General features: G+C 39.2%; 5 protein-coding genes and 1 long non-coding RNA gene across 7 annotated transcripts; 4 read left to right on the forward strand and 2 right to left on the reverse strand.

Moving 5' to 3' along the window:
• Positions 1 to 1,403: 1,403 nt before the first annotated feature.
• On the reverse strand, positions 1,404 to 1,784 carry LOC311079348. Its single transcript, XR_014605389.1, has 2 exons — positions 1,738 to 1,784; positions 1,404 to 1,557 (listed from the first exon to the last, which is right to left on the reverse strand). It is a non-coding gene; the product is annotated as an uncharacterized lncRNA (long non-coding RNA).
• A 21,557-nt stretch (positions 1,785 to 23,341) lies between these two features.
• LOC311095031 (GTPase IMAP family member 8-like) lies at positions 23,342 to 63,201 on the forward strand. Its single transcript, XM_084133319.1, has 4 exons — positions 23,342 to 23,396; positions 23,539 to 23,611; positions 35,077 to 35,709; positions 58,086 to 63,201. The coding sequence occupies exons 2-4, from the start codon at positions 23,584 to 23,586 to the stop codon at positions 59,054 to 59,056; spliced, it is 1,632 nt and encodes a 543-aa protein (XP_083989445.1). The 5' UTR covers positions 23,342 to 23,396; positions 23,539 to 23,583; the 3' UTR covers positions 59,057 to 63,201.
• A 3,541-nt stretch (positions 63,202 to 66,742) lies between these two features.
• On the reverse strand, positions 66,743 to 96,127 carry LOC311095175 (uncharacterized protein). Its single transcript, XM_084133579.1, has 9 exons — positions 95,684 to 96,127; positions 90,109 to 90,235; positions 87,608 to 87,739; positions 87,488 to 87,518; positions 69,842 to 69,874; positions 69,675 to 69,710; positions 69,504 to 69,588; positions 69,195 to 69,242; positions 66,743 to 69,067 (listed from the first exon to the last, which is right to left on the reverse strand). Exons 2-9 carry the CDS (start codon positions 90,220 to 90,222, stop codon positions 68,986 to 68,988), a joined length of 561 nt encoding a protein of 186 aa, XP_083989705.1. The 5' UTR covers positions 90,223 to 90,235; positions 95,684 to 96,127; the 3' UTR covers positions 66,743 to 68,985.
• On the forward strand, positions 74,614 to 87,497 carry LOC311095020 (uncharacterized protein). Its single transcript, XM_084133310.1, has 2 exons — positions 74,614 to 83,761; positions 84,030 to 87,497. The coding sequence occupies exon 1, from the start codon at positions 79,878 to 79,880 to the stop codon at positions 81,534 to 81,536; it is 1,659 nt and encodes a 552-aa protein (XP_083989436.1). The 5' UTR covers positions 74,614 to 79,877; the 3' UTR covers positions 81,537 to 83,761; positions 84,030 to 87,497.
• A 10,898-nt stretch (positions 96,128 to 107,025) lies between the features above and the next one.
• On the forward strand, positions 107,026 to 111,683 carry LOC311095116 (uncharacterized protein). 2 transcript variants are annotated; one of them, XM_084133467.1, is made up of 7 exons: positions 107,026 to 107,754; positions 108,137 to 108,454; positions 108,552 to 108,893; positions 109,002 to 109,043; positions 109,486 to 109,545; positions 111,041 to 111,121; positions 111,233 to 111,683. In XM_084133467.1, exons 1-7 carry the CDS (start codon positions 107,694 to 107,696, stop codon positions 111,286 to 111,288), a joined length of 960 nt encoding a protein of 319 aa, XP_083989593.1. In that variant the 5' UTR covers positions 107,026 to 107,693; the 3' UTR covers positions 111,289 to 111,683. The 2 variants fall into 2 exon arrangements, with proteins under 2 accessions (XP_083989593.1, XP_083989594.1); XM_084133468.1 differs by lacking the exon at positions 109,002 to 109,043 and having other exon boundaries at positions 107,028 to 107,754.
• Positions 111,684 to 125,422: 13,739 nt separating this feature from the next.
• Positions 125,423 to 136,996, forward strand: LOC311095062 (uncharacterized protein). The gene is made up of 11 exons (XM_084133386.1): positions 125,423 to 125,800; positions 126,129 to 126,434; positions 126,532 to 126,921; positions 127,384 to 127,503; positions 127,586 to 127,627; positions 127,869 to 127,922; positions 128,001 to 128,075; positions 135,745 to 135,773; positions 135,865 to 135,939; positions 136,081 to 136,152; positions 136,260 to 136,996. Exons 1-11 carry the CDS (start codon positions 125,740 to 125,742, stop codon positions 136,371 to 136,373), a joined length of 1,338 nt encoding a protein of 445 aa, XP_083989512.1. The 5' UTR covers positions 125,423 to 125,739; the 3' UTR covers positions 136,374 to 136,996.
• Positions 136,997 to 144,179: the final 7,183 nt, after the last annotated feature.

The raw sequence follows: 144,179 nt of genomic DNA on the forward strand, positions 1-144,179 counted from the left end.
CCCAAACAAGCAAAAATCGTTTCCGCTGATCAAAAAGGAGACCACGGTGGACACAGTAGCCTAGTATCGACATAATATCTCGTTATTTCGACATAATAAGGGGACATTCTAATCTGCATTAAGCCACATTAAGCGTTCTTATAATGGGTTTCTATGGGAGGAAAATGCTTAACGTGTAATTGCGTTCATATTCTGGGCTCATTTGATTTGTTTTTCTGATTTGGGCTTTTCTGATTTTTGTACATAGCATAGCCTATTTGTTAGGATTTTAGTATCATAATGATTAATAAATGCACGCACAATTATCCGTGAACTTGATTTGAACAAATGCCTTTCAACTTGTGTGTGCAAAATTCAGAATTAAATTAATGTGCAGAAATTTGTACAAATAGAAAGTATGTAGGCCTACTATACTGTTTTAGCCATTAAAAAAGCGCATTTAGTTTCATATTTGTTAAAATATTATAATGTTATTTTATTTTTCCATTTATGTTGATTTATGAAAAGTGAACAGATGCGCAATATGAGACATGGAGCGGGTCAGACATGATTTTGACCGCTGAAGTTGAAGTTGTTTTGTAGAAAGCCTTTCTTTAAAGTGAATTTCGTTTTGTATAAATTGTATCTTAATTTTAATCAATTTTTCATCAACCAATTGCCTGTATAGGCCTACGAAACAAATATAACGGAGGCGCCCGCGTGCTCACTTCCATTGCACGTGAACTAGAGCACACCCTAACTTAACGAAACTCAGTGTATGCCTCACACAGACATGACAAATACATCAAATACACAAAGCTTGAAATGTCTTTAAACGAAATAATTCAAAACGAAAAAAGAAAAAGGCTACTCTCTGATTATGTAATCCATTAGTCTTATTTATGTGCATTTCTCTCTATAAGCGCGTTCACACGGAGATGGCGATCGTCAACTTCATCTTTGCAGCCGAGTCGACACTTTTAGAGAAAACACTTGTTTATTAATAAAAATCAATACACGCATCACCGGATTTACAGATGCACGCACACATATTATTTCGAAATAACGAGATATTGTGTTGAAATAATATTATTATTAATAATAGCCTACATCTTTTAGAATAGGCCTATTTGATTGAATGCTGAAAGTTGCCCTTGTTCAATTTAATAAAATTAAAACTTTAATTGTGATCATTAACATAACTGAATATTAAATATTTAGTGGCCAAGTTTTGCGCGGCTCTCCGTCAAATCTAGCACCCACTCAGCACATGCGTTAAAAATTCTCTGGCGCTGTCCCTGCAGAGAAGCTACGTAGGCAGTGTAATTTTTTTTTTTTTTTTTTTTTTTTTGTTTGTTTGTTTTGTTCCGTTACCTCCAACCCCCGTTTTGAGTCGCCGGATCTGCGCTCCGGGACCTCCCACTTTACAAATTAAGCACTGTACATGTGTATATAGCCTGTTATAAGAGGATGCAAACTGAATGCAGTCTGTAAAAGTTCTTTGACAGTTTAATAAAAAATTTCTAAGAGCCATCGTAGAGAGCAATCCACTTTTCCACGTTACCGGAGACAAAAAACCTGCATGAGTACAAACGGGATGAGATGCCACAGCATGACACAGCACTGACATCACAGCCAACGTATAAATGCATCATTGACTCTAAAGTTTTACGCTTGCCTATGTACATGCCAACGTAAAATTATGATCTCATTCACGAACAAATGTTACGTGTGACGTTTGCATAGGTATTTGCTTACCTAACAGCACATCATCCCTCACGGAAAGAAATGTCGTCTGATGTTTATATGTGTATACAGCAATGTGCCATCGCATCACAAATGCAAATGAAATCCTAAATAGAGCAACGCTATTGGCTGCTGTGCGGTCTGACGCGACACCCGAACATATACTTCGTATTTACGCGTACAAACTGTGCGTGTTAATGCGTCCAAATTTCACGCGTTGCATATAATAGGTATTGTCCCCAACGGCGTTCCATAGTGTGTGTGCGTGCGAGTGAATGTGTGCGTGTGACGGCACGCGATGACCGGCCGGAAAGCAACGTGTAGTCTGACGTTTCTTGTCCATGACACGAGTCAAGAGTCAAAATCGTGTAATCGGACACCGTGACTATCTAACAGACACAAAAATCTTGTAATCTGAACCGGGCATTATTTATCGTGTCAGGCTGTCTGTTGCAATGTGTTCATTGCGCGAGTTCATATCGCAATGACGATGAAAATTTGATGTATCGTTCAGCCCTAATCTATAGTACAATTAATGGCAAATGTTCTTTAATGTTTTAATTATTTTAAACCAATAATGCTAGGTCTTGGCCACGTCGGTTTAAAATAGCTTAAAATTATTTCGGTTACTCCAAAGAACTTTACATTCTACATGGGGTAGACTCCCTCCCCTGAAAAAAAGAAAAGTCATTGGCCAAACCCCATCCCCATAAGAAAAAAACAAACAAAAAAAAACAAATATGACACTAATAATGTGACAAATTATTTTACTGAAAAACTTTTAGCTTTGCAGTCCAAAAAAGTGCAATGTGTTGATAAAATATTTTAAAACACAAAAATAGACTTTTCTTGGTCTGGACTATATATTGTTTAAGCATCAATACTATGATATGTGTATCTGTGATAGCCAGTAGAAAAAAATCCTTAGCATTGAGCCCTGACTTTATTGTATTACAACAAACATGATATTTACATACCTCACAAATTTTGATGAACTTGGAGGGTTCCTCTTTAAGGAAGTAAGGAAACCCAAAAAGGACAAGTGCTCTTCTAGATTGGTTTAAGCTCTGCAATGAAAAACATTGTTTTAAATAAAAACTAGTAGTCATAAGCCACTTTTCCACTGTCATGCCAGTGCAAGCCAGGGCAAACAGCGTGCCGGGAGAGGGCCAATAGCCTCGGACCTTGAGCACTGAGGCCAAAATCAAGTTGCGTTTCCACTTTCAGGCCAGTAGCTCTGCAGTGATTCCCTCAAACACCCCCCCCCCCCCCCCCCCCCTTAACATGGCTCCATAGAACAACATCAACCCCACCACTACTTAAAGACTTGAGATTCTAGTATCAATATTTGACCAATGTTTTACAATAAAAATGTTACAGTGACATTAACTTATTACTTTGTGTCAGGAGTGCTTATCAATCATTCTGAATCAAACTGGTATTTATCATTTCATATAAAAGAGCATCAACAAATGGGAAAAAAAGGGAAAGGGAAAAAAGAGACATAAAACATGTGTATTTATTATCGCTATGGTTAGCATAAGTAGCCTTTAGCATCACATATAAATATATATCTGCTTCACAGTGATCAGAATCTCCATCGAATCGCAACACTCGCTGGTGTCTTAAAGGGATAGTTCACCCAAAAATGTAAATTCTGTCAGTAATTACTCACCCTCATGTTGTTTCAACCGCGTAAGACCTTCGTTCATCTTCGGAACACAAATTAAGATATTTTTGATGAAATCTGAGCCTTGTCTCACTCCTCCATAGGCTTCTAGGTGGCCCAAACTTGCTGGCCAACAAAAGTTATTAAAGAGATCGTTAATATAGTCCAAGTGACTCCAGTGGCTCAATCTTAAAGGGATAGTTCACTTTGAAATTAAATTTTGGTATGTTTTAGCTTACGCACGCGGGCGGATATAGATATAGAAACACTAGATGTCGCCTTCGCTATTGCAGTTCATTAGCCAAGGCGACATCAGTGTATATATCTATATCCGCCCGCGCCGTCAGATCAGTTGGACGCGGCTTTGTTCAAGAGGCAAAAACGATATAAATACGGTTCGTTTTCTCACACAAACCGCTCGTTTCGTGTCTTAGGCCATCAAAGTGTACTTACGATGGGGAATTGTTTAATTTGGATGGTGGGGAATTGTTTTAATTTGGACTTGTGCATGCTGTTTTGAGACAGTGACCGCAGACCTGCATTATATGACTGACAGACAAGAACGGTTTGACCTAAAAATATCAAAATTGAAACTACTGAGGAAAAAAAGACACCTACATCTTGGATGCCCTTCAGGTAAGCTAAAACATACCAAAATTTAATTTTAAAGTGAACTATCCCTTTAAGTATATCAAGCGACGAGAATACTTTTTGTGCGCAAAAACAAACAAAAATAACGACTTTATTCCACTATTCATTCATTTCCTTCTCTCTGGGCCTCTAGTTGGTTCGCGTAGTGTTTTTGCGCAGCGCGTCTGTGTTACACGTCATCACGTAGGCTCACTATTGGCCGACGCTGGTCATGTGTGTGATGCGTGATGACGTGTAACACAGACGCGAAGCGCAAAAACACTACGAGGCACAGAGAGAAGGAAATGAATAATGGAATAAAGTCGTTATTTTTGTTTGTTTTTGCGCACAAAAAGTATTCTCGTCGCTTGATATACTTAAGATTGAGCCACTGGAGTCACTTGGACTATATTAACGATCTCTTTAATAACTTTTCTGGGCCAGCAAGTTTGGGCCACCTAGCAGCCTATGGAGGAGTGAGACAAGGCTCAGATTTCATCAAAAATATCTTAAGTAATGAGTTTGAATGGGCTCTTCTCCAGACTATCCTGAAGAGAGAATTACAATTCGCCGGAAGTAGTCTGGGTTTTCCCAGGCTAATCCAAGAGTGCTTGAGTGAGAAGTAGAGTTTTGAGAACAAATAAATCAGCGATAGAAATAAAGTCGGATTTGTTTGTACTTTAGTTTCCATCCAGAAATCAATTGAGTGAAGGAAAATTTAATGAGACAGAGGTAGCCATCTCAGTAATACGGTGAGCACGAAAATTAGAGAGTGATAGAAATACAGTGTAAATATATACAGTGTAAAAACGAAGAAATAGAAGGTATTTTGTCAAAAATACCAAAGGTAGGAACAATAACAATATATTATACTAAATTAGATAAAATACTAGGAAAACAGACAGAAGAGGAAAGAAAAAACAGGAAATAATAGATTAAATATTGGAAAAAGTAGAATTATATATGTTATGGTCTAAAGTAGAGGCTATACAGGGAATGATTTTCTTAAACAAACAAATGATAACTGAAGGGACTGCAGTGTAGTTTTAATCTGTTAGGAGTGCAGATGTTAAAAGAGATAGACAATGAAAAAGGGAGAGTAAAAGTGATATCCCTGGGGTCAGTCATAATAGTTGTTGTGCACCCCACTGGAATTGTGTAAAAGCTGTGATTAATAACAAGAATAATAGAGAATTCAAAAGAGGATTTTGAACTCATAGAGAGGAGTTTAAGCAAGCATATAATAAAATAAGAGTAACAACAATGACTGCCGTAACAGCAGTCTCTAAGTTATAGAGAGATAGACAGAGGTCTAGGGACTTTGAAAACGGCTCAGACGGGGAGCAGAAAGATGATGAGTTATATTCATCAATAGTTAATACAGAAAGTGAAAATAGTGAAACAAAGTTAGGGATATGAAAAAGACTATGAAAAATAAATGAATAGATAAATTGCAGTTGAAAAGAAGAACTAAAGAATTCAAAACTAGGAGTTAAAGGAAATACATAGGAATTCTAGCAATGAAAAGAGCGCTGATAAGGAACTGGGAAAAGGAGATAGTTCCTGACATAGACTTGACTTATGGGCAAGTGGAAACAGATGATCGCCTCTGGCTTAAAAAATAGCTAAAGAAAAGAGGGATGTTTAAAGTCAGGAAAACAGAATAAAATGAAACAATCATATTTAAAGTAAGTTATGAATTTAAGAGTAGAATAATGAGAGAAATATAAAAAAATATAAAACCATTAAACAAGAAATAAAGAGACTAAAAAGAATGCTGGAAACAAGAAAAAAGTCAGCGAGCAATAAAGCTCTTAAACTCAGAGATATCTGAGAACTAGGAGAGTGTAGAAGCAAAGCAGAGAAAGATGATAGAAGGGGACCTATGACTTCTGATAGGAGAGGAATCCAGTCAGGCAACTGGAATTTAAACCCAAAGAAAAGTTAAGAGAAGACAACAGCGCTTATAGAGATTGTATAATTAAAACAGCTAAACATGTGAATTTGAGTTGAGAAGCTATAACATTGATTAATTTGGCATAACTATAACAAAAAGCTATGGACAATGTGAGAACAGGGACAAAGGAGAAATATTGGCAATGAAAGGAGATGTTAGTTAATGCATCTGAAGACCAAATTCCACTATTAAGTAAATGGTTATCAATGCAGGATGAAATACCAATAACAGATAGAGTAAGGTTACTAAGAGAAGTAGGTCGGAAGATAATAAGGTTGTTCATTTTGTAATGATCCTAAATACTGTAATTAAAAAACAAATAGAGGAAAAATATAGCTGAGAATGACTTGAGGTCTCAGCATTTGAGAATAGTGATAAAAACAGAATAAATTAATATAGAAACAAAAATTGATCCTTTGATAATACAAAGTGTTAAGATGAATAAAAAATAGTATACAATAGACAAGTTATATCTAATGATAAATGGAAAGAGATAACCCTAAAACAAAGAAGACAGGTAATGAGTAAAATAGAAAACTCAAAAATAAAAAGGTGTAAGCAAAATAAAAAAATAAAGCTTGATGAATAAAAACAGCTATGGATAAAAAGAAGGTTAGGATACATTGAAAAAACATTAGGTTGTTAAAGAGAAACCGGGGTGACTAAAGAGAATAATAAAAATAAAAACTAGTTTGTCAATTAAATAGGTTAAATAAATTGAATTTATATTAGACAAAGCTGCTCAGGTGTATTCAACAACAGAGCCAATGCAATTTACAGAGAATATTTTTATTAAGAAAAAAAAGAAAAAGAAATGAATGAGTAGGAGAGAAGAATTCGGCGTTAAAATGATGGAGAGTGCAGACAATTTGCATGAAGGAAGAGAATTAAAGAAAGTCTTGAGATTAAAAGTAAATATTGAACAAGAATATAAATGAAAATGGAATGAATTGATAATATTAAGAATTGAAAGAGAAAATTACTATGGGCTTTACTAGAAATACCCTATTTAAGGAGATATAAAAGCGATTGTGGAATAAAATCTATTAGTAATTAGTGAAGCATATACTCATAAAAAACTGAGTAAGATACATAAATTAAAAAGATAATATCCGATTAATATGATGGATAAAAGAAAAATTAAAATAAGGCAATACAAGAGCTATTAGAGCAAGGAGTTAAGGCAATTACGTATGCAATAACAAAAAGTACTGTACAATAAACACCAAAATTAGATGAGACTTTAACAAATTATAAAGCACTAATTAGAGTAATAAAGTAAAGTAGGCATTATGGTTTTAATGCTAGTAATACGAGTGAACAATCGAGGAATGGTAAATTTCTTTTAAAATTGGATTTGGATAATGATTTTTAATCAATTCTATTAACAGAGATGAGAAAAGAAATACTTAATTTACTAAAATAGCCAACATTAAGTATATCAGAGATTACCAATAAATAGGGATAGATAAATTCCTCAGCAGCATTTCCATTAAAGAATTACCTGTGGAAGTTTATATTAATTAAATATTAGTTATAAAGAAGGAAAAAGAGCATATTGAAATGAATAAGCAGCTGGGGAAAAAACAGAAAAACAATTTCTTTTTATAGAGAAGAAACTAGCATATATGAGTAAAAGATATGCAGAACTACCAGGTTTTGGAAGAAAATAAAATAAAATAAATATAAATTAGTAGCAGTAGATAGTGGTTGAGCAAGCACCGTAAAAGACACTATATTAAATATTTTTGTAAAAGCAATAGAGGAGTTACTGACAGTCTAAACCCGAGAACATCAGGGTTGATAGAATAATATACTTTAACAGAGGAAAGGTAGAGGTTATCTGGAAAACAAACTGTTTTACACAAAGCTTTGCGGTATACACCAGAAAGTAATGTAATTAAAAACAATGTGCAGAGGGAACTTTAAAAAGTCTCTTTAGAGCAAGATATAAAGACATAAGATGGGATGAAAAATTGAGGAGTCATTAAATTGTAATAACTTACCTAAAGTAATTCGAAGATGAAGAGAAAAAATAAACACCATGAAAATCATCAGTTACTATTATTGTAAAGAGTCCTTGAGCGTGTAAAAGGCATAATATGGATTAAACATATTATTATCAACTAAACCTATGAAGGATTTAATTACCAAGAAAGATAAAATTGTAAGAATAGTGGATAAACATACAGTTGAGCTTTAAGAAAATGGGCTATTTGAGGAATTTGATTTTAGTCTAATAATGATTAAGAACCAGGAAATTCCTCGAGGAGGAAGATGAGATAGAAGACCTTGTAGCTGCAGTATACTGTGACACATCGTAAATTTTGATAGTGAGGTAGGCAAATAAATTATACCTAATGAGGTGAGTGGAAAAGGAAACTTATTCCTTTAGTCGAAACTGAGGTTTATGACTTTCTGGATGGAACTAAAGTTTGTTACGATCGGAGCTGAAAAAGGATTTTGTGTGCATATCAGAAGCATCAGTGTTACAGGACAAACAATAATACAGAAATAAGACTGAAATGGCAGAGCGAGTAAATGAGGCTGTAAGCAAATAATGTACATTTGTTGGCAATGGCTTGGATATCTGACACCGTAAGTATACAGATTAAGAAAACCCTTAACAGAAGGGGAATATGTGTTGGTGGATTTTTAGAAGGGGAATAAGGCCCAATTTAAAGAGAAAAATCCTCTAACACATAAAACAAGAACTTGGAATCTTAAGAACTTGGAATCTTAAGAACTTGGAATCTTAAGAACTTGGAACTTTAGAAGTGAATACTGAAGAGTGACTAAGAAGGAGCCGAATGATTAATGACTGGGAGATGTCTTACAGAGAGCTCAACTTTATGTTCTATCTTTCAGGAAAGGGAGAATCGAGATGTAGGACTAACAGAGATGTTCCAGAATAACACAGTGATAAGAGAAAGGCTTGTTTAAATCAAATGTTATGGTAACATTGATAAACATAGCAGTAGTTGCGTTAATATTCTGGGTTATTATAGTAACATTTAATAAGATAAATTAGGACTAATAAAAAAAAAAAAAAAAAAAGTGAGATATACCATAATATATAGATCCTGATTACAAAAAATGTGAATACATTTTAGTAACAATGGAGAGGAGTAGTATACAACAGTATACAATAGTAGTATGCAGAGATTAAGAAATCTAATTGAGAAATCTAATTTATAATTTAAAATGGTATAGTGAAACCGATAAAAGCTGAAGTTGTAACGATAACCAGCTGGAGTGCCCTTGAGAGCCACCAGAGGGCACTCCACACCTGACTCTCATGTTCACTCACAGACTACATCTCCCATCATTCTCTGCCTGGACTCATCAGCACTCATTATCACATTCACCTGTATCTCATCTTCTTGTTTAGTTCACCCCATATAAGCCTGGTTCACCCCATCACTCACTGCGAAGTTTTGTATGTTGTTGCACTGCACTTCTGAGCGTTTTTCCCTGGTTTTGTGTCTCTTGGTTTTTGGATATCTTGCCCTGTTCCCTGGATTACTCTCTTGCCTCTGGTCCCTGGATTACTCTCTTGCCTCTGGTCCCTGCCTGTTTTGTTTGTTTGTTTGGACTGCCTTCCAGTGTATGACCTATTGCTTGTTCTTTGGATTACCCCTAAATAAAGCTGCGTTTGGATCTTTACCTTCGAGTCTCGGAGCAGTTCGTAACAGAAAACTTCGCCATACCTAGATCCAGCAGCGATGCCATCAGATACAGCAGTACAAATCCTGCGTCTCCGTCAGGGGAATCGGCCGATTGAGAGGTATGTCGAGGAGTTTATTGAACTGGCAAATCTCACCTCAGTGAACACAGAATGCCTTAAGATCTTTTTTCGGGGAGGGCTATCTGAACCGCTCAGTTCATTCATGCCCTTGCATGATCCTCACGAGACTTTGGAGCACTATATTGATCTGGCCCTTTTGTTAAGCGGATCATCGTTTACTGTGGGCGGGGTAGAGGAGGAGCTCCGTGAGCCTGCAGTATCCCCTCAGCCTGATCTTCTCCTCGTCAGCCCTGCCGAGCCTGCACTTCACGCCAGTCCAGCCGAGCCTGCACTTCACGCCAGTCCAGCCGAGCCCGCACTTCACGTCAGATCTGCCGAAGCCAAGGCAGTATGCGTCATGCCCGCCGCCCCTGAGACTGAGAGCATCATGCCCACCGCGCCTGAGACAGCAAGCGACATGCCCGCCAAGCTAGAGTCTTCACCGCTGGTCCCGTCCAGCACAGAGCCCTCTTCACCGCTGGTCCCGTCCAGCACAGAGCCTTCTTCACCGCTGGTCCCGTCCAGCACAGAGCCCTCTTCATCGCTGGTTCCGTCCAGCACAGAGCCCTCTTCGCCGCTGGTCCTGCCCAGCACAGAGCCCTCTTCGCCGCTGGTCCTGCCCAGCACAGAGCCCTCTTCATCGCTGGTTCCGTCCAGCTCAGAGCCCTCTTCGCCGCTGGTCCTGCCCAGCTCAGAGCCCTCTTCGCCGCTGGTCCTGCCCAGCTCAGAGCCCTCTTCGCCGCTGGTTCCGTCCAGTTCAGAGCCCTCTTCATCGCTGGTCCTTTCCAGCTCAAAGCCCTCTTCATCGCTGGTCCTAACCAGCTCAGAGTCCTCTTCGCCGCTGGTCCTACCCAGCTCAAAGCCCTCGCCGCTGGTCCCGTCAAGCTCAGAGCGCGCTGATCCTGAGCCAGAGACTGTTCACGTCACTTCTGCCGATCCAGAGACTGTTCACGTCACTTCTGCCGATCCAGAGACTGAGCTTCACGACACTTCTGCCGATCCAGAGACTGAGCTTCACGTCACTTCTGCCGATCCAGAGACTGAGCTTCACGTCACTTCTGCCGATCCAGAGACTGAGCTTCACGTCACGTCAGCCGATCCAGAGACTGAGCTTCACGTCACGTCCGCCCGTCAAGAGTCTCGTCCCGCCGAGACTGAATCTGTTCCTGAGCCTGAATCTGATCCTGATACTGAGCCTGAATCTGTTCCTCTTCCTCTTTCTGCGCCTGTGTCTTCGGACAAGATGGCCGACTCCACGCCTGTGTCTTCGGACAAGATGGCCGACTCCACGCCTGGGTCTTCGGACAAGATGGCCGACTCCACGCCTGTGTCTTCGGACAAGATGGCCGACTCCACGCCTGTGTCTTCGGACAAGATGGCTGAAACCACGCCTGTGTCTTCGGACAAGATGGCCACCGCCGAGCCAGTGTCTCAGGACAAGATGGTTTCCGCCGAGCCAGTGTCTTCGGAAAAGATGGCTTCCGCCGAGCCAGTGTCTTCGGAAAAGATGGCCGCCGCTGAGCCGGTGTCTGTTCCTGAGCCGGTGTCTGTTCCTGAGCCGGTGTCTGTTCCTGAGCCGGTGTCTGTTCCTGAGCCGGTGTCTGTTCCTGAGCCGGTGTCTGTTCCTGAGCCGGTGTCTGTTCCTGAGCCGGTGTCTGTTCCTGTTCCTGAGCCGGTGTCTATTCCTGTTCCTGTCCCTGAGCCGGTGTCTGTTCCTGAGCCGGTGTCTGTTCCTGTGCCATGGTCGCCTCCCTGGCCGCCTGAAGGGTCGTCTCCTCCCTGGTCGCCTGCACAGCCTGCTCCGCCCTGGTCGCCTGCACAGCCTGCTCCGCCCTGGTCGCCTGCACAGCCTGCTCCGCCCTGGCCGCCTGCACAGCCTGCTCCGCCCTGGCCGCCTGCTCCGCCCTGGTCGCCTGCACTGCCTGCTCCGTCCTGGCCTCCCGTATTACCGCAGTCTCAAGGTCCTCTTCCGCTCCACGGACCTGGCCCTCCATCCCGCCCCCGGATCCGCCTCCGGGCCACCTCCCACCTGGACAGTTTTGGAGCGTCTGGAAGCCGCTCTTTGGGGAGGGGCTATGTAACGATAACCAGCTGGAGTGCCCTTGAGAGCCACCAGAGGGCACTCCACACCTGACTCTCATGTTCACTCACAGACTACATCTCCCATCATTCTCTGCCTGGACTCATCAGCACTCATTATCACATTCACCTGTATCTCATCTTCTTGTTTAGTTCACCCCATATAAGCCTGGTTCACCCCATCACTCACTGCGAAGTTTTGTATGTTGTTGCACTGCACTTCTGAGCGTTTTTCCCTGGTTTTGTGTCTCTTGGTTTTTGGATATCTTGCCCTGTTCCCTGGATTACTCTCTTGCCTCTGGTCCCTGGATTACTCTCTTGCCTCTGGTCCCTGCCTGTTTTGTTTGTTTGTTTTGTTTGTTTGTTTGGACTGCCTTCCAGTGTATGACCTATTGCTTGTTCTTTGGATTACCCCTAAATAAAGCTGCGTTTGGATCTTTACCTTCGAGTCTCGGAGCAGTTCGTAACAGAAGTAACCTTAAGAGGTGAAAAGTATTCAGTAAAGAAAAAGTTTCATTAAGTTAGTATTAAAACAGATACATTTTGAGGAAAATGTCTAAATTACAATTGTAATGAATGTGATAAAACGAAACACAATGGTAAATTACATATAATGTGTAGTATTAAGTTATTAAAAGAGTTAAGGTATCAAGTTTGAAATCAAACTTGAAAAGCTAGAGAGATGAATTGGATAGGCTATATATGTGTGTGTGAAATTGGAAATGTGAAAATAACTATAATGCAAAAGCAAGTACAAAGATGAGTGTTTAAGGATAACATTTCCAGATGGAAATAAAATTAAGACTCAAAGATATAGAGAAACAACAGAGAATAATACAGTAACTAGTCAGATGATAATATAGTTTAGACAGTGTGATGTGCTGGAAGATGTAGCAATGCACAAGTATGGGGAAATAATTCCAATCAAAATCAAGGGTCTGGTAAAAGGCTCATAATTAGGGCATTAAACAGTAAGAGTACAGTAAATAATACAGAATGGGTAAAATATTATCATATCCCTTTAGTCTTGATAAGATGATGGTAAGAAACGATGAAGTAATAATTACATGGGAAATTTCTAAAGAAATTCCAGAGTATTGTATAAGACAAAAGATCTGCCATAACAAGCATACAAAATAACATAGGATTTTATTGATAATTTGGCAGTGGAAAAGGGATTGTTTAATTTAATTCTGGACTGGAAAGTATTTTGGAGGAATGAGTCCAAGCATATATGCAGGACGGGCAAAGTTGAATCAGACATGGGACAGTAATATTAGAAGGAATAATATAAACCAAGGGATAAGCAGATTATTGTCTGACCCTATTGTGACTGTATGCCACCATTTCCATTCTTAGAAAACATCAAAAATGAATGGAAAGAATGGAAAATGGTGAGCCAGAGAAAATTAAGAGTACTGTATAAAGCAATGTGTATCTAATAACATAAACGCAGAGAACTAGAGACTTGAGATACCAGCACATCTCAACATGAAATACAGCAGACTGACCCTTACACGACCTTTCAGAGGCCCGGAGGAACATGGCAAATACAACATACTGGTAGATATACATTTATTATTTCTAAGAACAAATATAACTTTATTCATTGATAACCATTGAACATTGTAATTAATGAGAGTGTATAAAGTTAAAATGGAAAACAGAAAACTGTTGTTAAGACATCAGAAGTGCTGGATTGCAAGTAGAGATGATGAATGCATGAGTTGCCTTTAATATGTTATTTGTACAGAAAGCTGATTTTGAGATGGGAGACCTATGTAAAGAATGGTTTTGATAAAAAATATATGTGATACAATAACAATGATGGATTGATGGAATATTGTGTGAAAGCATTTGAGTTGATAATGTATTCTAGCACAGATGTGTTTGAGAGGTATAGAAACGTTGAAAATGCTCCACCCAGAGGTCAAAGAATTTTACAATGATTTAGTTGCACATTTAGACTGGATTAAAAAAGACCAGCTGTTTATACATGAAGATGCATGGTAGATTTACCCTGGATGTTATAACAGTGATAAAATGTGATAAAGTATTTTATTTTATAGGCAGAAACATTGATGGGGTTCTGCAAGAGACAGGATCAGCCACTTCAGACACAATTGTCTCGTCAGAGCATCGAGATGAAGCAAGCGGCCCAAGAGAAGGTAGTAATACCACAGTCCTTCATTCCAAAGATCAGTTAGTCTGATTAATGGAAGGTGGCCGTACGTTTCTGTGTAAAGACTCGAAGAGATAATTAATTGGAGAATGTTATCATGAAATGAATGATGGAAAACTGAAGCAAGTAAATTTGGACGTTATCTGAATTAAGAAAAAAAAAAAATTCAAAAACTTGGCCTTCTGGAGATTTGGTAAACAGGAGATCCTGGGTGGATGAACATTTTCAAATGAATGTTGTTACGGAGACAGGGGGAGTGTATTCTAAATGGTCAAAATATGACAAGAAGAAAAAATGCTATGTGCAGTATTTGACTTTGGAAATAGAAGAATAAATTTGCATAAGGGGCGTGTTAAGTGAACATGCAATTTATTCTTTTATTATGCCTCATATACATGGGCTGATATGATATTAATCACCAATGTAGTTTTAGGGATGAAATATGAATGCAATTTATTCTGTATTAATCTGTGATTCTCATATATAAAGTATGTATGTTACTAACTAACTATATAACCTATTAGAATAGAGTGTTGTATAAGAAAAGACTCTGTAACTTGTTTTGTAAGAGGTTTTTATTGGAATCTGTTTCATTAGGAAGAGACAATACAAATGGTTTATTAAGAATGAGACAATGCAACTTGTTTTTGTAAAAGTCCTTTTATTGGAAACTGGTTTATTAAGAACAAGACAGTACAACTTGTTTGGTAAGAGCCTTTATTGTGAAATTGTTTTATTAAGAAAGACAATGGAGACGATTTTGTAAAGGTCTTTATTATTGAACTGTTGTATTCAGAAAAACTTTGCATCTTGTTTTGTAATAATCTTTTATTGTAATAATGCATGCAAGAAACGACAATAATGTACTCATGTTTAAGCATTTAATCAATAGATAGAAGTAACATCAAGTAGTGAAAAGCATGTAACTTAGCAAAGTAGAGATGGCAAGCATTACCTGTTTGATGAGGAGCATGAGACGCAGGAGAAAGGCAGAGGGTCCAGAGCAGCAAACAAAGGAGAACAAAGGAAAGAGCTTTATATATGGAGTTTAGAAGGGGGTTTCCAGAACGGAGGACAGTTCAAGACTTCGGATTGGACAGATTGTCTGTAAAGGACTGAACCTGTGCGGAGGGCGTGTGGACTATAAAAAGTATTGTAAAGAATGTCAAAGTTAGACGCTGTTTCACCAAGGACGGCCTCTCCGGTGTTAGATGCCTTGCCATTGCACCTCATGAAGATGAAAGCTTGTAAATTATTTGGTTTGGAATTACTTTTATTTTTATTTTATATTTTAGTACCTTTTATGTAAACTAGTTAACCTGTATTTAATAAAAATTACATATAATTGAAATTAAGAAGCTCACCTGCCTTTAGTCTCTGTTTTACCAAATATTGAGCTGAACTAAACCACGGAGCAGTCTTTCGACTGAATTGTAAGTATGGAAATTTATATACTGTACTTATTGTTTAGAACGAATTCGACTGACTTTACCTAACCTGAGAATAAACAAAATAAGGTAGAAGGTGTTTGGGGATACACACCATAAAACAATCCGTAGGAGCCCATCTCACGCACCCATATTGATCCACTGGGCCTCCTGCCATTATCCCTGCTCCACTGCAGGCCCTCCTCTCCCTCCGTCGTCCTGCAAGAGTGTTATTTCTATTTTACTCAACCCTTGTTTTAATTTGTTGAAGGAGGGACTGGCAGCCATCTCCAATAATATCTCCTGTTAGGAAACTCTCTAATGATGCCCCGAACTATAGTGTGGCATGTTGCTCTACTAGGATTAGGATCTTGTTCTAAGATCTGATCTCCCACTGCCTGTACTATGTTTTTTCTGTCTACTGGGAGCGGTCTTGCTTGATTTACCAAACATTTTTGAAGAGATGAAGGCATCCGTTCCCAATTCACTCTGAAATCAACATGCCATGGCCTTCCAAGATGTGGTGCAAAGCTCTCAGTGCATGAGGAGTGTGAGGATGGACTGCATGTGCTTCCCAAAGGGCTCTGAGATGAAGAGGGAGAAGGGACAGCCTCTAAATTTAACTGAATTACATCTTTCATAAAGTTTCATCATAGTTTAAATTCTGAAGTAATAATTAAACTTAGTTTTTAAACCCTCAGTCTTGTCTGCTTGTTTGTCAGTTGTGATCATGTCCATAGCACCCTGCAGTGTAGATTTACCTTCATTTTTAAAAGCAGCCAACAATTTTCTGCTGTCTTTTTCTTCGACCAACATAAGGTCTTCCTTGTTTTCGACTCCCAGCTCCACAAATGTGCCAGTGTTTCATCTGAGAGGCTTGGTAAAATTGAGATCACCAAATCCTTAATGCCTTGATTCATTTTCTGAAAGTGTCACATTTATAATGAAAGGATCCAAAAGCAGGAGTTGACAGGATTTAACAGTCTTTAATGAAACATATAAACAAGGCAGTCTGTCGTTGTGGAACACAGAACTGGAGAAAACAAAACAGTCAAAACACTCCTGTCTTGATGAAGAATTAGATCTGCTCACCCGTAGAGATGAAGACAGTGCTTAGTTGGTATCTCAGCCAGGATAAGAGGACCGCAGTGTGTACCGGACTGTACTGTGTGTGTGTGTGTGTATATGTGTGTGTAAAAGGATAGTGAGAAAGAGAGAAGATAAACTGACTCATGACAGAAAGAGAAAAGGTGCAATTTTCTTTTTAGTTCAAATGAATCTGTAACACATTGCTCAATAAACCTCTGGAAAAGCATGATGAAGAGCAATTAGTAGCAAGTCAAACTAGGGATCGACCGATATGGATTTTTTAGTGCCGATGCCGATACCGATTTTTTTTCATCAGCCTTAGCCGATGACCGATACGGGTTGCCGATTTTCTTGGGCCGATATTTGGAGCCGATACTGCTTTTGCTCACTCAGTTTACATCATAAAAATGACATGTATATAATATATAATGATAACAACTGTTACAAGTCTCAATTAAGAAAGGAACATTTATTGAACTTAAAAAAAACAACAATATTTGACAAATATTAAAAACATGTGAGGTAGAACAGAAAAAAAGTTCAGTGCTGAAAATACTGAAAATAAATATTTAAGCATAATTCAAATTCTGAAAATAAATTCTGAATATAAATATTTAAGCATAATAAAATAATTTGACTGGAACATGTTATTCTGTGTAGTTGTCTGATCTATGTAATCGTGATCTCAATTTTAAACGAAACAAAAACGATTTTAAACCAAATAGATTCTAAGTTTATTATGAATTAGGGATCGCGTCTAAAACGTGTGGAAAGCACGGCCGCGCCGCTTCTACAAGCGCTTGCGTCTGTTGTTGCTATGCAAACATGAAGTGCTCTCTCCATGATGACGAGGAAGTAAGGATTAATTTATTTCCTGCCCTTTACGACTACATATATTTATGGAGATGAGAAATAAAAACCCGCCCTGTCCAGCTATGATCCGCTGTTCGGCCGAGCTTTCGATGTTGTCATGGAAAGGTCAGTTGTTTTTTGTCACATGACCTGCGTGCGCTTGCGGCATTCTAAGAAAGTTTAGATGTTTTCATCTCACCACGGCATAGGAGCGCCTGGACAAACCGTTTATACTGTCTATGGGACAAACCGTTTATATACTGTCTATGGAACAAACGAGCGCGCTGCATCGCGTGCGTGTCATAACCGCGTCACTTCTTTTATGAGCACGCGTCCAAACGTCAGCCAGGTAGTCGCTGAATAAAACTCCCACAAATATCACGGAATCACCGAACAACGTCGGCATTATTTAATCCTATGACCAGTGTTTGTAACAGCTGCCTTATGCATATGGATAGCCTCAAACTTAGCTATTTGCAGCTCCCTAAATACAATGACAAGCAGTTTTATAGATGAGGCATTCGCGTTTTCCATTTGGACCCACAAACTTGCTTAGCTATAGTTGCACGCACATATAGAGCAACGTGTTTCCACTTTCAAAGTGTATTTCAGCTAAGTCAAACAGTTAAAAAGATGCTTTGAATTTTGAATTTTAAAACTAACCGTTGTCTTGAAGAGGCTTCCAGCACTCTGCTAGTGTGGGAGGGGCAGTGCATGGGCTGCACGTGAACTGCAGCGTCTCCAGCAACACAGAGCTGCCTGCGGACGCCTGTCTGTAATTAATGCCGGGAAAAAAACTATCGGCGAACGCAGCAGCCGTGTATCGGCCGATGCCGATACACGTCAAACCCGCAAATATCGGCCCGATTTATCGGCCGACCGATATATCGGTCGATCACTAAGTCAAACACCTCATAAGTTGGAAGAGGATTGTAGTCAAGCAAATGTTCTTGGTTAACACAAAGATGATCATCTTGAGCTACTCCTAATTCACAATACACACCAATGTCTCTCAACTTAGCAAAGGTACTCATGTACGACAACCACAAATATTTTTAAAACTGTGCAGTTTTCTGGCACACTTCTTAAAATAGCTGTGCTTGCTTTCGAATCTCAAAGTCCAGAGGTGAATTAGTGGACCAAAGTGGTGTATAAGGTCAGGGTAATGACACATGTAATGATGCTTAGGTCGTAAGGGATTATCAGGGAAGAGCTTTTGCCTGGTGCAAATGTATTCTCCGATTAAAACTTTGAGATATGCAACCTCCACTATCTCTCTCAGCTGCAATATCAGTTGCCATACCTCATTTCTACATGGATCTTTAATCCTGTCACCAATCAAGAGAGGCATTATCCTGAGAAAACACCAATTGTCCACTTAACCGCTCACTTCCGGGGGAGAGTTCGCCTGGTTTGTCATTTGCATCATTTCCTTTGTATTTGAACTGATTTTTGCATCGATTCAATTGCAAGTATGTAAAATGCTTCTCCTCAACTAAACGACCAACAAACAAAGCAAGGTCATAAGAAACAACACCCTCAAATAGATCGTGCCCTAGACATGGTGGGAGCCCAGGCTGACAAACATGGACATGTGCAAGCTTGTTAAAAGGAGAGTCCCCCTTGACACCAAACACAGAGCCAGCAACGGCAGAGTCTAACTCTTGGACACGGCTTTTATATAAGACTGCACAGTTCTTGCAGTACCACACAGGTTTGGCTCATTCACAAATGTGGTTTTATTTATCTCACAATATCAGCAGAAATAATCTACATGACTGAAGCTTTCCAAAGGGATCCCAAATTATCTCCTGAAATGGCAACAAGAGCTAACCTAACTCTTTCATGATTTTACCACTGGGCATTGAAATACCAGTTTCCTCTAAACCGCTAAAACCTTATGTTCTTTCTTCCCTGAACCAAGAGGGTTTACAACCTCAAAGGCATCCTGATATAAAATGAGGCCAAGAGAATCAGAAGCTGTCTCCATTAAAATATTACTCTTAAATCCCTCGCCATCCTTAACATCACGTAAAACGTCTCCAGGAGTGGGTGGTTGAGAATGTGTGTAAGTGTGTGCTGATCTCGCACAGATCTGGTTTTGAACAGTGCAGCCAATGTTCCCTTTATAGGTTTATATACTGGGCAAAACGCTCTTTGCCATTTTCATCATTACCTAAAAACAATGGCACAGGTTCAACATAGTCAAAATGACTTTTAAAAACAGACTTTCTTAAACCTCAGAAGATCATCTCTACGCATTTCCTCAATGATGTTGCCAGGTTCAACATAGTCAAAATGACTTTTAAAAACAGACTTTCTTAAACCTCAGAAGATCATCTCTACGCATTTCCTCAATGAATAGCCTCTGATATTTCAGGAGCCTTCAGTTTCTCACTCAGGATCTGAAGTGCATGTGACAGACCAATTTCATGTGCATTCTGAAAGTCCTCATCCATGATGCACCATTTGAGGAGCACTCATCCTGCCATTAGGGTGCATTCGGATGGTAGCGTTCCCCCTGTACCTCGGCCTGCGACTGACACTGCTGGGCCATCTAAGCAAGGTATGCATTGTTTGAAATATAATTATTTGTATGTCCTTGCTAAAAAATATCTTGGCATGCCAGCAACAAGTGTCCCTTGTGAGAGGATTTTTTCAAAGGCTGGAGAAATTATCTGTAAAGAAAGAAGTAGGCTAAGTCCTTCCACAGCAGAGAAATTAATATTTTTGATTAAAAATCTATAAAAAAAAGTGAGACATTGTGGGTTGATTTCTTTTATTAATATTCAGTTTTCATGACCAAAATAACATTATGCACAGTGAGGAGCCTACAGGTTACAAGCTTCACATATTAGAAAAATACAATAATAAAAAACAAAACAAATTTTTTAATGGCTCGTTTGTCACCTGCGTGAAGTTGGCCCCCCACCCAAACGCAAAAGGTCGTCAAACTATGCTCAATCGTTTGTGCTCCGTTTGTGCTGGTTTGTGCTGTAAAAATTTTCGTTTGTACTGCTTCGGTTTTTTAGATATTAAAACAATATTATTAGGTCATTCTGAGGTCACTCAGCCCCCCACATGCTCCAAATTCACCCAAAATGGTCTTGTTCGTTTGTGCCGGTAAAATTTTCGTTTGTGCAGCGTTGGGTTTTAAAATATTAGACATTAAATTATTGTTGAGACATCACCAGCCCCCCCACATGCTTCAAATTCACCCAAACTATGCTCAATCGTTTGTGCTCAGTTTGTGCTGGTTTGTGCTGTAAAAAGTTTTGTTTGTGCTGCTTCGGTTTTTTAGATATTAAAATAATATAATGCGGTCATTCTGAGGTCACTCAGCCCCCCCACATGCTCCAAATTCACCCAAAATAGTCTCATTCGTTTGTGCTGGTTTGTGCCGGTAAAATTTTCGTTTGTGCTGCGGTGGGTTTTAAAATATCAGAAATTGAATTATAGACGATGACGTCACCAGCCCCCCCACATGCTCCAAATTCACCCAAAATAGTCTCGTTCGTTTGTGCTTCGTTTGTGCTGGTTTGTGCCGGTACAATTTTCGTTTGTGCTGCATCAGCCTTTAAAATATTAGACACTGAATGAACATGAGTCTGGCAAATAAACTGAATTGAATTGTTGCCAAGTCCGAGGTTTTTCCGCGGTCTTCGGCTACTTTTAAGTTGTTGCCACGGGTAAAAAGTTTGCGTAAGTACGTAAGATTCCCACCCCCGTAAGTACCAACGCTCCAACACCCCTAAACATCCCTCAGACTCACACACCCAGTGGAGAACTCGGCCCGATGGAGAAGAGCCGATGGACTTTTTGGGCTACCACCTGTCCTTCTCTCCCCGTCCGCGAAGGACAGAGCGAGGAACAGCAGCAGCCGAGAGAAACGAGACGGAGAGGAGGAGCTGATGGAGATGTTCAGGGAGGAGGATGTGAAGTTTCAGAGAGACAGAGGAGAGGAGATCACAGGAGAGCAGGGGGAGAATGGACAGATAGTTTTCTCTTCTCGGTAGAGAAATAAACTTTTGTTTGTGTAAATTAAAATTTGTAAATGAAACAATCGTATACATTATTTTTATGTTATAATTTGTAAATGAAACAAAAATAATTTATGTGCATTGTTTATTTTTTTGTATTGCAAGGTATAGGCTAACTTGTAAATGTAATAGGCCTATACATTTTTAAATGTACAAGTTTAAATGTACAAAAATGTATAGGCCTAGAACAATTTATTTTGTAGTAAATGTACAAATTAATTGACATGACTAAAGTAAATATACAGAATAATTTCTTTATTACATTTACAAGTTTTTACTTGTACAATGTACAAATGTACAAACTTTTTACAACTATTTACAAGATAAGTTTAGAAAATAACAGGACAGATGTTGCCCATCTCTGATCTAGAAGACATATTTCTAGTGTTTCTATTATACTGTTCATATTTTTTTTATTTAACAATATCTAATATCAAAATCTAATACCGGTAAACAAAATCAGATTGATAACATGCAATCAATCAATACATAAATAAATTAATGAAGAAGTGTCTCACGGTTAGAATGGGGAAATGGTTGTTTTTTTTGTTTTGTTTTTTACATAAATATAAATAATATTAGACTTATTTTTACAGATATGTATCCTTTATACTATAGTTTAAATTTAGTGTGTTTTCTGGCTCATAAGAAAGAAAAGGATGTTGAATAAATGACAGTTTCATTATAGTTCTTTCAAAATTATTTTGTTACCTTGAAAAATGTTGATGCCTTTATTGAGAAGTTGCAGACTCATAATCTTATGACAATGGAAATGTTATATCATTTGATAGTACTGAATATAAACATCAGCAGCTTGATAACATACCAAAACAATTAATACACCTGTCAGAAAATGGGGTTAAAAATGGGAAAATTTAGATTTTTTTTTTATTATTTATTTAAAATAGTATTTTATTTTCATATACTAATAAAATATTACTTTTTATATTAAGAGTTTATACTAAAATGTATGTTCTATGTTGTTTTCCGTCCAATAATCAGTCTATGTTTAGTTATTTTAAGTAACAATTGCTAATGAACTTTAACGGTTATATATTTAACGGTTTTAACAAACTTTATCGGTCATTATACACATAAACAAATGTTCCCTGAATCTTTGTGTAAAATAGTGGTTATTTTATTCTGTAATTTTTCATAATGATGAACTCATGTTAACAGAATGAGACACATATAGTTATCAGGGACACATAAACAAACTTCAGCTGTTTAGAAGTAAACAAACACAAGTTAGTGACACACAGAAACAGGTTTGTCGCACACACTGAGATGTACACACCTGGAAAAGCGTTTCCAGACATGATGTAATCATCAGATTCACACTGAGAGTGTGTTTGTCGACGGACTCGCGCTGATTCTAGAGGGTTTGTTGTTCTTTAGTTCAGATCTGTGTGTCCAGCCTGTGGATCAGCCTCGCGCTGCGCAGAAGCGGAAGATCAAACGTCATCAGTGAGAGGTTGAGTGGAGATTTGGCGCCTCCTGCCGGACACTCAGAGAAACACTCACACAGGTTCATAAAGTGTCAGAAACAGATAATAAAGGGACCTAAAACAATAGCATTCTGCATTCTTGTATGTTTTTGTTTCATTTTCATCTGCATTTAATGTAATTACGTTCAATCCACTGTATTGAATAAAATCTGAATCATGTCCTCGCCCTCATGCCGTTCTGTGAGTTTCTTCTGTTGCACACAACATTGAACTTTCCCTGTGTGGACACAAATCACTGAGACATTCCTCAGAATATCGTTTGTGTGATTTAAGAGTAATAGGCTACTACACGCACTTGAAGTCCCAGCATTATTAATCTATCAGCACGCGGCAGGGGCGTTGCTAGACCCCTTTTACTGAGCACGCCCATAACTCGAGCTGGGGAGGATGACGCGCAAACGAAAGTGAAAGAAAGTCTAAATAAACTTGGACAACAGCTCGACTCCTGGTGGTGAGTTTACATGTCCTGCAACGAGTGTTATACAGACGTGTTGATTCATTGATAAGTCATTAAACATTAGCCTATATTGAGATTATAAACAAACATATATCGAGGTTGTTTTATGTTTTGAATGTATTTGTTGTTGTTTTAGGAAGTATTTTCCTGCGCTGTGATCTTTCTGCGGTCTGATACAGTAATGGCGACGGGCTCTGAAACTCCTCCTGGTAAGAGAGTCAATCCAGGATTTATCAACGCAAATTAATCGAGCTCCTAATGTAATATTTCCAACTGATTTCTCAAAATCATCCACTTTTTCCGGGCAAGAGCAATCCAAAATGCGCCAGAAAATGTTTATATAGCCTATATATAAAGGTTTGATCAGTATGACAAGTGTGAAAGGGGAACAAGGCAACTCTGCAGCTGTAGGCCGTATATTTCACAACACTGTAGTAAAAAAAATCTCACTTGCGGCCCCTCCTGCCCCTTTCTACCGCTGCTCATGTGCATTTGTTATTATGGGAGCCGGCCAACTTTATCATGTGGAGCTATGTTTACCGAGGTGGGTAATCATACACAGTATCATATGGCTTGTGTGTTTATGTTGAATTGCCATAAAGCAGTTCGTGTTTCTCGCTCGTTCTTGCTTCTCACGAGACTTCCTATTTCCATTTAAAAAAAATAAAATTTGATATCAAGTTCTTGACACATTTCTTTTACACATTTTCACATTTGGTAAGTATAACTTGAAACAACAATAATTTGAAAAAAAAAGACAAAAAAAGAAAAGAAAAAAGATAAAGGGCATCACAAACATATATTAAATTCATTTAGCAGAGATACAGATCTTCGGGCTTTTTGATTTTTTAAAAACTTTACAGACTCAAAATACATTTTAAAGGCTGCTTTAAAATGAGCAAAGTTGGGTTTTGAGTTACTCCATTTAGTTTGATGAATATGAAATTTTCCTAATAATAGAAACAAATCGTTAACATACATTTTTCTTTTAGAAAAGTCAAATTCATTTGTATGAAGTAAGACAGATGACAAATTTAAGACTAGGGTGCAGTTCATTTTTAACACCTAGAAATTGAGACATCTCATACCAAAAGATTGAAGAACAGGGACAAAACAAGTGCACAATAGACTCTCTTTCACAATTACAAAAACAGCAATTATAATCAATATCTAGATGAAAACGCTCTAATGTGTCTTTCACAGGATATATTCTGTGAGCAATTTTAAAAGACACTTCTTTGGTTTTATTTGATACACAAAACCGACTAAGAACTCCACAAACATTTTCCCACTCAAATGAGGGAAACATATTAACCCAAACAGATTTAGATGGAGGAGAAGAGATACTGACAAAAAGAGATCTAATCAATTGGTTACTGCATTTATCATTAATTAAATCAAGTTTATCTAAAAACAAATGTTTGGAGACTTTACTTGCAGTGTTACCCCTAGAGCCCTGATTTCTGAATAGAGATAACATTTTGGCAGAAATAGAATTCATGACAATACAATATTCTTTAACAGAAATATGACACTTAAATTTCAGACATAGTTCAGTAATACTCAAAAACTGACCATCAGAATTCAATAACTGACTAATAGTATATCAGACTCAAACCAATGTCTTAAAAATAATGTTTTTCTTTGGTGTGTAATATACTTATTATTCCAAATAAAAAAGGAGTGAGGAGAGAAGTTATGTTTAAAAGCCAAACACCACGTCAAAAAGACTTGCTTGTGAAAATTAGATAAATTAAGAGGTATTTTGTTGATATCAAAACTGCATCTAAGGAAAAAATTTATACCACCAAGTTGATTAATTATATGGTTAGGGAAAATATTCCACATAGAGCAATTATTTTTAATAAAACATTTTAGCCATTTAAACAACATTCAAACCCTGATCATATGGATTGCATAAAATATTTTTCTTTAAATAATGAGGTTTTTTTTTCCCAAACAAAATCAAATAACAACTTGTCAAACTCTTTGTTAAATGTCTTGGGTACAAATAGAGCTTGGGAGATATACGCAGATCTTGACAAACCTTCAGATTTAGACAATAAGACACGACCATAAACGGATAAATCTCTGCAACTGAGAGTCAAACTTTCTTTTTGTACTGTTGATAATTGGATTAAAGTTAAGAGAAGCACGATATGATTCATCTTTGCAAAGTTTTACACCAAGATATGTGACGACCACCTTGACAGGGATTTCATCAATTTCTTCGAGGTTAACACTCCTAAGTGGAAAAATCTCACATGTGCTTATATTAAGGTTGAGACTTTAGAGAAATTATTTATGGTACGAATTGCTTTTCTAACCTCTGCAGCATTTTTTAAAAATAGTGTTGTCATCAGCTAGCTGAGATATTTTTAATTCATTCCCAAAAACGTTAATACCTTGAAAGAAATTCATATTTACATAGCAAGAAAGAACCTGTGTGACGAGCAAAGAAACGGTGAGATTGGGCAGCCTTGTCTGATGCCCCTGGAAAGAAAAAATCTACCAGAAGTCCCATTAACCATTTTAACAGAGCTGTGACATTCGGTGTACAGGGTTGTAATTGACCTATCGCCGGCCCCTCCCCCAAAACGGCCATTGTCCAATCACACATCATAGCAACCGTTACTATGTGAGCAGGTCCGACAAACTTTGACTCCAAGCAAGATGGTGAAGCGGTGCGCCCACGGCGTTTGTAAATCGGACACTAGATACCCCGAGAGATTGTCTGGAGGAGTTGTGTTCTTTCCATTCCCAAAGCCGAAAACACAACGTGAGCGGTGCCTACAATAACAGTGTGTCGAAAGCATAAATACGTCTGCTGGCTGTGGTATCGATGGCTACTTAAAGATTTTTTTGTTTGTTTTTCTGATCTGAAAAACTATCCTATCTGTAACTCAAAAAACATAATATTGTCTGAACCGCGAGTTTTATGATCCGTTGCCCCACTAATAAATATTATGGTAAGTGCATTATGAAAGACAATCAAGGAAAGTTATTTAGATGCAAATTAAGGCTATGTCTGGTTAAACAGTTATTGTGTGATTTCGTTTATTGTGCTTTGTCAACTTGAAGCATGAATTTGAGAAAGAAAATCATTTTTGGAAGAAAATGCACCACATAGGCTACTTTTGTCAATGATATAACGTTATAACGTTAGCTAAAATATTGTAAAAGCTTTCAGTTCACCCTGCCTAATTGTAGTTGAAAAGTCAAATTAAGCTTGATTAATGATATACTGTGACTGATAAAATAAACTACAGCATCTAGAATATAACGTTAACTCCCATGTGTTTTGAAATTTTAGTCATAGTGTTATGCGAAAAAACACACATAAGAAATTATTGCTGACAGCACTTTTTTTTTCAGAGACAGTTTTTTCTTTCACACAAAAACACAACAGTGAGTGTCTTTCAATGCTTTTAAACACTTGTTTCCTTGTTCTTTGTCATATCACAATGATGTGTATGAACACCGGTAAGCATATGCCTCGATAGAGACGTAGATAGTAGTCGTGTCTCCTTCATTGCGTATTTTTATATTTTGAATATATCCCTCCACTGCATACTGTAACCCCTTTTGCCTCGATCTGGAGGATATCGCGGAGGTACTGCTCCAAAAAAGGTCACTGACACGCACGGATATACCTCTTCCCGTCATGGCAATCTGTAGCGCTGGTCGTGTTTGACCATTTGTTTGTCGGACGTAGCAACAGTAACTAAGGGGGGCGGGGCTCGGCGAAAGGCTAATTGCCTTTCTAAAGAAATTCCCAAATTTAAAGTATTCTAATGTTGCAAACATGAATTTGTGTTCTACTGTATTGAACGCTTTATTAAAATCAACAAATAGTATTAGATTGTCATCATTGAGAAGGTGACTATAATCAATAAAATCAAGAATAAGATGGATATTATTACAGATATGCCTCCCTTCCATGAAGTCAGACTGAGATTGATCAATTAAGGAGTCCAATCCTAATTTCAGCCTGCTAGCAAAAATAAGAGAAAACAGTTTGGCATCAGTGTTCAATAAATTTATGGGTCTCCACCCATCTAGAGATAAGGTATCCTTAATTTATTTGCCTTTGGTATTAAGGTAACTACCCCCTGTCTGAGAGATGGAGGTAAAATCCCATTATTTATAGATTCATTAAACATAGCTAAAATAAACGGGGAAAGAGCATCTCTGAAAGTTTTGAAAAAAAAAATCGTAAGCCCATCATTTCCAGGAGATTTGTTGTCCTTGAGTTTCTTAATATTGTCGATAATTTCTGTAATACTAAGCTCTTTCTTACAAATGCTGCCAAATTCATCATTAACAAAAGTACTAGTATTATCCAATTTTTCTAAAAAGGACTCCATTAAGGAGTACTGTATTTCAGAGCTAGAATACAAAGTTTTATAATATTCTGCTATATGTTTTGAAATTGTAGATAAATAATCTGTGACAGAATTATTTGTTATATGTTAATTTAAATTCTCTTGTAATTTTATGAGATTTTGAGCTTGTTCCTCTGTTAAATCTGTTTTATCACACAGGGCACCAAACTCTTGGATGATGGCTTGCATTTTGGCCCGTTTATTTTTGGCAATTGTTTTACTCATTTTAATGGCTAAACTCCTCACTTTATATTTCATAAAATCCCACAGCAACCCATATTGGTTAGTAATTACACCCTGTTTATAGTATTTATCAATTATTTTTAAGACTTCACATTTAAATTCATCATTTAATAATAAATAATTGTTTAATATCCAGTATCCACTTCTGCTCAGGTTCTTTATATTGTCATTAGTGATGATAAAAATGTGAATAGATTTATGGTCAGTAAAAGCTGCAGGATAAATTGTAACGTTGTCTATCAATGATGTCAACTCCTCTGATATTAACCATAAATCTATTCGAGACTGCAAAGACAAATCATTATTTTGCCATGTATGCATGAGTTTTCGGGGTTTCATTTTCCGCCAGATATCAACAAGACCTAAATTATTGCCTAACCCAGAGATAATCTTGCTGCTATCATCTTTTACACCTTTGGGAGGCCATCTATCTATGTTACTCTCTGGGACTACATTAAAATCACCCCCAAGAATACATTTTGCATTCATGTATTTAGTTGATAGTTCTATAATTCGGTTTTCTAATTCATGGAGTAAAATCAAATTTGTAGATTTGCAATTAGTACTATAAATATTAGCAATTATATATTGCTTATGAGAGTCCTCTAAAATGATTATTAGCCACCTTCCATTATTATTACTCTCATTATGAAGAATTTTGCCCTTGAAATTCCCTCTGAGAATGTTTTCACTCCTTTCTCTCTTCTGCTGCTTGTTTTGGGTCTCTAAAAGAATAAATTCATCAGATCTCCATTTTTCCATCTTTTGGTCGAATCTGGATCCCATCCACATACGCCTTCGCTCCCACAAAGTAGGCCGACTTTCCAGCTTTCCTGGCGCTCCACCTCTGGCCACAGCTGCTGTCTCGCTGCTCGATCAGCGGGCGTCAAATCTTCCTTGAATTGCAACTTGTTAGTCTTCAAGCACTCGCTGGTTTTAGCTGCCCTCCAGAGAATATCTTTCTCAGATCGTGAAATGAATCGAATGATCACAGGCCTGGCTCGCTGGTTCTCACTGTTGATCTTGCCCAGTCGATGAGCCACATCAACTGTGCTCGTGTTGAATTCTGGAACGACCGCACGACACACCTCCTTGACTCCTTCCATAACGCTCCGCATCGGACAACCTCTCTTCTAACATCGCATTTTTCTGTTCATAAGCTTAATATTTCTGCTTGAGAACGTCCATTTCGATGCCAAAGCCGCCCACTTCGTTGTATATGCAGTCTACTTTCTCCCGCAGATCTTCGACGAGCACAGCATTTTCAGACACCTTTGATTCAATTCTGTCCGATCTCTCGTTTATTAAATTATATAAATCAATCAAGGAAAACTCTTTTTTTTTCTTACTCTTGTGGCTACTCATGTCAGGTTTAGAGATGAGTCAGACAGGTGAGTAAAATAAACAGTAGTTTTATTTTGAACAGAAGCACGGAACCATCAGATGTTGTAATGAGTTGATAAATGAACTTAGCTGGAGAAATAACAGAATGCCTTTTTCAGATGGAAGGTAGACCAGGCTGGTGAACGGAGGATGAAGGAGATCAGCGGTGATGGCAGATGGTAAACAGGAACACAGACTGAAGATGAGTATCGCAGGCAAGTAGAACAGGTAAGTCTTGGGAGTGAGTCTGCAAGTCTTGGTATAGACGAGACCAGACAGTGAACTGAAGGTGAAGTGGTGTTATATAGGATACTGATGATGATGAGATGCAGGTGAGGTGAATCAGTAATCAGGGGAGAGTGAACGACTGGGCGGAGTGTGCAGATCTGGTGAAACCCTGACAGTACCCCCCCTCCATGGGCGGCTCCTGACGACTGGGTGGATCTGGATGATCGGTGTGAAACTGGGTGAGGAGTCCTGGACCTAAGATGGATCACGTGGAACCCATGAACGTTCCTCAGGACCATAGTCCTCCCAGTCGATGAGGTATTCAATCCGGGGACCTCGTCACCATGAGTCCAGGATGGTGTGAACTCGGTAGATGGACTCTTCTTCGACTAGGTTGGGAGGAGGAGGTACGTCGGCAACACCAGGATCTGTGGGAGGAGAGGTGACAGGATCAGTATGAGGTTTTAAGAGTGACACATGGAAGGAAGGTGAAATTCTGTATTGAGGTGGTAAATTGAGTCTGTAGGTGACCTCGTTGAGCTGCCTCTGCACGGTGAAAGGGCCAATATCGAGGACTCAGCTTACGGCAAGGCAGGCAGAGGCGGATGTACCGGGTTGAGAGTCAAACCTTGTGTCCAGGTTGGTACTGCGGGGTCGAAGTACGGCGATGGTCGGCTTGAATCTTGTGCCTCCGCACTGCCTGCTGGAGGTGCACATGAGCCGAGTCCCATACCCGCTCGCTCTGCTCGAACCAATAGGCCAGCAGCCATGTCACCCTGTAGCCCAAGACTGGTTGCCCACTGAAGCTAAGCAGGGCTGAGCCTGGTTAGTACCTGGATGGGAAACCTCCTGAGAAAACCAGGTTGCTGCTGTAAGAGGTGTGAGTGAGGCCAGCAGGGGGTGCTCACCCTGTGGTCTGTGTGGTTCCTAACACCCCAGTATAGTGACGGGGACACAATACTGTCAAATGAGTACCGTCCTTCGGATGAGACGTTAAATCGAAAGAGTAGGGGTGTAACCCCGGCATCCTGGCCAAATTTGCCCATCATGCCCTCTGTCCATCATGGCCTCCTATTCATCCCCATATACTGATTGGCTTCATCACTGTCTCCTCTCCACCAGTAAGCTGGTGTGTGGTGGGCGTTCTGGCGCAATATGGCTGCCGTCGCATTATCCAGGTGGATGCTGCACATTGGTGGTGGTTGAGGAGATCTGCCATTCTATGTAAAGTGCTTTGAGTGTCGAGAAAAGCGCTATATAAATATAATGAATTATTATTATTATTATTATTATTAATGGTTGACAGCTGGAACCTCAGAGGGCTCACCTGACCAGGGAAACAGCGGCGGTTGATATCCCAAGATGCACTGGAAGGGGGTGAGCCCTGTGGTGGATTGACGGAGTGAATTCTGTGCGTATTCGGCCCAGGGGAGGAATTGGCTCCAGCTTTCTTGGTTCTGGTGGCAATATGATCTCAGGTATCTCCCGAACTCCTGGATCTTGCGCTCAGTCTGGCCATTAGTTTGAGGGTGGTAACCTGAGGATAGGCTTATGGTGACTCCCAGGAGTCTAAAAAAGGCTTGCCACACTCTGGATATAAACTGGGGACCACGATCAGACACTATGTCTTCAGGAATACCGAAGTTTCGGAACACATTCTGGAATAAAGCCTCTGCGGCTTCGAAGGCAGTGGGCAGTCTGGGTAGTGGAATCAACTTGCAGGCTTTTGAGAAATGGTCAACAATGACGAAGATGCAGGTGTGATTTCTTGACTTGGGAAGGTCGGTCATGAAATCAATCCCAGTGTGTGACCATGGTCGATGTGGAATAGGGAGTGGAACCAGTTTGCCTTCTGGGAGCTTGCTCGGGGTATTGGTAACGGCGCAGACTGAGCAACCCTTAACGTACCGGGAGATATCCTGAGGCATGGAGGGCCACCAGTATTGTTGACGTAGGAGCGAGAGGGTACACCTGCTACCTGGGTGTCCAGAGCCCGGAGAGGTGTGAGCAGAGTCCAAGAGGTGGTACGTAGAGGAGCCCTTCTGGACCTTCCGGCGGAGCAGGTTTGGTAAGATTTTCTTGTGAGATTTGCTCGTCGATCTTCCAAGTAATGGGACTGACTATCATGGCTGGAGGGAGAATGGGTTCCGGATGGGTTTCTTCAGGAGAAGGATGATGAAGACGAGAAAGTGCATCAGCTTTAGCGTTCTTGATGCCTGGGCAATATGTGATGGTGAAATTGAAGCGGGTGAAGAACAACGGCCAACGAGCCTGGCGTGGATTCAGTCTTTTAGCCTCTCTGAGATATTCTAAGTTGCGGTGGTCGTGATAACTTCAAACTTATGGTTTGCTCCCTCCAGCCAATGTCTCCATTCTTCTAAGGCAAGCTTAATGGCGAGCAGTTCTCTATTACCAATGTCGTAGTTCTGCTCCGCCAAGGATAGCTTCTTAGAATAGAAGGCACATGGATTGAGTTTAGGAGGATCACACAGCCACTGGGATAGGACCGCTCCGACCCCAGTAGAGCCCCAGTAGATTCAGATGAGCCAGGATCGGAGCGGCCTGAAAAGCTTCTTTTAGCTGCTGAAAGGATTTGGAGGCTTCTGGGGTGAAGGACAGAGACTTGGGCCGGCCTTTGAGGGTGGAAGTCAGAGGTGAGCTGATGAGGCTGTAATTATTGATGAATCTTCTGTAGAAGTTGGTGAATCATAGGAAACGTTGAAGTTCTTTGACTGAAGAAGGTTGAAGCCATTTCCGGATGGTGTCTACCTTCCTCTGGTCCATCTGGATACCATGTTGGTCGATGATGTGGTGTGGAACTCACACTTCTCCAGTTTGAGGTAAAGTTGGTGAGCTCGAAGTTCCTCAAGGACCTGCGTGATGTGGTGTCGATGTTCAGAGAGGTCTCGGGAGTAAATGAGGATGTCATCGATGTATACCACCACAAATCGATTGAGGAATTCTCGAAATACCTCAGCCCTGGAATACTGCTGGAGCGTTGGACAGGCCAAAGGGCATAACCCGGTATTCGTAGTGCCCAGAGGGTTTGATGAAGGCCGTCTTCCATTCATCACCTCGACGGATGCAGATCAGATTGTAGGCACTACGCAGGTCCAACTTGGGGAAGATACGAGCTCCTCTGAGTTGTTCAACAGCAGCCAGGACCAGAGGAAGGGGATAACTGAACTTAACTGTCTGTGAATTGAGATGACGGTAGTCGATGCACGGCCTCAAGCTTCTTCTTGGCAACAAAAAAGAAGCTTGAAGCGGCAGGGGAAGAAGATGGATGGATGAACTGTTGTTGCAGGGCTTCCTCAATATACTCCTCTATGACCACTCTCAATGGTGGTGGAGTTGATCGCAATAGTTTTTCAATAAGAGTTTCTTCTGTTGATGCATTGTTTGACGAACAATTTCTGGAAAGGCTTTAAGCCATTCTCAAAACAGTAATCACTCCACTGATGAATTTTAGCACTAGCTCAAGGAAGATGAAGTTGTCAATAAGGGCTTTCGCTGAAACAGAATGGTGGGGAGCCATTACTATGGCATCAGTTATTGTTAAGGGGGTAATAGAAGGAGGCAGCTGTGGACATGGTGGTCGAACTAGACACACTGGTAAGAGATGCCCTTCTGCCCTAAGGATCCTTCGTTGATACTCTGCATTCGACAGGTGGAAGGTATCGATTTGCATGGTTTTAGGTGCTGGAGGGGCAACAGATGGTGAGGGAAACGGAGGATGCAGAGCGGGCTGATCGAGCGTTCAGGCAGTGAGTCACTTGGAGATCCCGATAGAACGTTGAATGAAACTCTCAAGTCCTATGACATCTTCATAGATAGCGATCTGTTGACGGTTGTTGGAATTAAGACCTTGACAGTAGGCTGTGATCAAAGCGCTTTTGTTCCAACGGCTGACGTCAGCTAGTGTAACAAATTGGAGTTCATAGTCGGGATCCACCAACAATGCATTGTGGAATGGACTCAACCGATGTCAGTAATCCAACGCTAGATCCATCTGCAAGTTCACTCTCTGTGCATGATCAACTCTACCGTTTACGTCGAGTGGATCTCCCTTGACGTAAACGGTAGAGTTGATTATGCACAGAGCGTGAACTTGCAGTTTGACCAAAGTGGGTGGTGAAAGCAGTCAGCTATTCGCGTCCCAGATTGATTTTGCCCACTGTAAAGCCTGTCCTGTCTGCAGGGAAATGATATATGCAATTTTCACTCGTTCATTGTGGAAGAGTTGGGGCTGCATCTCGAAGAATAGCGTGCATTGCAACAGAAACCTCCTCCTCCTCGCCTGAGTAAGTCGCCAGTTGTGCCATGGGACTGGCAGATGCAGAGGGTGAAAAAGTGGTGACGGGTGGTTGAAATGATTGATGGAGTGCTTGAACCAGTTCAGCAAATGGATACAGCGATGGATTATTGACATCGCTTGAATCCAAAAAGAAGAGTGCAACACAAAGGTAACTTCCACAAAGGTTGTTTATTCCAGATAAGAGCAGGAAACAAGTGATGTAAGCAGGTGAGTGACTGAGTTAAATGATATGTTTACATTTGTCTGCACCTACAAATATAAAAACTGTTGTTCACATGATCAGTGTTTGCTACTGGATGGCTGAAGATTAAAGATGGGATCGTGACAGGTAGGTAGTTGGATGAGTAGTTTGGGTAGGAACAACAAGACCAGACAAAGCTGAACTGAGAAGTGACTGTTTATATGGTGAGTCCTTGATGAGCTGGTGCTGGTGTTGCTGATCAGAATTCTGGTGATTGGAAACGAGTGGGTGTAGCGGAGATGTCTGGTGCTGAGGATGTGACTGACTCTGTGACACTTGTTACGGTCCCTAATATAAATGTCTAGGAGTCAAGGGACACATAACATAAGAGATGGACAACGACTAGCGTGTTCCAAATAAAGTATTTATTACAACACAAATGACTCACAAAAGTAGCCAGAAATGAGAGACGGGGAACTCAGCAACAGAGGAAAAAGAAAGACACCCCAAATAATAAAGTCAAGCTGGGACTCCCCGCTCCTAACTAAAGTTACAAACTAAGAATAAAAATGAAACATGATGAAATGGCGTTGAAAAAGCTGGCTGACAAGAGCCCGTCTCCTTCCGCTTTATAGCCTGACTTCCCCAGCTCTACCAATAGGAAACTAATGAAGACAGAAATTACAACATTACTACTAATAATCATTTGAGGACTCTGGGACGGGGCGTTTGCGAGACACGCGTAACACACAGTCATACTAATTACACAGGTAAATCATGATTATTGGTGGGTTTTCACTGCAAATCAACAACAAAACAACGTTTTTTGACAAAAGCCGCAGCAAATTCTGTCAGTTTGGGCCATAAAAATCATACATTGACAATACACTTGACATTATATTTATATTCATACTCTATATTATCTGTCTTTTTCAGAGATGTCCAGTGGTCCAGATGATCCAGTGATCCGGGTTCTTCTGATGGGCAGGAAGGGTTCTGGGAAAAGCTCATCTGGAAACACTATACTGGGAGAAAGAAAGTTTAAAGTTAAGCAGCAGCATGAAGCTAAAGTGTGTGATGAAGTAACTCAGATCGGAGAGAAGCAGGTGTGTGTGATTGATTGTCCAGATCTGCTGGATCCAGATCTGAATAAAGAGAAGCTGGAGAAGATGAAGGATCAGCTGGTCTCTCGATGTTCATCAGGACTCGGTGCAGTTCTGCTCACCGTTCCTCTAGAGAAACCTGTGGAAAACGAGGAGGAGATCCTGGATTTTATTAAGCGTTTATTAGGTCCTGCAGTTCAGAAGTACATCATGATTCTGTTCACATGTGGAGATGAACTGGAGGATCTGGATCAGACCATTGATGAATATCTATTAGATCATGAGGATCTCCAGCGACTGGTGACTGAATGTGGAGGAAACTTTCACTGTTTCAATAACAGGAGTAAATCAGGCGGTCAGAAACGAGAACTACTGCAGAAGATTGAAGGTGTGATGATGAAGAATGATGGGAAATATATCATGGAACAGATGAAGAGGAGCAACAGCAAGGACACTGAAATCAATTGTAAGTTGTTCTGTTGATGTGAATTATTTTAATAATACATTATAATTTTGGCCACACAGGGCTGTACATGATCTTTGTTTTTGCACATAGCACTGATGCTGCAGAGGTTGACAGTTTTGTAGCACTGGTCACAACAGTAATTTCTTAACTTCTGTCAGGAAATCTGGTGCATCCACTGCGAGAATAAAAAGTACCTTAAGAAATGTGGTTTTGTCTACAGGTTATAGCATCACAAAATCTGAGTCTGAGAATGTGAACAGCTCCAAGTAGAACCTCACGTGTTGTCATCTTATAATTACAGTAATAATTACAAGTATTGCATTCAGATCGGCACATTCTTAAAGGGACAATATGTATCTTTTTAAGTATTTTATTATCTAAAATCAATATTTTTATTCATAAATATGCCCTCAATGGTGTACAAATACCTATGCCAATGATCAGACTAATCCTCGTAAACGAAGAATTTATTATCTTTATATACATGGGACGGGTAGGTCAACGGAGGCTTCCATGTAGTTCCGCCATCTTGAAAAACTATAATAGCAGAGAGGGACAAAAAGTACTAAGCCAACGCGTTTCCACAACGCATTTCGTTCAGAGCCAGCGTCACGTGACTGAAGTCAGCAGAAGCGGAGAAGCGGAGCAGTGAGAGGCGCTTGTCACTGCACCGGCAAGTTTAAAAGGCTGCACTGCACGGTTATTTATACACCGTTCATTCATACATATGCTGAGTCACAGGATAAGGAGTCCTCGTCGTCGAAAAAGTCCAAAATAGACCGTAAAAGGAAACGTGACCGGAGATTACAAAAACAAGGGTTAATGTCGGGATAGCTAATGCAGGAGAAAGCTTTCAAAAGAGATGTTGAAGTTGCCTGCTTTCTTCTCGACAGGTAAGTCAATGTTACGGTCTTAATTACAAGCTTCTTTTTCATTGCTTGGTTGTGAACTTTATTATATAGACAGTAGAACATTTATAGTTATATCTATTTATCTATTCTATTCATAGTAAGTTAAACAGGCTCTTTGATGATTAGCAGCTAACGTTATTGAGTAAAGTAACGTTAGAGAAGGCACGGATGATGATGATATCTAACAATGCACGTAACGTTACTTCAAAAATATATAACAAATAAAGGCGGCATTACTACTAACTACCATAGTTAATGTTTTTCACAGTCAGTAATTTATACGATAACATTCTTTTTTTCGTTGATTCAAGTTTCAGTTTGTTTTAAATAACAAACCTGTTCACCCGAAGGAAAACTCGAAGTGCTATTATAAGACATCCTGTCATAGCTTTTTGGTACATAATGGCTACTGTAGATGCAACGCGCATTTGGAAAAGTGAGGCGCTGGAGAGCATTATTCATTTGAATGCAAAATACAATTTCACCACTAGATGGGAGAAATTCCTACTTACAGTCCCTTTAATAAAAACAATAATAGTTTGAATTTGCGGTATTTCTAAATATACTGAGTAACAAAATTGGTTTTAGATATTCAGTAACACTGATGTGGCCCAGACAGAAAATGAGTTTGACACCCCTGGGTTATGTCAACCTGTTTATTAAATTTAACAATATTTGTTGGGCTCTTGTTAGTTAAAGGGGTCATAAAATGGAGGATTAAAATGTTTTGGGAGGGTTTCACGTGTAATAATTATTTCATATGCAAAGCTGTTAGTGTAACGGATGTGGAAAGACACACTCACACGTGGGCTTCTTTGTGCTTGCCTTTATCTTTTTGAAAATAAAATGGCACTTTGGCTGAAGATAAATTACTGCAGACATTCAAGACCACAGCAGCGACACTCGAATCTGCTGCCATACAGCCAAACTCGTATGATTCATATTAAACATATAACAGTATACATGAAAACTGTAACAATATCTCTGTAATTAATAGTACAGTGTACTCATACAGGACAACAATTTGTCTTCGATAACAGGAAAACATCAATTGTTAAAATTTATAACTAAATAAACACAAAATCAACATACCTTTTTGAAAATAAAATGGCACAAATCACTTTGGCTGAAGATGAATTACTGCAGACATTCAAGACCACAGCAGCGACACTCGAATCTGCTGCCATACAGCCAAACTCATATGATTCATATTAAACATATAACAGTATATATGAAAACTGTAACAATATCCCTGTAATTAATAGTACAGTGTACTCATACAGGACAATAATTTGTCTACGATAACAGGAAAACATCAATTGTTAACATTTATAACTAAATAAACATGAAAGCAACATACCTTTTTGAAAATAAAATGGCACAAATCACTTTGGCTGAAGATAAATTACTGCAGACATTCAAGACTAGAAATATAGAAATTACACATTCACTCAACTCATAATACAAATAATTGTCAGAATGTTAAGACAGACAATAGCCGCTCGAAATGAACTCGTTCACACTCGTGTGACGCATGTGGAAATTCAGTATATTATATAACAACCTCAACAATCGTGTTAAAGCATTAAATGGATTAGGGCAATTCCGCGCAAAACTGTCACATCCATAACGCCAACTAAATACCATGGCATTGTGTTGGCGTTATGGATGTGACAGTTTTGCGTGGAATTGCCCATTAAATATACGTTCAAATACATGTATGAAAGAAATTGCATCGAAAATATACACTTTAAACATATTAGAGATGCACCGATTACAATTTTCTAGGCCGATTCCGATTTCCGATTTTTCATTAAGTTTGACCTGCCGATACCGATTTTGGCCGATTCCGATTGTTCCGACCAATAGCGTTTTAAGGGAAGACGTTTTAAACTGCTTTAATATTGCCAGTAGGCGTATTTTAAAAGCTATTTTAATTTATGAAAACCAGGCAGGGAGCATACTGTAGAGCACGAATGGCAACGTTGTGACTAGCTTCTGATTGATGGCATTTTCTATTTTTCCTCACCTCATAGTTACAACGCGGACTGTTGAGCAGACGTGTCTCAAGCCTAGTGATCCAACGCTGGATATTCTTATAGGTTACGTCCGTGGATCACGGCTGAACGCGTCTTCTCCGCACTCATTTATAAACAAACATTTTTTTTTTCGCCTATCGTGCGTCTACTCCACACCCGTACCACTAAAAAGACGGATTATATCCAAGACTTAAGCCATAAATTAGTATTAATATTGATAGCATCACTGGTAGCGTCGTTGCTAACTTAACTTACTGTCCATCTGTTAAAATGGCGAATATATCAGATGTAAGTAGTCTACCTTTTGGTGCAGGTGAAGATACATTTGAGCTACACACGTTGCAGTCTGAGCTGGAAGCTGTTGAGAAACAGATCCACGACCTTTTAGTGTGAAAAGCCGAGCTGATAGACCGGCGGTTAGCTCTTGAAACATCACGCGCCGATGAACACAAATCAGTGATCAACGTTACTAACCCGCTGACTCCGACCTCGTCTACTCCGTGCGTTACTCAGCATCGGTCACGAGCGTCGAGGCCGCGATCAGCTATGGTCTCGTTTACGCCGGCTCCAACATGCCACCACGAAGCCTGGATATTTCCGCAGCGGAAGACGCGAGTCAGGTCTAGACCAAGAAAACTCTCTCCGACCCTCCCGGTTTTCGAGATATCCACACAAAACCGCTTCTCCCCTCTTCGCGAAACAGAACGCGATGCTGTGATCATCGGTGATTCCATCGTTCGACACGTACAAGCTACGTTAAATAAAAGTAAGGTGCATAGTCACTGCTTTCCTGGTGCTCGTGTTTCTGAAATCGCTGCTCACGTTCCCGAGATTCTGAACGAGCGCGTCGGAACTGTGGTCCTGCACGCGGGAGGGGCCGACATCAGGCTGCGCCAGACAGAGGTTCTGAAGAAAGACTTCAGGAATCTGATCGATACGGTACGCAGCACATCGCCTGATATAACGATCATTGTGTCAGGACCAAGCGGCAACCTCCCCGTCTCTCTCTTGAAACCAACACGGAAGTGAGTTAAACTGCAATTCATTAACTGGCCGCTTGGCCTGGCTGCAGAAGTGAGTCAAATCTGTATCTCCCTCATGTTAAAATTACCAACTTTACAGCAGAAAAAAACATGTTTACAGCCTGGTTCTCTCTGTGGCTTTGGTCTATACAGCTAATTTTGCCCTTCATAACAACTGTGAGGGGGGTGAATTTTTTTATAACTCATCCGTTTAGTTGATTAATATTTAAATTTAAGGGTGTGGCCACTTGAGTGACAGGTGGGTTGCCGCTGATGTCAATGCTAGCCGTTTGTCTGCTGTTACTAGCCGTCACTTCACCTCAGCAAATGTTAGCTGCAGAACTTGCCTTCTCTGCAGTGTTTTGTGCTTTTTTTCGGGATTATTTCATACAATTTAATACTTGGGTACAAAGCCCACGTCTTTGGATTCAGTCGTTGTCGTCGAGTATCGTTTGAGAGAACAACCAGCGCTGTATTTCAGTTGTTTTCCTCTGTGAACATGCACAAATGGATGTCTGACAATTTCGTTGCTTTTTGGGGTTTTCAAATTTAAAACGTCAATAAAGGCTCGTTCGTTCTGCTCTCACGGAACAGATGGATTATAATATGCTTATGTACCGTCAGATGAAATCATGCAGGCGTCGGCGCTTTCTCCGTCCGTGCAATAAATGCACATCCATGAATGAGCGCGGATTTTCTAGCGCATTTACTTGCACTTCAAAGGCAATATATCTATGGTTTAACGGTTTAACCCATTTGAGAGGCGGCCAAAATCAGAATTTAAAATGGACTGAAGAAGCTCTCTACGAACTTGAGCGATGCCGCGCTGACGGACCATGAAAGAGTGACTGACATGTATGCACATAAATCACTGTCACACACAAACACTCTCGAAGTAATACACAGTCTCACTTGTAGCCATGTATTTTAACTATTATAATATTTCGAAGGGCAAAAACAGGAACTTTTAATTGGCTTTACATCATCAGCTAACTCGATCACGTCGAGCTAGGTGATTTCAGATAGCCAGGCTCATATCTATGGCCAGGCTCCTCAGCTCCACTCACGCCCCGCCTGTTTGCCTATTTTCTGTTATCCGGGAGTGACGTAAGGCCAAGATGGCGACGGACGGCTCCGCCCACTTTAGGCTTCAAAAATGCTCTTCAGAAACCTACGGGTGACGTCACGGACACTACGTCCATATTTTTTTACAGTCTATGGTCAGGACCGCTTCCCACGTACCGACTAGGTCATGAAAAGTTTAGTAGATTATTCGCGCTAAATGAATGGTTAATATCATGGTGCAATGAGCAGAAACTGCTCTTTGTAAATAATTGGAATCTGTTTTGGGAGCGTCCTAGGCTTTACCGTGCTGATGGCTTACACCCAAGCAGATTCGGATCGGATCTTCTGTCAGATAACATCTCCAAAATGTTAAATACCTTTTGACTAGTAACCAAAAGTTCAAATCATAGTCTCTGCTGCACAGTGTCTATTCAAATCATAGTGTCTATTCCTCGTTTAGTGAGATCAAATAATAAATCTACTGCAGGATCTAGAAAAAATCTAATTGTTATTAAACCAGAAAATGTTGCTATTAGTAACCAAAAACAATTTCTAAAGCTAGGTCTTCTAAACATTAGATCACTCACACCTAAGGCAGTTATTGTAAATGAAATAGTCACGGATAATAGCTTCGATGTACTTTGCCTTACTGAAACTTGGCTTAAACCTAATAATTATTTCGGTCTAAATGAGTCTACTCCAGCAGGATACTCCTATAAGCACGAGCCCCGTCTGATTGGTCGTGGCGGCGGTGTTGCAGCGGTCTATAGAGATATTCTCAATGTTACTCAGAAAACGGGTTATAAGTTTATTTCGTTTGAAATACTTGTACTAAATGTTACTCTCTTAGATGTTAGAAAAAAATCCATATTATCTCTAGCCTTGGCTACCGTATATAGACCGCCTGGGCCTTACGCTGATTTCCTAAAAGAGTTTGCAGATTTTCTCTCAGATCTATTGGTCAATGTAGATAAAGCATTAATTGTTGGAGATTTTAACATACACGTAGATAATCCAAATGATGCGTTAGGGGCTGCGTTTATAGATTTATTAAATTCCTTTGGGGTCAAACAAAACGTCACCGGACCAACTCATCGTCTTAATCATACACTCGATTTAATTATATCATATGGAACCGATCCAACCGATATAGATATCATTCCACAAAGTGATGATGTCACTGACCATTACTTGGTAACTTGCATATTACGTACTGCTGTAATATGTCATGCGGCGCCGCGTTTTCGACCAGGCAGAACAATCCTTCCATCCACCATAGATAATTTCTCGAGTTGCTTGTCTGATCTGTCTCAGCTGCTGCCTGAACCCAAACAAACAGATGAACTAGAAGAACTAACTAGCACTATGAGCACCATTCTCTCTAGAACATTGGATGTTGTTGCACCCGTTAGATTAAAAAAGGTTACAGAGAAAATTAAAGCACCATGGTACAACAATACTATGCATGTTCTAAAGAGAGAAACCCGTAATTTAGAGCGTAAATGGAAACAAACTAATTTAGAGGTCTTTAGAATCGCGTGGAAAGACAGTATGTCACGTTATAAAAAGGCCCTAAAAGCGGCCAGGGCTGAGCATCTCCGCAAACTAATAGAAAACAACCAAAACAATCCTAGGTTTTTATTTAACACCGTGGCTAGACTAACAAATAAACAGACGTCACCCGAACAAAATATCCCGTTACAGTTTAGTAGTAATGATTTCATTAACTTATTCACTGAGAAAATAGAAAACATCAGAACCACAATTGTAAACGTTCAATCCTCAATCGCGCCTTATAATTCAGCCTCAATTTTCCCCCCGCAAGAACAATTACAGTGCTTTACAACTATAGAACAAAAAGAGTTAAATAAACTTATCACTTCATCTAAAACAACAACATGTTTATTAGATCCTATACCAACTAAACTACTGAAGGAAGTGTTACCTGTAGTGGAAGAGCCTCTCCTCAATATTATTAACTCGTCTTTATCTTTAGGTCATGTTCCAAGAACATTTAAACTGGCAGTTATAAAACCTCTCATTAAGAAACCACAATTAGATCATAATAATCTAGCAAATTATAGACCCATTTCAAATCTACCTTTTATGTCTAAAATACTAGAAAAAGTTGTGTCCACTCAACTGGGCTCTTTCTTGCAAGAAAATGATATCTATGAAAAGTTTCAGTCTGGATTCAGGCCGCATCATAGCACTGAAACTGCGCTCGTTAAAATCACAAATGATTTACTCTTAGCTTCTGACCAAGGCTGTATCTCAATACTAGTTTTACTTGATCTAAGTGCTGCGTTCGATACTATAGATCATACAATACTCTTAGATCGACTACAAAATTATACTGGTGTTCAAGGACAAGCATTAAGCTGGTTTAGATCATACTTATCTGACCGCTACCATTTTGTCTATTTAAATGGAGAAAAATCGATCATAACTCCAGTAAACTATGGAGTGCCGCAGGGATCTGTGTTAGGCCCTCTGTTATTCTCAATATATATGATGCCACTTGGAAATATTATAAGGAAACATGGAATTAGTTTCCATTGTTATGCTGATGACACTCAAATATATATTTCATCACGGCCGGATGAAAACGCTAATTTATCCAAATTGACAGAGTGTGTTAAAGATATAAAAGATTGGATGACGCGTAATTTTCTTTTATTAAATCCAGACAAGACAGAGGTAATACTTATCGGTTCAAAAAACCGCCCACAGAACCTCTCACAATACAACTTTGACATCGTAGGATGTCCTGTTACTTTATCCTCTACAGTAAAAGACCTGGGTGTTATACTCGATTGTAACCTGTCTTTTGAAAATCATATTTCGTATGTACATTTACATTTACATTTATTCATTTAGCTGACGCTTTTATCCAAAGCGACTTACAATTGCTATACATGTCAGAGGTCGCACGCCTCTGGAGCAACTAGGGGTTAAGTGTCTTGCTCAGGGACACATTGGTGTCTCACAGTGGATTCGAACCCGGGTCTCTCACACCAAAGGCATGTGTCTTATCCACTGCGCCATCACCACCCCTAATGTATGTTTTGTATGTTACAAAAACTGCCTTTTTCCACCTTAGAAACATTGCTAAGCTACGTAATATGCTATCAGTTTCTGATGCAGAAAAGTTAGTTCATGCATTCATGACCTCGAGACTAGATTACTGTAATGCTTTATTAGCCGGTTGTCCTGCATCCTCAATAAACAAGCTACAGTTAATCCAAAATGCAGCCGCTAGAGTTCTTACTAGATCAAGAAAATATGATCATATAACACCGATTTTATCATCACTACATTGGCTACCTATAAAGTTCCGTATTAATTATAAGGTATTGCTACTGACTTATAAAGCCCTAAACGGCTTAGCTCCAGTCTATTTAACGGATCTTCTATCACCCTATAATCCATCGCGCTCTTTAAGATCAATAAATTCGAGGCTTTTGGTCATACCTAGGATATCCAGATCAACCAAAGGAGGGAGAGCATTTTCACATTTGGCTCCAAAACTCTGGAATAGCCTTCCTGATACTGTTCGTTACTCGGACTCACTCTCCCAGTTTTAAACTAGATTAAAGACGCATCTTTTCAGACAGGCATTCATATAATATTGTTAATCTCACAGTTTCAAACTACAATCCGGCCTCTAGTTCATAAATGCCAGAGGAGAACTGGCCCCCGACTGAGCCTGGGTTCTCCCAAGGTTTTTTTTTCTCCATTAGGTCACCTGATGGAGTTTTAGGACACCATTAGGTCACTTGATGGAGTTTTTCGGTTCCTTGCCACTGTTGCCTTTGGCTTGCTCAGTTGGGGATATTTTGGGGATATTTAATTTTATTCTATCAATCAATAAATTCCACTAGAAACAAACTTTGTTGTATTATTTTATTTTAATACTGTGAAGCTGCTTTGATACAATCTGTATTGTAAAAAGCGCTATACAAATATACTTGATTTGATTTGATTTGATATATACATACATACATATACACGTATATATAGGCAAATTATAACACGTTTACACAAAATTTGTTAACACACACAAGTACTTTTCCCCTTTACTTAACATAAATTGTAAGAATATGACTAATAGTAAAGAGACTAATAAATAAACATTAGGCCTATGCTAAAGCTATTAAATAGCAGTCCCAAACTAGTTTTTGTAAATACAAACCCGCTACAAGAACAGGATAACGGCTGACGGGACAATAAAGTCAGTTTTTTCTGAGGTGAAAAACTTTATTTCAGCATACACTTATGTCACTCCCTGGTAGTTCCTATTGTGCTGGGTTTTCTGAAGTAGTCATGATTCGCCTCACATAACATAACATGCTCTAAACACGCATGCAGAGTGGAAAAGGAGGGGCGGGGGCGCGGGGAGCAAGGATCACAGCGCAAATTTGAACTATATCAATATATGCGATATGGTCTAATTCCATATCGCATTTCAAAAATATATCGATATATTTTTTATATCGATATATCGCCCAGCCCTACCTGCATTATAAGTCTGTCAATGGTAACTGAAATATAGCTCTACCTCAGCGCTCAGCTGTAGCCTGACATGCACTTTCCGTGAGCGGTAATTGAAAACCCGGAGTGGACCATGAGCGAAGTGATTACAGAATGCTTAGAGTGGAGAGAGGAACGTGCTTTTGCTCCACTCCAGGCTTTGATCACATCCCCCTCAGCAGGGTGAATACACTTCGTCTTTCCTTAATTTAAGACCTATTCAAACTAAGATGAAGACATTTATTACACTATTTGAGAAATGAAAGCCTATTTACGGCCTTAAAATTATGAAAAGTGAATTTAAGACATTAAGGACAGACTGGAACCCTGCAATTGATGGAAATCCGTCATAGACTTGCTGCAATTAACGGAAATCCGTCGTAGCGACGGAGAACTTTAATCCCTGAGAGGGCTCCAACGCCCGTTATACAGAGATTGGTAGCTCCGACGGCACTTTTAAGATGACCCGATGTGCAGCATACAACTGTAAGACGACGTTCACAGAGCGTCCCCTCGTTTGAATAAATCGTGGACACGTTGAACTAATTCCCTCCCTCATTTTGATTTCAAACTGTTTTTCTTACCTGTGAAGATAGATTTTCAGTGAAGGCCGACTAGTGTTCTCGTACAGCTTTTTATTCCTTTTGCAAAGAAATTGCCGTTTTTTAATAAGCACTTTAAACAAATACCCATTTAAATGCTTAGGATTTTTGTGTTGTGAGAATGTACAGGGAGACTTTAGATTTAAAAACTGTGTCTCGTTAGGCAATGTTTTTTCAGTCAAATCATAAAATGTCCTATTGATTCAATAGTGAGCTCACTACCAATATGGCGGCGCGGTGGCTTCACTGTTCATGACGTCATGAGCTATCCAGTCATTCTATCCACAACTTTCCTGCGAGTCTTATTGGGCGTCGCCATGACACTCGATACTTCCTGTTGACGGTATCTCAGTTCTGGTTAAGTCTATAGCACACAAGGGATACTCGCATCGCAGTACAAACGGGTGAAACTGATTAACGTTACTGACAAGTAGTAATGCTGACAGATTAAGCAATGGCTACTTTTGGCTCAACATGTATACCGTTGTGGGGTGCACAAACACTGAAGGATTTTATGAATGGGAGCTGTTTAACTTCCCAACATAAACTGACCCTCTACCTATGCAGAAAGAGTGTTTCTTGTAACGTTACTTAGAAAAAACTGCAGTACAACTGTATATCTTTTTTTAAGTGGTATATTTATTGTTTTCAATCATTTAAAATTAATTCGAGAATTAACTTGAATGTGCAGCAATTTGTGCAAATATAGAGAGTATGTAGGCCTACTAGTTGTAGCCATTAAATAAGAACATTTTAGTTTCATATTTGTTCAAATATTATAATGTTATTTTTTCCATCTATGTTGATTATGAAAAGTGAACACCATGATAGGATGCATGCAAATGCAGACTTACAAATGCGCATCTTGCTACACGCACACTCGGCACAATTGTCGAAATAATGAGATACTGTGTTGAAATAACATTATTATTAATAATAAATCTTTAATAATATTTAATGCCGAATGTTGTGCTTGTTCAATTTAATAAAATTAATACTTTAATTGTGATCATTAAAGTAATTGAATATTAAATATTAAGTGGCCAATTTTTGCTCATTTATTAAAAGTATTTATATGTAATATATCTAGTAGTAGCCTACTCTCAGCACATGTTAAAAAATTATCTGGCGCCGCCCCTGGTTATAACGTCGGGCCCATAATTACAGTTAATGTGTCGGGCCAGGACGGGCTCGGACACAACGGGCTCAGGTAGGGTCGGGCTTGATTATTTGGGCCCGATCTAAGCTCTACCCTTCATTACCCAAGCAAATTGTTTGGGCTTGTTGAGGCTCTCTGATAGCAGTATCTTCAGGCTAACGTAAACCGGAAGTTCGTTACCGGCTTGTTCTACGTTGCCATAGCGATCACGGGAAAGGTCAGAGTTCGGGAAAGTTGTGAATATAGACAGAGACAATTTATATAAGAGACATGCCACTTCCTCAATCCTCAATACAACTATATAAGGAAAACCCGTAACGGTAAAGATGGCGGTTGTATGCATATGTCCCGCCCCTCCCGCTGGAAAGCCAATCATCTGCTTTTAACAGTCAGCAGCTAACCACTAAGGAGCGAATGTACAGTGACGTGACATAACTGCCATATTCAACCTGTGCTTTCGCGCTGTGGCTGGCGCTGAGCCAAAGACGGACGCGCTCAGCGCTTGTCATAGGCTATATCACAACTGTTCAGTGTTTTTAACCACATAATGTTTATTTTAGGTTTCAGACATTTAAATACATATAATTGTTTAAGTGCTTGGCACAACACCGGCATCTGGATAGAGACGTCAATGAAGTTGGTGTCGTGAGCGTGAACCCTTGCGCATGCGTAGTAAAAGTATAACCTGTGGGGGAAAAGGCGTTTTAAACCTTATTTTGGGGCAAAGTCATCAAACTTTTTCAGCGATTTTTATCATATTTTACTGCTGTTTCTATACATGCGGTTTTTATGTCCCAGTGACCAGTGAAAGTGCAGTTCTGACTCTCTGCCCATTCATTTAGATAGGAGCCTGGTCTTGTTAGTCCGAAATAGCTGCCCGAAGGCGTTGCCAAGATGGCGGCCGAGTGGCACGACTTGCCTAAAAGGACTTTGATATAGATCAGTGCTGACACCCCCACCCCCAGAGTGAGTTTTTTCTAGGCAAACATTCCCTTTAATGTTTCCATGGCGACGCGTCACGCGATACACGCAGCCACAATAATACTGACAGATGTGTCACTTTTATTTCGCTTTTCCTTTTTTATTCAAAATATTCACAAACTTGCTTACCATGTCATCAACTAGCCTATCTGATATTCCGATTCTCAAATACGTGTGAGTGAGTGTGTTTGGTCGTTTAAAAACCTTTATAAATGATCTTGATCTATAACATGAGATGGGCGCCGCAATGTTGTCCTGCCAGTCGGATTTACAGCACGTGAATTCATCAGTTTCTCCCAAAACATATGCAAGAAAGTGGCTGGTGAACTGAGAATAGAGTAAACTTTATAGTTAACGTTACTTCCACTATGTTTGTCTGATATGAATAACACATGTCGGCAAATTATATTTGAATAGATTGTTATTGCTGCTTCCACAGACATCAGTGTGTATTTTACAAACTCCAAATGTATTGTTTTACTCGTGCTTATGTGTATTTAAATATCTGAAACCTAAAATAAACATTATGAGGTTGAAAACACTGCTTAGTTGTGATATATGACAGCGCTGAACGCGTCCGACTCTGGCTCAGCGCCAGGCAACGCGCGAAAGCAGAGTAGGGGGAGGCTGCAGACCTGGAGCGTGTAGATATACGCCCCAGGCAGTTTTACGCCCCTGCTGTTCCTGATGCGTCCAGTAGGGGGAGACTGTACAGCGACACGAATTGAGGTATTAAATAATCCGCTAAAGTTATTGTTGTTTAGCAATGATGCAACATTTATTATTTATAAACGATTAGCTTGATAGAGCTAGGTAGATATCAATTCATTTCTATATATCAATGGATGGGTCTATAATTTATTTCGAGAGACAAAAAGTTCTGGAGGGTCAGGTTGATGTTCTGTCTGGCTTAAATTTATAAGTTATAGCTTACCACGTGTACATTTACATTTACATTTAGTCTTTTAGCAGACGCTTTTATCCAAAGCGACTTACAAAGTAGGACTAGATTAAGCGAGTCATCATGAAGAGGCAAAAAACAAAAGGCAGCGCAAGAAGTGCTCAAGATACAAAGTTCAGGTATTATTCAGAGTAGCATAAGTGTGGTTTAGAGGGAAAGGGGAGGGTTTTTTTTATTTTTTTATTTTTTTATGAGGTTAAGTGCTCACGAAAGAGATGGGTTTTCAGATGTTTTTTGAAGGTTGTCAGGGATTCTGTATTCCGGATGAGGGTGGGGAGAGTGTTCCACCAGCATGGAACTGAGAATGAGAATGTTCTGGAAAGTGATTTTGTGGCTTTCTGTGTTGGAACCACGAGACGTCGCTCGTTGGCCGATCGTAGGCATCGTAGACGTGTAAGTTTAGCTGCCCCTAGTCTTCTCTACTCACTTTCAAAATTAATTTTCTTTTGAATTTTCTTTTGTTGCCTGTCTTTACCTTGCCTCTTCTGGTAAGACTCCTTTACTCCTTTCTGGTTTGACTTGTTTCTTATAAAATGAGATGATCTAACTATCTAATTTATATCTAAATATACATTTTTCTTAAAATAGCTTACTGATCTGGATTAAAATGTAGGCTGTGTGCACTTAATGTGGGATTTATCATACTCAGTCTTTGCCAAGTAACTTGCATGATGCATCCCATAAAGGTGTGTGTTTGCCTTAGCTACTTAAGGAAATGAAAATCTCTCTCTCTCTCTCTCTCTCTCTCTCTCTCTCTCTCTCTCTCTCTCTCTCTCACGTGGTGCATGTTGGGAGTTTGTGGGTGAGAGTGGTGTTGGGTGAGACCTGAGCTGTGTTTTTTTTCCACATAGTCTTAATTACGGGGATTTTGTTTTCTCTTATTTTCTGCATGGTTTAAAATTAGTTTTTTGACTTAGTTTTTGCGGGTATTGCGCAGGGAGAGATGGCGTCTCATGAGGAGATGCCGTCTTTGTCCTTGCGCAATGGCTTTAGGTGTGTGCCCGAGGATGGCGTCACAGTGGAAGACGTGCTTATTTCGGCTGGAGGGGAAGTAGGACACGAGAATATAGTGTCCGCTTCTCGTATGAATAAAGCTGTAGTAGTGTTTTTGAAAGAACAAAACTTTGTTAATCGTTTAATCGAGAATGGTCTCGTTATAAATGAAAACTTTGTTCAGGTTACTCCGCTATACGCTCCGACAGTTAAAATTACGGTATCGAATGTTCCACCTTTCATTCCGGATGAAGCGTTGGAACGGGAATTAGTACGTTTTGGCAAATTTGCCAGTGGTTTTAAAACAATCACGTTAGGTTGTAAACACCCGTCTCTGAAACACGTCACATCTTTTAGAAGACAGGTGTTTATGTTTTTAGACTCCCCCGAAAACACGCTGGATGTTTCATTCCGAGTACGATATGAAGCCAAAACGTATATGGTGTACGCAAGCACTGGTAGCTTAAGGTGCTTTGATTGCGGCGATTTAGGGCATAAAAAGTTCGCATGCCCTCACAGAGAGCGCGCACCAGAGGATAGGCAAAGGCCCACTGTCTCAGGAGAGGGAGATGCGGTGGAGCAGGAGCGCGCTGCTCAAGAGGAACACGCAGGTCCAGCAGAGGTGAGCGTTTCTGGTGCGGCGCCGTCCGCTATTGAAGTACATGATAATGCTGTGGCTAATACTAATGTGTATGAACGTCAGCAAAATGAAAATACTGTTCAAAATATCAATGCTGATGAGCAGCAAGATGATGGTGTGGAAATTGCAGGGCCAAGCAGGTGTGAGTCTGTTGGGTCGGCTGTAAGAAAGAGAGAGTTGTGTTTGAGTAATGATGGTAGTGCAGTAGATGATGATGCATCTGACGAAAATGTTTCTCTTCTTGATTACGAATGTGACTCCCAAGGAGGGTCTGTATGTGGACTTGAGGGCGATTCTCAAGATATGTCCATTAAAGATCCCTCTTTGTATACATTAGATGAAATCAATGGGTTTCTTGATGAGACATTTGGAAAACAAGTCAACATTAAAGAATTTTTTCCTGATGTTGGAAAATTTGAGAGGTCAGTGGCAGTTCTTCAAAAGACTGTAAATCTTGATCAGCTGAGTGAAAAGAAACGTTTTCGGTTAAAAAAACATGTTACAGTTATTAGAAAATGTAGAATGGTGGATAAAAAGAAGAGGCTAAAGGCATTTTTATAAACGATGAGCCTTGCATCACGCGGTGTTCTTCTCTTTATTTCTTCTGGTTTCTTCTGCCGTTGTCTTTTTTCTCTCCTCCCTAAACTTATACATGGATCTTTTGAGGGTGGGTTCATTAAATATTAATGGAGGGAGGGATAGTCATAAACGAGGTTTGGTGTCTGAAATCATGAAAAATAAAAAGTTACATGTCATTTTACTGCAAGAAACACATAGCGATATGGATAACGAAATAGAGTGGGGAATGTGGTGGAAAGGTCAACATGTACTTAGCCATGGTACAAATCTGAGCGCTGGAGTTGCTCTTCTTTTTTCTCCTGATATAAAAGTTAGCATTGAAAAAACAGAGGAATTTGTAAAAGGTCGCTTGGTTCTTGTCAAAACTATTATTGAAGGGATGAAAATTTATTTTATAAATGTTTATGCACCAAATGTTGGAAATGAGCGATTACAGTTGTTTAGAATGCTAAGCAATGTCTTAAAACAGGATTTTAGTGATGGAGACATCATCATTGGTGGGGATTGGAATTGTACAGAATGTTTTAATGTTGACCGTAATAAGGAAGAACCTCATATGCTTTCATCCAACTATTTGTCAAGATTGGTGAAAGAGGCCGAACTTTTAGATATGTGGAGAATCAAGCATCCGGTAGATAAACAATATACATGGGTTAAAATTTCTGACAACAGAGTAAGTGCTGCTCGCTTAGACAGAATTTATGTTTCAAAAAATATAAATAACAGAATTATTGATTGTTTCATTACTCCGGTAGGTTTTTCTGATCACCATCTGGTATATATTTCAGTAAACATGGCACAATTTCCAAGAAAATCTTCTTATTGGCATTTTAATGCTAAACTGTTACAGGATGCTTTATTTTCTGAACATTTTGTGTTTTTTTGGAATCATTGGAAGGGGAAGAAAAATGATTTTGAAAATTTAAAACAATGGTGGGAGGTTGGAAAAACTCAAATAAAACTATCCTGTCAACAGTACACTGCATATTGTACGACTACTCAACGAGAAACAGTTCAAGCTCTGGAAAGAGATATAGAGTCTATAGAGACAGAAATGATAAGAAGACATGACCCAGCTTTTATTAACAACTTACAACAGAAAAAGGAAAAGCTAAGTTTTTATTTGAATGAGAGGGTGAAAGCAGCTTTGGTGAGGTCACGCTTTACATCAGTTACTGAGATGGATGCCCCAAGTGCCTATTTTTTTAATTTAGAGCGTTCAGTGGCACAGTCTAAGCAGATGACATGTTTACGTCTTCCAGATGGGAAGATTACAAATGACATTATAGAAATGCGTCGTCACGCTGTTGGTTTTTATTCTTCTCTATACAAAGCTGATCTTTGTAACTCTAGTTGTGAAGCGCAACTTTTTCATGAACTTCCTCAAATAGACTCTGTTTCTAAGACTGCTTTGGACACACAAATTACTTTTCAAGAACTCACTATTGCTGTTGGACAGTTGAAATCCGGACGCTCTCCTGGAATTGATGGGTTGACTTCTGAATTTTATAAACATTTTTGGGAGTATATTGGAATGGACCTTTATGAAGTTTTCTGTGAGAGTTATAAAGATGGCACTTTACCTGCTACATGTCAACGAGCTGTGTTGTCCCTGTTACCTAAAAAGGGAGACTTGACTCTGTTAAAGAACTGGAGACCTGTTGCTTTATTAACAACAGAGTATAAAATCTTGTCTAAATGTCTGTCCAATAGGCTTAAGAAGTTTTTACATTTGATAATTCATCAAGACCAAACCTATTGCATTCCGAAAAGATCTATAATGGATAATCTCTTTTTAGTGAGGGATACTTTGGATATCTGTAAAATGTTTAATGCAGAGGTTGGATTGATTGCTTTAGACCAAGAAAAGGCGTTTGATCGCGTTGATCATAACTATCTTTTTAATCTACTTGCTGCATTCGGGTTTGGTCAGGATTTTATCAAATGGATACGTTTGTTGTACACTGGAGCTTCTTGTATGGTCAAGGTGGGGGGTGGCCTAAGTCGGCCTATTGTGGTTTCAAGGGGAATCAGACAAGGTTGTCCCCTATCAGGACAATTGTATAGTATTGCTATTGAGCCTTTACTTTCCAATATAAGAAGAACTCTAAATGGTTTATCAATACCTACAATGCCTCAACATTTAAGAACTACAATTACTGCTTACGCTGATGATGTTACAGTGTTTGTCAATGACAATAATGACATAAAAGCTTTGTCTAGAGCACTTGAGCTGTATGAAGGGGCATCATCAGCTAAAGTAAACTGGGAGAAGACTGAGGCTTTCTGGTCAGGTCAAAGAAATTTAGAAAATCTCCCACAACTACCAGGTAGTTTAAACTGGAATAGAAAAGGGCTGAAATTACTTGGTGTGTCTTTGGGATCAGAAGAGTTTCAGAAGAAAAACTGGGAGGGAGTTTTGGAGAGAGTGTGCACCCGATTGTCTAGATGGACCTGGTTGCTACCCCAGCTATCCTATAGGGGGAGAGTTCTAGTTGCCAATAACTTGGTCGCCTCTGCGCTGTGGCATAAATTTATTGTGTTGCAGCCTCCCGTTGGACTAGTTCAAGATATTCAAAGGATGCTGGTGAATTTTTTTTGGTCAGGACAGCATTGGGTCCGATCAGCTGTACTTTTTTTGCCAGTGCATGAAGGGGGGCAAGGTCTTGTGGACATCAGATCAAGACTCATGGCCTTTCGTCTGCAAGCTGCTCAGAGACTGCTGTATTATGGTGACATTGCTTGGTCCAACACTGCAGTTGCACTCTTGAGGAAAGCAGGCAACATGGGGCTTGATAAACATCTCTTCTTATTGAACTTGAATGAATCAACTCTTACAGATTTGACTCCCTTCTACAGATCTGTGATGGAAGCATGGAAAGTTTTTTCTGTCTCAAGACCTGCTGGAATACATGCGGGTTTTTGGCTGATGGAAGAGCCATTGTTCCAGAACCCCTTTTTACCTTCTAGACACCTGAGCTCTGCTAATTTGTCATCACGGCTGATAGCTGTTGGATGTGTAAAACTTGGACACATTTTAAGCATCAGTTCGGAGATCTTGAGTGAGAGAACTGGGATAAAATCTGTTCGATTTTTGAAACAAGTTACTGATGAAGTACTTGGAGAACTGAACTATGATCAGATACTTTTTATCAACAACTCTAAGCATATCAAAGAGTGGATGGCTGGACGTGACTATGATTTTCCATCCTTGATGATAGCTGCTAACGTGGGGGGATGGCATGAGGAGGAAAATCTCATATTGTCTTTCAGAACTCCTCAGCTGGATACTTTTGAGTTTGTTGGGAAAAAAGCTCTGTATGTGACTTGTGTGAAAGTGACCAATACACATCTTCTCTCCGGAGTAAAGTCATCTAAATGGACTGATTTTTTTGGAGTAGATATCTCCCCCAAAGGTAGCTGGCGGTCACTGTATAAACGCCCCATTGATAAACGGACTGGTGATTTACAATGGAGGATTGTACACAGTGCAATAGCTACGAACAGACATGTGGTGCACCTCAATCCAAATGTAGAGGTGGGTTGTTTATTTTGTTCTGAAAACGAAACTATTTTTCATCTCTTTGTGCAATGTGTACGGTTGAGTAATTTATTCTCCTTTTTATCTCAATGGGTATCATCTTTAGGTGAAGATTTATCTCCTCAATTGTTTATTTTTGGGCCAAAGTATTTCGCTAGTCGTAAACATGTTTTGGTTTTACTAAATTTTGTGTTTGGAACTGCCAAACTCACTATTTGGAAAACAAGGAAAAATAAGATGCTTGGCAAAGATACTTTAGATCCTTTGATGATGTTCAAGGGTTTGGTAGCATCAAGGCTTAGGATAGAATATGCATACTATAAATTGGTTGGGTGCTTACCAGTGTTTGTGAATACTTGGGCCACAAATGGAGTGTTATGTACAGTTAATGAAAATGATGATTTAATGTTGACTTTTTAAGTCATTTTGTTGTTGTTTTTTTATCTTTATTTTTATTTATTTTATTTTTTTGTGTGTTTTTCGTAATTTGAGATTTTGTAATGCAGATTGTTAGTGGTAACACAGACTGGTTTTACCTATGTTGTAAATAAAGGTGATTTCAATCCTCTCTCTCTCTCTCTCTCTCTCTCTCTCTCTCTCTCTCTCTCTCTCTCTCTCTCTCTCTCTCTCTCTCTCTCAACTTGTATAAACTATAAACACCCATCTCTTTTTTTTAACTGCATTCCAAACCAATAGCTTCTCTAGTAAATAAATGACTTACAGAGACATACAAGGACATGTTTTTAATGTCATTTTCAATTTTCTCTGCACAGTCCATCATCAGTGGCCAAAAGAAATCAAAGTGTCTTGACACTTTTTCCAAAAGTGTTCCACCAACAAGTGCCTGTGCCGTTGTACTTTGAAGATCAGGAGTAAATTGATGCAATCCACACTCACCTGACATAAATTCTGGGCAGCACACACACACACACACACACACACACACACACACACACACACACACACTGTGACTAGATCAAATTCACCATGGATGTCCTTTTTACATTTTTTTAAAGTTTAGTTTTTTTTAATGAAATACCCACAGATATGAAACTCAAATTAAAAAGGCAGTTTGTGTTCTCGTAACACTTTCTTTTATGTGACTGTGACTCTTTCTGTGACTCATAGGGGTCAGTGATTCTGCAGGGTCTCCAATAAGTCTTATAGTTTATCTCAGTTGCTTTGATGCATTTCTCAGATCACACCTGAAATCACATCATCTTGTTCTTGTGCACATCATAAAAGCAATTTCTCATTTTATACAAATTGCAAATGCTTCGGTACATTCATGCAATTGAAAATGTACAACTGTCTGCTGTTTCCTACGTTATCAACTCTTTATGTCATGTTGATCAAAATGTAGGCCTATTATACTAGTTCCTTGCATAAGTCATTAAATGCAAAATGGTTGACTAGTTGTCAAACTGTTAAGCATGTTTTCAATACATTTCTATTACACGTTATTTTGTAAATGTGTCCTGATGAATTGCGAAGGTGTATTTAGAATTTCACTAATGAAGGAAATAATGAATTGATATAATGAATAATGATGAAATGTACCAAAGCAACTGTGATAAAAAAAAAAAAAAAAGGATTCAGGAATTTTATACAAAATTTTATACAGTGAGTCCTGCTGCTTGTGAATTTGACAAGATCAAATTCACCATGGATGTCCTTTTTACAATTTTTTTTTGAATGTTTAATTATTTATTTATTTTTATCAGTGAGCAGAAGCACTTTGACAGGAGGATAGAAACACAGTTAAAGAAGAGTGGCAAGCCATAGGGGAGTCATCTACAGGAGTCATCATAATTCATAAATGGTGCTGATAAATAATGTTTTTGTGAACAACAATATTGTCTCCTTCTTATAAATGTCCCTTGGAATTTTAGAAAAGGGATAAATTGTGTTTGTCTTCCTAAAATGCTATGTAGGACACTGTTTTGTAGCTGTATGATGACTAAGTGAATAGTACAGCAGATATTTCATCGAGGATCCATATGATTACACGGTGCTGTCTAATGGGCTAAATATGGTTAATATCTAATTGTAATTTTATATAAATTCACAACAACATATTTCACTCAGTCTCCTGTATAAAAACATACAGTGAATATTCTATTATTAATTATTATTATTATTATTATTTATTCAATATTAATATATTCAATATTCAATGAACTATTCTACAGTATGTCATATATCATTACTTGTCATCTGATCCAACTATGTGTGTTATTTTTTTAATTCATAAAAACAAATAGTCTTCTGTATAGGCTGAGTGAAGCCCAACCTAATATCTACAGATATGTTAATCCATAGTGCAGATTTATACTACCTGGTCAAAAACAGCTCTGTTTTCAGCACGCCGTTTGAGTGCATGTGTCTTTAAATGATAATGAGCTTTGCTCACCCCGCCCCTCTGTTCTGTGCGTACACCGTTTCTAACACAATAACCATAACACGTTGTTCATTATAAACGTGGGATTATGAATTATATTGATAACGTCGTACATAGAAAACATGCCATAATGTACCTGAGTGTAAAAATAGCCGCATTCATCGTGAAGCGTGCAGCAAGCGATTTGCAAAGATTAATATAAAGATTAATATAAAGGTTAATAAAACGTTACACTCACTTGTTCTTCTGGAGGTTCACAGGAACATGAATAGTTGGTACTGATCCTTTTTCCTGGAGCAGCTTCTTAGCAAAACCAGCTTTACTGACCCTCGTTTGTAAAGCAGTCTGGTGAAATGATTTGGCAAACATGACAGCATTGACGTTGATCGTGGGGAATATTCCCTTCGAAAACAAAGTCAGCCACTGCGTCTTTAGCGGTTCGGATTTAGGAACATCATCAAAATGACTGCTGTGTTCCTTATTACACCCAAGAACAGAACACCACAATCGCTTAGACACCATTCTACTCAGTGCTCCAGCTATCAACAATGACCGCGCCGATTGGTGCGGGCTATGATTGACAGTTTGCTCACGAGGGCGCGAGGGCGGGTCTGTGTTGAAACGGGTCTGTCAATCACCATTGTGGGAGGGGCGTCCGACCGTGTACAGCACACAGTCGAACGGCTTGATTTAGGAGAGGGGGAAACATATAAGGAGATTAAAAAAAACACTGGATGGATTTTTATCATTTTATGATGGTTGTGTACAGGCACTGCCAACACACATTTCAGTACAATCAACTTGTAAAAGTGCATGTACCATTATATGACCCCTTTGAGAACATCTGCTACTGCCTGATATGTAAATATCACTGATCTTAAAAGAGAAGAGCTGATAGAGAATGTTGTATTTACTTAAATTCCACATTGATGTGATTGTTGTGTTGTAGTTTCAGGAGAAAGTTCAGACCAGATCAGACTGGTTCTGCTGGGAAAAACTGGATCTGGGAAAAGTGCCTCTGGAAACACCATCATCGGCAGAATTGTGTTTGACTCCTCTGTCGACTCGGACTCTCAGACGAAACAGTGTCGGGCAGAAACTACAGTGAGGATGGGTAAAGAGATCTCAGTGATCGACACTCCTGGACTTTATGATACAGTACTCAATGAAAAGGAGGTTATTGCTGAAATACTGAAATGCATTACACACGCTTCTCCTGGACCACATGCTTTTATTATCGTGATTAAAGTGGGTCGATTCACTGAGGAGGAGAAAAACACAATACAGCAGCTCAAAAAAGTGTTTGGAGAACAGATGGAAAAATACGCTTTAATCCTCTTTACTCACAAAGATCAGTTAAAGAAAGAAAAGAAAACCATTGAGCAGTTTCTACAGAACGGTAATCGAGATCTTAAAGAACTTGTAGAGAGTTGTGGAAACCGGTTCTTCTGTTTAGATAATGAGTCTGCCAGTTCCCCACAGTTCAGAGATCTGATCAGTAAAGTAGAGAAGATGGTAGAGGAGAATGGAGGGACGCACTTCACCAATGATGTGTTTGAGGAAACAGAGAAACACCTTCAGGAGATTCAGAAGCAGAAGTTAGATGAGAAACTGAAGCTGTACAAACAGGAGCATCAGCAGAATCTAACAGAATGGCAGAAAATATACAGGAGTTTAGTAGAGGAGTCACGAGAGGAGGCTGAGCTGTCTTTTATTGATTACATAACTCATCTTGACATTGCTGGTGGATACATAACAGCTGTTGCCAGAGTGCATGGGAAGATAACAGTGACCCGTGAAGAGAGAGAGAGTGCCATAAAGGAGGCTGAGAGTAGAGGAATCAGTCGTGGAAAGGCAGCAACACTTGCACTCAGAGCTACACGTAAACTAGCAAGACAGAAGATGTGTGGAGTTCAGTGAGAGGTTCAGTAATGGTCAGATAAATGTGGACTTGACATCTAGACATGCTCCTTCAACTGAACTCAAATACTTTGATTTCTTACCATTGATTTATTTGTTTCTTGATAAATCGAAACCATCTGTGAAATAGTCAAAAGTTAATTTTTTTTTTTTTTGGCAAATACATGTACAGTATAAGGAACCTAGAGGTCATGTGAGAGTACTGTAAAAGACTGGTTAAAATAAATGTTATAGTTTTGTCTATTAAGGTCACAAAACTCTGGGCTTCTGATAATGTCCGAGGCTCAGACTCACTCTCCCAGTTTAAATCTAGATTAAAGACGCTTCTCTTTAGCCTAGCATTAATATACTGCATCTCCTACCCTTATACTGTTATATCAGATCAAATGCACATGGTTATTCTTGCTTAATGTTATGAACAGCAGCTACACATGTTTAAACTAATACATGTTAGCTAACTGCATGATGTGTGTTATCTTGAAGTGTATATTTCTGTAATATGGACATTAGTTGGACACAGTCACCTCTGATAACAGAATCAGGTTCATAAAGTGTCAGAAACAGACGCTGGTGTTTATGAAGGAGGAGGACAGTTATTCATCTATCCATCATTCCCTGTAGACAGCTTGGGGCAGAAGATCTGATAAACATGCTGTTTTACACTTGAAATAAAGGGAGCTAAAGCAACAGTGTTCTTTTTTTATTTTGTTTTGTTTCATTGTGATCTGCATTAAATGTTACTACATTCAATCCACTATATTTTGCAAAAGTTTGCTTGAACACTTTCTGTGTCAGGTTTAGGTTATTTCCCAGCATGCACTGCATGCTGGTAAATTTGATTTGATCATAGTGCCGGTTTAGTTTAGTATTAGTTTAGGATAGTAATTGTTGAAAATAAGTGTTATATATTATGTATTTCTGTGAAAAGGGAGAGATGTTGAGTTGTGTTTGACATGTTTGAGCATTTCTGTAATTTCTGTGGCTGAATCAAATCTTGAGTAAGAATAAGTGAACACAAGTGTCCATGTACGAGCTCCTCTCTTCAATGAGCACAAAAACAAACCAAACTAGTGAATGAACAACATTCAAAACATGAACAGCTTCATTTACATTTATTCAATCACATCTCAATCGATCACAGAGCCAGTGATATTCCTACATAAAGACAGATTTGTTAGAAAGCTACAGAAACCAGCTAAAGCAGAGGACAATGATGACTGGCAGGTGCGGGTAATAATAGAGGAGGTGCAGGTGTGGGCCAAGGAGGATCATGGGAACTGTAGTGCAGACGATGACAGTGACAGTGAAGAAGACGATGACAGTGACAAAGAACGTGACAAAGAACGTTATGGTGACTTTACTTGTGTTCACAATAGCAGCCTTCAGTTTTCAGTTCCAGCTCGTCCTGAGATTTATTCGATCTTCATGTTGTGTTCTCCAGAAAACATGATCTTGAGGTTGAAGGCAGATCTGCCGGCGCTCACCGATTCAAGCTGATCTCCCCATTCCATCAGCTTTCTAGAATTATACAGGCCATAAACTGAGTTTAAACTGCACATTTACAGCGTTTATAATGCAGTCTTCTAATGATATATGACTATCTACTCCAACTCATTGTTGAAATATAAACATTCAAACGGTGGCTGTAATAAAAACTAGTTTTCATGACAGATTCATTCAAACATTCAGTAAGTAATGAAGAAATCACAGGTTAGTTATAAATATATGTAATACTTAATCAAAATGCTAGTTTATGGACATTCAAGTGAATGTAAATGTGATTCCCGATGACCTGAGCTCTTGTGAACTAGTGTCAGATATAATAGTTCATAGCTCCAATAGTTCTTTATATCTGAAAGCCGATAACTGATATATTGCCCGATAAATCTAAATTTTTGAGAGCCTGATTACAAACAAAAGTCTCACCATTAAAAGCCAAGCACACAATTATGATGTTCTCATGTTGATTTTAAATAGCCGATTTGACAGCGTTGCACATGTTGCACTGAACTGTATTTTCCTTTAAGTGATTCCAATCATATTTCAAGCAATTTAAAACCCTCATGTTGAACAGTCGCATCTGAAGTGATTCAGCTGAAGGAAATAATACATTATTTATTTAATATATTGGCAAAATGTACTTATCAGGCCGATACAGATTACTATTAAAAATGGACATATATCGGCCGATACCATATATATCGCGCATCCCTGATTGATGTCAGGGATGGATTTATCCATGAAAACTAAAATGGAAAAAAATAATTTGGGAAAAAATAAAGCTGATTTCATATGACCTTACATTGGGCATTACCTTGGACAATCAAGGGTCGAGGTGTGCTCGGCAATCTGGTCATCCTCTGGAGGTCGGCAGCTGTGGCAGATGGCTGTAAAGTAAGTTTATACAGAAAACTTTTTTATAGATGCAACGGGGTGCAAAAGTACACTGCCTTTGACTTTACACCTTATATTCAGTAACAACTTTACTGAATATACATTAAAAGAAAACTTTTTGCCAATAACTGAATAAGTGTTTGCGAAACAGAACTTACATCAGCTTCAAGCACGATGGCGTCTTGTGGTTCTTTGTCCTCAGGAGCTGTAGATCACACATGGCCTTGTCTGAAACTTCAACATCATAACTAGCCAGCACTTCAGCGATCCCCGGATAACGGCTGAGTCCCTGCAGAACTTATCAATTGTGCTGCCTTTGCTGTGGACGGCCTCTCTTAGCTTGCTGATGATAGAGACTTCTGTGAGCAGCTTAAAGTGTGAGTAAAGGCATCTTTGTGAAGACAGAAAGGGCCATTCTTCTATAACCTTGTCAATGTCTGGTGCAGGAACCTGATTAAGGTACAGTACCTATGTTGCAGTATGTAAGTCTTTACCATCAGTGGCTCAGCTCTTTCTGCCCCATCAAAGCCATCCTCTGAAAACATGCAGTGCAGGCGCATTATCATCTCATCCACTGTAGTCTCGGTCTCGCCACTGGGTAGATCCGTAGGAGCCCATCTCACGCACCCATATTGATCCACTGGGCCTCCTGCCATTGTCCCTGCTCCACTGCAGGCCCTCCTCTCCCTCCGTCGTCCTGCAAGAGTGTTATTTCTATTTTTGTACTCAACCCTTGTTTTAATTTGTTGAAGGAGGGACTGGCGTCCATCTCCAATAATATCTCCTGTTTTGCCTATATCTGCAAAACATTTAGGAAACTCTCTAATGATGCCCCGAACTATAGTGTGGCATGTTGCTCTACTAGGATTAGGATCTTGTTCTAAGATCTGATCTCCCACTGCCTGCACTATGTTTTTTCTGTCTACTGGGAGTGGTCTTGATTGATTTACCAAACATTTTTGAAGAGATGAAGGCATCCGTTCCCAATTTACTCTGAAATCAACATGCCATGGCCTTCCAAGATGTGGTGCAAAGCTCTCAGTGCATGAGGAGTGTGAGGATGGACTGCATGTGCTTCCCAAAGGGCTCTGAGATGAAGAGGGAGAAGGGACAGCCTCTAAATTTAACTGAATTACTGGAAGTTCAACAGCAAAAAAAAAAAGCAAAAAAAAAAAAAAAAGGGCTCTGAGATGAAGAGGGAGAAGAATTACATCTTTCATAAAGTTGATAACCTGACTCATGACAGAAAGAGAAAAGGTACAATTTTCTTTTTAGATCAAATGAATCTGTAACACATTGCTCAATAAACCTCTGGAAAAGCATGATGAAGAGCAATTAGTAGCAAGTCAAACACCTCATAAGTTGGAAGAGGACAGTAGTCAAGCAAATGTTCTTGGTTAACACAAAGATGATAATCTTAAGCTACTGCTAATAGACACCAATGTCTCTCAACTTAGCAAACGTATGTTTCTCTGCAACAAAGTACACAGACTCATGTACGACAACCACTAGAATAATCCTTCCAGCCTAAAGTTCATCATCATGCTTTTCAAGCAACACAAACATCCCCTTTCTGTACAATGTGCCTTTCACTGTGATTTCATTACATGCCACTGTTGACTGTGAATCTAATGTGTAACTGGCCACTGCCTCTCTAATCCTGTCACTGTAATCATCGATATATATTTCTACACCCTTCTGTATCTGTACAACTGGAGGGATCATGCCGCCTGCACCGAGATACGCTTGCAGAAGTTGGTGTCTCTCTGCAGTTTTCTGGCACACTTCTTACAATAGCTGTGCTTGCTTTCGAATCTCAAAGTCCAGAGGCGAATTAGTGGACCAAAGTGGTGTATAAGGTCAGGGTAATGACACATGTAATGATGCTTAGGTCGTAAGGGATTATCAGGGAAGAGCTTTTGCCTGGTGCAAATGTATTCGTCGATTAAAACTTTGAGATATGCAACCTCCACTATCTCTCTCAGTTGCAATATCAGTAGCCATACCTCATTTCTACATGGATCTTTAATCCTGTCACCAATCAAGAGAGGAAGTATCCTGAGAAAACACCAATTGTCCACTTACCCGCTCACTTCCGGGGGAGAGTTCGCCTGGTTTGTCATTTGCATCATTTCTTTTGTATTTGAACTGATTTTTGCATCGATTCAATTGCAAGTATGTAAAATGCTTCTCCTCAACTAAACAACCAACAAACAAAGCAAGGTCATAAGAAACAACGCCCTCAAATAGATTGTGCCCTAGACATGGTGGGAGCCCAGGCTGACAAACATGGAAATGTGCAAGCTTGTTAAAAGGAGAGTCCCCCTTGACACCAAACACAGAGCCAGCAACGGCAGAGTCTAAATCTTGGACACGGCTTTTATATAAGACTGCACAGTTCTTGCAGTACACACAGGTTTGGCTCATTCACAAATGTGGTTTTATTTATCTCACAATATCGGCAGAAATAATCTGCACGACTGAAGTTTTCCAATAAAAACCCTATGCAATGGGATCCCAAACTATCTCCTGAAATGGCAACAAGAGTCTCTTTCACGATTTTACCACTGGGCATTGAAATACCAGTTTCCTCTAGAAATTTAAGATCCTTGATCAATGGCTCAGAAACTTTGTTTATTCCAAAGTTTTTGAAGTTGTTTTCCCTACAAAGAAGCACAAGCTGCATGTGATCTGTAGTTGATCTGAAGTGCACACCCGAGGTATCTCCGCTTCGCGTCATGACCGCATTACCACCTCGGGTGTGCATTATTTTTCTAATAATTCAACGGCCTGTCGTCAATTATTCCTTACTTATACTAATGTTACTTACTCCTTACTTATGTGTTTTTTAATGCACACCCGAGGTGTAACCTTACATAATTCCTAATAGTTATTCAAGTAATATTATTTGAATATCAAATATTCAATATAAAATAAGCAAATAAATAAAATAACAAATAACTAGCCTAGAAATAAAAGGGAGGGAGGGTTATATAAAAATGTAGTTAATGTAGACTAATATATATTCCTTTCTTTTATGGAATATTCTTTGATTTTAGAGTTGCACATATCTTTTCAAAATGTATACATTTGCTCTTAATTTCATGTTATCCTTTTCATAATGTAAAGTACATTAAGAATATATTATATTATATGTATAATATATAAAAAATAATTCTAGAAACTAAATCTAACCACTCATTTAAAACTGGGGATTCTTGCTTTATCCAAAAAATTATTGCATTAAAAGCTGTAATTCTCAGCATTCTAAATAAGTATACACTATACTTTATTAAGTAGCATAGGTCCTATACCCTATTAGCATAGGTCCTATACCTCTATTTTTTGTGTTTATTTAAAATAAGACAAATCTGATATTATTTTAATCTCCAAGATGTTATTTAACAGTTGAGATAGTTATTTAATGCTCCGCTAACTAGCAGAAGACACTAGCAGGGTTTAAATCCCAGTTGTGCAGGCGGGGCATGTTGTAACACTGCGTTACAATGTGCCCCTATTAGAAATATGCTATTATATTCTATACTTTTATTCATTTTATTGAGAAAACGTGAGAAAAAAATGTGAATAAAGACCGAGAGTCAATGTTCAGAAATTACTAATTATTTATTTGTTTTGAACTATGTTGTATAGCTGTGTTTTCATGTGTTTGTAGTCAAAACTCAAAAATGAGTTTATATTTAATTATTAAAAATTGCCATTATTTTATATGAAAAAGTTTTTTAATTGTATTTTATTTAGAAAATATTTTAGATTGTTTTGTATATTTTTTTTATTAGATCAGATAACATTTTAAGCTGCCATATGGTCATGTTACAATGTGCCCCTGCACATGTTACAATGTACCCCACCTATGGGGCATGTTGTCACATTTCACTTCCATTCTTTCGGGGTATATCAAGAAAAAAGTATACACTGTATTGATAAAACAAAAACACATAATTGTAGTAGACATGTGGGAAATGAATGTGGGAAAAAATAAATACTCTGAACCATAAGTAGATTTACACAAACTGAGAAAGTCAAAAAGCGTTACTTTGTGCCCCGCTCTCCCCTACTTCTGTTCGCTAGAAGTTCACTGCAACTTATCCAACATCCTAAAGATAAATTATTATAATTAGAAGATATTTCTAGTGTTATAAAATATCACATATTAATTTTCCAAGCAAAATGTATATTTTAGTCAGAATTATTGCGCTCCTATTTGCCGCGCATGTAAACTTCAATTACCTTTTATGGAACCACTTTAGCCCCAACTTATTTGTAAGGCTCTTTTAAGTCCGTGGTTTTGGAGTTTAATCCCCGCTAAGCGGCTTTTATGGAACAGCCCCCTGCACTAGAGGCTAGCCTATATTTTGTTTTTCTTTCACCAAAAAATTTGTTCAAGATTATTCACCTCTCTCCAAAGACTTACTAAATTTCGATTACGTTCATTTAAAAGAATTGCACAAAACACAGGATCTGAAAAAAACCAAAAAACGATTTGCAAGCCGTCCTTTAACAAAACTTGGTAACAAAAACATAATTCATCATACACTTTTCTAAGTTTTTAAAGTCATTTTTTGGCTGCTTGCATGCCAATGTCAGGGATTTTCAACCACCACTATGAAACACTAACTTGCTAGCTAGCCAGATCTCTAACACCACATAACTAACTGCTTAGAAATCCTTTTTTGTTTTAACTATAGGCACTTTTTATTTACCTCGTAACTTACCTTTATATATCAGATAGCATCGTCAGTGCCAAGAATACATTCCTGCGTCGTGTCGTCTGCAGGCACTTGCAATGCTGTTGTATGAGAGATATAGATAGATATATAGATACATATTTATATACATAGATAGATGGATAAATAAAAATGGAGGCTCCACAGAAGAGATGCCGTACAGCTGTGGTGTGGGAGCATTTCTATTTGGAAATCCCAAATAAAGTGAGATGTGTGTATTGGCAGCTAGCCTACTGCAACAATACATCATCCATGATGCACCATTTGAGGAGCACTCATCCTGCCATTAGGGTGCAGAGGATGGTAGCGTTCCTCGGCCTGCTGCTGACACTGCTGGGCCATCTAAGCAAGGTATGCATTGTCTGAAATATAATTATTTATATGTCCTTGCTAAGAAATATCTTTGCATGCCAGCAACAGGTGTCCCTTGTGAGAGGATTTCTTCAAAGGCTGGAGAAATTATCTGTAAAGAAAGAAGTAGGCTAAGTCCTTCCACAGCAGAGAAATTAATATTTTTGATTAAAAATCTATAAAAAAAAGTGAGACATTGTGGCTTGATTTCTTTTATTAATATTCATTTTTCATGACCAAAGTAACATTATGCACAGTGAGGAGCCTACAGGTTACAAGCTTCACATAGGAAAATACAATAATAAAAAAAAAAAAAAAAAAAAAAAAAAATGTAATGGGTCCTTGTGTCAAGGTTGTTTCAGATCAACACCTGCAAGTGACCACTAGGTGTCACCGTTGAGACGGGTGTCGGATTGTTTCGAAGCCTCCACACAATATGGCACATTTCAATAAAATAATGTAAAAAAACGTCAACAGTTTCATTGTTTCACGAAGCCTCGATCTGCCCACCACTAGTATAATCCAAGAACGAAACCGCATGTGAGGCACATACAGCGTGCACATACACAAAACAATCACCGACCATGACAAGGACATGAAGGGAACTTAAATACACAGATGATAACGAGACAACAGCTGAAGACCATGATGATGATGATGACTGGTAGGTGCAGGTAATAGTAGGAGGTGCAGGTGTGGGCCAAGGAGGATCATGGGAACTGTAGTGCAGACAATAGCCGTTTCTCAATACCAAGTACTTAAACTTCGGACTTGAGTCCTTGGTAGTTCGGACTTGACAAGTTCGACTCAGGAGAACGAACTCCCGAGGACGGGAGGACGCAAGTCCGGTAATTCTGCAAATGGAACAGCGGCGTACTTGATAGCGTCACTCAGCTCGCTCTGGCTACTCCGGTTATCTCTTTATGTACATCTACTAGGCTACAAATAAAACAAAATATGTTATAAACCACCACTCTGGCTCTTTTCATTTTCATTTAAAAAAATCTTAAACATATTAATGGCCACACAAATGTGGTTCAGGCAACGCAATTGATTATCTTCACTGCTTATTTATAACAACACGAAATATAAAGCACAACCCTGACTCTTTTTGTTTTCATTTTAAAAATATGATAAATAAAAAACATTATAATATTGATCATTAAAACTAACATTTAGCAAAAAGAGACAGGGTTGTGTCATTTTATTTTATTATATATGTACATACAGTGAAGATAATGTAGGCAACATGTATAATAAAATATTTTATGTTTTAAATATATACAATTATTATATACAATAATATTAAATTTATATAAAATTAATTAATTATTAAAATGACATAACCTTTTTTGTTAAATGTCAGTTTTAATGATCAATAATAGCCATTATAAAAGTATAAGTAGCCTAAAAGGTATAAGAAGCTATACAATAATAAAGCCAACGATTCAGTCAAACATAAGTCAGCTCTCTAGGCTACAACGTTAAAGTTAACTTCACTTTGTCCTCAGCTTAACGTTTTGCCGGGGAACAAGTTATAGATTAATGAGACAAATAAAATAAATAAATAAATAAATCGCCCGTTAGATATACACAGGACGATTTATATCTCATGTTAAACCACTAGACTGGAGACATCCGAGCCAGCGGCAAACGTCAGCAGCACTAGCCGAGGAAAGGCTGTTCTCGGCGGGGTACATGAGCACCGAGCGTCCGATTGCCTGGTTCTCACAACTCCGAAAACGTCAGATCAAATTTTCAAATAGGCGCTATCTTTATAAATAAACCAAAGATTTGAGCTTTAAACAACTACATTCTCGCCTGAAATACTCTTAAAACTACATTTCGTGACACAATTACAGCAGTATTTTTAAATTACGCAGGGTTTCTCCTCTGCTATTGACGCTTGCTGGTTGGTGTGAGATGCATTCTGGGATACCTGGCTGTCTCAAGTCTGCACAAGTCACCTCTCGATGCATCCTCGGTAAAAGGGGCGGATCAAGAACACATCCGGGGATTTGAACTGGACTTGTCTAGATGTGAACTTTGAATTGGAACAGTACTTGTGTTCTTGTGGACTTGTGAAACGTCATCAGTCATCAGTCAAGAACACAAGTACAGACAAGAACGCATATTGAGAAACGGCTAATGATAATGACAGTGACAGTGAAGAAGACGATGACAGTGACAGTGACAAAGAACGTTATGGTGACTTTACTTGTGTTCACAATAGCAGCCTTCAGTTTTCAGTTCCAGCTTGTCCTGAGATTTATTCGATCTTCATGTTTTGTTCTCCAGAAAACATGATGTTGAGGTTGTTTGCAAAAGGCAGATCTGCCGGCGCTCACTGATTCAAGCTGATCTCCCCATTCAGTCCTGATCTCCATTCCAGTAAATGTGACGTTATAGTTATAGTTATAGTACAGTGATTGATGTATTTCATGAGACAAGATTGATTTCAGTCTCTTTCAACATTCCTTCTGATGGTGAATGAGGATCATCAGATCCGACCTCCAGATCCCTGTGTGAAACAGATTCAGATTAATCTTCATCAGCTGTACGTTACATCATCATCATCATCTGTCTCATCTCTGAGATGATCATGTGACGAAGTGAAATAAGGCTTTCTCTCAGTTTGATTCACTCACCTGTTGTCTGGATCATCGTCAGTCGGACAGATGAACCTCTGAAAACATCTGACAACACACTGACACTTATTATACATATTATTATATGAGGTCAAATCATGAATTATATTTTCACCTCTTGGTTTCTTACACCAAAATCTATAAAAAATATATATGAATTCATAGAAAGCTGTTCTACTAAACGTGACAGAATCATAAAATAATCTGATCAAATGATTGGAAATGTGATTGACGATGACCTGAGCTCTAGTGAACTAGTGTCAGATATAAAGACTGAAGTACAACGTTATAAGATCAGTCTGGACTCACTTGAAGATCCTTCTACGCAGTATAAAACAGATGATGAAGATGAAGATGATGAAGATGAAGAGAGCAAACAGCCACCACAACTGATCTATACAAATGATCAAATATCAGATCAGCTGATCTATAATGATAAATCAATATTAGAGTTTATGTTTAAAGCTCTAGATGTTTTACCTGAGATCTGGAGAGACGGAGTCACTTCATTCACATCTTTAAAACACACAATGATCACAAATATCAGACAATATGACACAAAACATTCACACTGGACTGAGTCTGAATCAGATCTGAATCAGTGTTTTATTAGTGAATTAGACACACGTTTATCAGCTGAAACTCACCTGAGTTTGGAGTCACTGCAGTTTCAATCCTCACTGAAAAACACATTCACAATCATCATGATTCACTTACAGAAGATTCAGTTCAACACAGAGTTTGATTCAGGACACACTGATCTCAGGGATTTACAGATACCAACATTTTGGCCGATACCGATAACCAATAGTTCTTTATATTTGAAAGCCGATATCTGATATATTGCCCGATAAATCAAAATTTTTGAGAGCCTGATTACAAAGTCTCACCATTAAAAGCCTGATAACATTAAAAATGATACTGATAACATTAAAAATGGACATATATCGACCGATAACATTCAAAAATGAACATATTTCAGCCGATACCGATAACATTAAAAATGGACATATAGAGGCCGATAACATAAAAAAATTAACATATACAGTGAGGAAAATAAGTATTTGAACACCCTGCTATTTTGGAAGTTCTCCCACTTAGAAATCATGGAGGGGTCTGAAATTGTCATCGTAGGTGCATGTCCACTGTGAGAGACATAATCTAAAAAAAAAATCCAGAAATCACAATATATGATTTTTTAACTATTTATTTGTATGATACAGCTGCAAATAAGTATTTTGAACACCTGTCTATCAGCTAGAATTCTGACCCTCAAAGACCTGTTAGTCTGCCTTTAAAATGTCCACCTCCACTCCATTTATTATCCTAAATTAGATGCACCTGTTTGAGGTCGTTAGCTGCATAAAGACACCTGTCCACCCCATACAATCAGTAAGAATCCAACTACTAACATGGCCAAGACCAAAGAGCTGTCCAAAGACACTAGAGACAAAATTGTACACCTCCACAAGGCTGGAAAGGGCTACGGGGAAATTGCAAAGCAGCTTGGTGAAAAAAGGTCCACTGTTGGAGCAATCATTAGAAAATGGAAGAAGCTAAACATGACTGTCAATCTCCCTCGGACTGGAGCTCAATGCAAGATCTCACCTCGTGGGGTCTCAATGATCCTAAGAAAGATGAGAAATCAGCCCAGAACTACACGGGAGGAGCTGGTCAATGACCTGAAAAGAGCTGGGACCACCGTTTCCAAGGTTACTGTTGGTAATACACTAAGACGTCATGGTTTGAAATCATGCATGGCACAGAAGTTTCCCCTGCTTAAACCAGCACATGTCAAGGCCCGTCTTAAGTTTGCCAATGACCATTTGGATGATCCAGAGGAGTCATGGGAGAAAGTCATGTGGTCAGATGAGACCAAAATATAACTTTTTGGTCATAATTCCACTAAACGTGTTTGGAGGAAGAAGAATGATGAGTACCATCCCAAGAACACCATCCCTACTGTGAAGCATGGGGGTGGTAGCATCATGCTTTGGGGGTGTTTTTCTGCACATGGGACAGGGCGACTGCACTGGATTAAGGAGAGGATGACCGGGGCCATGTATTGCGAGATTTTGGGGAACAACCTCCTTCCCTCAGTTAGAGCACTGAAGATGGGTCGAGGCTAGGTCTTCCAACATGACAATGACCCGAAGCACACAGCCAGGATAACCAAGGAGTGGCTCTGTAAGAAGCATATCAAGGTTCTGGCGTGGCCTAGCCAGTCTCCAGACCTAAACCCAATAGAGAATCTTTGGAGGGAGCTCAAACTCCGTGTTTCTCAGCGACAGCCCAGAAACCTGACTGATCTAGAGAAGATCTGTGTGGAGGAGTGGGCCAAAATCCCTCCTGCAGTGTGTGCAAACCTGGTGAAAAACTACAGGAAACGTTTGACCTCTGTAATTGCAAACAAAGGCTACTGTACCAAATATTAACATTGATTTTCTCAGGTGTTCAAATACTTATTTGCAGCTGTATCATACAAATAAATAGTTAAAAAATCATACATTGTGATTTCTGGATTTTTTTTTTTTAGATTATGTCTCTCACAGTGGACATGCACCTACGATGACAATTTCAGACCCCTCCATGATTTCCAAATGGGAGAACTTGCAAAATAGCAGGGTGTTCAAATACTTATTTTCCTCACTGTATCAGCCGATACCAATAACATTTAAAATGAACATATATCGGCTGGGCAGTTCCCTTCCTTGAACTGCCACCTTTACGTGGTGGAGGGGTTTGAGTACCCGAATGACCCTAGGAGCTATGTTGTCCGGGGCTATATGCCCCTGGTAGGGTCTCCCAAGGCAAACAGGTCCTAGGTGACGGGTCAGACTAAAAGCGGTTCAAAAAACCCTTTATGAGTTATAATAAATCGAGGACCGTGACGCCGCCCGGTATGGCGCAGCTGGAGCCCCACCCTGGAGCCAGGCCTGGGGTTGGGGCTCGTATGCGAGCGCCTGGTGGCCGGGCCTCCCCCCACAGGGTCCGGCCGGGCTCAGCACCTACAGGAGGAACCGTAAGGGGCCTGAGAAGATCGGACGGCAGTCGAAGGCGGGGGCCTCGACAACCCGATCCCTGGACATGGAAACTAGCTCTAGGGACGTGGAACGTCACCTCCATGGCGGGGAAGGAGCCTGAGATTGTGCTTGAGGTTGAGAGGTTCTGACTAGAGATAGTTGGGATCACCTCTACGCACGGCTTGGGCTCTGGAACCACACTCCTTGAGAGAAGATGGACTCTTCACCACTCTGGGGTTGCCAATGGTGAGAGGCGGCGGGCTGGTGTGGGTTTGCTTATAGCCCCCCAGCTCAGCCGCCATGTGTTGGAGTTCACCCCGGTGAACGAGACGGTCGTTTCCCTGCGCCTACGGGTCAGGGATAGGTCTCTCACTGCCGTGTGCGCCTACGGACCAAACGGCAGTGCAGAGTACCCGGCCCTCTTGGGGTCTCTGGGAAGGGTGCTGGAAAGTGCTCCAACTGGGGACTCCGTCGTTCTACTGGGGGACTTCAATGCCCACGTGGGCAACGACAGTGACACCTGGAGGGGCGTGATTGGGAGGAACGACCCCCTAATCTGAACCCGAGCGGTGTTCAGTTATTGGACTTCTGTGCTAGTTACAGTTTGTCCATAACGAATACCATGTTCAAGCATAATAGTGTCCATCAGTGCACGTGGCACCAGGACACCCTAGGCCGTAGGTCGATGATCAACTTTGTGGTTGTTTCATTTGACCTCCGGCCGTATGTCTTGGACACTCGGGTAAAGAGAGGGGCGGAGCTGTCAACTGATCACCACCTGGTGGTGAGTTGGATCCGATGGCAGGGGAGGAAGCTGGACAGACTCGGCAGACCCAAGCGTACTGTAAGGGTCTGCTGGGAATGTTTGGCCGAGTCTCCTGTCAGGGAGATCTTCAACTCCCACCTCCGGCGGAGCTTTGACCGAATCCCGAGGGAGGCTGGAGATATTGAGTCCGAGTGGACCATGTTCTCCACCTCCATTGTCGAAGCGGCCGCTCGGAGCTGTGGCCGTAAGGTCTCTGGTGCCTGTCGAGGCGGCAATCCCCGAACCCGGTGGTGGATACCAGAAGTAAGGGATGCCGTCAAGCTGAAGAAGGAGTCCTATCAGGCCTGACTGGCTTGTGGGACTCCTGAGGCAGCTGACGGGTACCGGCAGGCCAAGCGGACTGCAGCCCAGGTGGTTGTGGAGGCAAAAACTCGGGCCTGGGAGGAGTTTGGTGAGGCCATGGAGAAGAACTATCGGCTGGCCTCGAAGAGATTCTGGCAAACCGTCCGGCGCCTCAGGAGGGGGAAGCAGTGCCCTACCAACGCTGTCTACAGTAGAGGTGGGGAGCTGTTGACCTCAACTGGGGATGTCGTTGGATGGTGGAAGGAATACCTTGAGGATCTCCTCAATCCCACCGACACGTCTTCCATTGAGGAAGCAGAGGCTGAGGGCTCAGAGGTGGACTCGTCCATCACCCGAGCTGAAGTCACAGAGGTAGTCAAGAAACTCGGGGGTGGATGAGATCAGCCCTGTGTACCTCAAATCTTTGGATGTTGTGGGGCTGTCTTGGCTGACACGCCTCTGCAGCATCGCGTGGCGGTCGGGGACAGTACCTTTGGACTGGCAGACCGGGGTGGTGGTCCCTCTTTTTAATAAGGGGGACTGGAGGGTGTGCTCCAACTATAGGGGGATCACACTTCTCAGCCTCCCCGGGAAAGTCTATGCCAGGGTACTGGAGAGGAGAATATGGCCGATGGTAGAACCTCGGATTCAGGAGGAACAGTGTAGTTTTCGTCCAGGCCGTGGAACACTGGACCAGCTCTATACCCTCTCCAGGTTGCTGGAGGGTTCATGGGAGTTTGCCCAACCAATCCACATGTTCTTTGTGGATTTGGAGAAGGCATTCGACTGTGTCCCTGTGGCACTGGGACGGTTTGCAGCCGAGTGTGAAGTGGCTGGGATGAGAATCAGCACCTCCAAATCCGAGGCCATGGTCCTCAGTCGGAAAAGGGTGGCTTGCCCACTTCAGGTTGGTGGAGAGTTCCTGCCTCAAGTGGAAAAGTTTAAGTATCTTGGGGTTTTGTTCACGAGTGAGGGAAGGATGGAACGAGAGATTGACAGACGGATCGGTGCAGCTTCTGCAGTAATGCGGTCGATGTACCAGTCTGTCGTGGTGAAGAAAGAGCTGAGCCGCAAGGCGAAGCTCTCGATTTACCAGTCAATCTACGTTCCTACTCTCACCTATGGTCATGAGCTGTGGGTCATAACATTTAGATAACATTTAAAATGAACAAATATCGGCCGGTACCAATAACATTTAAAATTGACATATATCGGCTGATACCGAAAACATTTAAAATGAACATATATCGGCCGATAACGAGAACATTAAAAAGGATCATATATCGGCCGATACCGATAACATTAAAAATGAACATATACAGGGGTGATAGAAAAATCCTGAGCCTGAACTTTTTTCCATGGGAGGTAAGCGGGCCCCTAAGCCAAGATATATGCCCTGATCAACATAATTGTCAAGCGGGATCCAGGGGTGTGCTCCCCTGGGATAACATTTTTATAAATAGTCCAGTACATTTAGAATCTTATTTAGGGTGGAATGGTACACAGAAGTCACGGTTCGATTCATACCTCGGTTCAACAATGGAGGGAAAAGCAAAACAAAAATGCAGATGGCAATTTTTATTTTATTTTGCATGTCTCAGGCTGTCCCACCAAAGGAAAATAAATGTCTTAAGCCTTGTATTTTTTAAATAAGTTTTTATTAATAAAGTAAAGGCATAGAACCAGTTTATTTGTAGTGCACTGACAAAAGTTTTATATAATTAGTTTATTAATTAAATTAATAAAAATAGAAAAAGACCTTGAGATGTTTGGTAATTGTACCTGAATTAATTTAAAATTAATTTGCTATATTTCAGATCAATATATTTGTTTTCCTTAAAATTAGTGGTCGACCGATATATCGCCGAGGCCGATATGTCGGCCGATATTTGGAATTTTTTAGATATCGGCATCGGCCGATAAATCTTTCCGTTTGGCCGATATATTTCAAAACAGTTTGTGACTGTGCATTAGCACTTTTTTCCACTGACGCGAACAGAGTGAGCATGAATTAATTAAATACACTCGCTCTGCTCCGCCCAGCACCGTAAGACAAGCCACTCAGAAGTGAAGCAAACATCTGACAGACACAGTAAATGACCAATCAGCATTCGCTTTCTAACCTGACGCTACATTGTGTTACACACATGGTTACACACAAAAACACTCCGGCGGGCATGCAGCAGAGTCTATTCAAACAGTACCGTGATATGTCAGATCCGCAGCCCAGCAGTAGCTCCAGTGGGGGTCACAGATGTGATATAAACAAATTCAAACAAAACTGAAAACATTTTACCTCACAAACAGTCAAAAATCCTGTGACTGGCTGCTCCTCAGATACGCGCGTTGTTCTCGGGTTACATTTAAACTAGATGCTGTTTTCCAACGGACTCGCGTGCACAGAAAAACTGGGTCGCGTGCATTACAGATCAGTGGTCGCGTGAGGTGGATGAGAGGAGAACACCATGTAATAATATTACGTTAGAAAATAAATCCTTGAAAATGTTATTCACTATCTACTGTATTTATTTATCCATGATTGGCGTAATATCGTGTGTAGTATTTTCATATCTAAACAATATTCAAAAATGAATGACAAAATAGTATGTGCAATTACATACATTTTATGTACAATACATAGTTAAATATAATTCTCACATAGTTTATATACAATATTTACTTTAAACAGGTTGTTTTACTTCAAGTATATTTAAATAATAATGATTTATGTCTGTTTAGTTTTGCTTGTTTGTTTCTTTAAAACGTTGCAATGCGGTCACATGTATTTGGATGACATAGGTTACAAATAACATTTATCATTAATGAACCAATGTGACTGAAAAAATTACTGTAAATAATTAAGCAGGCCAGAAGCTGCACTTAAACTATTTATTGAAGTGTTACCTTTTTGTTTACATTTTAATTTCTTAGTAAATATTTCTTATTGTGTTGGAGAATTTTCCTTGATTCATGTCTAAGTATGATGTAATGAAAATGACAAGCATGACAAAATGGGTCTGAGAAAGGATGAGAGAATGGAAAATAACCAGCTTGCATCAGCAATGCAAAGTGTCAAAAATACTGTATGAAACAGAGCACCATTGTGTGAGATTTGACCAATAGGGAAGACATGTCTAACTGTGCCAAGGTCACCAGGCGTGACAGAGGGGAAGAGATAGATTTGAGGGTGCCCATTGGGCACCTAGCGATAAGAAAAAGTATAAGACATGAACACTGGCCATTGTAACTTTAGATGTCCGGATGGCCAGCCGGCTTCTCACTTTGTTGCTTGTCAATAAAGTTAATTCTTCTGACCTGGAACCTCGACTCTGAGAAACTACTTTGAGACCTGAACCAAAAAGAACTATGAATTCGCCACAACATAATTGGCGAGCCGAGCCAGGAGGGACAAGGGGTCGAGGAGTGACCACGGTGGGCGTGCTGGCAGAGGCCTCACAAAACAAAGGTGCACCAAAAAATAAGGTAAGCAAATTTTGCTTATATTTGTTTTGTGCTGCCCCTGGTAAGCTAGCGCCTGGTTGGTGACTGCCTTAAACAAAAGACCCCACCAAAAAGAACCTAAAACTAATAAAAGAAGGGAGGAAAAAGGAGGGTAGATTCCAGGTTTTGAGAAAAAAGTGCATGCAGTATCTGTTTGTCTGTCCATACGCAGGAGATGTGTATTCCATTCGCATGAGGGTGCATTGTACATGTGTGCGTCACAGTATTTTATGCGAAAAGTGCGTTTGCAAAATTATATGTTGTATTGTCCCTAAACGCAGAAGGTGCGTTTTGACGTGAGAAGCACGTTAATTGAGTACGCGAGAAAGGTGCGTACCGACGCGAGAAGCGCGTCCCCAACGCAGAAGACGCGTTGAAGAACGTGAGAAGCACGTTATATACGCAGGAGGTGCGTATTCCATTCGCATGAGGGTGCATTGTACATGTGTGCGTCACAGTATTTTATGCGAAAAGTGCGTTTGCAAAATTATATGTTGTATTGTCCACAACGCAGGAGGTGCGTTGTAACGAGAGAAGCACTTCATTGTTAGTCTTATCTGTTTTATTGTGTGCGCACGTGATCTGTTTTATGTGAGGAGAAAAGTGTTTGTGTTTGTATGTCTAAGTGATTTTTCTGTTTTATGTGAGGAGAAAAGTGTTTGTGTTTGTATGTCTAAGTGATTTTTCATCTTAAAAAATAAGGAGGAAGGTCATTTCGGAGAAAATTTGCAAAAGTGACAATAATAATAAAACCTTTTACTTATAATGTTTTTTCTAAAAAACCAAAGTGATAGAAATTAAAAGTTAGAAATGATATAGCCGTGTTTGAGCAGAATTAATAGAAAGGACGGAGACGCATAGACAAAGTGTTTTTTAACTGAGCTCTGTGCTCTGCATGAAATTACATTTGAGCCACTGTCCCGAAATTGTTACAAAGTTAAAAACCTTGGCACCGCTCAGTGAGAGAAAAGGGAGTGAGAAAGCTGAGACAGACAAAGGCACATAAAATAAAACTCTTACAAGAAATAATTATTGAATCAGTGTTATTAAAAGTTTAATGGGTAATAAAACAAAAATTGATGAGAGGAAAAAACTAAACAAAAACAAGGTATCAAGGAACAAAGAATATTCACCGAAATTGGCTTTGTCGGCTGTTTGGCCATTCTCCGAACTATAAACGATGTAATCCGGATAGGGAATCACTGCCCATATTGTCAAAAGTTTGATTGATTGACTTCGTCTTTTCATTTGTTACAAGAAAAATAGGGAAATAATAAGTGTGTGAGAGCGGCGCTGCGTGAGTAAGAGAGAGAGACTGTGTGTGTGTGTGTGTGTGTGTGTGTGGCTTTGAGTGAGTGAGAGAGCGGTTTTGCGTGTGAGAGCAGCTCTGTATGTGTGTGTGACTCTGAGTGTGTGTGTTTCAGAGCGACTCTGCGTGGGTGTGAGTGACTCTGTGCACGGCTGTGTGACAGTGTGTATGAAATCCCGGGTGTATGAGTGTGCGCTATAACAGACTGAAAGTGTTTATGTTGATTTAAAGAAATAAGGAGGGAGAGAAGTGATAGAGATAGAGTTTTTTAACCTTTTGACACCTGAAGAAAAGTACTCATGTGGTCTAGAGTGAGAGACAATTATGAGGCAGAGGAGATTAGATTACAGAAAGAAAGAGAAGATGAAGATGATTGTCAAGGGGCATTGAAACTAACCAAAGGAATTGAGAATCACTTCTGGTTAGAAAAAGAGTTCATAAATAGTGAAGGACAGAGACAGGAGTTAACTGACCAGGGGAAGAATGAACTCTTGAAAAAATTGACAGGAATAACAAATCTGAATCAGGTTGAACGAAAATGGCCCTTAGTGGATTGGCGTAATGTGATAAAAAAACAGATAACTCTTGAAGCCCTGAGACCACATTTGAACAAATTTAATCTTCTAAAAACAGTTCTTTTGAACCCACAGCTCACAGCCATCGAAATAAAGATAGATCCAATATGGATTCCATATGTGAAAAGGAAGGAAAGGAGGAATTTGCCTAGAGAACTGAAAGTGGCAACCATTCTGAGAAATGTATATATAAAAGTGGATTCATACATTAGGTCAGTGAAATGGGAGAGTGACACAATCTTTGAAGTCAAGCAGGGAGAGGAAATCAGGCCAGTCTTTGTAGATAGTTGGACATTAGAAAGACTGACAGTGTTGGTTGTTTTTGAAAAACAATCCAAGAGAGTTAACTCATTTGTGGGTGTAAATTCACCGAAACAGGCAGGAGATAGAAAGACATCCTGCACCAACCGAGAATGCCGCAGTTCTGGAAGAACAGGAGGGGCGCGAGGGGCAATAGAGGGAGAAGAATTTTAAACAAAAAAGGAAGAAAGACTTTAATTGATTTATTTGAACCATTTGAATCAGACACTTGTAGCAAAGAAGAATAAAATATTTCAGTCATCATGTTGAACGGCCATGAAGTGAAATTAACCCCATCTCTCACTTATCTATATAGGGCAGGAGAAGTAACTGCACGAGGACGGTGGTTTGAAAAGAACATTATCTGGAGTTTCTAGCTGGTGTGTCTGGGGGAGGACATCATTTGGAAACAAAATATACACAACCAGCTAGAAAAAGTGATGCCGAAGCCATTGTCTGAGGTATAAATACGAACCATTTGAGGTATCTTCAAAAAAACTAAACAGATACCAGAATTTTTAAACTTAACAGAAAACTGAGAACACAAAATTATAATTTGATTAATTGAATGAAGAAATAATTGAGACTTGCAGCAATGGCTTCGATGTCACAGCAACAAGAGACCCCTGTAGAGCAGATTATATCACAATATCCGATATGTAGAGATGCTATCCAAAACTTATCTCGGAAGTGGGAAAAAAGGACCAGAGAGTTAAAAACTAAGTGGCCAGCAGAGGGAACATTTGATTTGGCTATGTGCAGGGAAATGGGAGCACTAATAAAGAATCACAAAGCCCAAGATAGAAGAAAAAAAAAAGAGTTGAGAAGAGAGAGAAAGAGCAGGAAGTGTTGAATCTTTTTAGAGACATGAGGATAAAATTGATTAAGGGAATAAGGGAGAAGATAGAAAATAAAAGTGACATAATGGCAACCCCACCCCCTTATGCACCCCCCTATGATTTAACTGGTAAACAACTGCCACTAGTGAATGCAACTTTAACAGTTCAAGGTAAAGTGGATTTTGAAGACGAGCCAAGTGATGAAGCAAGAAGGGAGGGAGGAGAGGATGACGACAGAAAAGTGAGCCCTGGCCGCAGAGAAAGAAAAACTACAGACTTCTTTGAAGTTCCAAAGCAAGATACACTGAACTATGGGGGAAGTCAAGACAGCAACCTAAGCATGAAACATCTGACCAGGGTAACCCCAGACCCCACCCTCTCCAATCCTTATCATCATGCAAGCAAAGCCCTACAAGAACTTGAAGAGAGACTGCAGAAGGAGATGGAAGCTGACTCTCAGCAATCCGAGCCTGAACAGGATGAAATAGAAAGAGACATACTCATCACTAAAGAACAAATCCAAAGAGAGACTGAATCCATGCGAAAAGCCCTAGAGGAAAACATGCGAAGAGAACATCAGAGACTTCAGAACTACACAAGAAACAGACCCCACTCAGCCATCCTTAACAAGGAATACAAGAATGTGTCAGGGACCCTGCTTTTGGAAGAACTCCCACAAAGCAAACCACCCTGGATAAGAGGGGACAATTTGAGAAGAAGGTCAATGAGTGGAGCATATCTGCATGAAAACGGAAGAGACCAACTGAGAGAGGAACAAACACAGTGCCCCATCCTGATTAAAGGACATCAAGGACAGTACGTGCTGTGGGCGGGACAAGATCTGGAAGGACTGATAGCACGCTTCCCTGACATACACGAAGGGGCGGGCAAATGGATTCGACTACTGGAAGAAGAGACAATGGGCAAGATACTAGCCATCGGAGACATCAAAGCCTTGTTGGCAAAGTGTGTGGGAGGTGCAAGAACGAATAAAATCTTGGATGATTCAGGACTCAACCAAGCAGTTGACTCGACAAGGATGGATGCCATACCACTTGACCATTACAGAACAGTGATGTGGCAGGCCCTAAGAGGACATTATCCCACCCAGATGGATCCAAAGTTATTAAAAGGGGAACCAATGGGCGAAGAAGAAAACCCAACCACCTACATCCAGAGACAATCACGAAGATGGAAGCAAGAGCTGGAAAAAGACCCTGAACGAGATCCAGTGATAACAGTGCTGTTCAGGGCTGCTATAATGGAAGCCATGCCAACTGTTGTAAAAGCCAAGCTGGAAGATGTAGTGGGACTGAATTCAAAGACGACAAGAGAGTTCTGTGACCATGTGACTCATGCAGTAGAACAATACAGGAAGAGTGAACAGAAGATGAAGAATCAAGAAAGAGAGCTCCAAAGAAGGCTGACCCAATTACAGCTGGATGACCTAGTCAATAAAAAGAAGAAAATCCTAGCTAACATAAAAGATGTTGAAGATCAGTCAGCAGTTATGGCAGCGGTAAACATACCGAACCCAGCTGCACAAGCCATGCCGCATGCACCAGCCCCTATGGGTCAGAGCACATCCAACACCACAGGAAATCAGCAACAGCCAAGTGCACCAATTGTGATATACCTACCTGAACAGCAAAACAACAGAAATGGAGCAATGCCAGGAAGAGGATGAGGACGAGGACGAGGAAGAGGAAGAGAATACAACAATCAACAAAGAACACAAGACATTCAAGGCATGTGTTGGGGATGCAACCAGCCTGGACATACCAAGAGGAACTGTCCTATTAACCTATGGCCCCAAAATGAACCGCTGCGTGACCAAATGTACCAACCATGGCAACAGACTAATCAGAACCAGCAGAACAGTTAAAAAAAAAAACTGTGCCATAATCTGAGTTTCATTGTACAATGATATATGACCCCCTTAGAAACCCGAGATTAGAAAATGACTGGTTAGAAAAAACGAGGGGACAGAGAGTATATTTGAATTCAAATGATATAATCGTAGGACCAGAAGGGACAGCATTGCAAATTGAAAAATGTGACTTTACTAAAACATGGTTTAGAGTAGACGATTCAATCCCACATGTAACTCTTTACCTGAATGAAGGATGTCAAGCGAAAGATTTAGGCCCAATAATGTTGAAAGCTACAGAAAAACAGTGGGAAGCCACTGAAAACCCTTTCATTTTTCAAACACCAGATATGACACATCTTAAAATTTTATGCTGGACTAACATGTTAAGGATCCCTAAATTAATAGTAGAGACAGAAAAGAAAAATGAATTGAAGTCAAAAATGGAGGAGCTGAAATTGGAGATGGAACAAAAGTACGGTAGAGTTGTGGTCTAAGCATGATACAGATGTGGGCCTGGTGAAGTCAGCCAATCCTGTTAGAATTAGAGTAAAATTAGGAATGAAGTTGCCAAGAAAACAATACCCATTGAAGTTAGAAGCAGTAGAAGGAATCAGAACAACAATTGAGGGATTGGTAAAAGCTGGTAAGAGTGTTAGTTGAAACTTATTGTAACGCCCATTCTACCAGTTGAAAAGGCCAATAAGTCAAAATGGAGATGAGTCGATGATTTAAGGGCAGTCAATGAGATAGTGGAAGATTGGCCGGCAGAAGTCCCAAATCCACATACGCTATTGAAAAAGTGTTCCACCTGCTGCTCATTATTTCACTGTAATTGATCTCTGTTCTGTAAACAATATACATACACTAGGATGCCCTAAGAATTTAAACACTCACCACTTGGTCTTGGACCAAGTCCTGAAGCTTGATTTGGAAGATTTAAGACTGGATAAAATACATTTTATATTTTTATATTGCATATTATAGCACCAAATTGGATAATGTTGCTCAAGGCTACCCACCATGCTATCAAAAAGACTAATATTTTGAACAATGACATTTTGTTTTAACCCAAGCTAGATGTTTGACATACTCCATGTTACTGACATATCCTGATGTTACAATAAGGAGATTTACTACAGCAAACTCAGCTAATTTTGTCCAGCTAGAGGGGGAGGGAACACCTCATGAATGTATTTTTGCCTCTCTAGCCTTTACACGTCTGAGACCAGATTTGGAATCAACACCAATTGTTGATGCAGACGTGGACTACTTTGTGGATGGCTCGTGTTTTAGAGACCATTTAGGCAATCATGCTGGTTTTGCTGTTGTATAGAGAGATGGAGATGATTTCAATTCTGTTGTGATGCAGCATTGTGAACAACCTTGCTCAGCACAATTGGCCGAACTAAAAGTACTTACTGAAGCTTGCAAAAACAAAGCAGCCAACATCTATACCGAATCTGCATATGCTAATGGCGTATGTCATCTCTTTAGTGCAGTATGGAAACAAAGAGGATTCAAAAAGAGTGATGGAACCCCAATCCAACATGGGGACCAAGTTACTAAACTAATCACAGCTATGATGTTTCCAAACAAATTGGCCATTATCAAGTGTCAAGCTCATAAAAAAAGGCAATGACTTTGTAAACAAAGGTAATAATGCGGCTTATATACAGGCTAAACAAGCCTCAGGATGTCAATTAGCAGTTATGGCACCGTCTGTTCTGATCCAGCCCCTACCTGCTGTAGACAGCATTGCTCAAATGCAATCCAGAGCCTATCAATCTGAAATACATATATGGCAGCAAAGGGGGGCGACAAGAGATACTAACAATATATATGGAGATCACATGAAGGCCATATGATAGACACCAGCCTATTGCTTAACATTTTCATTCCAGATGCGCATGGTTGACCATTGCGCAAGGGGGGAGATTAGATTATTAGAAAAATGTAATTATTAGAAAAATAAAATTAGCAAAATAAAAAAGACAAAGATTCACAAAATAATGTCAGAAAAGGAACAGCAACTCCAATAGGCTCTATCCCAGTTCAAGAAGGACCCTTTAAACATCTAGTGATGGATCATGTGGACATGATAAAATCAGTAAAAGGAAAAGATACAGAGACAGTTTTCGTAGACAGATTTAGCAGATGGGTCGAAGCAGAACCCTCAGTAGACCAAGGAGCAGAAACTGATAAAAATTTTAACCAAAGAAGTCATCCCAAGATTTGGCATACCATCTCAGATTAGCTCTGACAATCAACAGAACCATTAAGACTAAGATCAAGCAATGGATGCCTTAGGCCATCAGCTAAAATACACCAGCAAAATGACATGGCAAAATAGACAAGCTCTGAATTGGCTACTGGCAGAAAAAGGAGGGGTATGTGTGATGTTTGGAATTGACTGTTGTACCTTTATTCCGAATAACACAGCCTCTGATGGAGTTTTTACTAGGGCCATGAAGAAGCTGAAGGATCTGAGACAAGAAGTTGCTGAGAATGTGGGGAGAGACAGACACGTTGGATACTGGTTTGACTCTATATTTGGGTCTTGGAAAGAATGGTTCTTTAAGGTGGGAATAATAATAGCTGTGGCTGTTGTATGTTTCTTTTGTTCTGCTGTGTTGTGCCTTTTCTCAGATCCATGCTAACCAACGTGGCCGCCAAACAGATGATTAATGTGTCAGTCAAACCATCAGGAGTTGACATCGGGTGCATAAACACAAGAGTGCACCAAATTGGGCCAGGACTGGACGAACTAGATGACTTCCTGTAAGGAGGTCTGGTGAAGGAGTAAGGAATGGGGTACCTTGTTACTTTTGATTTCCAACAGTTTGATTCTGTTTTTGATAGAGAGGGAGGTAGTAACACTGTGTATTTTATTTTTGGGGTAAAATTAGACAGATCATTAGAACATGAATAGAGTAGGGAGTTAGTTAGAGGGCTTTTTAATTGTTTCTCTGATTTTTATAAAGGACCCCTTCCTGAGTTTTTTTCCTTTTTATTTTTACACTTATAATCCTACTGAGAATATTTTTACATATAATCACACTAACAGTCACAAACATGAATATGTGAATGAGAGGGGACGATACAAGGTTTGAAGCAGGTCATTGCCCGTGGTACGAGGTAATGCAACCAGATATAAAGGGAAAAGATAAGAATGTTTTTTACTATTTTTATCACTTACTAATCATTTTACTCTTATAACAGAGTTCTTTTAATATTTTAAAGCTTTTATAATCAAAAGTAAAGTTCGTGCATCAGACTACTGGTAGATGTTTCCATGGGGTAAACAGAGAAATTAATTACAAGCGCAGTCACCAATTGCCGGACCAGCAAGGGCAGACTCAACTGGTGGTTTAAAAGCCCGCTGTCTGTTCCAACACCAGATAGTGCCCAGGGCACCTCTGGCAACGATGGAGCAACCCAGATAGAACTCCAGGCCACCGGAAGCGCCTGTGCAGTTCCTCTGGCACCGTGGGACAATCGTAACTTCAAGTCTGTACACTGAGATATGTTGATTATGCTGAAACCAATCTTAAATTTAAGTCTATACACTGAGATATGTTGATCATGCTGAAAAATCAAATGTTTGAAGTAATCTATCCCTTCAAGATTGATGATAGAAAAGGAAGGTGGGATCTTTTACTCCACCCTAGTCAAGTGGGGGCGGAGATGTTTGGTCTCACTATTCCTCCAGGGTGTACCTTCGTGAGTGGGCTTATTGATAAGAGAGATGGATGGTCCATATTGGCCATGATTGAAAGATAATGGAGAGAGGCCTGATCATGAAGATACATTCTGGGACAGAAATGAAGGTGGGACTAGGATTAGTCCCAAAGGGGGGATATGTTGGAGAATTTTCCTTGATTCATGTCTAAGTATGATGTAATGAAAATGACAAGCATGACAAAATGGGTCTGAGAAAGGATGAGAGAATGGAAAATAACCAGCTTGCATCAGCAATGCAAAGTGTCAAAAATACTGTATGAAACAGAGCACCATTGTGTGAGATTTGACCAATAGGGAAGACATGTCTAACTGTGCCAAGGTCACCAGGCGTGACAGAGGGGAAGAGATAGATTTGAGGGTGCCCATTGGGCACCTAGCGATAAGAAAAAGTATAAGACATGAACACTGGCCATTGTAACTTTAGATGTCCGGATGGCCAGCCGGCTTCTCACTTTGTTGCTTGTCAATAAAGTTAATTCTTCTGACCTGGAACCTCGACTCTGAGAAACTACTTTGAGACCTGAACCAAAAAGAACTATGAATTCGCCACAACAATTGCAAAAAGAATATTGCATAAATATTATGTACAATAAATGTTCATTTAATTTCACCAATATTCTTTATGTCTCTCATTTACTGTATTCACAGTAAATCCCAAATTCCATATCGGTCGACCACTACTTAAAATTTTAATTAACACTAGCTTTATTCTCATCTGAATTATAAATAATTTATTTCTGTATAAAGTAATACTACCATTAAAACACATTTTATTTTATTTTTTAATCAATATAGAATGTGTGACTTAAAAATAAACAGATTAGTGCTCTGTTTTAGGACAAGAAATGAAAACCAATGCAATATGATGAATGTCCAAGAAACGGCACCGACAGACTGTTTTTAAATGGGGTTGGATAAATATTTTTTTGCTTTTAAACAGTGTGTGTGTGTGTGTGTGTGTGTGTGAGAGAGAGAGATTTTGGTTGGGTGACAGTTGTAGGTTACAGTTTGACAAGAGTTTACAGTTTGACAAAAGCACAATGTTGTGTACACAATATAAGTATGTTTTTATGTTTCCACTGTTCGATCGCGCCTGCGCCTCTCTCTCACACACACGCACGCACACACACACACACACAACAGATTCCAGCATTGCAATTTTTACATCGCAGCTTGCTTCAGAGCTAAGACAGGGCTACAGATTAGGTGTGCCTAAAGAACCCACGTATCTAACAGTAGTTCTGCATTACATTTATTAATTTGCACGCAAGTTTTAATACCGTGTATTCTCTGTGTACATTCATGCACCGAATTGTGACACCCCTACCGTTTCGGTTCAATACGAATACATGTACCGTTCCACCCTTAAATCGTATCCATGCTTTTGTCCGTGGCCTCAGCAATGTTAATTTTTATTCTTAAACTTGTCGGGCAGATTTCTTTTAAATTCTGGCGAGATGCCGTGTGTAATAAGATAGCCTGCATGCTGCCTCGAGACAGACAGATGCGTATCCTCCGCTAATTTCTGTTAGATAGTTTAATTTATTCTTTATGCCATTATCGACAAGTTTGGTGTCTTCCCCTGGCTTCATAAAGTTGCACTCCATGACTTTGGCTACGTTTCGCGCTGCCAGTGTGGGAAACACAAAACAAATTTGCACGTGGAGTGACTGCTGAATTAATCTGATTGGCCAAAACCCAAGACCAGCCCCTACCCTATTACCGATTGGCTGAAGTAGGCTTACTGGTGTGGTTTAGTGAAAGTGCCTTTCAGATCTTGGGAATTGTCAGATCACACGAACGCAAAGATTTTTTTTTCTTTTTTTGCAGACACATCTGTACGCCGGAAATCCGGCGTGGTGCCGGAGCGCTATCAGGCCTGCATATATCGGCTGGTACCGATTACATTAAAAATGAACATATATAACCCGATACCGATAACATTAAAAAGGATCATATATCGGCTGATACCGTATATATCGCGCATCCCTGATTGATGCGTTTCACTGAAGTGTCTCTCTCACCTCTGAACATGGTCTTAAGACTGTGATGAGACTGTGATGAAAGAAAGAAGCATTAGTGAATCATGATAATGAAAGATTAAATATGAAAACAGAGGAATGATGTGTTGAGAGTTGATTTACTCCTGAAACGTCACAGAGGATCTCATGATTCAGATTCACACAGCGAGACGTGACGAGACGATCAGATGAGACTGAAATAACAGGATCCATCAGTGTTTCAGGATCTGATGGATCTGCTATCAGATGCCCGTCCTGAACACACCAAACACAAGAGGATCAGATCGGAACAGTGTGTAATATTCACCTCTGAGAGCCAGCTCTGCTCAGTCAGGCCCCATCCACACTACTGCGTTTTCGTTTAGAAACGGAGAATTATAACGAATACGATCTCCGTCCACACCAGCGTTTTAGCTGCGTATTAGAATTGATCTCCGTCCACATTAAAACGACTGAAACGTGGATCACGTGACCATTCACCAACACTGGGCATGCGCGTGCCAGTGTAAACACAACTTCATTGATAAAATTATCCCACCATGCGCTGGTTCTTCCCGGGTTAACCCAAAACCGACGCTCCATGTACGGTCAGTGCCGCCGCTGCACACGGGAATTGTCACAGATCGCTCGAATAATAGCTTGCCTCCGGCGCATGTAGGCAGTTATAGCATTGTAAAATGCAGAATTTACTTGCACAAAGATATACGCCATGACTGATGACACCCAATCATAGAGCCGAGCGTGAGCCTCTACTACATCATCGTTTCTAAAGTCCTCCGTTTTGACCCGTCCAGACTAAAACGCCCTCCGGAGATTCAAAACGAAAAACGGGTCAGCAGCGTTTCTAAACTTCTCCGTTTTGGGTCTCCGTTTTTGCCGTTTTAGTGTGGACGGGAGGTGCAAACGTAGCAAAAGGTCTCCGCTTTTAAACGAAAACGCAGTAGTGTGGATGGGGCCTCAGTGTGTGTGTGTGTGTGTGTGTGTGTGTGTGTGTGTAATAGTCACCTCTGAGAGCCAGCTCTGCCCACAGTCAGTGTGTGTGTGTATGTGTGTGTGTGTGTGTGTGTGTGTGTGTAATAGTCACCTCTGACAGCCAGCTCTGCTCACAGTCAGTGTGTATGTGTGTGTGTGTGTGTAATAGTCACCTCTGAGAGCCAGCTCTGCTTACAGTCAAGTGTGTGTGTGTGTGTTTAATAGTCACCTCTGAGAGCCAGCTCTGCTCACAGTCAGTGTGTGTGTGTGTGTGTGTGTGTGTGTGTGTGTAATAGTCACCTCTGAGAGCCAGCTCTGCTCACAGTCAATAGTTGCGTTTCCACTGTCACTTCCGGGGCTTGATCGGGGCCTACTCGGGGCCAACGGCCAGGATTTCTGGCCCATCAAATACCTTGGGCCAAAGCGGGCGAGCTCGGGCTAGAGGAGTGGTTACGAACAGAGGCGGAGTTCACCTGAGTCGGGAGACTGCAGCGCTGGATGATTCTGTCAGCATGAAATACTTTTAAAATAATTTAACTCGCGTTCATGTTTGAATGCCTTCTGTTTGTGATGCAAAAGACTATGTGCGCTAACCGTTTTCCATAGTAACACATAGTAAACGCTTGAAGATACGCATAGTAAAAAAACATACTGAACGCTTGAAGAAATCAGACCAATCATAAAGTGTATCACAGTCATGTTTTTATTTTATCTGTCAGTAGCCTACGTCTCGTCTCTTTAAACCGGACTATCATAAAATAAAGCAACTTTTTTTTCGGGAGCTTCCTCTGTTTCTCTGACTGAAAATATCTGTATGGGAGTTGCGAGAGTGCTAAAGCTCCTCAGGTCGTATGGCATATATTTGTAGAAATGATCATTCTTTCTAAATGTGATGTGTCCTGTAACCAGATAAACAAAAACAGACGCGACTGAAGAAGTAAGTGTGTCCTCTTTTTTGTGAAATAGACCTAACATTAACGGTAATTTATTTCTGAGTGACTAATGTGTAATTTTGACATAAATTAATTCATTATGATCAATGTATCACTTTTTATTGTAAACCTGTGGTAAAACATCGATGCTTGGGTTTTAAATATTCAAGTAACGTTAAAAAAAAAAAAATGCCAGCAAACGGCCGCTTTTATCATGTTTGTTTTCATCGCTGTTTCCAGTGATTTCTGATTAGTTTTCTGATAAAACTTCCATTTGTTGGTGAAATGATGGGTTAGTGTGACGTTGTTCCAGAGAGGCGTGTTACGGGCGTGTTTTAGTGAAGCACTGTGGAGCTTCTGGCCCGACAGTGGAAACACAGGCCCGGTGCTATTGGGCCGAGGCCATTAGCCCGGCACGGCCCGTTTAAAGCCCTGGCTCGCACTGGCCCGACAGTGGAAACGCGGCTAGTGTGTGTGTGTGTGTGTAATAGTCACCTCTGAGAGCCAGCTCTGCTCACAGTCAGTGTGTGTGTGTGTGTGTGTAATAGTCACCTCTGAGAGCCAGCTCTGCTCACAGTCAGTGTGTGTGTGTGTGTGTGTGTGTGTGTGTGTGTGTGTGTAATAGTCACCTCTGAGAACCAGCTCTGCTCACAGTCAGTGTGTGTGTGTGTGTGTGTGTGTGTGTGTGTGTGTGTGTGTGTGTGTGTGTGTAATAGTCACCTCTGAGTGCCAGCTCTGCTCACAGTCTCCATTGAGTGTGAGATTCAGTAAATCAGGGGGAAGTTTGTACACAACCCTCTCCATCTCTCCACAGGACACACTGATGTAATTCATGTTGCAGAAGAAGCTGTTATATAAATCACAGAACAAATTATTGCATATTATATTCCATGACAAGTGTTTTTTTAGAGTAAACATTTAAAAACATGTGAAAAAGGTGCAATCATGTGCATTTAAAGCGTCGGAAATGTTAGTCTCATCTCCTGTAATTTATCTTATATTGATCATTAAGTTGTTTTCTATAATTGCTCCTGCAAGCGAGACGAATGACGTCACAGCTCGTGCACGAGCCTGAATGTGGATTACTCCACCGGCAAACTTGTTTTCCACTAAACGAGTTCACATACAATCTCTTCATAGAGATTTTTAGATGGATATCAAGGCTTTTTAGGTGAATCTGCAATCTCTGACCCAGTTTGTTTGCTGCAATACACTGTGTTTTCCATCAACGGCCAACCCCGGGTGTGGAAACGATCTGGGTTACTTGACTGTAACCCTGTTCCCTGAGAAAGCGGAACGAGATGCTGCGCTGCTCAGCGCATTGGGAACGGGAATACCCACGCCGCCGTGCTTAAAAGTGTCTGGACCCCTACGGTTGTGTAGGTGTGCTCACAAGAAGGCCTCAGACATTAGCTTGAGATGGACGTGAGAGCCCGGAGTTGCATGAACATCCAAACTATAATATCTTATGAATGTGTGCGGAGAGGACCAGCCTGCCGCATCACAAACAAGTTGCATACTTAGGCAGGTATTCAGGATGAGGATGCAAAATCACTTTCACCATTCCTGGGGCAAAGTCTAAGCAGGATGGCAAGATCGTCAGAGCCTGCATATCCCCGATTCTTTATAGCTAGTTATAGCCATAAGAAAAACCATCTTTAAGGTCAGAAGTTTGTCAGACACTGACTCTAGAGGTTCAAAGGGGGTCTTAACCAGACCCTCGAGGACTATAACTAAGTCTATAGTTCTTACGGGAGGCCTCAGTCATCTGACCCCATCGAATGAAGCGAGCGTGTCCTCCGCCTGGGAAAGAAGGTCCCTCCTCTCTGGAATCGCCCATGGCGAGCCGTCGAGGAGAGATATTATCTCTGAGAACCATACTCTGTTCGGCCAACGCGGCGCTATCAGTAAGAGGCAAGACCCTTGTTGGTGAACTCTGGCTAGAACTCCCGGGAGCAGAGAAACTGGAGGAAGCGCATACTGCTGCATTCTGGGCCATGTGTGCACCATCGCATCCAGACCCAGGGGCTGGGTGACTCAGAGAGAAGTAGAGGGGACATTGCGCTGTCTGATAAGAGGTGAAGAGGTCCACCTCCGCTCGTAAAATCTGGTCCAGATCTGTCTCACTACTTCCGGGTGGAGTTTCCATTCCCCTATCTGTAGTTTCTGTCTGGACAGTAAATCCGCTCCCACATTCAGATGCCCTGGAATATACACTGCCCTGAGTGACAAGAACTTGTCCTGGGCCCAGAGAAAAATATGCCTCACTATTCTGTTCAGATTGCGTGAGCGCAGACCTCCCTGGTGATTTATATACGCCTTCTCTCTAAGATCAAATCCTCTCTCTCTGAGAAAACCTTAGAGATTGCTATCCATGCGCTCATTACATCGTGTTTGGATTATTGCAACTCTCTTTACTATGGCATGTCCAAATACTCTATTGCTCATCTCCAATTAGCACAAAATGCTGCTGCAAAGATTCTCAAAAGAAAACGTAAATTTGATCATTAGATCTCCAATCGTGAAATCGCTGCATTGGCTACCTGTGCATTTGAGAATTGAGTTTAATCTGGCTACTCTGTCCACACAATCCAACACGAAACCTGAGGTCTGGTGATAAGAGACATTAGTCTGTCCCAGATCAAGGTTAAAGCATAGAGGAGATAGAGCATTTGCTATTGCATTCTGGCTTTAACATCAAAGCATTAACATTTGTGTGGGGAAATCAGTTCCAGTGGAGGTTAGCAGTCAATGCAGGTTTAAGATACAGACAGCATGTGGACATTCTTGCAGAACGGACCTGTTGGTAGTCCAACGCTATCTCTGGCTATTGATGCACTTCAAACTGTAATTAATATTCTGCAACAGTAGATTGCTTTCGATTTGGTTCTGTTGTCTCTAAATAAATTCGATAAATCTCGGATTCGCACGCACTCGCACACATCACACCGGGATAATAGGCTTTAAAAACTTAATTTAACAAAAAATTATTTTGTTTAAAAAAATGTCTATAGTCTAAAACCTTGCTGATTTATATTAGATTAGTAGGCCTACTGCTCCTAGGCCATCCAAAGTTCAATCTTGCTAATTTTCTCTGAACATCACTGTTCACGTTTTTTTACGTTTCTTCATTCGGATCCATTTGCGATCCATTCCATTCTGAATAAACAACAACGTAGTTTACATGCTTCGTCCTTGTTACATTATTCATTAAGATAATAATTAATAAATGCACACACAATTATCCGTGAACTTGATAAATGTTGATAAATGTTTTACTATGCACAAACAAATGCCTTTCAACTAATGTGTGCAAAATTCAGAATTAAACGAATGTGCAGCAATTTGTACAAATAGAGAGTCTGTAGGTCTAATATACGTGTTGTAGCCATTAAATAAGCTCAATTAATTTCATATTTGTTAAAATTTTATGTTTTTTTTTTTTCCCATCTATGTTGATTATGAAAAGTGAACAGCGCGAGTAAGATAGGATGCGCTATATATCGAGAGACATGGAGTGGGTCAGACCATTTTGACCACTTCATTAAGTTTTGAGGTTTGGTTAGTTGAAAGCCTTTCTTTAAAGTGAATTTCGTCATGTATAAATTGTAGGCAGACACTATAATCATGACATGGAGGCGCCGGCGCGGACACTTGCATTGCACGTGAACTGGAGCGCATCTCATCATAAATTAACCGAAACTCAGCGTATGCCTCACAGACATGACAAATACATCTAAAGAAATCTTGAAATGTCTTTAAACATAACAATTGAAAACGAAAAGAAATAGCTGCTCTCTGTTTATGTAATCCATGATGTGCATTTCTCTCTAGCGCGTTCACTACAGAGATGGCGATCGTCAACTTCATCTTTGCAGCCGACACTGACACAGAAAACACTAGTTTAATAATAAAAATCAATGCGCATGTCACCGGATTTACCAAGGCACATCTTGTTTGTTGCAATAACATTATTAATAATAATCAGTCTATGAATGCTGAATGTTGTGCTTGTTCAATTTAATAAAATGAATACTTTAATTGTGATAATTAATATGTAAGTGATAATGTAGAGCGAGGCGGTTGCAGGCTGACAAGAACCCTGACGTGAAGCGGAGCTTGAATCAGCCTGAAGGGGTTGTATTCGCTATAACAACCGCCTCGTTCTACATTATCCTGCTTATTACATGGCTACCTACCAAATAAATCAATAATTTGACACAAAATATTGGTTTAAAAAGGAGTTTATTGATTTAAAAACGATTGTATTGCTTCCGCTAAAGAAAATAGTCAGTTCCGTCTCTATGGTTAGAATCTTGCGTCCATAGCAACGCTCTGTTTTTCATGGCAACGGTGTGTTATACTTAGCAGCGGCTGATATCAAGAAATAACACACCGCATTCTACATTAGAATTCAACCAAGCCATGTAATAAAATTGAATATTAAATATTAAGTGGCCAATGTTTGCCAATTTATTAATAGTATTTATATATAATATATCTAGCACCACAGGCGTAATTTGCGGGTGGGATGGATGGGACATGTCCGCACCACTTTTTGCCACTTCTCGCGGCACGAACGTACCAATTCTACAAATAAATAAAACATCTCCAGTTAACTGGCAGAGCATTCATTTCGTTCGTTTTATAAATAAGAAGCAATCTAGCACTGAAATGTGTTTTTTAAATAAAGTGCTCGTTGCCACTGCGATCAGTGGCGCGGATACAGTGTTTTCTGTGGATACAATGTCTTCACTCGGACGCGCACTTCAATCCGTTGCGGATACTCTCTATTCGTTTTGGTGAAATCACAAAACATAGAGCACACAAATGTGTCCCTGCTTGATATACAACTACTGATAAACATACAGTGGCGGATACAGAACGCCAATAATTGGTGGGCCTGGTGAATATACGGAGGGGCCTCAGTTTTTTAAGCTTATATACGCCTGATAAATATGTAAACTATAGCAGATCGGTACTTCGGTAGTGAATTGAAATAGGTCTATGCCTTGTACTCATGCCAGTCAGCCTTCCCACCTGCTTTAAACCTGAAGGTCATCTGTCTGATGTCATTACACTCGACTCAGCACCTGCGTCTCTTATTAGGCTACGTTTCTGTAATTTGGTCCCTGTGAAGCATCCTGGTCGCCATAGTGGAAAAAAACAAGGTTAGCCTATATTGTTTTACAGATATTCATTACAATTGCATTGATCAAGAACCAATCTTCTCTTGGTAAAACTATTTTTACATAAAATTGTTATCTAGATATTTCCTTTGGGGTACACAGGAAAATGAAGAAAATGGAAAAAAAAGAAAAAGAAATAGGAGGATCTTTAATTGTGGTAGCAGGACAATACTTCTGCTGTCAGGAAAGACAAATCAAGTTCAATACCGGTCCTGACCTGAGCACAAGCTCTCATTCCAATCCTGAAAGTCTCCATACTTATATATAAAGTCTTAAATACCATTTTTAAAATACTTAGTCTTAAGTCTTAAAAATTAATTTCAATTGATAATATCACCCTAATTACTGTTTGTCTGTGACTGTGCCCAAACTCTGAATAAAAAGGTTTCAATAAGCGCACACGCTTGCGATAGCTGTAAATGTAAGCACAACACAAGCTCACGTTGTTTTCCAAAGACAGATATTGATTACAATGGTCTGTATCTTATATAATATCTGTATCTTAATCCTGCATTGATTGCTAACCTCCACTGGAACTGATTTCCCCACACAAATGCTAATGCTTTGATGTTAAAGCTAGAATGTCCACTAATGTGTTTATTTACAAAAAGTGGAGAAAAACAAGGCAATTTTATTTTTATCTAAATTTTCATAAAACTGCAATTTAAATATATTATTTATATGGGTTATACAATAAAAAGTACCAAATCAATAGGCTGATCTATAGCATGTTAAATAGTGGTAGCTATTTAACATGAATGGTACACCCCCCCCCCCCTAAGCTCACAGAAATGGTTAGACCCAGTAGCCAATTACACTTTGTTTTACACATTTTTTAACATGTATTTCACTGGTATTTTACGTGTATTTAACGCGCTGATTTGTCACGCGCAAACAACACGTATTTAACGTACATTCGCGTGCTGCTGTTGTTATTCGTATCTTCTGAGCACGTGCACCCATATCCGCCTATCTCTTCCGTATACAAGGCTAGCTACCAGAGCTTCAAATTCATTTTACACAAAATGTCTAGTTAGTTGGCGAGTTCATTAATGAATTACTACTCGTTTGTATTTCTTTCGAAATGGTGAATTATTGCATGGTACCTGGATGTTCAGCCAGAACATGCGTTGCGAAACTAGGATAGTTCACAACACAAACGTCCGTGTCCTCGTCTGATTCAGAGATTTCGTCCAGGAGAAAGTGGCATCGTTGAAATTGTTTGCTGCAGACGTACTCTATCTCTGTGTCCGTAAGCGCACAGTGAGAGCACTCAGCACAGGCACCACCAGTCCGCCCTAACTCGAGCCAGTCCGGGCTCCTCGTCCGCGGCAGGCAGGTCTTCTGCCTCGGCTGCTCTTCGCTATATCGCGGCTCATAAAGGTAGCCACAAACACCTGATTCAAGCATCAGACTTCCGAAATCCTCTTCTTCTACATCATATTGAGTAGGCTACCCTCCGCTATTGTCGTAACTTCACATCTGGCTCCACAGCGCCTGTTAGCTAAGTTTCCAAACAAGATGGCGGATATTGCTTTTAGTTTGAGGAACGAGTGTTTGTAGTTTCACTTTCAACCCCTCTACAAAGATCTGGGACTTCCTGCTTAGAATGACGCACAATTACGATTTTTGCGTCATTGTAAGCAGGAACTGAAACACTAGGCTTATGGCAAGCCATTTTAACATTTAACAGCTAGACTGGATATGTGTTGCAGATATCTGTAATTCAGTTTTGCCTAGTCAAAAAGAACATTTCAGATATCCGCAACTACATTCTTCCTTTCCATAATTGTAATTTCAGATATCCACAAAGACATTCTTCCTAGGACAAATGACGTCACTTTTGCCATTCATTTGTATAGGGTTTATCATTACAGATATCTACAATTCAGTTGCAGATATCCACTATGTGAATTACAGATATCTGCAATTGAATTGTAGATATCTGTAATTCTAGTTTGAGATATCTTCAATTTGATTCTGACTAGTCATAACTCCAGCTCAAGATATCTTTAATTCACCTCAATTCAAGATATCTACATGTTCCTTTTCAGATATCTTAAATTAAGTTTTGACTAGGCGAAATTACGTTGTAGATATCTGTAACTGGAGTTATGACTAGTCAAAATGTAATTACAGATATCTTGAATTAGAGTTTTGACTAGGCCAATTGACGTTGCAGATATCTGTATGCATCACACTTTAAGCGCGAGCAGAGCGTGTTGTTTAAATCATCAAATCACATAGCACCTGTTAACTGTTAACTTGTAATTAGCACTGATTAGCACCATGTCGGAGCAACCAGAGGGCGAATGAGTTTTTAATCATCTTTTTAATGCTGTTAGATACTGTTTCAAACTGAAAAATAAAATAAAAAATAAGAACTAATCTGAACTAAGAACTTTTTTCCTCATCTAAGGAAGTTAATGTTATTGTACTTCCATAGCAAGAATAGCATGCATGTCAGCATCTTTATTAAAGTGAATTAGTGTGAATCTCTTTCACGCATAAATCTTACGGCAACAGTAACCTACGTAATTTTAAGCATGATCATAAACATAGCATTGCAACAATTTATATTTTTTTGTATATAAAATATTGTATATAATACAAAAACATTTTCTGGTGTTTTTTTTTTTTTTTTCGATTACAGCCAACGCCATGACTGCTTCTTTCTTCTTCCATTCATAGAAATAAGGAAATGAACCCACTTCTTCTTTGATTATGGCGGGGAGGGGAAATTACTTATTTATAGACGTCATGCTCAATAATTTGCACTAGTCATAATGACGTTTGAGATATCTTTAACTTTCATTCTGCCTAGTCAAAACTGAATTACAGATCTGCAATTGTCATTTAAGATGTGTGAATGTCGTTTTCAATGACGTCATTGCAGATATCTGTAATTCAGTTTTGCCTAGTCAAATATGAATTACAGATATCTCTATCTGTCGTTTCGACTAGTCACAATTGCGTTACAGATATCTTGAATGACAATTCCACCTATCCAAAATGTAATTACGACTAGTCAGAAAGACATTGTTGATATCTACAATGTTAATTCCGGATATTCAAAATTAGCTTTTAAATGTTAAGGGCTTGCCATAATTATGACTAGTCAGAAAGACATTGTTGATATCTACAATGTTAATTCCGGATAGTCAAAATTAGCTTTTAAATGTTAAGGGCTTGCCATATGCCATAGGCTTGCGCTCGCGAGAGATTTTTGACATACGTCAGCATGGCATCAGAGCAAGGCGGACCGCAGTCGGACACATTTCTAACCGGCATGCATCTCGTGCTGATCACCGGTGATCGGTTCTGCGCAGATTTTGCTAATCTCAAACAAGCCTACTGAAATCCGTATTTCTCTCGTCTCAAGGGGAAAATGAGGGATTAATGCACGACCATTCAAAAATATGACTTGATGCAAATGGGTGAAGTGTCCTTTTAACATATCATAGAATGACATTTACAACAACCCTTGTATTATTAAAAATGTAAATACACATGCCTTGTTTAAAACAAAGTGAAAATGTCTGGTGTACGGGGATATTTATTGGCACAAGTCAATCTTCTTTGGAAAAAAAATCAAAACATTACTTATCACATGCATACTTCATCATGGCCTATTAAGATAATCAAAATAATATATTTAAAGGACATTAACATGTTTTCAGGCATTTTGGAAATATTTAGGCCATCATACACAAGAAGTTCAAGTCTACCCAGATTAACTATAGTTCACTGCTGCCTTCACCACTGGAGTTTATCATTAATATCATTATGCTAATAAACTTATGAAACGATACGCTTTTAAAGAATGGAGGTAAAACAGAGACATGATGAAGAATAGGTTATTAAACGCTATTGGCTCGTTTAGAGTATTATAACGACACCTCTGGCAAATCATTGACAGCTGTAATCATATCAAACTATAACACTCATAAATATACTACTAATATAACACTAAATATAAATATTGAGCATAAATAACAGTTTAGGGAGAGCGCGGCACAGCATAACGCTCGTTGACTTTCTCAGTTTGTGTAAATCTATAGGGTTCAGAGTGTTTATTATTTCCCACATTAATTTCCCACATCTTAATTATGTGGTTTTGTTTTATTAATACAGTATATATTTTATTATTGATATACCCTGAAAGAATGGAATGTGACAACAAATGTGACAACATGCCCAATAGGAGGAGTACATTATGACCATATGACAGATTAAAATGTAATCTGATCTAATAATATGTATATATGTATATATAAACTGGGGTGCTTCTCAACATCCCTCCTCGTCTCCTCGCTCCTCCGTCCTCCATCCTATGACCCGGAAACGATATTTTTTTCCCCAGGATGGTAGGGGAAGACTCATGAATATTCATTAGGGAAGTCATCCCTGATTGGTCTGATGACCTACCCCTAACCCCACCCCTAAACCTACCAGTAACTGGGGTTAAGACCAATCAGGGATGACTTCCCTAATGAATATTCATGAGTCTTCCCCTACCATCCTGGGAAAAAAAATATTGCGACCCGGAAACCGATCGAGCACAGACATCTTGAAGGACGTCTCAATTCTCTAATTGCACCGCGAGGAGTCGAGGATAAGAGTTTTATCGACTAAACGTGACGCACGTATAAATTCTCCTCCACCATCACATCGGTCACAATAATTTTAATTTATACTTTACCTTTGCAGTTTATAGAAACCACACATCTCACATATTTCAACATCTTGCTTTATTATTATTTATTAGGAATTTCTTAAATAACCAAACTTTAACAACATAAGGGCAGATCCTCTGAGCGCTGCTGATGACGCTGTGAAGTGATGCTCGATTGATCAAGTATTCCAGTGTATAAATAAGCTTTCCTTCGATTCCTCCGTCCTCCTTTTCCTTGCAGTCTTCCCTCGCATCAGGGGGAGGAGCTGAGACGCGAGCAAAGGAAATGTTTACCGTTGTGTGTCAAGTCAAGTCAAGTCGGGTCATGGCTTCCACCTCTGGGTAGTTTTTGTTTGTATTTTGTTTATTTTTTTTATTATTAATGAAGCCCATTTTACCTGCAACTGAGTCCTCGCTTCATCTCCTCAACCCCAAACCCTGACATTTTGTTTCTGGTTTAGCTGAATCATCAAAGATCAGAAGCAAGTACATTGGTCAATTACGTCAGATTAAATGCATAAAAATGTATGTTTTATTTCACATATTTAGTGATTGGAGGTTTGCTGAGTATTCTGCATTTCAATGATTTTATTAGATTTGAGGAATATTGAATCTTTTTAGTCTAGAACTACAGTAACCATCATGTTTACACACACACACACACACACACAAAACGCCTCTGCGCTTTGTCTCAACATGGGAACAGGAGAGCTGTATTGTATAATGTATTAATGGTACTATTAAAATGAATTGGATAAGATCCTTTTGAAAAATGAAAATAGGTTTTGGTTTTATATCCCCAGTCAATTCTTTATGAAATTAGGAAGCGTCAATCTTTTCCTTAAATGTGATTATGACCTTAAAAAACCCTGTTAGTTATCAGTGTTTCATCAACAGGTTTTACTTGACTGGAAAATTATCTAAAAGCATAATTTCAGTCCTCACAACATGAGGAACTGTAGATGTGTGGTGTTTAGGAATAAATCTCTATCTTATGAAAATTTGTGGGAGAAAGGAATGATGCATATATTAGTTAACACTGGAGTTATGTCTTTTACAAACTTCTGTTCAAAATGTAATTTATTTGACAGAGAACAGTATGATAACATTATAAAAGCAACACCACAATCTATAATTCAGATGTCTTTCATCATATCTCACAGTAATGTAACCCGCTGTCTTCCTGAGCTTTTGGGGAAACGAGTTTCTCTCACGAACCTAAATTTACCCAATACTACCATTTGGAAAGCCTGTTTTAATAAATAAAAATTCAATATTTCAATATTTTTCCAGTGTTGAAGTTAAGATTTTAAGAACAAAATAACTTAAATTTCCAGTTGCACCAAAAGCAAAGTAAGTGCACTTTAAAATTCTTAATGGAGTAAACATATAATGAATAAACATCCAGAGAATGTTGAAGATGTTGATTTGGTCTTGATGTTAACAGTTGCTCTTTTTGTGTTGATCAGAACATCTGTTTTATGACTGTAAGTTTGCCTCTGCCTTTTGGGAGGATTTGCATTACTGGTTATTTGCAGATTTACCCGTATTAACAAGGGAAAATGCAATATTTGGTATGTTTATGAAAGATGAAACGCATGACTTGCCAGTAAACACATTTATTATTCTTGGGAAATTCTTTTTCCACAAACTGAATAGATTCCTGAAAACACTTCCAAACTTTTACGTTCTTCACAAGGAACTGTGTCATTACTTCTGATTGTTAAAATTAATAAAGAAAAATAATGCTTTAATCTTACCTACTTTGATAGAGGATCTTAAACTTGCTGAAAAAAACCCCTAGTCTTTTATTTATTTATTTATTTACTGGAATGTATTTTTGTTTTATTCTTTATTCTTTATATTTTCTTTATCTTATGCTATGATGCTTGTCTGTTGTCTGATTAAGACAATTCATATTTTGTACCAGGACATTTATGTTTGTTTTTACTGTTCAATAAAGTTATTGGGGTGAAACGTCATCAGTGAGAGTGGAGAGGATGTGGCGCCTCCTGCCGGACACTCAGAGAAACACTCACACAGTCGAGTCATCTTCATTTATACAGCGCTTTAACAGATTGTTCCAAAGCGGCTTTACAGTGATACTATGACATTAAAGCAGAACTTGGTAACTTTTTTAACTTAATAAAACTGTCTAGAAATAATAGATAATAGGAAATTACAGTAACAGAGATTGTTTTGGCTTTATAGCAGCTCTAGAATAAAGTTATTGTCCAGCTAAAGTTAGTTCAGGTTCATACAGTGTCAGAAACGGATCAAATGCTGGTGTTTATGCGGGAGCAGGACAGTTATTCAGTTATTCATCAAACCATCGCTCCCTAGACAGATGACTTTGGATTAGAGGCAGAAATGTGGATTATATTGTTAATAAAATGCAATCAGATATGAATGGGTGATTTAAATTCTCTGTAGAGAAAACTAAATATATTTTCTTTACAAATAAAAAGATAAGTAGAGATATAAATCTAAAATTATATAATAAAAAGGAATTAGAACACGTGATACGATTTCTTGGAATGTGGTTTGACACGAAAATAACATGGATTTCTCACATTTAAACAAAATGTAAGTGAAATGTAGGATTTTAGGTGTGTTTCAGGTCGTGAATGGTGGGGCTGATAGAATGAAACTGAAAACCATTTATTCAACAATAATAAGAGCAATACTATGGATGTGTGGTTTCAGTTTCGATATCACGTCATGCTGCAGCTCGAGAGATGGGCGTGGCTTAAGGCTATATATAGCCTATATGGATGTCTCATATGACGCAGAACTGCAGAAGAAGGAGAATCTCCACAACCAGTTATTAATGCTAATGACCGAATTTCTCTCTAATTTTCCTAATTGAGATTTAGACAGACCTGAACATCAGCTCGACTCCTGGTGAGTTTGCATTTCCTGCAACGGCATTTATGCAGATGTGTTGATTTATTGATAATATAAGTAGGCTAATGATAAACATATACTGAGATTGTTGAATGTATTAATTGTTGTTTTAGGAAGTATTTTCCTGCGCTGTGATCTTTCTGCAGTCTGATACAGTAATGGCGACGGGGTCTGAATCTCCTCCTGGCAGGGACGGATTGACAATCTGTGCATTCTGGAAAAGTCCAGAACGGCAGTCCAACCGAGGGCCGTCGGCACAAAAAAAAAAAAAGTCTAATAAAGCGGTTTTAACAGCCAACAGCAGGGGCACTAATATGATCACTTATGCTACGTGTAAAAAACAACAACTGAGGAAGAAGAGTCAGCCTATAGCCACTGACATTTTATAAGGCTGCACTTTTAAATTTGCTTACATTATATTTGAATAGCAGTGGTCTCCAACGTGGTGCCTGTGAGTTGCCCGCTAAACACATTCTATAAATAGCCCCAACTTGCCGTCGGGGTTCCAGACTTCGAATAAATGGTTTAATTTTGCGACCTTTTCAACTAAACGTTTCGATTTGAACTTTTGCCTCTACAAAATTACCCAACTCTCTTTGATTGTACGCTGTCATTTGCGTTGCGTATGAGAAACATCAAATGGCAAACGCTTAAAAAGCGGAACAAAACTTGTTTGATCTGAGCAGCGCATTATCAGCTCGGCCCAAAAAACAGCGATCGCGGACAAAGCTGATCTTGATCACGCGAACAGTAGGCTATTACACAGAGCTGCGCGATCCACTGAGAAGCATTTCAATTCAGCGCAGAATTCTCTATCTCTATTATAAACCACAAATGACTATGTGATTTCAGCTTGTAAAAAGCCAGATGAAACAGCGCTGATATTCTCAACATATTGACGCAAAAAAAATAAAAAAAAATAAAACAGGCGAAACATTGTTCCGAGAACAAACCAGACATTACACACCAAAACCTATGAATTAACTATTAAAAATGCTGTTATATTAATACAGTTATGTATAAATGTATTAAATGTAATGCAGTAGGCTAATGTTTTTGTTTAGAAGTTATGGCAGTTTATTATTTTTTTATTTTTTTCATTTATATTTATACTAAATGTTTGGGCTACTGTTTTTGATAACACGTACAATAGGTTTATAGAAAATCAACAAAAAAAACTAAACAAAAAAATAATTTTTCATAATTTTTCAGGATTTTTTTTAAACGCTTTTAAGTCTGAACCAGAATATCAAGATATTTTATTATTTCCCATATGATGGTGAAAAGTAAAAAAGCTTCACCATGTTATGTATAATAAATATTGGAGTATAACAAATAAAAATTCCTTCTAGATGTAGCCCTTGCACACAAAAGGTTGGAGATCCCTGGTATACAGTAGCCTAACTATATGTTTTATAATTACAAGTTTGTGTAATTTGGGTTACTGTAGCCAGTGACATTTCATTATTTGTATTTTATGGCATTGTACATTTTTTGTTTTTATTTGAAGGCTGAGGCTTCATTAATAAACACAACCCCAATTATCATCATTGGTTTTGAGATGTTACTTGCTGTGAATACCTGTCTGATAGGCTACAGTATTGTGGCATAGTATCAGGACATCCTGGCAAGTGTCTGTCCCACACGGCTAGAGGCGAATGGCCGGATGATGGGCCTATTTGGGAGAAAGTCCAGGGCTGTTTTTTAGCCCCAGTCCGTCCCTGCCTCCTGGTAAGAGAATATCCCACAGGATTTATTCAAGCAAAATAGCGGAGCTCCTAAGGAGACATGTGATGATGATGATGCAGGAAATATGACTGAATGCGTTTCATTAGAACGAAAAACCTTTGAAATATAATAGGCTACAGACCAAATTCATGCCATCCTCGCATTGCAGCTTGTAATTGTGTATTTTTTATTCGGATGGGGAAGCAGTATTAGCTATATCAATCTATCGTCCGACTGTAGCCTTCTTTATATCCAAATGCTGAGATGGACTTTGCCACAGTCAGGTTTATACTGTAACTTTACTTCAGTTATTGCTAGTGATGGCAAAATGAGGCTTCCTGAACCACTGAGACCTCGCAGGCCATTGCTTCAGCTAAAGGTTCATTACTCGAAGCTTCATTCAGCATTGCTCAGTAGTGACACCTAGCTACTGTGCAAAGAAATAGCAGACAAATTAATTCATTATGAATCAGTGTCATGCCCTCACTCCCTCCCTCCCTAATTTTATAAAACAAAAATATTTTTTTAATAAAAAATGTATATTTTATCAAAATACTTTTATAAATAAAAATATTTATTTATTTTGTACTCACTGTTGATGTCTGTAACCTTTTATTTGCAATAATAAAAATACATGATCAGACATTTGTCCATTACTGTGTATAATATAAAATATGTATCTTTCTCTGCCTGAATTTACTTGTCCAGAGTCACACACACAGTTAATTAATTATTCATAAATTGTTTGGATAGTGACAGTATGAACAACATCAGTGACACTGTTGAGTGCAGTGCTTATGTTAGAGGGAGTGTAATAACGTACATTTATTAATTTAACAGATTATAGATAACAGATTAAAGTAAACTGCAACAGAATAGTCCGGAAGGAAGGAAAATAAAAGTAGATTTTTTATTGAGAAACAGAATTATTTCAAGTGTGTTGGGGTTTAGATGATTCCTCTACTTGGACAAGATCTCTCTAGCCTGGGAAAAGATCCTTTCACAAGGAACAGAGGATGAAGGGGAACGTAAAAATGGCAGTGGTACAAATGAGGACACTGATGCTTCTGTTGAGCCCAGACAGGGGAGGATTCCCTCTTTCTTGCTGCTCCATTACCAGGAAAAAGGAAGAGTCACAAAAAGCAAACAAATCCAAAAGGGCAATCCAAATCAAAAAGCAGTCCAGTCCAGATGCAAAAATCCAGAGCAATCCAAATAATCGTATCTAATTAATATAACAAGACTATAATATAGCTAGGCCTACAATAATAATAATATACTATAACTATTCTAACCTGATAATGTAATAATATACAGCCCTCACATTTGACACAATAACGACAATGATACTCCGTATACGCTGGACTGGGGAAGAGCTGATTTTTCCACTTTATAAACTGATTTCTATTTGATCACGATTTCTATTGTGGAGATAACCCCTAGAGGGCAGTGCAGTGCCGGAGTTTCACTTGTGTAACACCGTTCGTACTATTAAGTTGATTAAAAACATTGGAGACATTTTACAGCATTTTGGCCACATTACCCTTTTTCCTCTGTGTCTGTATTTCTAATTTCCATGATAAATACAACGCTTCCTATGCATTAATTTCCCCCCAAAATGTATATCAGTAAATGTTCTCTCTAATAGAGTTTTTTTTTTTTTATTGTTAAATATATTTTAACAATTATAATTGTCAAATTTTCCAGATGGCATTCAAAACTTGAGGGCCGCAAGAGGACAACTCATTGAGCTTTACTGTTTTTATTTACCTCTGTTTGCAGAGGTGTCGCAGAAGTGATCAAAACAAATATACATTAATATAAAAAATATTATATAAAACTAACATTTAACATCTCATTCACCATCACCACATTATTAACTGTAATCAACTAAATCAAATGCCTTGACATTCAATTATAAATGTTGAAAGCACACCTTTCAAGCTCAAATAATTGTTCAACACAAATCATGCAAATCTTAGCATCAATTCCATCAAATAAGCTGAAACACAATAATTACATTTTACAACTTCAAAGTTGATATTTTACATCAACATCATTTAAATAGTTAATGTTCACACCAGTTGCGTCTTCAAGCTTGAATTTGATCTGAATGTGTGAAAGTCTTTGTTAGTCAATGAGGAGATCTTCTCCAAACTCTTCTTCTTCTGTTGATATTTGCGGCAGACTAGACACGACAATGGCGTATTGCTGCCCTCCTCAGTTCATTTGAAGTATTACAGTTTTTCTCACTTGTTTACACACAAATACTGGTACTTGAGACACATTGAACACAACATGTAGCTCATGCACCCCCCCTGAACCAATCCTGCGAAACTACAAGCACAATTCCTGCTTTACACTCAAACTGCAGCTCTAAAACACACTTTTTCCAAAACTCTACACACAATTCTTTGCACTTGGCACAATTTTAATGCAGAAAATCTCTTGTTTCACAAGGAACACACACTGCCTCATCACATGGGCAAACACCCGTCACACAGTTTTACAATCAGCAATCAGAGCTTTAGCATAAAAGAGAGTTTTTGTTTTGTTTTGTTTTCAGTGTTCAACTGGTTCTTATAATTGTCTATTCATATGATGGTTTGAGTGTGCCATTTGAAAACAAAATACCATTTTGAGAAGAAATAACATTGTTTTGAATGTAAAGTTTTCTTTTGCAGGAGAATTGAGGGGTTTTGCTCAGTGTGTGTGTGTGTGTGTGTGTGTGTGTGTGTGTGTGTGTGTGTGTGTGTGTGTGTGTTTTGAAAAGTAGAAAGCTAGCTAGGTAATGCTTGTCAGTGCCATATACAGTACTCGATAGGTCCTCAAGATGGCGGCAGTCAACTGGAAAAAGAGCGGATGACGTAAGAGGTCACGTGACTGATATTCATGTATAGGCAACGTCAGCACATTGAAATTAGCAAGGCTCATTTGTTGAATGTGAAATGTGTCAAGAAGCTCAGGGCAAGTAATGAACTGGTGTTTGAGTTGATAAAGGAGTCTGGATCTGATATATTCTCAGGGCTGGAGAGAGTAAAGCAGAACGCTATAATCCATGTGTAGAAACTCTTCCAGAAGACATTGTCATTGTCATGGATGGTGGAGAACGTTTCAGTAGTAAACCAATTTTATTACTAATAATTTACTGATTTTATTTATAGAATTGAACTGCATGCAGGAAACTCTAAAATGAGGAAGTGAAACTAACAGTAATGCAAAAGTAGAGCCTGTGCATTGAGTTCAGTCTGAAGCGTTGAGCGTAAGTGTGTTTGAGCCAGTGTGTGTCACATTATGTGCTGTTTAGTGTTGTTTTCATGGACTTTCAGGCTCTTGTCATTTGTCACATGTCTTTGTTCAGATTCCCGCCACTCATCTATCTCTGTTTCCGGTTATGTGTGTTTCTTTTTTTCTGTTTCATTCAACCAATAACTGATTTGATTGTTCACTTCCAGTTTTAAATGATTGTTGTCCAACTATTTTAGCTTTAATAAAAAACATTTTTTTGAACAGGAACTCACGCCTCTTGCCCTCTCTAAGTGGAACTTACTCGTGTGTCTTTATTTAGTTAAAGATAGTGTTTCCTCGTTATTTCGAGCTGGTGTAGTCGCTAAGAATCGAGCCACTTGCTACATGAGCAATAATGAAAAATACATTTGCACTGAAATCCACTCAGCAACACTTCTCAGAGTTTCATCTCAGGCTGTCAGATGAGAGGAAGTTAATAACCACAGGAGGAGCTGATGATGTTTAAAGGAGGAGCTGTAACTATATATAATGCAGAGCAAGACTGACAGAAACAGAAAATGGCTGATAAGTGTGATCTGTGTCTGCTGGGACTGATCATTCTCTCTTCACTTCTCACAGGTAAAGAAATCTGTATTTTCTCTAAAGACATTTAGTGGAATTAGTCTGGAAAGAGTTAATTTGAACATGCTCAGTTTATTCTTGCACACATTCACGTTGTGATCTCAGAGTTGTGCATTGATACACACAGATCATACTGTATTATTCCTGATACTGGACATAGTGTCACTCAAACATCTGATGATGAAGAATTATCTTCATATTAAGAGTGTGTCAGTGATTTGAACAGCTCTCTGATAAAGACTAATTGTTTATTCTGGAGAGTGTGTTGTTTGCTTTAAGTCAGGAAAAATACTATGATTTAAAACTTCTGCTTTTTATGCTGGTGTATTTTATGGTTCATTTATTAATATCATGATCACTGAGATATACTGTGTTTCAGGAACCAGTGGAGTGGATCGTGTGTTCATCAGTTCTGGTGAAAATGTCTCTCTGTCCTGTAATAAAACTCTTTCTGACTGCAAATCAACTACATGGATCTACTCTAACAGATTCAGACATTCAGCAGAAGTTGAACTGATTACTGGAGGGATAAAGAATAAAGACTCAGAGAGACATGAGAGACTGAGTCTGGAGTCTGACTGCTCTCTGAACATCAAGAACGTCACAGGAGAAGATTATGGATATTACAGATGCAGACAATATGTGAATGGAGAACAACAAGGACCTGTTGCTTATTTTTATCTGCATGTTCTTTATGGTAAGTTTATGATTATGTGGTCAATTTAAAAAGGGCAGATTCTCCCTTTAAACTCAGATGATGATTGAAGAGTCTGTGATTTCGGTCTTGTGTTCAGTTTCAGTGTCTTCATCATCATCATCATCTTCATCATCATCTTCATCCTCACAGACTGAGATCAGTCCAGGCCGCTCTGTGACTCTCTCCTGTCAGTTGTATTCAGTCTCCTGTTATTATTTGGTCAGTTATGGGGGAGTTGAGCTGTTGTGGGTGAATCAGGCTGGTGTTGATCTGAAGACAGACTCCAGATATCAGATATTATCATCATCAGATCAATATCGCTGTATCCTCACTCTGACTACAACACTCCTGAATGAAGATGACAACAGAGAGTGGAGATGTCAGCTTACTCGCAGAAATCAGCTCGAGACCTCAGTCAGATACACTGTCAAGTATTCAGGTGAGAAAACGAATGAGTCTCATGAATGACTGTTAAAAGTAACTAGTTCAAATATAATGATGCTTTTGTACAGTATGAATCATCTGAACAAACATTCGTCCTTTACAGCTCCAGCTGATTCAACGACAGCAGTGAGTCCTTCTACACGAGGTACATGATGCTTTTACGCCACTGATGATGTTATTCACAGCTTCGTCTAACATAATTCTATAGAAAATATGAATTTTACCATATAGATATTTTACCTCACTGAAATATGTAAGAGTTGATTGAAATCACATTCCGGTCGTCATCTGTGCCGATGGCTTTTGTCTTTGTCTATAATTGTCCCCAATCATCCTTTTCAGCTCAAGCTAATACAACAACACCAGACACAGACTCTTATCATTCAAATACAAACACAAAAGGTCACAAAACACATAATTAGTCATTCTCCTCCTGACAGCTTGAGAGTGAAGTAAGAAGATAATAGATGACAGACTCGAGCACATATTCATCATTTCTGTGATGTGAAGCTCCAGTATTATGTGATGATGATGTTGTGTATATGTGGCATTATGTGTTGAACTGAACTAACAGACGTGATCCACAGATCCAGCTGATACAGCATCAGAAACTGGAGTCAGTGTGACTGCTGGATCATTATACAGAGGTACGACACGTTCATTTATACTGACAGCTTTATAACATTAAACTATCAGTCAGTCTGTAAATGCTTCATCAATAACTGTTGATAGTTGAATACCCTTGTGTAGCATATATAAGTGCTGCAATTATAGATAAAATAGTAGACCAGTATCAGAAGATCTTAGTTTAGCTCAGGGAGGAAAAGGTGAAGTTCAATGATACACGGAGTCAAGATTGCAGTGCAATTATGAGTTGTATTACAGATAGGACAACAAGTATTTACAATATTTACACGTGCACATAAGAAGTATTCAGTTCAAAGTTATTAATGAGCATACTACAATCTCAGAATTCTCTCAATCATAAAAAGGTGCTTGAAGCCGCAGTAGTCCACAACACACAGTCCTCGAGACAGGCAAAGACCAATGAGTCCATGATAGAACAGTTTATAAAATCAGTACCAATGTATGGATATGAAAAATGTCCAAGGTGTGTGAAAATGTCTCAGGGTGTGTGTAAATGTCTCAGAGTGTATGTAAATGTCTCAGGGTGTGTGTAAATGTCTCAGGGTGTGTGTAAATGTCTCAGAGTGTATGTAAATGTCTCAGGGTGTGTGTACGCAAGCGTCAAATTAGCAGCTGCAGTGCCTCCTACCACACCGGTAGATGCATGCACTCCGAAGCATCAGGTTTGGGCCTAGTGGCTCGCCATCAATGCACAGAACCTGGCCTGTACAAAACAGGACCAATTAATACATCACTCTGGTTCCAAGCATCACAACTATATCACCATAATCATAATATAATAAAGTCATCACATTATCATAATCAATCTCAGTTCGTTTGTTTCATCATGTACATGATTCAGTATAAATACTGCATATAGCAATATAAATAATTTAACAATCAGCAAGAGTACTCTTATAAATAGACAAATATCAATAAATAGCTTCAAAATACATTTCAGAATCAAAGTAGCAAAGTAGTTGACTTCATAATTCAATAACAATATCAAGATTAATTAATGTATCGCTCATTTAAATAGGCACAAAATATATAGTCAGACTCAGTATGATTAAAGTACAGCCAGCGCCAGCACCGGCTAACAGAACCATATACAACACACTTTTAGCACCGTATAACAAACAGTGACAACTCACCAGTTCCTGTATCATTAAGTCACTCAACAGCAGTCATTTGAAAAGGTAGAGGCAATCTAAAAGGTTGGCATACATAATAGTTAAACCAGCAGTTTAATTAATAGAATGTTTGAACGGCTAAACGCCTACCTGCAGCAGCTCAACACACCGGCTCGCGCACACACATACCAAACAACAGCGCGCGGCCGTATTTAAAGGAAAGTGACGCAACACTCTGTCAAGTCTCGCGATGATTCACGAAGTCTCGCGACAACGCGAACATAATGTGGAACCGCAAATAAAGAGAATAAGGAAAAACGTCTGGGTTACACTTGACTTCAGTCATGTACAGTTTCTCTTCTTCCTCTCATGTTTCCTGCAGTGATTGTGAGTATTGTTGAGATCGCAGTGTTTGCTGCTCCTACTGTGATTCTTCTTCAGATCATCTGTGCAAGAAGAGCTGGTGAGTTTTGAGCCGCACACAATCTGATGATTCACACTCATCTGATCTGGAACAATCTGCAATCATGATAAAAACACATACGAGAGGTCAGTCAATGCTTTTATTTTGCAGGGAGGAAGGACTCGAAGCACCCAGAGGAAATAGAGATGCCGACAATATTAGAATAAAATACTGATGAGTTTAGAGCCAATCTGCAGCAATATTTACAATAGCAAAAACTTACAGAGGATTGTTCATTGTTTTATTGAAAACAGAGAAAAAACAGAGAAAAAACTTTTTTTTTTACATATAAAAAGCCAGATTTATTTTCATTTATATGGATGTTATGGATATATTTGCCTACAGTGTTGAAAGTCATTCTCTTGCGCTTCATATGTAAACTGCTTTAAATATAATATTAATACAGTAATGGACAGACTCAGACTGTATAATCTCTCTCTGTTCTGTGTGATGGAGCTGATTTGAGGATTCTTGGATCTTGTCTGTTCATTCCTGTTTTTAGCATCTTTTTTCATTTTGAATGATTGCTATAATTTTCTTAATAAACCTCTGCAGTTGTGTTTAATAAGTCTCCTTTCCTGAGATGTTTGTTAGGAATATGTTAATTCCCCTTCATGAGCTGGTAATGTATCTGTAAGTCCACTGAAGCGAGTTGTAGTTGAGAAGCCGCTTCAATAACCGAGAGCTAGATATTGGGTCTTAAACACCTCACGACACCCTGAAGGACCCACTGAGAGGTCAGACTTGAAGCACTGTTCCTGAGATGCTCTTCTTGGTGGTTAACTGTAAGCAGCAGACAGATCCAGCAAGAGGAGAACTGAGGATTCGGAGGCTCCTCTTGCCAGTCTCAGAGCTTCAATAACCGAGAGCAGGGCCGTCTCAGTTTAGTGGCGCTTCTGAAGCCAGACTGGTTGTTGTCCAGGAGGATGTTCTGTGTGAGAAATGTAGATAGTTGGTCGAAAACGACTCGTTCAAGTGTTTTAGCAAAGTGGTCCAGAAGTTCAGGGAGGCGGAAGTTAAATCAGTGGTGCTTGAGAAATACATCCCAGATCTTCCAGAGCATTTGTAGTGTTGATAAAGGAGTCTGGATCTGATATATTTCTCAAGGCTGGAGAGAGTAAAGCAGAACGTTATAATCCATGTGTAGAAACTGTGTTCAGAGCAGATGTGTGTCGAGCCAGTGTGATTAACAGTATACGCTAGGGCTGCACGATATTGGGAAAAAATGATATTGCGATATTTTATTTTTCTGCGATATGTATTGCGATATGAAATCTAATCTAATTTTTTCTTACAAACAAAAATGGTTTGGCACACTTACATTCTCGTTTTAAATGATTTAAACATCAGAGTATTATTTAAATTAGAGTAAATTATTTGTTTGTAACTTTAGGATATGGTTTGAATTGTTAACATTAGTTAATGTATCTAATAACTAACATGAACTTACCATGAGCAATACTTTTGATACTGTATTTATTAATCTTTGTTTATCATAGTTTATAAAAATACAGCTGTTCATACTGTCCAACTTTTGATTTCAATAATGTAGGCTATAGCTAAATGTTGAAATTAACAATGTTGTAGAAGTGCAGTTTACTAATAGTAAATGTTAACTAATGTAGTTAAATATTATGGGTGTAACGGTTCACAAAATTCACGGTTCGGTTCGATACGATACACTTGTGTCACGGTTCGGTACGTTTTTGATAGGCTACAGCAAAAAGAAATGCCGAGAAATTTCCTTTATTTATTTATTTATTTTTTATTAAAACTAACATCATAAAGTATGATATTTTTTTACTTTGAGCAATTCTAGAGCTATAATTGACTCTTCTTAGGAGCATATAAAACAAAACAGCTCCTTGGAAAAAATGAAATGTAATATTGTAGTAGTAGTTATAAACAAAGGTTTATTTTAGTTCAGATTAATATTTGAGGGCAGCAATTGTATTCATAATGTCAAAATAAAACCAACGTAATGTTGCTTGAAGGCATTATAGCCTAATATTCCTGCCAAACTTCCATGGTTGCAGTTAGTGTTACTACAGTAAATCCATGGTGAATGTTTGATCCGTTAATAACGGGGAAATGTGAATGTTTCTCACTAGATCTCGCAGCGATGTTATTACTTCTGTGGCGAATTCAAATGCTTTCTTTATCTCTTATTAGCGCTGTGTTGTAACAGCGTCGCATGATCACGATCGGCTCGCGCTGCTTTGATCCAAACTGATAAACGGTCCGTCAACCACACAATAATGAGCAGATTCGTTCCGCTTGCATTACGTTTGCCATTTGATGTTGGGCAATGTTGTGGTTACACCCCTATTAAATAGTTAAATAAATAGAACATTATTGTAAAGTGTTACAGATTTTTTTATACACCAATTCAGACGTGTCGTGAGTTCAGTGTTGGACAGGTCAGTTGTCAGTTATGAAAAGGTTAATAATAGTATTTAATATTTTCTTGTGTATTGTTTAGATGAGATCAGACAACATTTGCAGGGCTGCCAACTCTCATGCATTGAGCGTGAGACTCACGCAATTGACAATTTTCACACGCTCTCACGCCACACATCCATTTTCTCACGCACAGAAAAATTGCGGCGCAAAGAGGTACTTTTAATATTAAACTAATTCTCAGCTCTTAGATTCCGTCAATTTCATTATGAAATTCAGACAAAAATACGTTTGGGCTTGTAAATGTGACGTGACAGATCGCTGAGCGCCTCAGTTCAAGTGCACGTGAAGCGATCATCACTTTTTTATTTAAAGATGCAGTACAATTTACCGAAAGTATACATAATATCGACCAATTACTGTTTTTCAACCATGGAAAGAGGCCAGTATAACAGCAGGAGAACAATTATGTCACATAACGTTACATTTACCTCAGGAAAGCCATTTAATGACCATATGTTAATTGAATAGAAAAAATAGCTAGAGAGGAGATTTTGCTGAGCATTATATTACATTTTTATTATATTTTTACTTATGTCATTAAATAATTGTTATTATAACAAAAACTGCATTATATTTAATTTAATTTGTTATTTTTAACCTTTAATAATACCAGCAGATTGGGCCCTCTATGTTTACAGCATTAGGTGAGATTATTTTTTAAAATAAAATTTAAAATAAACATGTATCCAAATGAGTCAATATTGAATCAAAATCGGAATCAAATCACAATAATGGAATTGAAATCTTGAAATTTTTGTCAAGCAATAATAAAAACTGTATCCTACCAGTCATTGTACAATGTAAACATTGTAACATGTTGTCACTAAACTGCATAAAATTCTATTTAGTTACCAAATGTTTTGACAATCACAATTACCCCCCACAATTAAAATATGTAGGCTAGGCTATTATAGTTTGGATTATTTTTTATAATATCCCATGAGTCCTAATAAATGTAATTTCAACTATCTCTGAAGTGCTTCTTTAATAAAGATCACCGCTTTCTCACATAAACAGCCCCTGCACGAGAGAATAGTTGATTCTCGAGTCGTCGATATCAGCGGATTCATCAGCATCGCCACGGACAGCGCCGGGTAACATCGTACATAAGAAGGCATATCTTAAGCAGCTTCCTAAGGTATAGTTCGGGGAACACGCCTAGTAATGGTATACCTTCAGTTAAGTTACACCTTAAGAGTCTTCGTAGCGCGCTAAGAGACAACGTTATCGTGAAACCCGGCCCAGCTCGCTCATTTCGCCTGGTTCTGGTTCTATACACGCGGAGTGATACAAGCGGTGAACGGTCCCAGAGCTGAGACTGCTGAAACATTCCAACACACTCGAGGACCATGCAAATATATTTATACTTATAAATTGTGTTGATATATATTTATACTTATAAATTTAGCGTTTATATTTATACTCATCAACCTTGTTCCTGACGATCTGCGTTTTGAATTATGGGTGTCACTGTCACTTCTGGTTTGGGGAATTTGTTCTCCCGATTTAATTTACGATAGTCTATCCCATCAGTTTTGATTCACTGGATTTTTTATCCTCAAATCCTCACGTCTTTTTCCAGGTTTAAAATACAATTGATTATCTGTCAAAATGACGGAAATCACTTTGAAATAGTATCACGCAATGGGTATTTATAGGCTGTCTGTTTTTTTAACCCAAATGCAGCCTGTTGGGTCATTTTATTGGGTTATTTTTTTAAATATTCTTATTGGGTTTCTGCCTCTTCTAACATCATAAAAACATATTCTAAACAATCAAATGCTTTGTAATAGTCAGAAAAGGTGCTAAAATATATAGGCTATCATTATGTCTGCATCATATAGTACTGATTATTTATATCTTCTTCTAGGAACAGACACAACACACACAGTGAGTATAGTATAAGGAAAACAACTTGTTCTCTTATTACTTTGTCAGCATCAGCCAAACAACACGTGACCTGGAGCGCCCTCCAGTGGCAACAGGCCAGACTGCATTACCCAAAAACATCTCAGTTTCTCCCCTCTTAATCACATTTTCATATATCCAAACTTATAGAAACACAAGGAGTTCAACTTAAAGTATGGCAATAACGGGATCACTTTCTAATGTAACTGAACACTATTAGTTGGTGTCACTCCAGATGAATGTAAACTCAGTTATGAGGTATACAACACAAATCATGACATTTGTCATATTTTTTCTTTCTTTTTGAACTACCCAAACTTTAAACGTTTTATAAGTGTAGCCTGTTATGTGGTCTGTGGAGCCGGACAGGAAAACTCCAAACACTTTAGGAAGGTGTCGTCCGAGAGCTGTGTTTCAGGTGTACAAGAATACACACACTTCTCTGTAACGTCTCCATTACGGCATCTATCCACATTATTAACACACCGTGTCCTGATTGCCTTTAAAAGAACGGTGATCGCATGTTAATGCCAAGAATTTAAAGTGTATACAGTAGGAGATTGAGTTCATTCTAGCACGTCCAGAGTTGCCACTAGGGGGCGTATATGCGTGTGTTGCGTGGGAATCACCTGTTGCTGTAGTATGTTCAGTTCTGTGGGATAGCCATCATCACCTGATCTCGTTTCACTTTAGCTTTCTTTGCTGCAACAAATGTGTTTGACAAACACACGGTCACAGCGGCCAAAACAGACAAACCATAAAAGAAGAGTTAAGAGCCCAACTAATGGAAACACTGATCACTGTTATGGTGACTTCACATGAAACACATTAGAGTTAAACCTCTGTTAACTCTCAGTAAGAGCGTCTGTAGACGTCTGACAGAAATAAAGTCTGTCTGGTTAGTAATAAGTGAAGCTGGTAATGCTGTTTGTGGAGTTGTGTAATCCTCCTCTTCTGAGATCTTCACAGATTTAATGTCTTCTTTTCTCTTCAGCTGATTTCATCTAAGACTGTGTCTGAAGTCAGTTGTAGTTCTTGTGTTTCTGCTCGTCTCTTCTTCTGTTCTCTTCTTTCCTTCAGTGATTCTGCTTGTTAACAGGCTTATTAAGGCTGAGATGTCCATATTTAACATACACAGGTTTCGTGGCTCAGATAAGGTCCAGTTCTGGTTTATTTCTTTGCTCTTGACTGACATGTGGCATTGCTATGGCCTGCTTGTGGCCCAGATCTGGCAAACAGGAGCGGTCCAGTCAAGTGCCATCATTCCCCGCCGCATGTGGGCCGGATCCGCATTCCACAAGTGCCAGATGTGGGCCGGATCTGGGCCGAAACAATGTTGCTATGTGGGCAAGGATGTGTCCTGTCACCTCTGCTGTTTTCAGTTTATACAAGTGGTATAAGAGTGCAGCATGAGAATTATAAATTATACAATTATGCAGATGATATGGCACTTTTATGGAAAGACTGCGGATTTTAAGTATTTGGGAACCATGATTGACTGTAAATTGAATTTCTCTGATAATGTGAATCTTGTTTGTAAGAAAGCAAATCAAAGGCTATTCTTGTTAAGGGAATTGAGAGAATTTTAAGTCAGGATGTTCTGCAAAGAGTTTACATTAGTTTAATTGAGAGTGTTTTAGGGTATAATATAACTGTGTGGTCCGGGAGAGTTACATCTGTGAATAAAGTAAAATTAGACAGAATTACAAGATTAGCAGGAACAATTATAGGATCTAAGCAAAAATCAGTCGCACAGTTATATCAAAGTGCAGTTCAGAGAAAAGCCTTGACTATAGCAAGAGACACAACACACTCCTGAATCATGTTTTTGGGTTATTGCCATCACGTCGCCGCTACAGAACACCAAAAGCGACCAAAGCAATATATAATCAAACCTTTGTACCAAATGCAATAAGTCTTTTGAATAAGAGGAAGGAGATGTGGATATTTTAATTTTGATGTGTATTGTGTATTGTTAATTGTTTTGTGATTGTATTTTGTGAGACCAAAGACCAATTTTCAGCTAAGGCTGGACAATAAAGTACTAGTTCTATAACTTACTTTGTATTTTTTTTTTTGGCCCATTTTCTCCAGAATTGCTCTAAAAAAGCAGAAAAGGGTACTTATAAAAAATATGAACACAGGGGTGCAATGTTAACATTACTGCATCATTAACTGTAAAATATGACACATCAGGACATGCATACAAAATACTTCAGAAATCATATTTCTGGATACTCAAATGTGGTTAAAACCTTTGTAGACATAGCTTACAAAAACACATAAAAGTGAAACCCCATTGCCTTATACTGCTTTTCTTATTGTTGTGGGCTTTATAGGGTGAGTGATGTTTCCTATAATACACAAGTGAGACAGACTAGTGCAAATATTAAACTAATATTAGCACAAGTTCTGCCTCAAACCACCTGAGAAATGAAGCCACGCAATGATGACGAAGGAGTTAAGAGGAAGTTTATAAGAAATAAAAACTTGTGGGTTTTAACTGTGGTTTCGCTAGCTATTTGAGTAAGTGAAAACATAATACTTACATTTAAGTGTGAATTTGCCATCCACCACTGAACTCTCGGCCTCCTTGTTTTTTTTTGGGTTTTTTATAACAATGCTGTCGTCTCTGGTGCACAATGACTTATGGGGTAGGATAGGCCGCTAAGGATGCATTTCTGTATCCTTCCTTTCACAGGGAAAAGAAGAGTGCATTTGGCATTGCTTTTGAATCAGGGTAGCCTTTGCATTCGGCCAATCGGCCTTTAAATGCGACCTTCGAAGGATGCAGTCTTCACATTGGGACACAGCTATTGAATAAAGTGCATATTTGACTACACTAGGGCTGGGTAAAAAAATATTGATTTCTCGATTTTAATCGATTGTCATTTTTACGAACCGATATCGATTCTTAAATCCCAAGAGTCAATTAGTCATCCTGTTTTCTGATGATGAATGAATGGAGCATTGTAGCGCGCATCCCATCCAATAAATCACAATAGTATTTTGTTAGCCTCATATGTTTTTTAAATAGGACATAGGCAATTATGCTATGAGGCTAACGATTTGTACTTTGTTATTATTGATATGAAACAAAATCTCAGATTTCAAATTACGTCCATAAGTGCGCTGTGGCGCGAGATCGCTCTGGCTCAGCTCAAGAGAAGCACGTGATCTTCTCCTCCGCCTTAATAACACCAGTTACAGCACGAAATAAACATGAATGAGCTCCTGAAAGTGTGTCAAAGATAGAGTACAACTTATCGAAGTCCGTATCATGTCACATGGAGTCGCTCAATCACTGTTTCAACCGTGGAAAGACGTCAGTAAATGTCATGTAACGTCACATTTACCTCAGAAAAACCATAAACTCGTTAGTCAGCTAGAAAAAATAACTCTAGAGAGGAGCATTTTGTTAAATATATTTTTTAAATATATAAATATACGACACATATGTCATGTTTCTGCCTCGTCCAACATAATAAAATCATATTCTAAACAATCAAATGCTTTGTAATAGTCAGAAAAGGTGCTAAAATATATAGGCCATCATTATGTCTGCATCATATAGTACTGATTATTTATATCTTCTTCTAGGAACAGACACAACACACACAGTGAGTATAGGGAAAACAACTTGTTCTCCGTTTTATTACTTTGTCAGCATCAGCCAAACAACACGTGACCTGGAGCGCCCTCCAGTGGCGACAGGCCAGACTCAGTTTCTCCCCTCTTAATCACATTTTCATATATCCAAACTTATTGAAACACAGGGAATTCATCTTAAAGTATGGCAATAACGTGGTCACTTTCTAATGTAACTGAACACTGTTAGTTGGTGTCACTCCAGATGAATGTAAACTCAGTTATGAGGTATACAACACAAATCATGACATTGGTCATATATTTTCTTTCTTTTTGAACTACCCAAACCTTAAACATTTTATAAGTGTAGCCTGTTATGTGGTCTGTGGAGCCGGACAGGAAACCTCCTAACGCTTTGGGAAGGTGTCGTCCGAGAGCTGTGTTTCACCGTGGTCTGAAGCACACACACTGTTTCACTGACCGGCGAAGACCATCCCTGTCCAGCTTTATCTGGAGTCTGCGATGGAAAGTCCACTGACTGAGGTCATTTCAGGATGACAGTCCAGCATCTGATCCGTACGTCTTTTCCAGAGTTGCGAATTGCCCAGCTCTGCTCCTGTCTGACGGGACACAAGTGCTGTGTGGCCTATTTCTGTACTGAACAAAAAAGCATCTGTTGCAATGACACTGGCTCTTTGGAGGATTTCAGAGAACGTTTAAATGTCTGCACAAAACGCTCCGCCAGGCGGACTGGGGCAGAGCGCACAGGCTTCACTCCATTTGCTTTTAGAAAAGAGCCAACTACTGACGTAAACTGTGGGCCATTGTCGCTTACCAGAGTTTCCGGTATACCATAACGACTGAATGAGCCTCTCAGTACTTGAATGGTCTTAGATGATGTTGTGGAGTCCGTCCCGTGAACTTCTGGCCATTTTGAGTGAGCATCGACAACCACCAGGAACATCCCTCAGCTGGACCGGTGAAGTCGATGTGAATACTCTGCTGAGGAGCTCTTTGTATCCAAAAGAGGGTGATACCGAACTGACTCAGGAGATCAAGACTAAGGTTCTCGATTACTTGAATGACAAGTACACTGACCCAGCAACAGATGAGCTACTCACCATGGCTACCTTTCTTGACCCAAGGTTCAAGACCATGTACAAATCCACTGAGAAGCTTGAGGACATTAAGGTAAGAGCTGCCTCAGAGATAGAAAACCTTCTGGTGGAGAACACTGGCCTGGTAGATCATCATCTCTTGCAGAGGATCAACCTGAGAGGGAGAGAGAAGCAGCCACGGCTCCAGCAGATCCACTACCATCAGCCAGGAAGCCTGAGAAGAGCCTTTAAGAAGACCAGCAGTGCATCTGCCTATGCCTCATGTTCACAGAAGCAGATCAGCGAGCAAGAGCTAAACCGCTGCATTCTGGCAATGGCATGTGAGACAGATCCTTTGGAGTGGTGGCGATTTCATGGATCTAATTTCCCACGTGTGAGTTGTCTGGCAAAGAAGTACGTATGCATCCCTGCCACAAGTTCGCCCTCTGAAAGGGCATTCGGCACTGGGGGCAATGTGGTCACATGTAGCAGGGCGGCACTGAAGCCAGAACTGGTCAACAGGCTGGTGTTCCTGGCACAGAACTTGTGAAGAAGTTGATGCGATGTGTTCAAGTTCAAGTTGATACTTGATGGCTGAGGCTTGAAGTTTGATAATTAAGTTTGTATTGATGACCCTATTTTTCATGTAGTAATTTTCTTTATCTCCTATATACTTTAAATACAGTATTTTATTTAATTTTACATCATATTTAATTTAAGTGTAGCCAGGCCTAGCTTGTGTTGTAGGTTTGCACAGTTAAAAAAAAAAAAAAAGAAGAAAGAAGAAAGTCGTTAGTACTAGCTGAGGCTTCAAAAGATTAGTTTGAAACCATTACAGAGTTATAACATATTTGAGTTTGTAATTACTGTATTTTCCATGTAGCAAAATACTTTCATTTTCTTCTCCTGTGTTCATTAGATATTTTATTTCAAGTTATGTAATATTTAATGTAATTCATACCGGCCTACCTCATGTTGCACGTTTGCACTTTTTGATAAAAACAATGGCACAATAAAAAAAGATTGTTCAGGTCTATGTCCAATGAAATCCCTCACCTTTTTCTAAGTATATAAGGTTAAAATACATATTTTGCCTGTATTTTAAGGTGTACTAAAATGTGATTCCAATTTTTTTTTCTCATATCGCAATATAATATCGATATCGTCTGAAAAAAGAAAAATATCGTGATATGAATTTTAGCTCATATCGCCCACCCCTACGTGCTAGCACCCAGAATACCCTAGCAACCGCCTAGCAACACAATAGCAACCACCCAGAACACCCTAGCAACCGCCTAGCAACCACCCAGAACACCTTAGCAACCCACTAGAAATACCTTAGCAACTTTTTAACTTCAAACTTTCTGGTCCAAGCTTTCTCAGGCCAACTTAAAGTTTGTCTCGATCTAGTTAAGTTAATTTCCTCGCACTCCAGAGACCAGTTCTATTTATGTCCGTACGCAACATTGCATTTAATGGGTGAGGAATTGTAGCCAGGTTTGGAACAAATCTTGCATAATAATGAAGGCCGAACTTCTCCAGTCGCCTCCAGATTTGTCAGGTGATGACCATTTTCATCACTGATGACACGGAACTTTTGCATTTTACTCACTCGTGAAGTCTCATCAAGCACCGCTGTCACTTTGAGCAGTGTCAACTCAGCATCAGCATCTGAGGTCGAGCCATCATCACATTAACATCCACCTTATGAATTCGTCTTTCTTCATCTGATCCTTATTATTCATGAATTCACCCTAGACTCAAATGATCTCCAAACTCTCAGTGCTCCGCTAATCTCTTTAACACAGCCACGTATTGGGCGATACTTTCACCCTCAGCTTGATTTCGTCTGTGCGATCGGAGTCTCTGCGATCTCAGTTGGCTTGGGGGTCAAATGTGTTTGCAGTGTGCTCACAATTTATATTATGTCTGCATCAATATGCTAATATAGTACTGCTTATAGCCTATATATTTCCTCGTAGGAACAAACACAACACACACAGTGAGTATAGTATAGGGAAAACAACTTGTTCTTCGTTTTATTACTTTGTCAGCCTTAGCCAAACAACACGTGACCTGGAGCGCCCTCCAGTGGCGACAGACTGAATCAACCCGAAAACATCCCAGCTACAGCTAGATAGATGGTATTTGTGTAGTTAGATGATGGTGGGGAGTGTGTAGGAGTGTTTTAAAGGGCTGTGCCGTGTAATAACGTGAAGAAGAGGTTTTCCCTGAGGATAATCCGACTCGGCTGATTCACACTCTTTCGTGTGTGTGTGTGTGTTGTAGTTCTGAGTTATAAAGTTTATATGAACATGATTACTCCGTCTACGCTGGACTGGGGAAGAGCTGATTTTTCCACTTTATAAACTGATTTCTATTTGATCACGATTTCTATTGTGGAGATAACCCCTAGAGGGCAGTGCAGTGCCGGAGTTTCACTTGTGTAACACCGTTCGTGCTATTAAGTTGATTAAAAACATTGGAGACATTTTACAGCATTTTGACCACATTACCCTTTTCCCTCTGTGTCTGTATTTCTAATTTTCATGATAAATACAACGCTTCCTATGCATTAATTTTCCCCCAAAATGTATATCAGTAAATGTTCTCTCTAATAGAGTTTTTTTTTTTATTATTGTTAAATATATTTTAACAATTATAATTGTCAAATTTTCCAGATGGCATTCAAAACTTGAGGGACGCAAGAGGTAGTGATGTATGTCTCGAGACCGGTCTTGTCACGGCCTTGACGGTCCTTGGTCTTGGTCTTGTCTTGGTCTCGGAACTCTCGGTCTTGTCTAGGTCTCGCTGTCTCAGACCGACATCGGACATAGTGGTCGGGGGATTTAGCAATACAATACTACAATATCCACGACGACACAACGTTCGATAATGCAACATTATTATCCGCAACGGAACAGATTGAAGCGCGCATCCGAGGGAAGATGGTGCGGTGTGTGCGCGAGCCACACGAGAAAACACTGTATCCGCGCCACTGATCGCAGCGGCAACGAGCACTTTGATCACTTGATTTAAAAAACACATATCAGTGACATGATGGGTTTTAACTGGCTGTGTTTCCCAAAAGGATCGTAAGCCTAAGTAGATCGTAGAACCATTGCCACCAATGGTCTCTACGATCAACTTAGCTCAAGATGCTTTTGAGAAACGCAGCCCAGTACCAGTCATGTCAGTCCACAACAGTACACAAAAGTTAAGGGAGTCTCAATCCTCTAATAGTGCAGTAACAGCCGTCATGCAATTGCTACACAGTTGATCTCACCCAGTCTGCAAAAACATTTACAGTGAGCTCACAGTCACACACATGACATGGTCTGTCTCTGTATAGTTCTGCCTGTGTAGTTGAAGTAATACCGTCTAATATGTAGGCTATTGAATGTAAACTGCGGCTGAACCCTAGTATGCTGCTGTTCTTGAATTCATAGTTATTGCTTAGCTTCAACACTAGTCTTTTTTTTTTTTTCTTCGGTCTCGACTTGGTCTCGGTCTTGGTCTCGACTTGGTCTGTCTTGGTCTTGGTCTTGGTCTGTCTTGGTCTTGATACCCTCTGGTCTTGGTAGTGTCTTGGTCTCGGTTTAGGCGGTCTTGACTACAAGTCTAGTCTTATTCACCATAACCATATTATTAACTATAATCAACTAAATCAAATGCCTTGACATTCAATATAAATGTTGAAAGCACACCTTTCAAGCTCAAATAATTGTTCAACACAAATCATGCAAATCTTAGCATCAATTCCATCAGATAAGCTGAAACACAATAATTACATTTTACAACTTCAAAGTTGATATTTTACATCAACATCATTTAAATAGTTAATATTCACACCAGTTGCGTCTTCAAGCTTGAATTTGATCTGAATGTGTGAAAGTCTTTGTTAGTCAATGAGGAGATCTTCTCCAAACTCTTCTTCTTCTGTTGGTATTTGCAGCAGACTAGACACGACAATGGCGTATTGCCCTCCTCAGTTCATTTGAAGTATTACAGTTTTTCTCACTTGTTTACACACAAATACTGGTACTTGAGACACGATGAACACAACATGTAGCTCATGCCCCCCCCCCCCCCCCCCACACACACACACACACACACTTTTTCCAAAACACTGCACACAATTCTCTGCACTTGGCACAATTTTCATGCAGAAAATCTCTTGTTTCACAAGGAACACACACTGCCTCATCACACGGGCAAACACCCGTCACACAGTTTTACAATCAGCAATCAGAGCTTTAGCATAAAAGAGAGGTTTTTTTTTTTCAGTGTTCAACTGGTTCTTATAATTGTCTATTCATATGATTGTTTGTGTGTGCCATTTGAAAACAAAATACCATTTTGAGAAGAAATAACATTGTTTTGAATGTAGTTTTCTTTTGCAGGAGAATTGAGGGGTTTTGCTCATTGTGTGTGTGTGTGTGTGTGTGTGTGTGTGTGTGTGTGTGTGTGTGTGTGTGTGTGTGTGTGTGTTGAAAAGTAGAAAGCTAGCTAGGTAATGCTTGTCAGTACCATATACAGTACTCGATAGGTACTCAAGATGGCGGCAGTCAACTGGAAAAAGAGCGGATGACGTAAGAGGTCACGTGACTGATATTCATGTATAGGCAACGTCAGCACATTGAAATTAGCAAGCCTCATTTGTTGAATGTGAAATGTGTCAAGAAGCTCAGGGCCAGTAATGAACTGGTGTTTGAGTTGATAAAGGAGTCTGGATCTGATATATTCTCAGGGCTGGAGAGAGTAAAGCAGAACGCTATAATCCATGTGTAGAAACTCTTCCAGAAGACATTGTCATTGTCATGGATGGTGGAGAACGTTTCAGTAGTAAACCAATTTTATTACTAATAATTTAATGATTTTATTTCTAGAATTGAACTGCATGCAGGAAACTCTAAAATGAGGAAGTGAAACTAACAGTAATGCAAAAGTAGAGCCTGTTCATTGAGTTCAGTCTGAAGCGTTGAGCGTAAGTGTGTTTGAGCCAGTGTGTGTCACATTATGTGCTGTTTAGTGTTGTTTTCATGGACTTTCAGGCTCTTGTCATTTGTCACATGTCTTTGTTCAGATTCCCGCCACTCATCTATCTCTGTTTCCAGTTGTGTGTGTTTCTTTTTTTCTGTTTCATTCAACCAATACCTGATTTGATTGGTCACTTCCAGTTTTAAATGATTGCTGTCCAACTATTTTAGCTTTACTAAAAAAAAAAAAAATTTGAACGGGAACTCACGCCTCTTGCCCTCTCTAAGTGGAACTTACTCGTGTGTCTTTATTTAGTTAAAGATAGTGTTTCCTCGTTATTTCGAGCTGGTGTAGTCGCTAAGAATCGAGCCACTTGCTACATGAGCAATAATGAAAAATACATTTGCACTGAAATCCACTCAGCAACACTTCTCAGAGTTTCATCTCAGGCTGTCAGATGAGAGGAAGTTAATAACCACAGGAGGAGCTGATGATGTTTAAAGGAGGAGCTGTAACTATATATAATGAAGAGCAAGAGCTATAACTATATATAATGAAGAGGAAGACTGACAGAAACAGAAAATGGCTGATAAGTGTGATCTGTGTCTGCTGGGACTGATCATTCTCTCTTCACTTCTCACAGGTAAAGAAATCTGTATTTTCTCTAAAGACATTTAGTGGAATTAGTCTGGAAAGAGTTCATTTGAACATGCTCAGTTTATTCTTGCACACATTCACGTTGTGATCTCAGAGTTGTGTATTGATACACACAGATCATACTGTATTATTCCTGATACTGGACATAGTGTCACTCAAACATCTGATGATGAAGAATTATCTTCATATTAAGAGTGTGTCAGTGATTTGAACAGCTCTCTTATAAAGACTAATAGTTTATTCTGGAGAGTGTGTGGTTTGCTGTGGTTTCATTTATTATATCATAATGATCACTGAGATATACTGTGTTTCAGGATCCAGTGGAGTTTATGTGTTCATCAGTTCTGGTGAAAATGTCTCTCTGTCCTGTAATAAAACTCTTTCTGACTGCAAATCAACTACATGGATCTACAAGAGACTTTCAGCAGAAGTTAAACTGATTACTGGAGGGATAAAGAATAAAGACACAGAGAGACATGAGAGACTGAGTCTGGAGTCTGACTGCTCTCTGTACATCAAGAACGTCACAGGAGAAGATTATGGATTATACAGATGCAGACAATATGTGAATGGAGAACAACAAGGACCTGATGCTGATGTTTATCTGCGTGTTCTTCATGGTAAGTTTATGATTATGTGATAAATTTAAAAAGGGCACATTCTCCCTTTAAACTCAGATGATGATTGAAGAGTCTGTGATTTGTGTCTTGTGTTCAGTTTCAGTGTCTTCATCATCATCATCATCATCTTCTTCTTCTTCTTCTTCTTCATCATCATCATCATCATCATCATCTTCATCCTCACAGACTGAGATCAGTCCAGGCCGCTCTGTGACTCTCTCCTGTTGGTTGTATTCATATGCTAGACGCTCCTGTGATTATTGGGTCAGTTCTGGAGGAGTTGAGCTGTTGTGGGTGAATCAGACTGGTGTTGATCTGAAGACAGACTCCAGATATCAGATATTATCATCATCATCAGATCAAGATCACTGTAACATCACTCTGACTACATCACTCCTGAATGAAGATGACAACAGAGAGTGGAGATGTCAGCTTACTCAGGGAAATCAACTCGAGACCTCAGTCAGATACACTGTCAAGTATTCAGGTGAGAAAACACTCTTTTCTGACAGATTTGTGAAAACTTCCACAGATTGGCTCTACTCTTTCTGATGGCTTCATACGTTTTGGAGTTGTAAAATATTAGTGGTCAAAATCATAAACTGCATAACAATCCTTATAATTCCCAATATTGGCCTCCTACATGGGTCATACATGATATATTGCATAAATCAGACGAGTGTATTAAAGCCTAGTATGACCCATGTAAGAGGTCGGCTTTTGGAATTATAAGGCTTATGTCCTTCATTCAAGCTGAAGGTGTATTTGCAGAAGCTCAACTGTGTTTCACTCTCATATAAACCAGGAATAGATTATTCAGTAACACATTAATACAGTTATACAGTAATACAGTACAGTCTCTTCTCAACTACTGCCACTGTAAACTGTGATGATGAACACAAACTGCAGGTCATGATCGATATGAACATATGATGTTAATGTCCTACAGGTGATGCGTCTGAACATTCATCTTCTGCAGATCCAGTCGCTTCACCAACACTGACTCCAGTCAGAAGCTCAAACTCTGAGAAGACATCAAGCCGAACTACAGCAGCAGATTCTACACCAGGTTCATGATCACTGTATAAATAGATTTATTTTCATTGTATTTGTAAATATTTGATTTTCATCCAAACATTCATCCTTTACAGCTCCAGCTGATTCAACGACAGCAGTGAGTCCTTCTACACAAGGTACATGATGATGATGATGATGATGAAGATGATGATGATGATGATGATGATGATGCTTTAAGCCGTTGATGATGTTATTCACAGAACAGTCTAACATAATTCTATAAAAAATATGAATGTTACCATATAGATATTTTACCTCACTGAAATATGTAAGAGTTGATTGACATCACATTCCGGTCGTCATCTGTGCCGATGGTTTTTGTCTTTGTCTATAATTGTCCCCAATCATCCTTTTCAGCTCAAGCTAATACAACAACACCAGACACAGACTCTTATCATTCAATCACAAAAGGTACATAATCACAGTGTTTTGTCTGTCTATAATTGTCCTGCCCTGTCCGTCTCTGACTCTGCTCGATCTCTTCTTCAGTCACAGTGATGTCTGGCGCTGCAGTCGCTGTTCTCCTTCTGGCTCTTCTCTGGCTGATCTGCAGAAAAACAGCTGGTGAGTTATGAGGGAAACGCCTTTTCACTGAATTTTGAAGCCTTTAACTCAAAACCGTAGTGCCACTGCACACCGATAACAGTGCAGCGATCTGAGGTTTGTCAGTGGGAACTGCATGAATCTATGGCGAAGAGGCGTGTCTGCGGCAGCCAATCACGGCTCAGAGCCTGCAGAAGGGGGCGGGGCATCTGCCTATTAAAGCAGCTCATATCCGGCATAGGGATCAGTAGGCATGTCGCGATAATTATATAACCATCTGATCGCGATTATTTGATCTAACCGCGATTGTTTCAGGCAACCGTGATTATTGCGCGCTTTTAAAGGCCTACGGCACAAGAGGGAGTCATGGACCGAAAGAAACAGACAAGCACTAATTAAGTTTTCCTGCAATATATTCAAAGTCATCTGAAGCCAGTCCATAGCTTAATGTTTGGGAGAAGTATATTTACATCATTTAATTAAAGTTCGGAAAGCTCGTCTTCCCTCCCCTGCAGCTGTCAATCATTCTCCATTCAGCATTCAAACAGCGCGCCTCGCCATGTGATTGAATACTGGGATGAATTCAGCAATCGTGATGAATTCAGTTAGACTGTGCATGTAAACAATGAATGGCGACTGTAGAAGTAAAAGCCGAATCCAGAAAAGCCGAAAATTTTGGACAATCTCGACGGCTGGACATGTCTGGGAAAAAGAGGATGTTAACCCCTACTACTCATCTTTCTCCACAGAACAAGAGCCTGCTAGCTTAGCTTCCAAATAAAGATGGCTGACACTGTGTGTACATTCTGTGAGTGAGATACCTTTATGGGTGGGTTGAACACATGTGGGACAGCTCCTACTACTGGCTGTAGTCTCTCGCCTCTGGCCAAAAATACATAAATCTCTCGTCTCAGGGGGATATGAGGGTGGAAAGCACGGTAATTCGAAAATACTACAGGTTTTTTACTAATACAAAGCTTAATGCTAAATCCTGAAGTATCCCTTTAATTAAATATGATTCCTTTGGCGAAATGAGCTGGTTTTATATACAGATGCCCCCCCCCCACGCCCCGCCCCGCCCCGCCCCGCCCCGCCCCGCCCCGCCCCGCCCCGATTGGCTCACACAGACACGCTGCTTCGCCATAGGTTCATGCAGTTCCCACTGACGCGCTCAGATCGCTGCGCTGTTATGGCTCTGCAGTGGTGCTGCGGTTTTTAATTAAAGGTACAATATGCAAGAATTTTGCATTAAAATATCCCATAATCTCAAGGCCAGTGTTATATATTTTGTTAAGTTGATTACTTACAATATCCCAAATGTTTTCGACTCTTTTTAAATCGTGAGAAAATTGCAATTTTAACCCTCTGGGGTCTGGGGTGTTTTTGGGGCCCTAGAGATGTTTTGACATTTGTGCTTATTTCAGCTACTTACAACATACTATTGGCCGCGTGGATCATTTGCATGTCAATCGCTCGTGCGCGCGTGGGTGTGGTCACATTATAGTTAATTAGGATGCGTTTGAGAAACTGTACATGCCGCTGCTTTCTTACGGATTACTTAAACAAAGAATATTTGTTTTTTATATAATTTACATATTTTAAAAATAGAGACTCCAAGCGTTGTATAGACGTGTTTTAAACCCCTGGGGTCGACGGTATCGCCGGCGATACCAGCTCGCTTTTTTTCAGTTCAGTTCAAAAGAAATTAATTTTGCTCTGTGGACTTTGATATTACAAGCAAGTTTCATACATCAATCGATTCTGTTAAATGTGTATTATTTTTGTGTATACTCACAATAAAAACAAAGTGTTGTGCTTTTTGCCAAATAAAGAAAAATAAACGTGATGCGAGTTCTGCTTTCTCTCTGTCAGTGAAGACCATTCTGAAACGCGTCCGAAAATGAACAATAACTCAGCGAATACTCAGTCAAACAGACATACAGACACACAGGCATGAAGCTTGAATTCTCTTCTTTTAAATGAGGTAATTTATATAAAAAACAAATATTCTCATTTTGTGAAATCTGTATTAAAAGAGAGCGATTCCAGTCGAGCTAATTACAGCTGATTCAGATGTAATGTGACTCCGCCCACGGAGAGCGCGTGCTATTCAAACGCAAATGGCTGAGGCAATCCGCGCAATCCTGTGAACGCCCCAATATCAGCTCGAGAAAACACACAAGTTTAATCATATCATTGTAGCCTACTACGTGTTTACACCATCTGGCAGCGCTGTGAGAAATAATAATAATGGAAAATCTACCTCAGAGTGCGAATATTGCAGGAGAGAGGATCCGAATATGTAGTAAGTTTTTTTTTCCTTCTCAAGTTAATCGCGTTTCTGTGAATGAATGAACGGCAGCCGCAGAGATGCGCAAAAAGACAGTTTAAATTTAAATTGCGTCTGTGTGTGAATGAATGATGATGTTTTAGCAAACTGTATTGCTATACTGAGTTGAGTAAAAATCGACAGAAATATGTTGAAATAAAATGTAGGCTATTTGTATAAGCAACGTATTAAACTGAAAATTAACATTTATATGCCCTAATATTTCATAAAAACAACGTTACAGTCAGGCGTTTCTGTTTGTGAATGAATGTTTCGGTTTTAGCAAACTGTATTGCTATACTGAGTAAAAATCGACTGAAATATGTTGAAATAAAATGTATTTGTATAAGCAACGTATTAAACTGCAAATTAACATTTATATTTCTTATAATAAAAATGAAAGACCTATGTTACAGACATATGAAAGACAACATTTCGTTGATTAGTTTTGGATAGATTATACATTTTTACTGTAAAATATCTGCCACCTCAAATAAGCTTTTGTTTGCCAATATTTGCTCATGTTAAATATAGTATGTTTTGTCAAGAATAAAGTTATCAAATAATCAATCAAATCCTTAACTTTGAAATATGTATGATTAAATGTATACTTTAGTTTTTACAAAGAAAGATTACACTTGAATTGTTGTTGTAATTGTAACCTTTTTAATAAAAAAATATATTTACAAGGTAGATGTAAACAAACTATTAAAATGTAAATATAAGCCTTTTCTTTAAATAATTTTTATTGTGTTTTATTAGTGACAAATTTGGGGAGAGGATAAAAATTCCAAAACTGAAAATACAGTATGAGAATTAACTGCACAATTACTAGACATGTTTTCCTTGGATATTATAGGCCAAATTGCAAGCACAATATGTGGAAAAATAAAAAAGAATTGAGATGCTTCCAACTGTTGCTCTTGCATTCTTGTGGCTCAGTGACTCACCTGAATGAATGGCTAATTAAGTATGCAGGCCCCATTGTCTCCTCAAGTGTGAACCACTAAATATGCATGATCGTTGACGCCCACTCCGCATATGGCCTTTCCAAACAGAAAGTGCTTAGTAAAATTCAAATCAATGTATTGTGTTATGTGAATGATAAGGCAGGGTGATTTTCACATCATTTTGAAGAAAAAACACTAGGTGATGACATCCATTAGACAAAAGTCTTAATGGCACATATTTAGAATGTGTTTTATGGCCTTATTTCAGAAACTTTAGTTTTTAGTTTTTTCAATAACCATGCATAAACATTACTCTCTCAAAAATGCAGACATGTACATTCTTGTGGCTCACATATTATGGTAGCCCTGTTTGTGCTAAATAGTGTTTAATTTTTTTTGCCATTAATATGTTTATAAGCAAATGAAAAAAGCACAAATGTCAGGGCATGTCAGAACATCTCAAGGGCCCCAAAAACAGCCCAGACCCCAGAGGGTTAAGTCTGTGTGACAAACATTCGCTGAGTTACAGGTCATTTTCTGTCGCGTTTCAGAATGAGTTTCACATTGAGAGAGACGGCAGAACGCGCATCATGTTTATTTTTCTTTATTTGGCGAAAAGCACAACACTTTGTTTTTATTATGAGTATACACAAAAAAAATACACACTTAACAGGATCGATTGATGTATAACACAAGCATATAAGATAAAAATTAATATTAGTATTTAGATTTTTTTTTGCACTGATAAGAAAAAAAACGATCCTATCGTGCCGGCGCGATAGCCGACCTCAGGGGGTTAACCAAGGAAACGGGGCGTTAGAGCAGGGGGGAGCTGGGACTCGCCGGTCAATTGCGTCATATCCGCGTTACCCTCGGTTTCCGCTCGAGCCTTGTACTGCGTGGAGTCCTGGACAAATGCGGAAGTTGTAGTTGTAGCGTCTATCAAGCAACAAACGTTAGCTTGTTTCGTGCAGTCGTTATGGAACACAATTATTCTTTACCGATTGCAGCTGGTTCTGTCGACAAAAACATGCTTAATTTTATATTTTCCAAATGTAGCATTAGTTATGTTTATGTAAGGGGAAAGGGAAGTATTATTGCTTTAGGTTTGTGTTTAGTTTATTGACATTGTTTATCACGTCTGGTGTTTATGGCCATGTAAATAAACATAGCATGTGTTATACATAAAGATTAATCAGTATTTTGGCAAATAATGTGGGTATGTTCGAATGTACTTTTACAACAATTGTTTAGAACACGTAAAACTGTGCCGCGTTATCACAACAATGAATTCGACATACAGTAACATCTATGACAACCAATATAGTATTAAACCTTACTTTTGAGAAAGTAGTTACTATGTCTGATTTCAAAGAAATTGATGGCAAAATTTTGGAAGAAACTGTACAGCACCTTAAAACATCAACATACGCTCTTGACACACTTCCCACATCATTTTTCAAAAGTGTGTTAAACAGTTTAGAAGCAGATCTTCTAGAAGTGGTAAATGTCTCACTTCGCTCTGGGAGTTTTCCAAACTCCCTGAAAACTGCAGTTGTCAAGCCCCTCCTGAAAAAGAGCAATCTGGATAAGACTATATTAAGCAACTATAGACCGATCTCAAATCTTCCTTTCACAGGCAAAATCATTGAAAAAGTTGTCTTCAATCAGCTGAACAAATTCTTAAGCTCGAATGGATACTTTGACAATTTTCAGTCTGGTTTCCGACCGCACCACAGCACAGAGACAGCGCTCATAAAGATAATAAACGATATTCGCTTAAATACTGATTCAGGCAAACTATCAGTGCTGGTGTTACTCGACCTCAGTGCTGCATTTGACACTGTCGATCATAACATACTTCTGGACAGGCTGGAAAACTGGGTGGGGCTTTCTGGGATAGTCCTAAAATGGTTCAGGTCATACTTAGATGGGAGAGGTTATTATGTGAGTATAGGAGATCATAAGTCTGAGTGGACATCCATGACATGCGGAGTCCCTCAAGGCTCAATTCTTGCGCCACTCCTGTTCAACCTGTACATGCTCCCAATGAGCCAAATAATGAGAAAGAACCAAATTGCTTACCACAGCTATGCAGACGACACACAGATCTACTTAGCCCTATCGCCTAACGATTACAGCCCCATTGACTCCATGTGCCAATGCATTGACGAAGTCAACAGTTGGATGTGTCAAAACTTTCTTCAGTTAAACATAGACAAAACTGAAGTCATTGCATTTGGAAACAAAGATGAAGTTCTCAAGGTGAACGCATACCTTCACTCTAGGGGTCAAACAACTAAAAATCAAGTCAGGAATCTTGGTGTGACACTAGAGTCAGACCTTAGTTTCAGTAGTCATGTCAAAGCAATAACTAAATCAGCATACTATCATCTGAAAAATATTGCAAGAATTAGATGCTTTGTTTCCAGACAAGACTTAGAGAAACTTGTGCATGCTTTCATCACCAGCAGGGTGGATTATTGTAATGGACTCCTCACTGGCCTTCCCAAAAAGACCATAAGACAGTTGCAGCTCATACAGAACGCTGCCGCCAGGATTCTGAGCAGAACTAGAAAATATGAACATATCACACCAGTCCTCAGGTCTTTACACTGGCTCCCAGTTAGATTTAGGATTGATTTTAAAGTATTATTGCTGGTATATAAATCATTCAATGGCCTAGGACCTCAATACATTGCAGATATGCTCACTGAATATAAACCCAACAGATTACTCAGATCATTAGGATCATATCAGCTAGAAATACCAAGGGTTCACTCAAAGCATGGCGAGTCTGCTTTTAGCTATTATGCCAGCCGCAGCTGGAACCAGCTTCCAGAGGAGATCAGATGTGCTCCTACAATAGTCACATTCAAATCCAGACTCAAAACACTTCTGTTTAGCTGTGCATTTACGGAATGAGCACTGTGCCACTGTTCGTCCGACTGTTTGCACTGTACTGTATTTTATTATTTTTTTTATTTTTCTTAACTGTTTTAATTATTCTTATTTCTTTTTATTATTTTAATTTCTTTTATGTAAAGCACTTTGAATTGCCATTGTGTATGAAATGTGCTATATAAATAAACTTGCCTTGCCTTGCCTTGCCTTTTCTTGCGGTTAATTCGTTTTAATGAAATAAAAGTGTGATGAGGTTCACGAGTCAGGAAGGAAGAAGACAGGGGTCGGCGTGACTGGGACTCGTACTTTATTAAAATAAAGCAAAACAAACAAAAGTCGCGCACAACGCGCATTCACCGTGGCAACCGCGACGGCACAAAACAGTTAAAAAATGAGAGCTCGGATCCACCGGCTTTTTTTCTCTGCGTCCAATTTTCTCTTCAGTCTCTCTCGTTCCAGCACGGTTCATAAGCGGTCTCTCCACGCGGATCACAGCAATAAGACACAGGTGTTCGTCATTTGCACTTGACCTACTTGCGTCCCACTCGTCTCTTCTCTCTCCCATTACAGACCGCGCTGAACCACGCCCCCCTCGCCACAAAAAGCATGTCATTATAAAAATAGAACTTAGCCTCATCCATGAAAATGATTTTTCGATTCCCGTCTGACTGATTTACATCCACGGTGGAGTTTAAAACGACAGTTCCCATCATTCCACGCTCCTTCACATCGTCATCAAGCTACGCCGTTGTTGTTGTTTGGAATGTAGCGCCCTCTAGTGGACAAAAATTTGCATATTGTAGCTTTAAAGGCTCCAAAATTCTGATAAATACAGATTCCCCCTTAGCATCGAGCAAAGACGCAATACTCGTTCCCGTTATCTCAGGGAGCTGAGGTTACGTAACCGAGACGTTTTTATCACTCACTTTAAAGGTGAACTAAGTAACTTTTTTACCTTAACTGAACAGCTTCGGAGTCATTGGAATGGTTATATTACTTATTTTGGGTTGAATGGTGGTCGTTTCGCACCCCCCTGGTGCCCGTGAGCGGAAAATCCGCATTTGCAACTTTGAGCCGGCGGGCCGGCGGCCGCCGCGTCAGGAAGTATCGCGTGATATCAGGTCTCGCGATGTAAACAATTGCTTTATGGCCAAAAGAAATCTGCTCAAATACTGTCATTATTGCGCTCCCTCACGCTGTTCGAACCCGAATGAAGAAGACGTTTTAAAGAATGTCCCCTCTGCTTTGATGTCGTTGATCTACTAGCCTCTGTGTCTGAGAATCACCAAAGAGTTTTTACAACAGTGTTGTCAAATATCTATTCCGAAGCTGTGGGGGGAGCTCTAGAGAGAAATCTGCGAGCAAAAAGCAAGAATACAGCGAAGAAATCCCGAAGCTACTGAGCCCTGCTTTAATGATTGAACAAAATCTTATTGTTAAGATTCTGTGTTTTGTACATGTGTGTTTGATCATAAATACTCATATTTCATGAGGCACTTGTTTTCAGATAATAAAAGAGGGACTGGCGACTCTGCGGTGAGTTCAGTAATGCAGTGATTTAGATTTGATTAATGTCTTTAAAGCTCAATAAAGTGTCACTCATGCAGTTTAACTGTTTGTTCTGAAGGTCAAAGATGAGGATGAACATACAGGGACGTATGAGACGATCAACATGTCCATTCCTCCCGCGGCAAGAGCCAATGTGAGTCCACTAAATCACCAAACATTACGTTCAATAATGTGATTTACTAAAGGCTTTTGTGTTATTCTACATATCATAGTGAGAGATATGTCTGTTCTGTGTGTTAAACTTGACTCTCTGCTTGTTTGCATTGATGTTTAGGAGCAGACAGATGATCATGTGACTTATTCTGAGGTCACTTCTTTCAATACAAAGCCTGTAAAATCACTCAGTGTGAGTAGATACCAGCACATGAGTTTGACTCTCAGATAAATGAATGCTCTAATAATAATAATAATCGCTGGGGTTCAAACATTGATGGACAGAATCTGTTCTTTCAGGATCATGATGATACAGTGACTTATGCTGCCATCAGAGGAAGAGGAGATCAACCGCAGGAAGAACTTTACGCCTCTGTGAACAAGAGCAAGACCTTCACAAATCAACATTATTGATCCAGATCATGAGCTCCTCATATCAGGAGCAGACGGGAAGATTTCATCGCTCTGGGGTTTGGAGGAATTATATGTGTGTGTGTGTGAACGAGCAGATATTTGTTCTGCGTCTCACAAGCCTCTTCCATGAGTCGATAGTCTGTTTATCCGCTGGATTTCTGTCTGAAAACCTTAATGCAGAAGCTCATGCTGAAATGATCCTCTTGCTTCAGCTTGTATATCCGCTGTTTCTTCTACAGAGAGACGTCCGTCTGAGAATTACATCAGTGTCTGCTCACATTATATAGTCATAAAATATTAAACAATTTGACTTTGCAGTGTGTATATGTCACAATTAAATGTCATATATGACTTTTTTTTCCACTTGTGAACACTTTTGTGATATTTCATGCCATATCTAACAAATTTGTGAATATTTGGAATAAAAAAGGAAAAATGACATAAAAGCAGATCATCATTCATTCAGCTCTGTTGTTGCTGCGGTGTGTCACGTGACAAGCAATGACGCGGCACCATGGAAACCATAAAGTGGTCCATACTTTTTTTGGACAATGTACATTGTTTCTTTCTGTATCTAAACTGCATTGCATGTTTTATTTTGTGCAAATAAACCTTTAACATTTCTTGGTTCGCTTGATTTTTTTGTGGTGGGGACAAAATCAGCCATTTCAAAAAGTAGTGGGGACATGACACCTATGGGTTTAACTTGATAATATATGACCAGAGCCGATCCGCCCTATACGCACACTACGCAAGCTGCGTAGGGCCCCGCAAATTACTCAAGGCCCCGCCTCCCCCTCGTGTCAAAGCGCGTCAATCAAAGTTTACAACATCGTTGAGAAATGAGAAAATGAAGCGGAACTATCCTTCTGGTCACGAAGAAAGAGGAAAAAACACCATGCGAGTGAATTGTGGGAACAGCAATCAGGTAGACTGAGTTTGCTTGTTTATAAACTGCAGCTGGGAAAAGATAACGCGTCGCACGTTAACATGATGCGTTCATATGCGCGTGCACGAAATGAAACGCGCACTTTCCAAAATAAACTACACTAGCGGGATGACAATCCTCATTATAGGCGTAGGCACACATACTTTTAAAACAAGACAATGATCATCTACTCTCCAAGTCAAGGTTAAGTTACAACTCTGCAATGCCAGATGGAAAACAATGTATTGGCTTTATAGTCTATTGCAATTAAGATGTTGATTGACTGGACATACTGGTCAATATGGATGCACATCCCTCAGTAAATAATAACCTTCAAGTATTAAGTATTGCTGTTATCATTTAAAACACAGTGACATGCTGTGGCAGTTTTAGCTAGTTTTATTCATTCACAGCACAGGATGCATTTGTGATTTCAAGAATTCAATTTGTTCTATTTGAAGTGTGAATACTTAATATTTTACTAGTAACACTGTCTATTTCTGATATCAGGAATTACCTTTATTATATTACCTTTATAATATTATTACTCAGCAAGTAAACAAAAGCTTAAATATCTACGTAATAAAATACAAATTCTGATAATTTGGGGCCAATCATGCAGTGAACCTTGATTAATTAACAAGGTTAATTCTTCACTGTTTTCCAGCTGTATATACAGTTTTATCATTGCTTTTGTTGTCAGGATTAGTAACTTGCCATTTTGTGACATTTGGAGTTCATTTTCTATCAAATGTTATTGGCATTGTGTATTGTCTACAAGTATTGAGGTCTCTGCATTCACATTATGCTTAACATCTGACATGTAGATATGGTGTCTCACAAAATATCTATAGTATAAAGTACATGGATTTCCCAAGTAAAGCACATACCATAAATGTGCGGTATAATTTAATATTATATTGTTTGAGTGAAATGTAATGCAAAGGAAATTTCAACTAAATTGATACCCAACCTTTTACAAGCCAAGTTAAAATTCTTTCACCTAACTTAGTTAAGTAACGTATACTTAATTCCATATGTGAAATTAACTTAAAAAATATGCGTGTGAAATAAAAAAAAAAGTAAATTTTACTTATTGTTTATTTAGTGTGAGTCAGGTAGGAGGGCCCCTTAATTTTTTTTCGCTTAGGGCCCCAGGGAGGTCAGGATCGGCTCTGTATATGACTGTTATACAGTATAATTTAGATATCTCAATTTAATAATAATAATACTAACACTATAATAAATTCTCATATTTATATTTCATATTATATTTTAATATATTTTGCATGAGAAAACATAATAGGCCTGAGAACATGAGAAAAAGGCCAATAAATATTGAGAATCAATGTTCAAAAATGATTAATTATTGTTATATTTTGAATCATGCTGTATAGCTGAGTTTTGTAGTGTGTTTGTTGACAAACTCAAACATTTGTTTATTTTTAATTATTAAAAAATGCCATTATTTTACATAAAAAAGTTAATATTGTAATATGGACATTATGACAGATTAAAATGTTCTCATCAAAACAATACACAAGACAATCTAAAATACTAATGACCCCACCTATGGGGCATGTTGTCACATTACACTTTCTAGGTTTAAATACACTAAACCTTAAAGGGTAACTAAACCCTAAAACAACTTTAGTTTAGTTAGTGATCTGTAAGACTGGGGCTTTATTAATGCTGTTCATTGATTCAAGTAACTTTATTTACATTAGTGTTTTAATTCTACAATATATGGTGTAAAACGTCTGAGTGCTGCCCTCTTCAGGCTGAACAGTGGCGACTGCAGTTGAATCTTCCTACTGGAAGTTGTGACGTCAGAGGGAACCAGCTAACCACGCTCTTGCCTACAGAGAGACGCGTCTCAGAAGACTTGTGCTGTGTGATTCAGTTTAATCCAGATGTCTAGGTCGTTTGCCTGAATGATTCAGTTAACAACACTTTCCAACCGGTAACTGCAAACAAACAAACAAAAGAGTTTTACAACAACAAAACAACTTACAATCAACAAGAGAGTCTCATCTGTCATTCCTTCTCATGATCCACGACACATAACCCCACTCCCGGAGTTCAGGGAAACACACTCTGCATATTAATATTTTATTCAGACTTCGTGATTTCTGAATGCTGAGCCAATTCACCATTCCAGCTTAAATTTGGTTGATAATGCAGTCCTAGATTATCCTTACACACCAACTTTTTGCCACACATGCCAATGGCCGGTGACTTAAAGCTACACTGTGTAACTTTTTAAGTTGATTCTTAGCAAAAAACACTTTGTTCTATCAAAAGTATATGTGCTCATTCATGTATAATTACTTCCTCCAACTAATAAAGTATTCTCGTAAGCATAAAATCTGCCATTTATAATACATACGAGCAAGTTGCCCGAATGCCGGCAGCCATGTTGCCCCTCCATCTTGAAAATACATTCGCCAAAGAGGGACAGACCTAGAAACTCAAGCTTCGCCTTTCGCGCTTTACACTCAGTGACACCGAGACGAATGCGAGGGCGAGATTACTCGCGACTGCCGGCAGATTTGAAAGATAGTGTGTGTGTGTGTGTGTGTGTGTGTGTTCACTCACATTTGAAAGAGAGAATTAAAATGTCAACGCCACAGACAAATCAGCAAGACCATAGTCAATATTGGAGTAATTTCCCAGATGGAAAGAGCTCATGAGGAGCAAAGATTTTAAAACGGAAGTTTCCTGCTTTCTTCTCGACAGGTAATTCAGCCTATTTGTGTAAACTCAAAGTTTTATAGTTGTCTAACCATAGCATGGTTGTGCATAACGCCAGAGCGACCTTTAGTATAACTTCATCCTCGCGTCAATGGTGAAAAAGTATTGTTTACCTTGTAACATAAATCTGTGCTGCGACGGATCTCAGGTGATGAAGAGTTTTAAAGGCGCAATTTTTTAAGCTATATAAAAAAGGACACTGTAAATTTGAGTTATTTTTAATTGCTTTTACTTTGTACACAATGTAGCCTAATCTGATTATGCTGGGATAGCCGATTCCACGGGTGACGTTTGCCTCCTGACATCTGTCCTGTAGTTTTATTCATTTTAGACGTATTATCGTCATGGACGAAGTCGAACTGGAAGCCGCGTTACTGGAATAATACGACCACCGTAGGAGTTAAAACGCCCTCGGAATTGAAAGGAACAGAAACTAATATTCACTGGGTAGTCATATACAATTTCACCGCTAGATGGGGGAAAATATCGCACAGTGTAGCTTTAAAGAAGACACGTTGTACTCTAAAATCTCCCAGAACTGAGTCAGCTCTCCTTAGATTTCTGTGATAAAAACTGCACAAATCATCAGAAGTTTTATTTTACAGACTTATTACCCAAACCCAATTAGACGGGAATATGTGCTTAAAGATTTTGATACGGTTGAACGGTTGATACCGTTTGTGTTTTTTGTGAAACAAATATTGAAAAGTTCGAGCATGTCTTCTTTTATTGTGATATTAATTGGTTAAGGTCTAGGAGGGTTGAAATGCCACCCCTCACGGTGAAGTTAATTAGGTTTGGTGTTTGTCTGGAAAACAAAGATTGTGAGTTTGTTATTAATTTCTTGTTATGTTTTGGAAAGTTTTTCATTCATAAATGCAGATGGTTTAAATCTAAACCCAACTTTAATCAGTGGATGAATGAGTTTAAACTCTTGTGCAATTCTAAAAAAAAAAAGAAAAAACAATTCAGAAAGCCCTTAAATTGATTTCTCTTTTGGATACATTTAAATTGATTTAAAAAGCCCCTTTGATTGATGTATTCTTTGTACTAGAAGCGCACAGGAGCGGAAGATCACGCGTCATCAGTGAGAGTGGAGAGGATGTGGCGCCTCCTGCCGGACACTCAGAGAAACACTCACACAGTCAAGTCTTCTTCATCTATAAAGGGGTTTAACTATGTAGATTGTTCCAAAGCGGCTTTACAGTGATAATAGGAAATTAATTGTTTGGCTTGGGGTTGTGTTGTCTCTATAACAGCTCTAGAATAAAGTTATTGTCCAGATAAAGTCAGTTCAGGTTCATAAAGTGTCAGAAACGGATCAAATGCTGGTGTTTATGCGGGAGCAGGACTTTATTCAGCAAACCATCGTTCCCTCAGACAGATGACTTTGGATTAGAGGCAGAAATGTGGATTATATTGTTAATAAAATGCAAACAGCTATGAATGGGTGATATAAATTCTCTGTAGAGAAAACCAAAAATATTTTCTTTACAAATAAAAAGATAAGTAGAGATATAAATCTAAAATTATATAATAAAAAGGAATTAGAACAAGTGATAAGATTTTTTGGAATGTGGTTTGACACGAAAATGACATGGATTTCTCACATTTAAACAGCATGTAAGTGAAATGTAAGAGGATTGTAGGTGTGTTTCAGGTCGTGAATGGTGAGGCTGATAGATTGGCACTGAAAACCATTTATTCAACAATAATATGAGCAAAACTATGTGGTTTATGATCAGATTTTCTTTCAGTTTCGATATCGAGAGGTGACTTGTGCGGACTTGAGACAGCCCGGTATCCCAGAATGCATGTCGCACTAACCAGTCAATAGCATCAGAGAAAATCTGCGTAATATCACAATACTACTGTTATTGTGTCACAAAATGTAATTGTGTTTCAGGCGAGAATGTAGTTGTGTAAAGCTCAAATCTGTGGTTTATTTATAAAGAGAGCGCCTATTTGAAAAATGCATCAGACGTTTTCGGAGTTGTGAGATCCAGGCGAACACCGTTCTGTGAACGCGTCTCGTCAGCATCGATCAACACCATGGAGTACTTATAAAGTAAATGGTTGATAAAGCACAATTACCTGTCGAGAAGAAATGTTGCAAGCTCTGACCTCCTAGCTCTTGAGGTTAACCGAGGAATTGGAATCTTTTCCGCCATCACTCTTCGTTACTGCGCGAACTTCAGGCGTGTGCATGTGATTGTAACGTGCGCGAGGGGGGAGTGGGATCTGTGGCGTGTGCACCATGGTGTGCACGACCTGTGATTGACAGTCAGATCTCACACCCCCCTGCGCTGATTGGACCCGATGAAGCGGGAGCGGTGGATTTTTGCAAAACAAATAACACGCTCCAGGTGGAGTTAGAAGCTTGTTTTTTTTTCTAAAACCACCTTATTTATGTTGTTCTGTCGGATTATAGTGTTGATTACACTGAATATGTTCAAAAAAATGTTGCTGACGGCAGCTTTAATCTATAGTATGACAAATCGTTTTGGCAAAATGAAGTTTCACAACTTTATATATTTCGGTTATTTAACTTCAACTTTGTAGCCTATTAGAGAACTGACTTATGTTTGAATTGTTTGCTTTATTTCTCATTGTATAGCTTCTTATACCTTTTAGGCTACTAATGTTTTCATACTGGATATTACTGATCATTAAAACTGACATAACAAAAAGAGACGGGGTTGTGTAATTTTATTTTATATATTTTAAAATATATAGAATTTTTTATTTTTTTTTATTTTAGTAAATTCTCTTCACTGTATGTACATGTATAATAAAATAAAACGACACAAGTCTTTTTTTGTTAAATGTCAGTTTTAATGATCAATATGTTTCATATTTTTAAAACGAAAAAAAAAGCAGGGTTGTTTTATATTTCGTGTTGTTACAAATATGCAGTGAAGATAATCAATGTACGCGCTTGCCTGAACCACATTTATGTAGCCATTAATATGTTTAAGATTTTTTTTTTAAATGAAAAGACGAGAGTTGTATTTTATACCATATTTCATTTTATTGTTGCCTAAAATATACATAAAGAGATGACGGGAGTATCCAGAGCGAGCTGAGTGACGCAATCAGGAACGCCGCTGTTCCGCTTGGCAAGTCCGAACTACCGAAGTTTGCCTACTTGGTATTGAGCATAGACAGTATAAGAAGTGGACAGAGCCATCTCATTGGAACTCAATTGAGACAAGTGAAGCCCATTTTTTTGCGATTTTTAGGACTTCCGTTCCTGACATGCAGACTCAAACAGAGCTTGACGACGTAGATGTGACGTGAGCAACCCGTCTGTCTTCTAGTAGCTGTGCCAAGAGAAATCTGAATTCATTCCCTTCCGAAACTTGCAGAGACGGAGAGTGTGAGTAGGAGGTGTCCATTAGCTGGAGCAGGAGAAACTTTTGCTTGGTATTCTGATTAATTATATTGTCATTTTGCCTCCACGTCCCCCCCGCCCAGCAAACACATTTACGTTGTGGCAACGTCTCTGGCACGTTGCATTTCTGCTATGGCAACGTCGCTGTCTACGTGCTCGCAACATTGTAACAACGTAGAATTGTAAGACGCGACAGGGCTGTAGCAACGTTGTTGCGCGACATTCAGCAACTGAGAGATGACGTTCTGACAACATTTTTATATGGTGTATTTTGTTAGATAATAATATACATTTTATCGTTTATTGTTTATATTATTATTTAATGGGGCTCTCAACACCTGCAAGTGTAGCCTACACTTTGAAGAGTAAAAATGACAGAAGGTTTCGTTAATTCAACTTTATTAAAACTGCATATAATCAAATTGCACTTCCAAAAGTCATACATTTGTGAAAAAAAAAATATATATACAACTTTAAAAAATAAAAAATAAAACATAAAAAGCAAAGGCATATCAGAACATTTAATGAACAAAACCGAGTCTGTATGGCGGACAGTAGCCGAAAGCCGGTGTCACCGGGGAAACATCCATAAATCCAGAGGAGTAAAGAAACGAATGAGACTAAATAGCGGAAAAATCAAACGAAAAACTAAACAGTGCGAGCGATGCTACATTAATCACATTAGAAATTAAAGTTGTAGGTTGTGTTTGATAGCTGAGGTAGGCTAAAC

Source organism: Abramis brama (assembly GCF_963993115.1).
Source record: "Abramis brama genome assembly, chromosome: 1".
NCBI classification, from domain to species: Eukaryota; Metazoa; Chordata; class Actinopteri; order Cypriniformes; family Leuciscidae; genus Abramis; species Abramis brama.

Coding starts and splice junctions, on each gene's coding strand:
- LOC311095062 (XM_084133386.1), top strand. CDS start 125,740: ATGGCTGATAAGTGTGATCTGTGTCTGCTGGGACTGATCATTCTCTCT. Junction 127,504..127,585: donor AGCAGCAGATTCTACACCAG/GTTCATGATCAC, acceptor CATCCTTTACAG/CTCCAGCTGATTCAACGACA. Junction 135,940..136,080: donor CTCCCGCGGCAAGAGCCAAT/GTGAGTCCACTA, acceptor ATTGATGTTTAG/GAGCAGACAGATGATCATGT.
- LOC311095175 (XM_084133579.1), bottom strand. CDS start 90,222: ATGAATTACATCAGTGTGTCCTGTGGAGAGATGGAGAGGGTTGTGTAC. Junction 69,875..87,487: donor TCTTAAGACCATGTTCAGAG/GTGAGAGAGACA, acceptor TGTGTTTTTCAG/TGAGGATTGAAACTGCAGTG. Junction 69,068..69,194: donor GACGATGATCCAGACAACAG/GTGAGTGAATCA, acceptor TGTTTCACACAG/GGATCTGGAGGTCGGATCTG.
- LOC311095116 (XM_084133467.1), top strand. CDS start 107,694: ATGGCTGATAAGTGTGATCTGTGTCTGCTGGGACTGATCATTCTCTCT. Junction 107,755..108,136: donor TCTCTCTTCACTTCTCACAG/GTAAAGAAATCT, acceptor ACTGTGTTTCAG/GAACCAGTGGAGTGGATCGT. Junction 108,455..108,551: donor TTATCTGCATGTTCTTTATG/GTAAGTTTATGA, acceptor TCTTGTGTTCAG/TTTCAGTGTCTTCATCATCA.
- LOC311095031 (XM_084133319.1), top strand. CDS start 23,584: ATGGCGACGGGCTCTGAAACTCCTCCTG. Junction 23,612..35,076: donor GGGCTCTGAAACTCCTCCTG/GTAAGAGAGTCA, acceptor TGTCTTTTTCAG/AGATGTCCAGTGGTCCAGAT. Junction 35,710..58,085: donor CAAGGACACTGAAATCAATT/GTAAGTTGTTCT, acceptor GTTGTGTTGTAG/TTTCAGGAGAAAGTTCAGAC.
- LOC311095020 (XM_084133310.1), top strand. CDS start 79,878: ATGAGGATAAAATTGATTAAGGGAATAAGGGAGAAGATAGAAAATAAA.